Source organism: Anser anser (genome assembly GCF_964211835.1).
Source record: "Anser anser genome assembly, chromosome: Z".
NCBI classification, from domain to species: domain Eukaryota; kingdom Metazoa; phylum Chordata; class Aves; order Anseriformes; family Anatidae; genus Anser; species Anser anser.
The window spans coordinates 53,135,549-53,257,444 of NC_139723.1; the positions used below are offsets into that span (position 1 = coordinate 53,135,549).

The 121,896-nt window shown below is 39.6% G+C and overlaps 2 protein-coding genes across 6 annotated transcripts in view; one reads left to right on the forward strand and one right to left on the reverse strand.

Annotated features, from left to right (window-relative positions):
- Window positions 1-18,553, reverse strand: part of SNAPC3 (small nuclear RNA activating complex polypeptide 3) — a 22,874-nt gene extending 4,321 nt beyond the window's left edge. Inside the window, exons 1-6 of one of the 2 annotated variants that reach the window (XM_083816355.1) lie at window positions 18,148-18,546; window positions 10,279-10,356; window positions 9,176-9,260; window positions 8,306-8,410; window positions 7,796-7,945; window positions 980-1,062 (exon numbers count right to left, since the gene is read on the reverse strand). In XM_083816355.1, coding sequence (XP_083672481.1) covers window positions 980-1,062; window positions 7,796-7,945; window positions 8,306-8,410; window positions 9,176-9,260; window positions 10,279-10,356; window positions 18,148-18,437 — 791 coding nt within the window. In that variant the 5' untranslated portion in view covers window positions 18,438-18,546. Of the gene's footprint in view, window positions 1-979; window positions 1,063-7,795; window positions 7,946-8,305; window positions 8,411-9,175; window positions 9,261-10,278; window positions 10,357-18,147 lie in introns of both variants that reach the window. The other variant, XM_083816356.1, reaches the window with a different exon arrangement.
- Window positions 18,554-44,524: 25,971 nt separating this feature from the next.
- On the forward strand, window positions 44,525-121,081 carry TTC39B (tetratricopeptide repeat domain 39B). 4 transcript variants are annotated; one of them, XM_083817124.1, is made up of 19 exons: window positions 44,604-44,751; window positions 66,478-66,512; window positions 92,265-92,369; window positions 94,956-95,087; window positions 96,070-96,146; window positions 97,410-97,477; window positions 99,487-99,551; window positions 99,723-99,828; window positions 101,235-101,300; window positions 102,400-102,508; window positions 103,389-103,456; window positions 103,544-103,603; window positions 103,927-104,088; window positions 105,130-105,221; window positions 105,621-105,741; window positions 106,822-106,933; window positions 111,183-111,300; window positions 115,739-115,855; window positions 116,926-121,081. In XM_083817124.1, the coding sequence occupies exons 1-19, from the start codon at window positions 44,707-44,709 to the stop codon at window positions 117,020-117,022; spliced, it is 1,755 nt and encodes a 584-aa protein (XP_083673250.1). In that variant the 5' UTR covers window positions 44,604-44,706; the 3' UTR covers window positions 117,023-121,081. The 4 variants fall into 4 exon arrangements, with proteins under 4 accessions (XP_083673248.1, XP_083673250.1, XP_083673251.1 ...); XM_083817123.1 differs by lacking the exon at window positions 44,604-44,751 and adding an exon at window positions 72,392-76,949 and having other exon boundaries at window positions 66,498-66,512; XM_083817122.1 differs by lacking the exon at window positions 66,478-66,512 and having other exon boundaries at window positions 44,525-44,751.
- Window positions 121,082-121,896: the final 815 nt, after the last annotated feature.

Genomic DNA, 121,896 nt, shown 5'->3' on the forward strand with positions numbered 1-121,896 from the left:
AGGCCAGGTCGTTTGCAGCCCAACACTTCCAAAGCACTCCAATTATTCAGGTCACCAGAATACAATTTTTGTTCTTTTGGTCTACGACTTTGTTTTAAAGCTGTTGGTTTCAGTTTTTTTAGTGTTTATTTATTTATTTATTTTTTCCCCCAAGAAGAAACAAAGCTGACAACTGCACAGCTATTTAGGATTGGAAGGGCACTAGTCACTGTTACAATTATTTTCAGTATACTCCTACATACATGCCATTTCACTATAAACTGTATATTCACTATGAACTGTGCATGTCATCACAGGCTTTTCCATAAAAATCTTTGTTGCTCAAGGACAGAAAGAGAAGCAGCAGCAAAATAATTAATTTCTTTGAAATCACATATCAAGTTTGGCACAACAGGAATACAGTCCAAACTCAAAGCTCTTCCATACCATTCTAACAGCATCATCTCCTAATGTGTCCAGCAAGTCCCCACTTCCTCAAAACAAACAACGGCGTATAGCTTAAATGGTATGTATAGTTCCAAATAAGAGATACCTGAGACTCTTGGGAATGCTGTCTCGCATTTCTTTTCCTAACAGTCTCTTTTCTGGTTTAACCATGACGGCGTTCAGCACAATTTCAAGATGGAGCAGAACAACTGATTCCCACACAGCTGAGCCTGCTGTCCTTCTGACCTATCTTCTACCTCACAGACAAGTCTTTTGGGTGGTCATCACAACTACGGAGGGCACTGAAAAAGCCAGTACAGACTGACAGCTGTGAATGTTTTCCCTTTCACTGTGTTTCAACACACCAAAACAGAATTTGTGAGAAACAACTGCATTCTTCCTTTTTACAAGTGATATGGGTAGAAATGAAAAGTCCATTCTAGATTTACACACTAACCATTCCAGTCTTAAAAACTCCACAAATCATAATAAAAATTTAGTAAATTTCCTGTCCTTTAGGGTTTTCCATAGTCTATGTATATGAATACTGTACCTGCTCAGATCTCTGCACTCGGGATATCTCTTATCATTATAAAAGATGCCTTCAAAATAAAAGAAAGCAGATTTGTAGAGATCCTGAGAAAGAAAGAGAAATCTGCATTAGTGTTACAAGATATTTAACACCTTCAACATTACAAGAACATGTCAAAAAAACAAGCACTTCAGGTATCCAAATTACTTTTAGAGACTTCATTCTACAGATTTCTGAAATAAACCTTGCTCTGGTTTTAGATGCTGACAAGAAAGCTCATGCAGTTGCTCTGCTGATATTGTTCTCAAGACAATATAGGTTATTTTAATTCTCTTATTCCTATCTCCATCATAGCAGTTACGGATTTCTATAAAATACAAAACACCACAAGGAGCACTTGGGATGACAGAGAATAATTGCAATCCTGTCCCCTGCACGCGCACACACACAACACAGACAAGATAGCTACACAGGAGCAGTCCCTAGTCGCATTTACATAAACCAGACAGACATGCAATTTTGGAAGGTCCAATCCCCTCACCTCTGGGGGATCAGAAGAAAATCTAGCTTCCTTCAAAATACTCCCTTAATTACAAAGTTTCTCACATGCAGACAGGCATCCTGGTACCAACCTTCTCTATCAAATATTATTAACAAGTTGTGGCATTCATATCAGCAGTGCAAGCATCGTCACTTTCCAAATCATCCCAAGAAACTGAGCTAACCTATGAGCTGTCCACACATATGTAACAAATTCTGCAGAAGAACTACATAACTATTTAAGGTAAAGTCATATCCATCCATAAAAAAAAGTTCCTGCACCATGCATATTCTTGAGAAGGAACAAAATATGGAGAAAATATCCTACTCGAATAACACAGTCAAGTATCGTTATGTTTACCTATCCAGACTGCTTGCACAGCAATATTCAGAGAGCTGTCCTCTCCCAAAACTAAAGTAAGAGCCATACTTTATTTCTACAAAATAGTAAATGTGTGTGGTTTTGTAACTAATAAAGCTATTACAATAGGAGAAAGAAATGGAATAGAATATCATTATATATATACACACACAGACAAAAGTAAGATGGGGAAGAACATAAAAAGTTTGTATTTCAATACTTACATCACTGATACCTAAGAAAAAAGTAATTGCTTAATTAAAGCATACATCTGCTTTCCGTAATTCCTTTTTCTGTAATTTCCGTAATTTCCTTTTGTTGGTTTCAAAACAGTCTTTATACAAACAAGCAGTCTGAGCAGAGAAAAGATGACCAAAAAATCTGTGCTTTTTTAATCCATACAACTTCACCTTTAAAGTGTGTTCTTCCAAGTTCTTTTGGAACAAGTCTATCCTGGATCTTGGGCTGGAGAAAAAGGCCAGCTTTGTACTGCATTTATTGTTAGAGACGAGGGGAGGCTGAAGGGCACAGACTAAACCTGTCTCAAAGCACTTCAGAGCAGAACACAGACTGCTGCTTAGGAAGCCATTCTGCGTATGCTGTGTATATAACTGTGCATAGCTATAGCACACACAAGTGACGCTGAGATATGCTGTATACACACACAGCTGACCTGTTGGAAGTTACAGTATACAAAGTTTTCCGTATTTCCAATTGCACTTTGAAAAAAAAAAACAGTTACAGTAACTGTCAGCAAAAAAACCCTTCTCTCTATTTATATACTAACATTGAAATGTTGCACAAAGCCTATTTAGAACATGTGTTTTCTTGAAGGATATAGAAAACACTTCAAGAAACTCTTTATTCAGGGGCCTTCAGAGCATTTTGTAAAGTAACCCTCTGGTATGCATTGACACCCAGACACTGACAGAACCACAGTTTTATTAGAGTGAGGTGGGCCCAATCTCTACACCTTTTGCTCTGTTACAGCATGTGCAAGCTTAGAGCTAATTAAAGCCTGTATCTGGTCATCAACAGAACTGCATGCAAGCAGGTCGGACAGAAAATGACTGCAGATGGTGACTTTAACACGGAGACTGGCACATCCCAATCCATTACTCATTAAGTCAGAGTCCTGATGAACCTGTTACATAACTTTTGGGAGGCAGCCCATGCTCCGCAAGAGCTTACAGAAGAAAAGAAAAAGCAGAGAATGAGTAAAGACAAACGGAACATGAATGATTGTACAGGCTGTGTACAGAGGCATCAGCAGACCAAATAAAGGTCAGCTGGGAAAACTGTGGAAAAACTAGGCACTCTGGAGCCCTATGTCAGATTTATGCTTCTTCATGAACAAAGAATGAATACTAATGAGTGCTTGGAGGTCCTTTCGAGCTATTAAGTCAAAGGTGTCCATCAGGAAATGCAGACACTGAATCCGGAGATGGAACTCATGACTGGAGATGACCTGCACAAAGGCACAGTGGTAGGAATGTGTTTTACATTCAGCCTGTTTAGGCTCTGAACTGTCACATTCCCCGGCTCTCCAGACACAAAGTACATGTAAATACCATGCTCTGAGAGCTCCTTACCAACTTTTGTAAGTCACAACTGTTCTAAGTTAGCCAGCTGCTCCGAGCTTCAGAAGGCAGCCGTTTTTCACCTCCCTTGACAAAAGGTCAAGATTCTGGGGAGGCTGAGTCAGGTCTTTCCTGATCAACACTAGCAAAAGATACAACTCACACATTCCTTCTGCTCAGACTTCGCATTATCCTTCAGTATGCAAGGAGGAATGTCTCATCGCATTTCTCCAGGGGATCCCCATAGTAATAATATTCACACAAAAGATCAGGAACGTTGTTAAAGGTATCCATGTCTGTGGAATAAAACACCTCAATATTGACTACTTTTCTTCAACATCCCCCTTATGTTGCTTTGACTCAAATGCTTCTTTACAAAAAAATTAAAATGGCACAGATGCAAAGAGTAAAATCACAAAACCCAGGATGAAATAAATTCTGCCTACTTACACCAACAAAATCCAAAAAGTCTCCTGCCCTCTGTATCAACTGACCAGCTACAGACGTTTCCCTAACCAATGAGAGCAGGAACTTGATCCTTCTGCTCAGCTTATGTACCCCAACTGCATTTCAAGAGAAGAAAAAGCTGGCATCAACAGCTACCTTGCATACAACAGCCTCTTTTCTGTAGCCTCTCATAGTGCCACTGTGATTTAAATTAGCTTTTAGGATCCTTCTAATAGTCAAAAATCTGGAAAAGCTAACATACTTCTAGCAAGTATAGCTGCCACTTCCTCCTAGACCCAAAGAAGATAATTCTACCCCAATGATAGCCGATTACCTGCCTGCTGAAGGAACATGCACATTTTATTGTGAACGTGCAACTTCACTGCCATGCACTCAGCCTACACTCCACTGTTTGTTGCAATTCCTAGTCATGTTTCCGGAAAACAAACAAATGGAAGCAAAGCACACCTCTCACAAACAACTCCTGCTGGGAGGCCAGGCATGGTAGCATTCATTTACTTTGTAGAAGTTATTTGTGCTAGGAAGCCACATCTCTCAACCCTGTCTTCTAGGAATGCTTTGACAGTCTCAGATGACTCCTCTGCATGCACAGGAAGGGAGTTTACCCTTGGAACTAATCAGCTACTGCTTTGGTAGCTAGGTAGAAAGATTATTCTACTTAATTTATATAACTGAAAAGATGGAGGACATCTTTCAGTTGTCTTAAATGGGAATGTGCAAAATTTTCATTTTTATGTATACAACCATACAATATAATCAGTACTATAAATAATATACTATCAATGTAATATGAATTATGTAATATATAACAGATGATAATATACGATCTGACAAGAAACCAGAGCATACTGGTTCCAGAGTGCAGAGTACACTGTGGTTTCTCTTCAGATTGTACTGAAGAATGCAGAATGTGCAGGTTCCAGAGTACAGAGTTCACTACGGTTTCTCTTCAGATCACGTATTATCACACATTATATAAATTATATTACGTTGATAATATACTATACTATTAATTTATAACATTGGCCAAACAGCTGGGCCTAGAGGATGAGATCAGTGGCAAAAAATCCAGTTGGAAGCCAGTAACTAGCAGTGTACCCCAGGGGTCTGCAGTGGGTCCAGTCCTTTTTAACACCTTCATTAATGAATGATGATAGGGTGAAATACACCCTCTGCAGGTCTGCAGATGACACAAAACTGGGAGGGCTGACTGATAGGTCAGAGGGTGATGCTGCCACACAGAGGAACCTCAACAGCTTAGAGAAAAGGACTGTCAGGAACCTGACGAAGTTCTGCAAGAAGTGCAAAGAGAGATACAGCTACTGGACAGAGTCCAGTGAAGGGTTGTGAGGATGAAGGGACTGAAGCATCTCTCATACGAGGAAACACTGAGAGAGCTGGAACTGTTCAGCCTGTAGAAGGCTCAGAGGAAACCTCATCAACATGGGTAAACAGAGGATGGAGCCAGGCTATTTTCAGTGGTGCCCAGTGACAGGACAAGAGGTAACAGGCACAGACTGAAACACAGGAGGTTCTGTCTATACATCAGGAAACACTTTACAGTGACAGAGCACTGACACACGCTGCCCAGAGGCTGTGGAGTCTCCCTCCTTAGAGATCTTCAAAAACTGCCTGGACTTGCTCCTAGGCAACCTGCTCTAGGTGGCCCTGCTTGAGTATGGGAGGTTGGCCGAGGTGACCTCCAAAGGTCCACTTCCAGCCTCAACCACCTTGTGATTCTGTGATGTACCTGATGTAACATATTACCTACATTATGTAATTTCAGTCTTTTCAATTGGAGTACTTTTTTCTTTTTGGACCTTTTTTCTATATCCCCAGAGAATATCAGGGAATTGGAGCAGAGATAAATAATCTTCATTCCTACTTTTGATCAGCACCAACTTACAAACACCAAAGCATTTACTTATCCTCAGGGTACATGGCCTCCCATCCTGGAAGTCTGGGATGGGGAGCAGAAGAAACCCCCACAGTTCAGGTAGAGACAGTTAGAGACCTGCTGCTCCACCTGGACCATCACAAGTCCATGGGGCCAGATGGGATCCACCCAAGGGTGTTGAGGGAGCTGGTGAATGGGATTGCTGGGCCGCTTTCCATCACCTACCAGCAGTCATGGTCACCTGGAGAGGTCCTGCATGACTGGAGACACGCTGATGGGATGCCTATCTATAAGAAGGGTTGCAAGGAGGACCTGGGGAACTACAGGCCTGTCAGCCTGACCTTGGTGCCAGGAAAGGTGATGGATCAGGTCATCTTGAATGCAGTCACGCAGTGTATGCGGGACCACCGGGGGATCAGGCCCAGTCAGCATGGGTTCATGAAAGGCAAGTCTTGCCTGACCAACCTCATCTCCTTCTATCACCAGGTGACTCGCCTGGCGGATGAGGGAAAGGCTGTTGATGTAGCGTACCTAGACTTCAGCAAGGTCTTTGACACGGTCTCCCACAGTATTCTCCTGGAGAAGCTGGCAGCCCAAGGCTTGGACAGAGACACTCTTTGCTGGGTTAAAAACTGGCTGGATGGCCAGGCCCAGAGAGTGGTGGTGAATGGAGTGAAATCCAGCTGGTGACCAATCACCAGTGGTGTTCCACAGGGGTTGGTGCTGGGGCCCATCCTCTTTAATACCTTTATTGATGACTTGGATGAGGGAATTGAGTGCTCCCCCAGGAAGTTTGCAGACGACACCAAGCTGGGGGGAAGTGTCCATCTGCTGGAGGGCAGGAAGGCCCTGCAGAGGGACCTGGACAGGATTGGCAGAGGCCAGTGGGATGAGGTTCAACATGGCTAAGTGCTGGGTCCTGCACTTTGGCTGCAACAGCCCCATGCAGCGCTACAGGCTTGGGGCAGAGTGGCTGGAAAGCTGTGCAGAGGAAAAGGATCCGGGGGTGTTGGTCAACGCTAGCCTGAACATGAGCCAGCAGTGTTCCCAGGTGGCCAAGAAGGCCAACGGCATCCTGGCTTGTATCAGGAACAGTGTAGCCAGCAGGACCAGGTAGGTGATCCTGTACTCTGCTCTGGTGAGGCCCCGCCTCAAGTACTGTGTTCAGTTTTGGGCCCCTTAGTACAAAAAAGACATCGAGGCCCTGGAGCGCATCCAGAGAAGGGAAACGAAGCTGGTGAAGGGCCTGGAACACAAGTCCTGTGAGGAGCAGCTGAGGGAGCTGGGGTTGTTTAGTCTGGAGAAGAGGAGGCTCAGGGGAGACCTTATTGCTCTCTACAACTGCCTGAAAGGAAGGTGTGGGGAGCTGGGGGTCAGCCCCTTCTCATAGACAACAAGCGATAGGACTAGAGAGAATGGCCTCAAGTTGCACCAGGGGAGGTTCAGGTTGGAAATTAGGAGACAGTCAGGCATTGGAAAGTGTTGCCCAGGGAGGTGTGGCGTCACTGTCCCTGAGGGTGTTTAAGGAAAGGCTGGACCTGGTGCTTAGGGAGGTGGTTTAGTGGGTGACATTGGTGGTAGGGGGATGGTTGGACCAGATGATCTTGGAGGTCCTTTCCAACCTTAATGATTCTATGATTTGTGTTCAGAGATGGGAAGTCCACCTTTAGCTTTCCATTACCTCTGGTGTTTCAGAATATTGCTCAGTGTAAAAAACAGTCCACATGGACACATCTCCACAAGAAATCAATGCTAGTGTTACTACTTTCCAGCAACAGCACTAATGACGTTTCTCTTGACATGCCATCAAAAATGTACAAAGCAGGTCAGCTTGGCAATGCCACCAGGAAGTATTTACTTGTGGCGCAACGCCCACTCAGAACCAAGCTAGCTAAATATAGTACTGAAGGGACAAAAAAAACAACCCTGCCCCTCTCTACTATATGTTTTCCAAGTTCTTACACATTAGTGGTCCAAGCAGAAGGTTTTACCTTGCTGATGTGCTCTGGTGCTTGATCTGGCTGACTGCTGAACTCTCCACCTATCTGTAGGTCACTGACGCAGGAAATGGAGTCTCTAAGTTCAGTGAGCTTCTGGCTGCCCAGTACAAGGACTGTCTGATAGGGTTTGTGATCTTTATGCTACAAAGAAAACAGCATAAAAGGTTCAAGTGAAAATCACTTCAGTAGAAGAACTGCTCTTGAGTTGACCGCTTGAGGTATTTAATAGCAGCACACAGCACACCACCTTCCTGTTTAAGATTTAAAACAGTATCTTGCCTCAGCCTCTTTTACAGTGGAAATTACTAGTTTTATGTAGAAATATCTTTGTGTATACCAGTACCACACGGAAAACCAGATTCTGTAAAAGCCTTGAGAAGTTACCACATTTGAAGGGTTTACCATGCTTCCTCAGTGGTGATTTTAAATGTTTGGGAAAGCAATACATCACCTGAGCAGGGATGAGGCATTAGAATACAGCCTAGAGGATTTAGTACCAACCTTCTGAAAAATGACAGGATAGAAAATGTTCAGAGTTAAAAGCAGTTCTCCCTCTTCTACTAGATCTACTGGATTGTCTGGCCTCCTTCCAATTGCATGTGACTCCTGGAATTAAAAAAAAAAAGATACAAATAGATATTATATTGGCAACCTTTTATATACTGGATAAAAGTCTGAGGAACTCTGTTCTAACCATCACTTGTTTTTGACTGTCTTTTTGTAGCCTTCTGAATTAACAGCTTCGTTCCTTCAACATAGGAAAGTGAAAAATTGTGGTTTCAAACATTTCCCTTCATTTCTCAGCTCTGGAGAAACTGAGGTGCTTTTGACAATTAGAAACACCCAGCTACTGTGACAAATCAGAATGGCTGAGAAACACGGGTTATGAAGCTCAGAACTAGGAACTTTGCCTCTACTGTTTTCCTCTTTCAGCTCTACAGAAACCAGCTGACAACTATTGATACATTAAAGCTTAGATACCAACACAGGATTCTGCAAGCAACAATGCTATGCAGCAGTAATCTGCAGTAAGTTAGAGCAGTAACTCTATGCTATACAGTAAGCTCATACAACGCTCAGTACACTTGACGCCCTACACAATGCTTTAGTAGCAGCCAAGTAAAAGCAGTCATACAGCAGTAATGGGCTGGAGTTCCTCCTTACCATGTTTGGTATCAACAGACTAAGAGATGAGTTCCTGTGCTATCTTTCCATAAAATGTCTTTAATCTCAGTCATTATCTGCAGATTCAGATCTGCAAACATTTACAGCGTACACAGGTTCACAGTACTGGGAAAAAAAAGCAACCAGTACTTGGATTTTGGCTGTGCTAGACTGCACTGAAATCCTGTGAGATGATGGAAATCTTACCATCTCATAGGCAAGAGTTTCTTGCCTGCAAGCCCGATCCACAATGATTCTTTCTTCTCTCTTCTCTAGTGCCTTCTTTCTAATTCTGAGGGACAGAAACACAGGACAAAAACTTCATTAAACAACTTCTGTACACAATCTGTAGACATATTTTCAAATAACAAAAGGCACTACAGTGCAGCTTTCAAAGAGCAGGATTTCTGGCCATCTTAGTACAACCAACATTTGCAATAATCCTTTCTGCCAATTCCTGTACATCATCCCAGGTTGTGGATTTCAGCTTTTTTTTTTTCATACTCAAATTACAGTTTGTTTGCGGGCAGTTTTTTAACACGAGAAAAAACAACAAAATGTTGACCCTGCAGAGACTCTACAGAAGAACACTTGCTACCTTTGAGGAAGCTATTTCTTCTAGTCCTCACAATTTAGAAAAATCCAATTCATACTCAAGCAAAGAAGAAAAAAAGAAAAGAAAATACAAATTTTCTCAACCTCAGGACATATTTTCCTAAAAAGAACTTCTAAAAAAAAGCGTGCCACGCCTACAATACACATATTTAACCACTGTGTGAATAACAAACTCATTTTAACTTCCAGGACAAGTCTATTCACCCCTTCAGATCTTCCTGAAGGTTTTCAGGAAGATTTTGAAGAAGTATATGGCCACAATTTCAGTAGTTACACTTTGGATGTTACAATGGGACTGCGGGTTGCTGGAGATAAGAACTACAGATTTGTTTTTTAAATTTTTATCGAAACCTTCTTCACATACTTTCAAGAAGTCTCCTTTGTGCTCAAAATACAGGCAGTAATTCAGAAGCACCTAGGTTCAGGAATCCTCAGTTTTTCCAGGAAGAAAGATGGCATATTCTGTGTCATATCTTCATAAAAAAAAAAATCCTAAGTAACATTAAAGCAGAAGGCTCATATCAACTAGCTTGTCCTAAAATGGTGTTTCTGCCCTTAGAGTGTTTCTAGACACTGCTTCAGAAAGTACACCATGGCCTAGAAAATGAACATGCAGCTAACCACGCTGTTGTGTTTGTTTGGCCTCCTTCTCCTCCCTCAAATGAGGATACAGACAGTATGTCCTAGCAACGTACCGAAGAGTTAGTAAACTGCTGTCTTCAGGAATAACTTCTGGGTCCTCTTCTTTATCAGAAGACAGTAACATAGCAACACTAGAACAACAAAGAAAATAATTATTACACATTTTTTCATACTTAATGAAAATCAGTAAGTTATTCTTAAAAAGGAACGAAGACAGTAAAATGCAAATAAACAAGGCATAGCTTGTACAGCCTAAGTCAACTCTACTGCCCTTACGCCTGATAAGACAGAGAAGCAGAAGTCAAAGAGTCCTGGATTTTTTATCTGGCTTTCACAGAAATTGGGCAAATTTTCTTTATTTTGCATTCTTCCTAACAAAGTATAGCTGTCTATAGAGGTGTAACAAGCCCCGGTAGAGATGTGTGTCCAACACTTTTTATAAACTTAAAAATGTCACTTGACTTTTTCAAATCCCACCCACCTGCTCCAATTTTCTGATGATATATGGCAAAACAGATTCAACCAAAAAGGACCATCAGCCTCAACCCATATGGTAAAGCTAACAACTCACCTAAGCACATGTAGGCAAGCCACCACATTCACACAAGCACTGACTGCTGTATTAAGGCATTCATTTACACCAGACTTCTTCCAATGGGAATTAAACAACATTTCTGCCAAAAGTGATAGGTCCACCCTTCCTTGCATCCTTCTTTCCATCCTCAGACACTTTTAACCCTCACTCTTCTTGTGCCCACACAGAACCCAAAGTACAGCTAACTAGAATTTTTTGCTGTAGTGCAAATCACTGCAGGATGTAGGATGGAAGAGTGGAACTGTTTTGGCTGCAGTACTGATTTAAACTGATTATACAAATGTCACGTTTTCATACCATAAACAAGGATGAAATTTCTCACAGAATGGCTAAGGTTGGAAGTGACCTCTGGAGATCATCTAGTCCATCCCCCCGCCAAGCAGAATCACCTAGAGCACATTGCGCAGGATGGCATCCAGGTGGGTTTTGAATATCTCCAGAGAAGGAGATCCCACAGCCTCCCTGGGCAAACACCCGTTCCAGTGCTCTGTCACCCTCACAGTAAAGAAGTGCCTTCTCATCAATACATTAAAAATAAAAACAAACCAACAACTGCAGAACACCACATCTGCATCCTGTCACAGTTTTTATAATATGAAGTTATTCCACATCACCCCACAAACAGACCCAGCTATCCATGTGTAAGCTTCAGATTAGACACTATTATACTACCATCAGTTACCTTTTTTTTATCTAAAAACATACAGAAAAACGCTGATTCAAAAACCATAGTGTTTTTTTTTATTATCAATCGAGGAGAATTTTATCCAACATGAAAACAGTGTGAAAAAATACCATTTAAAATAGAGAAGCATCACCCGCTTTCAATCAGACTTGATTTGTCTCCCCACTGTTTGCAGACTGTATAAAGTCAGGGCTTATATCACTGCCTACGTCATTGTCTAGGTTGAATCCCAACAGTTATGCAAACCTCTCCATACGGAGAAGGAGAGCACTGGTGGAATCCAGAAGGAAAAAAAAAAAAAAGATTGTACCATCTATTCTCAATGTAATGTATGATTTGGTTATATTCTTTTTCATTATCATCTTCTAATGTCCTCCATGTCAACAATACTAAGCTCGGGAAGACTGTAATTGCAGTAATGGATAAGTCATTAGAGTAGGACTGCACAGGAGTATACAGCAATTGAGAAACAGAAGTCTGGAATCAACTGCTATCAGCTGACAGTAAGTAAACGTCAGAGATAAAGTTTCGGTTCAGGGTAGATGGCCTACTTCTGATGACCCGATAAATTTATTCTGCACTGAAGATTACTTGGATTTACTACTGTTTAGAAGCTTTCATACCATCCAGATGTACTCTAAAAGAAAAGTAAGAATTTTTCTGTGTATTTTAAGTTACTGAGGAGATTAATTCAGATGTATTATTTTAAAAAGAAACAAAAACAATGCAGCAATTACTTGCAACCCCTTAGAAAAAGAACCAACCTTATCCTTAGATTCCCGCCAGAGGAACTAGAGGCAGAGACAACTAAGTCAGCCCTGTATCGAATGCAGACTGCTGCTAAAGAACAGTCATTTTAAGCAACATAAAGGAGGACAAGAGTACTTTGGAGAACATAAAAGCAAGCATCAGCTTTAGATAGGGTTGTTCTCCATTCACCACAGGTCACTGTTATGAACAGCCCATCCACTGAAGTAAATACAGTCCCTGACAGGTAAAGCAATTCACAAATAACCTTTCTGTGGCCAATAAAAACCATCTACATCCCACCAGCTTGCCTAGGCTGTTTATTGAAGTCTTCTTGCACATGCATCAGTGACCTTATTTACCTAAAAATGCTGAACTTCTTGAGGTCCTGCCATTTTGCAAACATGCTTATACCCTTTGCTCTTTAAGCAACATGTAGGTTGTTTGCAAGATTTGAAAACTACTGTTGTAAAATTCCATCTACAAAGGCAACAAAATCCCATTCTGAGAGAGGGAGTTAGGAGAATCTTACCAAGTAGAGGTAGAGCACCGACAGTATTAAACTAGTGGATGCTACTTAGTGTCTTTGCTAACTATTGTGCATTGTGCAACTTAGTTAAAGCAAGAACCCTTGGGCCCCTTACCAAGGTTAGTCTCTTGATAGGAGTGTGAGCCTATCTTAAGAAACTGGCAGAAACTGGTCCTGCGGATGGACAAGAGCCAAGGAGCAACTGAGTCTGTGCAAAGACAAGGGGTCAACTAGCAGTGACGAGGAAGAGTCACCAACCTTCATCCCCACAACCCCCGGCGACCTCCACCAGGAGACACTGTGCAAGCGCAGATGGGAGGAGCTTATGGAAATGACTTCTTGAACTAATTTTAATACGAAGTGGGGACAGGTTATGCATATGTATAGGTGCATTGTGGAACTTCATGCATATCTAACTCTTTACTGCATGTAACCATGGCAAGTTGCCGTGTTGCGGGCGCACGATTTTGGTGGGACTACCCCAGGTGCTGTCCAGCGCTGAATAAACATACCTACTTTACAATCTTACCGATTGTGGAGTCCATTTTCTGCAAGTCAATCTCCCTTCTACACAAGCATACAGTGTCAAACTCCCCAATACTTACCTATGCTTTCCTTCCCTCCCATAGCATTAGACAGCAACCTCTGGCTGTGGCATCTGCAGAATGCCCACTAATCATCCACTCCAGGAAAAAACTAACATTCCCTAGAAAGCAGCTTCAAGAAGACACAGTGAAGAACACCTGTCATGCAAGCTGCTTCCTCATTTTCCGTGTAAGGTTGGAATGGTAGCTAGCACAAAGAGAAAATGACGCTGGGTCCCTGAGAGGCTGCATGGACCTTTGTGAGCCTCGATACTGCAATTTCAAACTCCTCAAAGTCAGAAACCTTTGATTTCTAAAGGAATGTTACATGCAGAATACCTTTTTCAGGCTTTTTAATCAGTCTAAACCGATGAAGTATCTCACTGTATCACAGGCACTTAAGTCCTGAAAGACCTTGCTACATGGCCTTTTCTGTAGGCCACGCTGGAGTAACTCCAGTGTGGTGGAACCGCACCACTAACGCTTGGTCCACAGTCCTAAGAAAGTCAGCCTTCATAAGGCATATGGCTGTTCCCCCAGGGAATTAAGTCCAGGTAGTGGGTGTCACGTGCCTAACACACCAAACTGCATGCAACAGAAAGCTTGTACCAGACGCACCCCACTCCTGAGGCAAGCTGATTCAAGACAAAGAGCAGTCATACGCACAACAGTGCACTCAGCTATGGCGGGGGGGGGAAATAATCGCAGTAGATGCCCAAATTGCTTAACAGGCATTAAGATGAACTGTAGGATAGTGACAAGGAGCAACAGACAAAGGTCTCGCTTAAATAAAGCATGCAAAGCGTTACACAAAATTCACGTCCCCTAGGAAGAAGGCTAAAAATAAAAAGGTTAAGGCCAGGCCTGTGGTAATTTCGACATGGAAACAGAACATCAGCAAAGCCTTTAATCACCATGGCCTCGCTTTTCTCAGAATATTCTGGCAACCCAGAAATCTTTCTCAGTTTTAGAAATTAAAAACTTCAAAGATTCTTTAGTATTTTGCCTGATGCTTTCCTGCTAAATCAGATACAGTGTTTATACTACTCTCTACATCGCATATATATTGAGGGCAGTACTTTCATCACCTTTGAGACACTAATGCTACGAGACGCTAAATACTAATACGATAAGATGCTAATGCTAGCTTAATGCAGCTTTATAACACGTCCCTAGAGATATTTACAACTACCCCCTTCTAATAAAACAAGAAGGTGAAGCAGGGCTGAAGAGAAATAAGGTACCTGTAAGCCTCACCTCCCTTGACCTACCTAAAATCCACACGGATCTAAGCCTGTCCTACACCTACCCAACAAATCACTCTGAAGGCAAAACAGAGTAACATAGCTGAGCACCTCCAGCTTTAAAACACTTCAGTCTCTCAAACGTCACTACTGAAACCCAGTGTAAATCTCTGTGCCAACTGACGGAACAAGAGTCAAAACTTGACCCTCCCCACACCTTGGTTATTTAAGAGAAGAGCTGATAGGATCTCCTAGCTGGGGACAGCATTTTACACCTGCACGCAATCCATACGACCGTGGTCTGCACACAAGTTGAGCAGCACGCAAACTGTTCTTACTGAGTCAAATTCAAGCGAGTGAAGGTGGAATTATTCTCCCGCAAATGGAAAAATACACATGTGCAAAAAAAGAGAGATTAGACCACAATATACTGGGATGCACAGCAAGTTAAACAACTTTTAAATATTATTCCATTTCTTCTCACCAGAAGACTCCAAATCATAAGAAATACTTAAACATACACATATCACAAATATTGTGAAAAAGGCTCCACTATGGATTTTGGAAAACTTCATCCTGAGTCTATGAAAGATTCCCTTACCCTGCTACTGTTTTCTTTTAAACACAGGTACAGCAGGAGTATCCACATCTTGCCATCTCTCTGCTAACCAAAGCAAAACAGCTTAACGTGCCAGAACTTCACTCACAAGTAGTTCAGTCAAGAAAATGTGTTCATATCCAACATGCCTTCATGTCAGTGCCTAGGAAACTATATTTAGGCTAATAACAAGTGTGACCAGCAGACTGCACAGCATAGATCTTGGTGTAGTTCACAGTTGTCAACTCCTCTCAAGGGACGAGTACAAACAGCTCAGAGCAGGCAAGTGAAAGTGATCAGAGGTGGTGACTTGAGGTTGGCCAACGTTAAGGAGAGATTCATGAGACTAGGACTATTTAATTTAAAAGCAAAAGCACGTGGAGATTAGGGATTGGGATTCCAGCCTGCATGAGGGAAAAGGTCACGCCAGGATGTGCAGGTTTATCTTCATTCTCCTGCAAAGCCAACAAGCAGCTGCCAGATGATCTGTTTTTTCTCCCTCATAGACCCTCTCTCCCTCTTTGCCCTCCTTTTCCAAACTTCCTTGCTCCACAGCACCACTTTCCATGGTTTACTCTGCAGCAAATGGTCTCTCTAACCCCAGGAAACGCAGACAGCAGACGAAACACAGTAGTCATAGATGGAAGGAGACAGAAGAGAAGAGCATGGAATAAAGGAAGGGAAATATAAAGCACAGAATATCTGCTTGAAATTTACGCAAAAACAGCAGCATACGGGATCAAGCAACAGGGTCACTGCAGAGAGTAAGCCACAGCACAGGAACAGGAACTACACTACAGAGGGAGAGCTTAAAGAGTAATTCACACAGGTGCTGCTACACCAGAACACATGAACTGTTTCTAATGCTAGCATCAGCCTCTATTTTTCCTAAGCCTAGTAATGCTAAAAAAATCCCAATCACCAGAACTATGACAGCTGAAGTAAAGCACGGGTTTAGTTAAGCTAGCACTTGAAAATGTGAGAATGCTTGGCAAGTTTCTTCTCCATAGACAAGGCAAAATATAACTCACTGTCTTGATTTCTTCCTGCACTACAAGTGTCCCTAAAAGGTCTGATTTCTGAATGGCTTCCCAAACTTTCACTGTCACACACAACATACACACAGGTATGTTTTGGCTCCAACTTTGAACTCTGTGCTCCTAGGCTCCAATTCTGCATGTTTCTTGCCTTTTACTGAAGCAGTGTGGTACGTTCCTACACTTCCTCCTCCCTCTCACACACCATCACCATTTAAACAAACAGTAATTATCAGTTAATGACCATCTCAAATAATGTTGCTGATGTGGGGACAACATGACAGCAAAGCCAACGATCTGAAGTATAACTGTGGAAACATTTAGCATGACACTCACCACACACCTTGTGCAATTTCATATGCATCTTGCACTTAGGGCACCCATACAGATCACAACTCCAGCTACACTACCAACCTTTGCCTCCTGGATCACATCTGAGACTGTCCAGGTTTGGCTGGGATAGCTGATTTTCTTCACAGCAGCTCCTTTGGTGCTGTGTTTTGGATTTATGATGAAAACAGTGCTGACATCACACTGATGTTTCACTTGTTGCAGAGCAGTGCTTGCATAGCAGCAAGGTCTTTGCTTCTTACACTGCCCTGCCAGTCAGGAGGCTGGGGGTGCACCAGGAGCTGGGAGGGGACACAGCTAGGAAAGTTGGCCCTGAGGAACAGGGGGATGTCTTGAACTATGCGACATCATGCTCAGAAGTAAAAATGGGGGGAGATGACTGGGGGAGGCACCGTACTCAGGGACTAGCTAGGTATCAGTCAGCTGGTGGTAAGCAATTACCTTTCTGTCACTCTTTTCTTTTAATTTGTGTCCCCCCCACCCCCGCCCCACCTTTATTATTTTTTTCTTTTTTCTTCCTTTCTTTCTTGTTACACTGCTTTATCTCTCTAAGTGTTCCCCCTCCATCCAGCTGGGGGGAGCGACTGCGCAGCTACGTGGGGCTCAGCTGCTTGCTGGGGTTAAAGCACTACAGAGACTAAATTCATTCTACTCCATGCATGAAAGCGAGCCACCTCCACCTTGCTTTTGCAAAAACTAGTACATACTTCTCTCTCCTTTGAGGAAACAATAATCAAGGGTTTTGCACAAAGCTATACACATAGCAACAGAGCTCTGGCACGTCTTTGTAACTGATGAGCTGCAGGCAAACCAACAACTGTGATGCTTTCTGCGGCAATTGCTGTGTGAAATTTGGCCTTTCCTAGAGGATGGGTAAGAGCAGGTGATCCTCACTACTTATCTGATCTGGAAGTCTGATGCCTCTCAGCTTTAACACGTTAGATCCTGCTGCTCTAGCACCTGGATGGTTCTCCCCTTCCAGTGCTAACACAAGTTTGCAATTCACTGGTCTGCAAAACCGAGCAGAGCTACGTGGGAGCCAGTGCACAACAACATGAGAACCATTTTTCTCTCCCAGACCTACTGCCAGCTAGGCAGCTCGGCAAAACAGCGCTGTCCCCTGCAGCACGAGTCAGTTGCGGAGCCTGGCACAGACCACACCGACAGCCCTGACAGAAAAAGCAGGCAGAGGATGAGGATGCACAGGGTCACAAGCTACCGTACGCTGCCAGAGCCCATCTAGGCGGTGTTAACACAGATGTTAACACAGATGTCTGGCTGCTTTCTTCATGTGAGTTCCACCTCTGCAACCAGGGCCTCCTAAGAGCACGTACACGTTCATACGCCGTCAGTGTTACCTGACGGGCGGTGCAGGTACGCCTCTACATGCAGGGCGCCGAGGCCTCTGCTCACCATGACAAGCCCACACCATAAGGAAAAACCCAGCACTGCTCTATAAAGAAACGTTTTTCTTCTCCACTATTTATTCCAGGGGAAAATAGGGGGGAAAAACCCCACCCGCCCCCGCAGGCCCCCCAGCTCCCGCGGCCACCTGCAGACGGCCCGCAGCTCGGCCGCCGTCTCCAAGGCGCAGCCCAGCTCCTCCGCCACGGCCATGTCCTCCTCCTCCTCCTCCTCATCTTCCTCCTCCTCCGCCGCCAGAGAGAGGTCGGGGGGCCCCAGCTGCTGCCGCCAGCCGCGGCCCAGGGCGCCGACGCGGAAGGCTCGGCTGTGCAGCTCCCCCACCTCGTACTCGGGGGCGGCGGCCGCCGCCGCCATGTCCGCCATCGGCAGGGAGATCCCCGCCGCCCCGCGGCGCCCCTGGGGCCTGTAGTCCGCCATGTGGAAACGCGTCACGTCGACATGGGCGGGCCCGCCTCTTCCGCTCCTGAAGGAGCCAGGGCGTGCGTGTTAAAAACATAAATAATAATAATGAATAAAGTCCTCAAAAGCGTGCAGCGTTGGGGTGTTACATGGTGTCGTGCAGTCTTTCATCGCGCCTCACTGAAAATTTCTGCTACGGAACCAGCTAGGTTGGGAAGGACCTCCGAGAACACCGGCCCCAACCATCTTTCCGCTGAAATGCGAGCGTGGTGCTTGCCGACCCTTTCTTACAGCGTTAGGATGTGCAGAAATATGATGAGTGAGGTTCTGGAGATATGTAGCAGTTTACTTTGTTGGCACTGCCAATGTCTTTGCTTAAAAAGCATATATATGTATTGGCTCCATCTGTCCTCCCGGCCACGCAGGATTAATGATGCTTTCAGTTGCTTCAGGAGCAGTATTTTAGAGAAGGTACAGAGAACCCCGCAGTGGACAGCTGCAGCATATTCTCCTGTTAGAGCACTTGGAAATTAGCCATAGGAACAGTGTGACAAAGCTGCTCTTATCACCACCTGTTAAGAAAGAGGCACAAATAATCCTGGGTTGATCTAACCTGATACACCTGTTTCACATACCAATTAAACAACAGTGTTCTCACTCACTTCAGGTCAAAATACTCTATTACTTCTGTAAGTATTGAAATAGTACTCAAAAAGGAGGAGCAGAGGGTGAGGTTGAGACCAGAAAAGTTTGCGAACAAAGGTCAGGTCTTTGAAAGCTACATGGAAGGGGCAGACTGCCAAGTGCAGACGGTGGTCACAGCATTTACCTGCAGCTTTTGCAAGAGAAAGTAGTTTGGAGGAGTGTGTAAGTAAGTACTTAGGAGTGGTAAGAATGTAATAGCACAGCCTATGATACAGAACCATATTTTGCTTCACTTAGCAATAACAGAATGATCTACAGCCCCGTGCCTTCCCCAGTTATATTTAGACTTGCACTTCAGGGCCAAATTCTTTCATCAGCTCTCGCTCACCTTTGCCTCTTAATTACAGTTATTATTCCTCATTATGGAAGTTTTGCTAAGCTTCAGTCCATTTTTCCTGCACTCATTGACACTGTTTCCTTTTCAGCTACACCCTCTGCTTTCTTCATCCATCATGTTTGTGCCTCATGACACTCCCAAGCTCTGGAGGAAGCTCTTGATTAGGGACTGCTGCCCTCACTTCCTGCTGTATCCTCCCCGAAACCTACTAGTTGTTCCACGAGGGGTTCTTATTCCAGTTTCCAATGCCACGCCTGCCTTTTTATATGTTTGTTGTGATCTCCCATGGTGGGCATGTTTTGTTTATGTTATGAACATACTTTTCCCCTTTGTGCACTTGCAACACTACCTGAAATTTGAAAACACCCTATCATGTATCTGTTGTAGCCACAGATGAGAGTAGGCTGTATTGATCTAAATGTTGGCATAAACATTTAGAAACACTTTGGGCCAAAAGTAGTAGGATTAAATCCTTTTCTTCCAGAAAACAGAGTTGTATCACGTTCAGAGAAGCATACTGGTTTAAAAAACCTTCTTTGGAATACCAAACACACTAAACAATGTGGAAATCAGTGAGCTGGATTTTGTCCCCAAACCACATGAAAATGACTACAGAATTCTACAACACAAGCATGGTCACTGCCAACCACAGAGCTATCACAGAGGTCTGTGCTGCTGAGGAACGTGTCTGGAAGGCTCTAGAAACTGCTGTGCTCTATTCATACTTATTAGAATGATCAGTAAGATGTGTGAATTTCCTTCACTGCCTCTCTTCCTTCTCCCCATGATGGGTTTGATTTTTGAGTTCTTCTGTATTTTGGGGGTCTGTTCTGTATTACTTTAAAAAAGAAAAAAAAAAAGTAGTACATAAACTTCATGCAGCACAACTGGGTAAGTAAGCTCCAGGAGTAGCTAGTACCAGCTCAAGGAGTAGCTAAGGTAAAAACAGCACAGCTGAACACTTTGAGTGGTGAGTGGACGATATGTTTTCTCTTTCATTTCCCAACTTCAATACTAAGAAGTCGCATACCTATAAAGCAACTTCACTCAACAAAAATCCTTTTAAGAACAAACAGACCTATTTATTTTTATAGCTTGGAACCAATCTGCCCTTTATACACTAGGAACAAGGCAAATGGGCATTTTAAAGTTTCCAATAGTTACCTTTCTCTGATGAAGAGACTTCAGTGCTAAAGAAATTAAGGATGTATGAAGAATTCAAGCAGTATAAATTCAGGCAGGTAGGAAACTGAATTCTCTAAGATGGGAAATGCTGAAACCCAAAAAGCATTGAAAGACCATCAGAGCTAGATGAGAAGTGGAGATGGTACGCCAGAGGGATGGAAAACAAGCTGGAAAAAGCACGCTACATGCGAAGGGGAATAAAGAGAAATAGTAACTAATGTGCTTCTGAAGCAATCAGGTTGTCTGTATTTTGTAACACTGTGGTATCCTGAGGGCTTAAGGGACAGATATTTCAGAGTTCACATACACACAACTCCAGTCACAGTCAATAAACGTTGTGGATACATAACCATCAGAAAGCCTAAACGATCAAGGAAGTCTAAGGCAAAGATACTAATTAAACTCCTTAGTTCACCACAAGAAACACCCTTCATTCGTTTCTTTATGGGCACATCCTCAGGAATACATAACTACTTGTGGTAGCTTATTACATTCCATGGCAGTACTCACTGTAATAGATGTAGCCTTTATATAATGCCTTGGTAATGGTTATGAAAGAGTAGTTCTGTGGCTTAGTCATAAATCATCATTTTATGTTATTCTCAGCCCTAGTTCACGTAACTAAATTTAGGTCATTTAAGAAAAGTAATTTAAAATACTCTGGGCTTCTGCTTCATCCAGAAAATAACCACGAAAACACTAACAGGTGTGTCATGAAGCTAAAAAAAATAATGTTTGCAGGCAGTTTAAAAAAAAAAACTTCTGAGAACTGGTGTTGGACATTATTTTTATTCAGTGTTTTAGAAGAGATTCCATCTTTGTTTACTAGCTCAGTCTGGAGTTCTGTGATACCTCTGTACCTTGACAAACAGAGAACATTGTCTGTCACTGTTTTTTAAGCAGTGACTGCCTCAGTACAGCAACAAAGAGATACAGAAATGGTTTGGGGCTGTAATTTTTTGAGACAGGGCTTCAACACCTATGAGGCTTAAAGAGTTTTTCTTTTCCACACACAGTACTGAACCCCTTCATTATGAGGATGCATAATCTGTATTCTTGGACTACAGCACCCAAAGTATTGAACAAACCCAGCTGAAAGTATTTCCTGACTCCATCTGGGGGATTGTTTTGTAGCTTGACCCAAGTTAAGCCACAGTGTTTTTACTATGATCTTACAGAGGGCTGCATCAGTACAACCAACCTGGTGTTCGCCAGGAATGGGAGTAAATGGAACTGCTTAGGAGTGTCTTGGCTGTCACCGCTTCCAAAATTCCCATGCTGATGAACAGTGATTTGGGGGTGTAAAAGTCTTTGCATCAGAGACTCTTGTAAAGGCAGCCACTAGTATTTTTCACATCTTTTTCACATCTCCCCTCAGCCTGCTCTGCCCTGGGCTGAACAAACCAAGGGACCTCAGCCACTCCTCATATGTCTTGCCCTCTGGGCCCTTCACCATTTTTGTTGCCCTCCTTTGGACGCTCTAATAGTTTCATGTCCTTCTCATATTGTGGTGCCCAAAACTACACACAGTACTTGAGCTGAGGCCACACCAGTGCAGAGTTTAGAACTGAATTTGAGTATATTACTGAAATAAGGAACAAACAGAAGTCAGACACAAAGCAGAAATAGTATCACAGAGTAGACAGCATCAAAAGCTGCTCAGTATGTTACATTTTAGTTACAGTCAGGAGCAAACAGTTGTAAATAAAGTAGAATTCAAGCTGCTGCAATTGTTCCAAGCATTTATGTCAGCTGTCATGAATACTGTTTTCACTTGTTCCTTCTTTGGAATTTTATCATAAATATCGTGCTTGGATTCAGGCACAAGTTGGAAAGAAAAGCTGCAGGAATTCATGTTTGGACTTGAAACTGTATCAGTGAAACACACAGCTGGAAAGCATAACTTCATTTTCTAAGGCCAAACTACAGGTTTCCTAAGGTGTAGGAGCCTTTTGCCAGACTAACTACATTATATATCTGACAAAAGACAAAGAAGATATTTGCCAGTAGAGTTTTACATAAGGAGGTGAAATAGCATTGAAAAGGCTCATATTTGCAGAGGGTAAGTGATGTAACCCTCTTACAGAATTACTTAACATTTTGGCGGTTTAAATTGACAGTATAATTGTGCTTAGCCCTAAGAAGCTATTAACCATGTTTTTAAAGCACACAGGCGCCTTTTCCCTTCTAGTACAAATATTTTGTAGTTAGAGCATGCAAAGATTTTATGAAACACCAAGCAGAACTATAGCCAAGCTTCTGCAAGATGTCTCATCTGATCCATCATTTCCCTTTGGATGAAGACCCAGTAGGGAATCTCTCGTTTGTGCTGTGCGTAACTGTCCTGTACATTTTAGAATTTTCTTTTACAGAGTATGAAGGAAACCTTGTCACACAACATTATAAATCATTGCCCAAATATGTCATTTCTGTTTTATAGTCTTGGAGGACTAATCATAGGTGTACTCTGTACTTCTATGGGAAAAAGAAGTTTTGTTGTTTTTTGGTGAATATTTTTCAAAGAAAAGTCAAATGTATTTGATGTCACTGTAAGCTTCAGTGCTTGGAAATATGCAAGATGATATCTATCTAAAAACATTTTGAGTTAGTTGTGAAACCCAAAGCGAAGGAGCTAGCTTTCAGCTGGCTTTGCTTGAAATTGGAATTAGTAAATAATTCCAATGATTAACTAGCAGTTAAGTAATTAAATAAATCACGATTAATTAATTACTTAAATTAGTCAATTATTCCAATTAACAGGGCCTGGCAAAGAACAAAGTCAGGGCCCTGAACTTTAGAAGAGCAAAATTACAGCTATTTAAAGAACTAGAGAATGAGGTCCTCTGGGACATTTTGCTTAGGGACAGAGGAACTGGTCAGAACTGGTAACTCTTTAAGGACTCAGAGTGCAAGAGGTCTCCATCCCCACGTGTAAGAAGATGAGCAAGGAAGGCAGGAAACTGGTATGGCTGAGCAAGGACCTGCTGGTCAAACTGAGGTATAAGAAGGAAATGCACAGGAAGTGGAAGCAGGGATGCGTGGCCTGGGAAGAGTACAGGGATGTTGTCTGGATGTGCAGGGATGGGATCAGGAAAGCCAAGGCACAGATGGAACTGAGCTTGGCAAGGGATGAAAAAATTAACAAGAAGGGATTCTAGGGGTACATTGGTACCATTTGAAAGAAAGTCAGAGGGGAGCGTAGTCCGTCTGATAAATCAGAAGAGAGAACTGGTAACAACAGAAATGGAGAAGGCTGAGGTATTGAACAAGTTCTTTGCCTCATTTTTCATTGGCAGTCAGGCTTCCCAGATCTCTCAAGTCCCTGAACCTCTAGGCATGATTTGAGGGAGTAAAGTCCCACCCACTGTAAGAGAAGAGCAGGTTTGAGACCACCTGATGAAACTAAACACATACAAGTCCATGGGGACTGATGATATACATCCCAGGGGCCTGAGGGAAATGGCTGATGTAGTCGCCTCTCTTCATCATATTTGAAAAGTCCTGGCAGTCAGGTGAAGTCCCTGGTGACTGGAATAAGGGAAGCATCACTCCCATTTTTAAAAGGGGTAGGAAGGAAGACACAATGAACTACAGACCTGTGAGCCTCAGCTCTGTGTCTGGCAAGATCATGGAACAGATCCTCCTGGAAGCAATGTCAAGGCACAAGCAAGGCAAAGAGGTGATCCAACACAGCCAGGATGGCTTCACCAAGGGCAAATTGCGCCTGACCAATCTGGTGGCCTTCTGTGATGGAGTGACTGCATTAGTTGACAAGGGAAGACCAGTCAATGTCATCTACTCGGGCTTCTGTAGGGCCCTTGACACAGTCTCACACAACATCCTTATCTCTATTATTGGAGAGATATGGATTTGAAGGGTGGACCATTCAGTGGATAAGGAATTGGCTGGTTGGATGCACCCAGAGAGTGGTGGTCAATGGCTCTATGTCCAGGTGGAGGCCGATGACGAGTGGTGTCCCTCAGGGGTCTGACGTGGGATCAATGCTGTTTAATATCTTTGTCAATGGCATAGACAGTGGGACTGAGTGTAACCTCAGCAAGTCTGCAGAGGACACCAAGCTGAGTGGTACAGATGGTACAACAGAAGGAAGGAATGCCATCCAGAGGGACCTGGACAAGCTTGAGAACTGGGATCACATGAGCTTCATGAGGTTCAATGAGTCTTAGTGCAAGGTGCTGGACCGGGGTTGGGGCAATCCCAGACATGACTGGGCAAAGAACTCCTTGAGAGCATTCAAGCCAGTCTATGATACTCTATCAATAAAATCTTTGTGAAACATTTTGACTTCAGAAAGATATTACAATGTCAGGTTTTAATCATAAAATTGTTGGCTGGGACCTTAAAGATCATGAAATTCCAACCCCTCTGCCATAGACAGGGATGCCTCCCAGTACACCAGGTCACTCAGAGCCCCATTGAGCCTGGTCTTGAATACTTCCAGAGAGGGGGCATCTGCAGCTTCTCTGGGCAACCTGTTCCAGTGCCTCACCATTCTTTGAGGAAATAATTTCTTGCTAACGTCTAATTTCCCCCTCTTTTATTTTAAAATTATTACTCCTTGTCCTATCACTACACCCCCTGACAAAGAGTCCCTCTCCTGCTTTCCTGTAGGCCCCCATCAGGTATCTGAAGGCCTCTGTAAGGTCTCCTGGGAGCCTTCCCTTCTCCAGGCTGAAAAACCCTAACTCCCTCAGCCTGTCTTTGTAAGAGAGGTGCTCCAGCCCTCTGGTCATCCTTGTGGCCCACCTCTGGACTCACTCCAATGGGTCCAAGTCCTTCATGTGTTGGGGGCTCCAGAGCTGAAAGTATTCCAGGTGGGATCTCACGAGAGCAGAGCAGAGGGGGAGAATCACCTCCCTCGCCCTGCTGGCCACACTGCTTTTGATGCAGCCCAAGATGCAGCTGGCTTTCTGGGCTGCAAGCTCATGTTGCCAGCTCATGTTGAGCTTCTCGTCAGCCAACACCCTCTGGTCCTTATCCTCAGGGCTGCTCTCAATCCATTTTCCACCCAGCATTTATTTGTGCTTCGGATTGCCCCTACCCAGATACAGGATCTAGCATTTGAACTTGTTGAATTTCATGAGGTTCACATGGGCCCAGGTCCTGTCCAGGTCCCTCTGGATGGCATCCCTTCCCTCTAGCATGTCAACCACACCACACAACTTGGTGTCATCAGCAAACTTGCTGAGAGTGCACTTGATCCCACTGTCCGTGTCACTGACAAAGATGTTAGACAGCATCAGTCCCAATATTGACCGCTGAGGAACACCACTTGTTACTGATCTCCACTTGGACATTGAGCCATTGTCTACAACTCTTTGAGCGTGACCATCCAGCCTATTCTTTGGTATCATATAAAAGAGAGAAAGAGAAAGAGAGAGAGAGGGAGACAAAGAAAGAAGTGGTTCCAGAGGCTGAGTTGGAAACATGTGAGTGTTTGTTAGCTGCCTTTTCAAGTGAGAGAAGAGTGAACTAGATATGCTCTTCGATCCAGAAGGGTTGTAACATCATAAATTTGTTATTCTTTTATGGGCAGCATGTCCACTCAAAGAGTTGGATTTAGTCTATATATTATACCATGTTTATTGTATTTCTGACTCTCTAGTCTACCTATGTAGAAATCGTTACTTGCATTTTAGGGTATGTTCTTCATCTGACAGATAATCAATTGTTATTTCTTTCTTCTTTTTTCTTTTATCTTTTTTTTTTTTTCCCAAGAGCCTTACTCATGAACAAGAATCCCATTTTGCCATTTGCACAAAACAAATATACAGCACAGAGGAAAGAGAACAGGACTAACACGGCCACCAGTGTTTGGTTGAGTAGGCAGCACTGACGCACTGTTCTGACCAGGGTGCCAGCACTGACACCCTGCTCAGGAGTCCCTCCCTATTCCAGCCCCATTCCTGCCCAATGGTGATTGTTCCTGATAAACACCTGAGGGTCTTGTCCTCATCTTACCCATTGTACCATCATCATTGATGACCTCTAGCAACATTTTTTTGCCGCTTATGGGATTTCTATTATACCAAATAATGATATATTCTTTTTGTTGAAAGCAGGCTGTTTCAGTATCTTGAGAAAATAAGTATGGTATGCTGACTTTTGCCAAGCTGAATTCCTTATCTGAGTGACAGAAACTGTCCATGTACCTTCATTCTCCTCTTACCAAATGTCAGTGAACAGAGAATTTACTGGATGTCCTTTTTGCAAAAAGTGCCTATATCCAGAAAAAAAGAAAAAGAAAAGAAAAAAGAGAAGAGAAGAGAAGAGAAGAGAAGAGAAGAGAAGAGAAGAGAAGAGAAGAGAAGAGAAGAGAAGAGAAGAGAAGAGAAGAGAAGAGAAGAGAAGAGAAGAGAAGAGAAGAGACGAGACGAGAGAAGAGAGAAGAGAAGAGAAGAGAAGAGAAGAGAAGAGAAGAGAAGAGAAGAGAAGAGAAGAGAAGAGAAGAGAAAGATTATTATTATTATTTATTTTTTATTTTACTTTGCAGAGGAACACTTTCGGTTCCTCATATGTGTCTGGTGATCTCTTACAGCAAAATTGTTCCTGGAGTGGAGAAATGCTGTGTTTTCTTTTCATGAAAGTTACTCATCAAGGCATCCCGAGCAAGGCGACTATGAGGTAATGTAGGACTGCTTAGATGAGAAAGCTGGCTGGGTGGATTCCTGGTTCCTGGAGCTGGCTGGAAGAATTGTGTTTCAGGAGGGTTCAAGCAACAGCATTTTCATATAGACTGTATTTTAACCAAATGCTTAGTAAATTCTGCTGATGCTGTTGGTCTCTCCAGCTATGTCAGTGACAGTCTTTCCAGCTATCAAACTTTTTGCACAAAACGTTGTGGATACTGAAAGTTTACGCTGATTAAAGAGAAGTCCAGAAAAAAAAAAAAAAAAGAAAAAGAAAAAAGAATAATCTGGTGAGGATTCTTACCTACCTGCACAAGAAATTCTTGAGCTGCAAAATAATGGAACTTGGGAAACAATTATACATACTAACAATGTTATCTTTGTCTTTGCTTTTTGCCATTGACAGAGACAGGATACAACAGATTTGAATGGACACTTTGATCCTTTTTATGTTCTTACTGCAAACAGCTTACTGCCTTTTCATTCTTAGAGAGAAAAAGGTGCAGAAAAGTCCCATCCTAACTAAACCTGTTCCACCATCATTGATACTCCCCAAATCAGATCAATTAGCAGACATTAATTAGGCAATGAATCTTCTCAGGAAATATTTCATTGAGTGTCAAAAGGATGGAGACAATAGTAGGAAATTGTGTCTGAGTTTTTGGAAATCTTGTTTTGACACTGGCTAATTTTTCTCTTAGGGAAATAATTTATTCTGATGATAACTTAATAGGTACAATATAGACCTCAATCCTATACAGCATCCAAAATTCCAACATACAGACAAGTTACCTTTAAGGACTGCTGCCCACAAGTGAGCTGCTTTCCATCTCACTGATAAACAGTACATGAAGTCAGAGGGCTTGGGAAAAAAATAAAATCAGTAAATCTTCTGAAAAGTCAGGGATAGCACAGATTACAATGCTAGCAATATGTAAACTAATGTAGGCTAGCTTTTCATTTAAAACAAAGATTAACCTTAAGCCTCTGAGATTTTTGCAAAGACCTTTAGGTTACGTTAAAGGTGCGTACTGCAAAGTGATGATGCTGATGGAGCAGGAAGCATACCACTCTCCATCCTATCATGTTCTATGGAGACAATCCGCCCTCTGATCCTAAGGGATCTGTTAAGCACAATGGCAGTGCTTAACAGAGCTTTTCATATTTTATAGCAACCATATAATCAAGGACAGAAAAAAAAAAAACTCACCTGTGGATTCCCAATGGATCCACATAGCTTCCTGCAAGTCCCAGTATCACTGCATGGATCCATGAGCATGTGATCTTCCTTACTAATTATTCTATTATTTTACACAAATTGGTTACAAAACAAACAAACAAACAACAACAAAAACCTGAGTGCTTTTTTACACTTTGTAGTCGAAAATCCACAGGCATAAAAACAAGTCTTGAAAAACTGTGGGATTTTGTTCAGCTACCGATGCATTGCCTCATTTTTGGCTTTCTTTGAAATTCTAGGTTGAATTCAGCATTCCAGTCATCATTGTCACATCATGCTATAGTCCAAGTTACTGGAGAGATTACCTCACTTCATCTCATTATGGTATGACAGCGACATTCCACTTCATTAGTAACAGTATCATCTACATGAGTCAAATAGACTGTTCATGCTGACAAGCAAGATAATTTGCAGTTTCAGATTAGGATAAAAGCACACCTTGATGTCTTCAGAACAAAATATATGGTAACCTCCTTCAGCCTGGGCTTCCCACTCTGTCACCAAAAGAATAGTCTTCCATCTTCTAAATAAAGCCCATCTGTCAGTGACAAGAGTGACAAGAATAACACACATTTCTTATTCTGCAGGCATAATTAAGGGAGGAACACTACACTTAGAAATTGGAAGCTCTTCCTCTAAACAAATCTGTTGAATGCCAGTGATGATAATTACTAGTGATTATTCACCGATTGCTAATGCAGCCTAGATTTAGACATTCCAAAATAGGGAAAGCCTGGCAGTTTTTCATGTTGGTACATATTCAGGATCAATTTTTTATTTTTAATGCCTAACAATAAATCCCAGTAAGAAAAAACTAATATTCACATGCTGAAATCTGTACTAAGCTTCATAGGGCTACAGACTTACATTACAGACATAATATTTCCATTTGAAAATAAATTGAACGCTAGGAAACAGAGGAGGACATAGTGCCTAAAGCTTGTTAAAATAAAGGATATCAGATGAAAGATGAAATCGTCTTTCTAGTAGAAAAGAGATAGACTAGGTCAAAGGAAAAATGGAGGTTGTTATAGTTCATTTGCACCCTGGAAACTATCCTGCATGAGATTTGTTGGAAGAAATCAGATCTTTTGTGAGACCAGATGGTACAGCTGGAGAAAGATGACAAGCTTTCAAGCACACAGAGCATTCATTAACTGACAACAAAGATGTAGCAAACTTACAGCTAACTACAGAACAATACTGCATGTGTGCAGTAGATCTCCCAAACCTCTTTTGAAAAAGACTGCCTAATCCACAACTCCATAGTCCTCTATCTGTAGGGGTTTTAGGCATTCATCTAAATCTTATAAATTGATTTTCCAGTACTGAAAGAGAAGAGCATTTACCCAGAGTCTGAAAAAGCAGCTCATGTGAACCATTTGAAAACTGTTTTCTTGTGTGATTTGTTGCTGTTTTTGCTGCCTTCTTTTTGCCTGGAACAAAGAACTGATCTCATTCACTGCATGACCAGATCAGCAGCAGTGTCCATGAAAGGGAGAGAGAAGTACTTGATGAGGGGCACTGCAGTTTTAGGTGACCTGAAGTCCTCAAGAACCTAGTAAAAGACTCAAGGAAAGCATCCTCTGTGTCCCTCCTTTCACTGATCATGCAGGTAGATTTTGTAAGTGTAATAGAAAATTTTGAGCATTTAAATGCTGTGTTGAAAATTCGTTTCTTTCTTTTCTTTCCTTTTCTTTTTTTTTTTTTTTTTACAAATGGGATTATAAATACCTATGATACTTAAATTCATGACATCCTTTTTAATAAAATTTAAGTAGTATCTATTAATATTGTGTTAATTAATCAGCATTCTGTTACATAAACATTTTCAGCTGATCTGAATTTTTAGAGAATTACTATATATAGTTAGATTTCCTGGTTAATCTGAATGGTACAAAAATGTACATGGTTGCAGATGGTTTGTTCCCTCAGAGAATGGTTCCCATTTGGCCTTCAAAATATTATTCTCCCTGGACGAAATTTTGTTCCTTCTTCTGCGGACCCCAGGCTGTCTGCTCTCTCTGTGTTCCCAGCTGCAATGTGTCCTCTGTACAGCAGCTGGCTGAGCCTGGTTCTATGTCCTGTGGGACTTCTTATCTTATCTGAAGATGGTCTCCACATCCTCCTCTAAGCTATTGACCAATGCAGCAATATAGGGGGAAGGAACTATTAAACTACCACTACCTCGTCGTTTGACACCCTGCATTCTCCTTTGTTTCTCATTATGAAAAAACACTGCTGGAGAGCAGACCCATGGAATGAGATCTGGGCATTCTGGTTGATGGCAAGTCAACAGTGTGCCCTGGCAGCCAGGAGGTCCAACCATGCCCTGGGGTGCATCGGGCACGGCATCACTAGCTGGCCGAGGGAAGGGATTGTTCAGCTCTGCTCTGTGCTGGTGCAGCCTCACCTCAAGTACTGTGTGCAGTTTTGGGCACCACAGTATGAGAAGGACATAAAGCTATTAGAGGGTGTCCAAAGGAGGGCAACAAAGACGGTGAAGGGCCTAGAGGGCAAGATGTATGAGGAGTGGCTGAGGTCCCTTGGTTTGCTCAGCCCAGTGTTTTGCCCTTGGTTTGCTCCCAGCTGAGGGGAGGCCTCATGGCGGCCTGCAGCTCCCTCACGAGGGGAGCGGAGGGGCAGGTGCTGAGCTCTGCTCTCTGGGGACAGAGACAGGACCCGAGGCAATGGCATGGAGCTGGGACAGGGGAGGGTCAGGCTGGGTGTTAGGAAAAGGTTCTTCTCCCAGAAGGTGGCCGAGCACTGGGACAGGCTCCCCAGGGCAGTGGTCAAGGCAATGAGCCTGCTGGAGTTCAAGAAGCGTTTGGACAACGCTCTCAGACACTTGGTCTGATTTTTGGGTGGTCCTGAGTGGAGGCAGGAGTTGGACTCAATGATCCTTGTTCATCCCTTCCAATTCAGGATATCCTGTGTTTCTGTGAAAATAACTTCATGCTGCAGGAAAGCTCAGGTGATGTCTCCTTATCTTGGGTTGCTAGTGTATGGGGTGATTCCTACAAAGTAAATAAACTGGTGTCATCTCAGGTGTTATAGGCATTTTTGGCATGGGGACACAGGTTTAAGTACTTCTACTGCACCCTAGGAGACGAGTTGATCTTTTTAGACTCCTTTTGGTTACTACTTACTACTAGTGCTACTGGTGTGTCTTGACTGACTGTGGATCAAACAAGCCAGTTACTGTGATTCTCCTCACCTCCCAACCCACAGCTCCCAGTGAGAGGAATATGTATTTGTAAGCCAAGATAAGCACATTGACCATTATAGGTTGGGCTGTTGGCATACAGATCTCTTATAGGTAGGCAGCATTTAGGTAATTATATAGTCAAGAGGGTTATGCAAATATCTATTAGAGTACTAATCTCAGTGACATCCTACTGATGGAAGGCAGTATTGTTATAGGACTGTGGCATGGAAAGACAAGGTGTCTAGCACAGTGTCATCTAGCCAGTATGTATCAGGGCAGACAGTAGAACAAGTTACTCAAGCTCCAGACTTGTTTTCTAACTACTGTCTTGTTCTTCCTATCTATTTATGTCTTTGCACGTGGCTGCATCCCAGTGCTCTGTCTTATTTTCCACGATTGATGACCTTGCATGTTGTCTCAAACAGGTTTAAAATCTTGTGATATGTACTGTGACAATGTATCTATTCCATCTTTATAAGAAAATTTCAAAACCTAAATCTGCAGCCCTTATTTGCATTCAGACACACCATTTTTAAGCTTCTACTTGATGCATCTATAATGCATTTTAAATCAAATCTGTCCAATTCAAAAAATTTTATTTTAAGAACTACAAATATATGATTTCTATCAAGTAATCCTTCTTTCAGTGGGAAATAGGAAACCCACAAATAAATGTCTGGCTTCTCAACATGACCTACTGTGGCTCACAGCCATCTGTATTTACAGGAAGAGATCGCCCACATGCATTAGTCTGTAAACTATATCAAAAAAAAAACAAAGATTTTTTTTTCCTCTTTCAGTCTCCATCTCTTGCAATCACAGGGTGTTCACCTCTAGATATAAGTGTCTGCACAGTTTTCATTATAAATGTAAACAACTTAACAGTTTTCTGAGCCAGTGCTTAACATTTGCTTTTTCACTATTGGTAGTTGAAAAGATTACTGCACTATTGCTGTCAGTAGTGAGGGAGCATTTATTAGCTGATTCAAATCCTTCCTGATCCTTTAGCAATGGTTTTGTATTCAGATAATCACTGCATATTGAATAGATGGTCAAATTGTAACTAACGAAAGCTAGAACCATGAATTTCCCCAATGCATGGGATTGTTGGGGATATGTTAGTTTGCCATTTGGAAACTCTCCATTTCTCCATGTTAGCTGACTTCAGAAGACCAGAGCTGGAGTCAGTAATTGCCACAAAATTTATTTTGCCACCCTATAATATTTTTTCTACGAATATAGCTGTGAATGTGATTAGGGAAAAAGACTTAAAACCCAAAGTTTCACATAAATGTCGTTGATGGATAGCAGAATTAAGATCAGACTAGGACTACTTTTTAGCATTTTCAAGATCAGATTAGGACTAATAACAGTTTTTATAATGTGTTACTGAAAAGTACACTTGCATTTCAAGTAACAAGCAGGAACACACTAGTAGAACATGTAAAGCACAGCTGTTCTTATCATCTTATGATTTCTGGGACAATAAAATCCTCTTACGTATATCTGTGTTCAGAAAATACATGACGCCTGTGTCTAACAAAGGTAAACTGACTCAACATAGGATAAGTTATGTGGTTGTTGCAAAGATAAAGAAATCCCTGCAGATCCTTGTGTAATAGAAGACAGCTTGCAACTTCTGAAGCAGCCATGGGATTGTCTTCAACTCCTAGTCATAGCACAACCATTTATATTGCCAGAAAGCTGAGAATGTGAAGTGCTGCTGTAATGGCAGCTGCAGAATTTGGTGCCAAGGAGCCCAAATGAAATACAACTCAAACATTTGGAAATGCATGCTAGCATGGAAAGTGCTACCTTGGCTGTTGTCAGCCTGTCTTTTCCATTTTTTTTTATGATGTCTTTCATGACTTCCAAGTATTTACTGATCTGATTCAAAAGATCAAATATATGGACAGTACTTGGATTCTGTTGCCCACTTTGCCACATATTTCCTTTGCGTCCTACACAAACAAATACAATGTAATTTTTCTACTTAAGCTTTGCATATTTCTTGTCCTCGAGGTGTACTGAGAATAAAGCTTTATGAACCTAATGAAATATGATAACTGCTCAGAAATTACCTGCAGTGCTTGGTTAAATAAAGCAAACTGTGTAACAAGTTTTGGGCAGATGCGGGGGTACTGGATAGATAGATAGACAGATAGACAGACAGACAGGGAAAAGGAAGGGAAGGGAAGGGAAGGGAAGGGAAGGGAAGGGAAGGGAAGGGAAGGGAAGGGAAGGGAAGGGAAGGGAAGGGAAGGGAAGGGAAGGGAAGGGAAGGGAAGGGAAGGGAAGGGAAGGGAAGGGAAGGGAAGGGAAGGGAAGGGAAGGGAAGGGAAGGGAAGGGAAGGGAAGGGAAGGGAAGGGAAGGGAAGGGAAGGGAAGGGAAGGGAAGGGAAGGGGTGTGCATTAGACACACCAATGTGAGTAAATTATGGTAAAGAAAATGATGACAATTTACAACACTTTAGCTAACAATAATTTGGGCAATGCTGAATGAGAACGAGTTTATTCCAATGCCCTTCACAGGAAAATTATCTTGCAGTTGTCACAAGATGGTATTTAGATGGTAGTCATGTGTAGTAGTTAATTCAGTGTGCATTCACATCTCCTGGTATCTTGTTCACGTACCCATATTATGAAAATGCAGTTGGCAGTTCATGTGCTGGAGCTGCAAAGGCTCAATCTGTTTTTGTCATGTGATGCGGAAGTGTTTCTTTGAGTGAGCATACTGAAGATGTACTGGTTTTTAAAAATCCAAAATTTAAATTGGGATTTTTTTTTTTTTTGATGGGAAATGAGAATGGAATAGCACATACAAAAATGGAAAACATTTCTAATCTTAACCTTGAAGCATTTGAGAGCAGAAAATAAAGTGAAGTAAAAAGTTGTTTGTTTTTTTCTTACTGACTTCAACATGTGGTATTTTGCATGTACACAAACAGATATTTCCTTTTGGTTATACGTAAGCAATAAAGGAAATTGTTACTCAGCAAATATCTACTCTTAGTTTGATGTTTTAACATCTCCTGAACTTTAGCCACACAGTACTGAGTACACTAATCAAGCCAGGATTACTTCTGAGAATTTATTTTTATTGCATACAGAAGAATCTATCTGAAATCCACCCATCCAATATAATTTTTACTTGTTTTATTACTGGTTTAAATCAAATCAAATGCATGCCATTAATACACTGCTTTCCCTGTCAGGCTCTGGATTTGGCCTATAGTCAGGTTAAGGCTGACACAAATATTTTCACAATTTGTCTATAGGACAGTCTTCTACTAGCTCCACTCACTAGGCAGCCCAAATTAGCTACAATTTACAGATTAGCATCTGGTAAATTCACCAGATGCTTTTTTTGCATAGTCCTCCACAAATCCACTCACCCTCAGATCCCTTTTGGAAGTTGTTATCTTTGTTTCTCAGTTCCTTCAGTCTGCAAATCATTGGCCAAATTAGCTGCCACAAAGTACAATGTGAAGTTTTTGGTACAGAACGCACACTTCCAGTTCTAGTGGGGGAACATTTGAAAACTGCTGCAGAACAATCTGGTATGGAAGTGTATTACTTTGGGCACCACTTCAAGCTAACATGCCTGCTGGGGTTTTGATTAAGAGCTAGATTAGATATAACCAATGTAAAGTATGGACAAGTCAAGCTTGGGTTTATCTACACCTGCCCTTCCTCTAGATTTATTTATTACATTTTGAATAATAAATAGAAACATTTTAGCGAAATTGGTTGTTTAAATCCTGTGGTTTTAGGACTTCTTAAATAACAGATGGCTTGAACGAACAAATTAAATCATAAATACAGCTAAGGTTCAGAGTTAATTCTAGAAATAGTACTTGAGACTTACAGTAGTTGTACTTAACAAGTTAATAATGAGTACTGTTTGCTCTAAAAAATACTAGTAGGAGAGCATAACAGCTCTTACTGTTCTTGATAAATATCCTTCCATAGCATGGAATTTTATGAAGAGTCACATTCAGGCCTCAAGAGGTCTAAATAATCAAGATAATCTCAGGTCATTTGGCACACATGGCAAATGTCACGGAGTCATAATGCATCAAACGGGGTTAATGTTCCCAAATGAGACAGCCTTTTCTCAGCCACGTGTATGACTGGAATTCAGTCAGAGGCTGCAAAGCAGACACAGTCTCTGCCCAATCCGCAGCAAAACCTCTTTTCTGAATAAGAGGGGCACAGACCTGCCATTACAGTAGGAGCTTCTGAATACGGTAGCTTCCAGAGAAAGGAAGCCCATAAGTCTGTTTTGCAGATCTTTAATTTGTTTAAAAACTTTTACCCTCGATGTGGATAAATGTATCAAGCATTAAAGGAGCTTAAAGACAAGTAAATAAACAAACAAAAACTAAAGCCATGTATTTTCCTGCAATGTGAAGTATTTTGGATACAATTTACCAACTATAAATTGCTGTCCTGCTGTTAAATCATATGATCTGTACTCAGAGATAAAATTATTGCTTCCTTGTGGGAAGAAGAACATGTTTGTGTACACATGACATTTCGGCTTTGGTTTGGGGGATTTTTTTGGTGGGGGAAGGACAGGGTTGCATTCAGGCATCTTTATTCTCTGGTGACTTGGACACATTACAACCATCTGTTCAGATGGTTCAAACCAGAACATGTTGTTTTGAGAGCAGTGAAAGAATAAAAAAATGAATAGACAAAAGATGTAGTAGATGTTTTCTGGCAAATATAACTTTAAGAACTTTTGCTAGTAAGGCAAAGAGAATTTCTGTAAGGTGAAGTTGGACTTTTTGCTTTGCCTTTTCTTGTAAAAATACTACAGGATGTGAAGAAAAGGCACATGAACAAGATTAAGCTGAATACATATACAATTTCAAAGATGTTGTTTACTCTAATCACTGAAGAATTTATGAGCAAACTGTTTGAAGCTCAATTTCTTGAAGCTAATAAAAGGCCGACATGACAAAATACAGTTTGAATCTTTAATGGAACCAATGATTTCATAAGGTTTCAAAATAAACCAATTAAAAATCAACCCTATTAAATTGCAACAATTCACCAACATCTTTAAGGGTTTATTTAGCAAGAGATGATCAGTCATTCACAATATACCATGCAAACAATAAACATCACACTAGTAGCAATGAAAGTGAGGACACATTCATTTATTTTATTTTATAAATAATTATCATGATTTAATCTGGCTTTTTACATCATAAATAAAATAGAGGGTTGACTAGAACACTTCCAGAGGTCTTTTACACCCCCATTACTCCATAATTCTCTGAAAAAAAATCAATTCCACAAGAGGTTGGGAAAAGGAACTTTGGTATCCTTCCAATGAAAATAAGTGGGATGAAAGTTAAACACAGAGAAGCATGGAGATAAGACTGGGAGAAACAGAGATAAAATATCTTGCTGAAATAGCAGTAAACTACTTAGCTGTAAAGGAGTGGAGAGAAACATACAAACCTGCAAAGAGATGAGACAGAACATACCAAGAGACACAAACATACCGCTTGCTGTAGGACAGGAAAGGGCTAATCACTTGGCCTGCTGACAGAAGTTATAGGTGGGTCCCTTGAACACCTCCTGGAAAATGCTCTAGCTTGGATGAGTGAGCAGAGAAGGGAATACACATTAAAATAAAACATAAAAATATATTAAAAAAAAAAAAAACAACTTCTGATTTAGCAGAAATACTATAAACAGCACTCCTTTTCCCCAGAAAATACTTTAGGGAAAATACAGGCAATGGTCTTTCGTATTTGTGTGCTGCAAAATAAACTAAATCAAAACATATGTTTCTGTGGCTTGTAGTTTAATGAAGATTTTCCCACGTGTTGAAAGTGTTTAGACTAGAACGTACAATTTACTTCCATGTCATCTTCAGAATTATAGTTTCTTTGCTGCTTTCTGAGTTTAAACTGTGCCAAACGCTGTTCCAAGTCACCTTTTTCCTTTCTCATGGTCAGTGTGTTCTCTTTTCTCCTGTAAATTGCTCTCTTTGGAAGAAGTCAGTTTTATGGTTCTCCAGGACACAATTGCAGGAGTTATTATTACATTTACTTCTCAATAGGCACAAAAGCACTACAGTTCTTCCTCTGCTAAAGTTGTTGTAAAGCAAGCTCTTCTCAGTGTCTGTTGTGACCTAACTTTAATGGGAAAGTATAGCAGACTACAGCATTTCCTCCCATGCTTTTCTTGCCACTTTTTTTCTTTCCCCCTCATTGAAGTTGCCGTTTTGATTTGATTTTCACTATCCAACCTGAGAAAATTAAGTCTCGATAATAAGATGGCATTCACTTGACTTGAGTCTGAAACAGATGAGAGAAAGCATATTTATTCTTATGGGGCAGATGGCTACTTTTAAATATTAAATAGAATTATCCTTAGTCCCCAGTAACGTTGTTGTTCTCTAAGTCTGTTAAGTCTTAGACAGTAATACTGGATTTTGCTTGGGTGTGATTCTTACTCTTGGTTTTCTAGGTATCTGAGTAGGTTGGAATTTTAACAAAGAAAAAAAAATGTTGAGGAACACCACGTTTGTTGAGTCAGAACCAAGCTCTGTTTGTTTTAACCCAGAAAATTCCAGGTCTGTCAGTTTTTTAGCCATTCTAGATCAGGATGCCTATTTATATATTGGATTTGTGTTGGTCTGTCTGAAGGATGAATGTGAATGACTAAGACAGAAAAAAAAGTATTGAAGCTCCTAATTTCCTATTGATTCTCATAGATAATTAGGGTTATTAGTGTTTCATTGGATTTAAACCAATATGCCTATTATTCTGCTTTTGGTGGGAAATAACATTAACATTCCTGAAGTGTCTGAGGAAGGGGTTGTAAGGAGTTTGCACAGGCTTGCTCTATTTATTCCTTTTTTTTTTAATATACATTTATTCTACATTTATATTTATCAAAAATAAGAAGAGGGGGAAAAGGTGTTGGCATGTGGATTCTAGTACTTTGCCTGAAATTACTCTAGTAGAGGAGATGAAATAAGGATGTTTGGAAAGCAGTAGGTCCTGTTGACCTGTCCCTGACCATGGCAATGGGGTTGGAATTAGAGGATCTTTAAGGGCCCTTCCAACCCAAACCATTCTGTGATTCTGTAACTTTGGCTTGTTTAGAGGGGAGGAAAGGGGGAAGGGGAAAGAAATAAGGGAAAATGAAAAGGGGGAGGAAATGTCATAAAAGTGTGATGGGATACATAAGGTTTGAAGAGAGAATGCTGATCAGTGAAGACATCATCAGGAGAAAGAGTTCTGGTGATGGGACGCTGACCTGGTCTTCCAGATGGAATGGAATATCAGGAATATCTGTGGCTTTGCTGTCTAGAATCACAGAAATTGGGGGTGATTTTACACCTCCTCAGATAGAATAAGGACCATGCAGTTTTGTGGTTCTTCCCTAGAGATACAGTAAGGGGATGCACAAAATAATGCCATAGCCCATAAGTCGCAGGTGGCACCTGTAGGAGTGTTGCTAGAAACTAGCATGCAAACAGTGTTTGTGTAGATACATTGGTAAGAGTGTTAGAGGCTGGCTGAGAGCTAGGTGCATTGATTGTACTATGCTTTCACTGAGGATAGCTTATACAACCTGCTTCATGTTCACAGAAACAAAGCATGGTAACTGAGAAAAAACACTGAGCTTTATCCAAAGCACATTATTGTCCTTGCCCTGGTTTTGGGAAAGAGGCAGGGCTTCCCTTAGCAGAGAAAACTTTCTTTTGGATATTGTTCCAGACCGTGTTTATGCTGGATTTTCTGGTAACTACCTGACCACCCCCCTTCTAATCGTGGGCATGTGAACGAGGAGTTCTGTATGTCTTCTCATCACATGCTTCATTGCGACATGCTAGTACAGTGGGTGAAGGGAAATATGGCTGTCAGATCGAAAGACCTGGTGGCTGTGCTTTGGCTTTAATATGGTTACCACTTTTAATTATCGAAATATAATGTGGGAGTTTGAAATGATTGCGGATCTTTAAAAGTGCCTAATGGAAGATGAAACTCTAAGTATTTAAAAGCAAAACCAAAACCAAAACCAAAGCCACTGCATTGATATATTAATGAAAGAAGTAATGCCAAGATGCTTATCTTCCAGAGAAAATTCTTGACGAGTCTAGGAAAAAGGATTGAGAAGAAGCAAGTAATTAAGGATAGAAAACATTTAACTATAACAGCCCTATACTTTAAGCTTTATTTGATGACTGTGTATGTAGTCTTTGCAGTACTTGAATACTATACGACATAGTGCTGCCTCCAAGCCAAAAGGTGTCTTGGAGAGCCTGCTATCTTTGACATCATTTAGAAAAAGTATATGCTGGTTTGGTTGGTTCATCTCCTTATGCCATTCTGTTGGGGCTTGACACCAGAGAACATATTCTGAGGACACCGGCTTTCCTGGTGATTATAATTATTGCATTGACAAGGTGGGCTACTCCATGGCTTGCTAAGCTTTCCCTGCAGCTGCCTGTGGGAAAGCAGCTGCAGGGACTGGAATCGATATTCTTTCTGGAGACTAAGCTAAAACCTGAGACTTCTTGTTCCAGGACTGGCTGGTAGCAGTGTGTGTGGTTGGGAGGGGGAGGAGGGGGAGGACACAAGAAAACAACCTGATTATCAATCTCAGCCTTCTCATACAACTATATGTACTCACCAATGCACTCTCATGTGTCTTAACTCTAAAGAGATCACTACTGCTGCTACAGTAATCTCTGAAATACTATTTGCAAGCCACAGACTAGTTCAGCTTGTGGAAATAAACAATGTTTTGAATCTGGAGGAGATCTTCATCTTAATTGACATAACTATGACGATTTAAAAATAAAATTGCCTAGAGGTTACAGCATAGCTGTTACAGTCCACAGGAAACTCCACCATCATCTGTTTTTCTGTCCTGGCTATTCCTTCTTGCTTTTGCTGAAGGTCTTTATGAGTTGGCACGTCTGCTAAGTTACTGCAAATATATATTAAAAAAATATATGGCAAGTATATTTATATATACTTGCTCAGCTGGCTTCTAACACCATGCCGCAGTACAGAAATGTAGTCTCTTGATCTTGAAAGGTATTCCTCAAACTTGGTGATTCTTACTCCTGTCAGCAAGTCTTTCGCGGCATGTTTATATGAGTAGACTCACATGCAGTTTGTACTGCTAAGAGTACTCACTGCTTTAATTGGTAGTTTATGAAATAATTCTTCTGGAACTAGGTGGGACTTAGTTTCTGTCTTGCTCACCTGCCCCACCTCCATCAGGGAAACAGCTAATTGTTTAATGATTGGTACCTACAGTTCTACTTGAGAGAGTCTGAGACAGTCTAATCCTGCTGGAAAGCAGCCTCAGAAGTACTAAAGCAACTTCCTAGGCTTCTTTTTTGGCAGGCCTGTTCTCAAGCACAGACCTCAAGAAAACTAGATCAGTACCAAGTGTTTATACTGAAATTGGTTTTACCCTTCTATGTTCACTATCTGATCATGAGAAGAAGAATAGGACTTTTCATCCGTGTTGAACCTTAGTATTTGATTACAGAAGCTTAAAAAAATCTCTTCCTTCCCTCCCCCCATTGTCCTGTGAATTCTTATAATCATGCAAATTTCCAGCGAATAGGTATACCGCAGAAGGAAAGACTAGCAGAGCTATCAAATATCTAAATGATGTTAACACAGCAGCATGCAGGTGCTAAATCAGAAGATGAGGGAAAATACACGCAGGTTTTTGTTGGGTGGGAATTGTATACAGCTGTGCTATGCAGAGGGGAATGGTGTCTCAAGGACTCACCTCCTCTCTCATATCTCAGCTAAATCCTTTCAACTGATCCACTGGAATGCTCTATGGAAGATTAGTAATCAGCTCATAATCTTCCTAATTCTTGCTGCAGAGGTATCTACATTCAAATGGATGGAAACCCAAGCTGTCTGGGAACTGCCATAGGCTTCTCATCTCAGGAGATTCAGACCTGTTAGTTGTTGTACACACTGCTTCAGAAGTGTTATTTATTTATTTATTTACAAATGGAAAACTACAAGGAAGAGGAATCTGTGAGGTCTTCAATGACTAAATTTCAAGGGACGAGGAGAAGGATGATTAAACTGATTAAAGACAATTGGAGGGCTTTGAGATACCCTTTTGACTACTATTACAGTGACCTAAATGGGAATATGGCCTGTGACAGCCTGTCAAAAAACAAGTAAAACTCAGTCACGGCTCTGCCTTTCACAGGGCCTGTGTTCAGACTTCAGTAGTATTTTTTGTGCTTTTGCTACCTGGGTCAGGAATTATATGACGCAGTTCTCGTCTACCGTGATCATTTTAGCATACATCTTTGTTCTGACCAGGGAAAGGCCACTAACAGATATAGCTTTAATTTGTCCAAAAGGGTATAAATGAACTAAAGGACTTGGTGGGGAGGAATGAATGCAACAATATAGCTGCAACTTATCAAGAGCTAATCATGACAAAGTGATGCTGACCTAAACCTTAGCCTTGAACTTGCAGAGTATATTATTTTAAAAACGCTGACTCAAATGCAGTTGTCTCCTGCACATAGAGTACTACTTATGACTATAAACTCCGTAATTAGTGTAATTTCTCCAACCTAATTTCATGAGTGTTGGTGCTCTAGTCCTTTACCAGTTTCTACAAGAGCATAAGGGACCAAGCTAAGTTTTTATTTGTTCCAGATAGAACTGTCAGTGAGTAATTGCCTATGTGAGCAGGTGCTACAGAGTGGTATTTCTGGTTCTCATCTTCAAGGACCACATTCCCAGAACTTGGAGAACTTACATATAAGCTATCTTACTCATACATTATGTAACACATAGTATTCTTTTATAGAGTAATACTAGTTGAAAATTAGTTTTGAAATGGAGGTAGTCCGCTACTCCAATAAAAAAATGTCTTGAAGGGATTGCTTTTGCAGCTGAAAGATAAAAATAGAGTCATGTCTTCAACAAAAGATGATAACCTGTGTAATGGAGCTACTGGAGCAAGTCTAGCAGAGGGCTTGGATGATTAGGGGATTGAAGCACCTCTCATACGAGGAGAGCCTGAGAGAGCTAGGCCTGTTTAGCTTGGAGGAGAAAAGACTGATAGTGAGAGGATCTTACCAGTGTGTATAGATACCTGAAGGGAGGGTGTCAAGAGGATGGGCCAGACTCTTTTCAGTGGTGCCCAGTGACAGGACAAGAGGCAAACAAAGTGAAACATGGGAGGTCCCATCTGAACTTGAGAAAACACTTTACTGTGAGGGTGACGGAGTGCTGGAACAGGTTGCCCGAACAGGTTGTGGAGTCTTCTTCTCTGGGGATATTCAAAACCTGCCTGGATGCCATCCTGCACAATGTGCTCTGGGTGACCCTGCTCGGCAGAGGGGGTCGGACCAGATGATCTTCAGAGGTCCCTTCCAACCTCAGCCATTCTGTGAGTCTGTGATTGTGATTCTGGTGAAGAGCATAAGATTATGATGTAATGCTAACATGAATTTCAGGTAGAGCTGTGTGGGCTGTCCTGAATTAAATATAAGGCATGTGTGGGCCTGTCAACTGCATTTGCACTACGAGCATGTTTCATGTGTTTCAGATCAGTCCTGGAGAAGTATATAACATCCCTGAAGTATCTTCCAGGAAGTTGCCACTGAAGAAACTTAGTGCAAACTCCAGTGCAATAGGAGTATGAGAGAACAGAGTGTCTGCAACAGCTTGCTTGACAAGGACGCTGTCTTGCAGTACAGAGGAATGCATTTAAGTCAGGTTTCCTTCCTGCTAAGCTGGGTAAAAAGAGTAGTGCAGATAAAACAGAGCAGTCTAGATAAGACCTGAGGAACATTTAAGTTGCAAGCCTATACTGAAAGCTTGTACTTTGGCCTCAGGCTCAGGAACCTTGCCTATCTCTAGACTGTAATCCTCAATGTTGTGGAAAGCCCTTACACTGCATCTACCTCCTGGCTAGCTGAATCTGCTAAGCTCCCTTTCCCTCTTCATCTGACTCTGGTTCTATCGAAAGTGTTTGTTTTTTTAACAGGGACTGTGGCAGAGATCTAACTTGTAGGGAATGGTGACATGCAACCTACTGACTTTTAGTAGAACTTGACAACAGCTTCCTGAATAGGTAGAAGTGGAAATTGGCAGATTTTTAGAGAACATTACAGTACTGTGAACTACATCCATGCTTCAGGAGAAGGCAGAGCGAGGGAATGGGAGAGTGTTCCAGCAGCTGAAAGCCAGCTGCTTTGCAAACTCTCGCCTCTACCGCAAGCCATCGTGGTGATAAAACAGCTCTTCCACAGAGCCTGGTGCTGAAGGTGCTGAAGGACCGACTGTAAGGTCCTACACGACCTCAGGCGGTGGGCACTCGGAGCCGGCTGACAACTGCCCCATTTGGCGGCCCGCATGAGGAAAGCGTGCTGACCCACAGCTCTGCAGACCCACAGCGCTGCCCGAAGAAACGCCCCGGGACAAGACCCGAAGCACACAAAGCAGCGGAGGCCTCGCTGTCCCCGCCGTGCGGCAGCCGGCCGGGTCCCTGGCCAGCTCACGGTGCCTGCGGTGTGCGGCACGGTAAACGCCGGCCCGGCGCGCCTCCCGAGAGCGCCTCCATGTCGCACCGCCGGCCCGCCCCAGCGCCCAGCCGCGCCCGGACGGCTCTCGCTGGAGGGCCGGTGCCGGGACGCCGCTGCCGGTGCCTCGGGGCTCGCCCGGCGGCTGCGGGAGGGCTCGGCGCGGCCGAAGGCACACCGCGGCCCGGCACGGCACGTCCTGAGCCCCCGGGGCCGGGGCGGGGCCTGCGATGCAAAGGAGGGGGCGCGGACAGCGGAGCTGCAGGGCGGCCGGCGGGGGGCGGCGGGGCCGGGCCGGGCCGGGCCGAGCGGAGCGGGGGCGGCCGGGAGGCGTGCACCGGCGGCGGGGAGCGGGACCGGCGGCCGCCGTCAGCGCGGCGGGCAGTGGAGCGGGAACATGGCGAGCGTCGGCAACGGCACGGAGGAGAACGGCGGCGAGGAGGCGAGTGCGGGGCAGCGGGCGGCGGGCGGGGGGCGGCCGCTGCCGGCGGGGGGTGTCGCGGTGCGGGGCCCGCCCCGGCGGCGTCCCGCCTGCCCCGGGCTGCGGCGGGGAGAGCGGCGGAGCCGCGTCCCGGGGACGGCCCGGCCCGGCCCGGCCCGGCCGGCGGGGAGAGGGCGAGCGGCGAGTTGGGGAAAGTTGTGCCGGGGGCGGCCCCTGCCCCTTCCGCGCACCCTGCTGCCGCCGGCCCGCCTTCCCCTCTTCCTAATTTCTTTATTGCCTTTTATTCTTTTTTTTTTCTTCTTATTTCCATTCATTTTCTTTCCCTTCTTTTCATTTTATTTCCTTTCCTTTCCCTTCCTTTTATTGCCCTTCCTTAGTTTCCTTTCCTTCCCTTTCTTTTTCCCTTTTAGCCCATCGCGGCGGGTGCGGTGCGCTCCCTGTAGGCCCCGTGTCGGGGGGGCTCCGCCGTGGGGCTGCGCAGCCTGCCAGGGGTCTGGGCAGCAGGGCAGGGGGCTGCCGCACGCTGCGGCAGGTCCTGCGGCTGTCCTGCTGCCTCGGTTAGAGGTCCGGACACGAATCCCCTCGCCTCAACTCTTCGTGCTTTCGTAGTACGCTCCCGGGTCCAGACAGGTGCGATAGCAGAATCGCTGCTAGCTCCTATGAGGAAGGTCGTGGGTGAAATGGATGTCCCAGGCTGTCTTTTCAGAAGCAGGACCACAAAAACAAGGCAGTCGTAAATGGAGGGTGCTTCTAAAAGCAGGAGCTCAAAGTCCTGGTGGGCTCGGATTGGAATACCCACCTGGCTCCTGACTGCGCGCTGTAAGAGCAGTGGCTTCAGTGTTGCTTAACACTCAGCAGCTTTTTCGAAAAGGTTTGCAAGGCGTAGTTCCAGCAGAACTTTGCTGAACAACATTTGTGAATCACATCATTGCATAATAGTTTTTGTCTTCCTTCTTTTCTTTCCAAAGATATTGCTGGTGTGAATTTTAGAAACAGACATGCAGCCAGTGCCCTGTTTCTGAGGTGAGCTAGTGTTGTGTATAACAGAGCAGCTGACAAACATCTATATAGGATGGGGATGCTGCACGGTTCTCTTGAATACTCATGTTTTATATTTGGCAGTTGCAGAAGTTGCTTTTGGATGAGATGATTTAAAAAAAAAAAATCTCACTTGGAAGGTGGGGATACACTACCCTGTATTTCAGGGCATGCTGAAAAAGTTGCTACTTCCTAAGGCTGTAGTGTAGAGGCATAATGTGAAGAGGATGTGAAAAGCTATATCGCTTTGTGTATTTGAGTGAGTTGCTGCAAAAGCTTAGCGCACCAAGTAGGGGCAGTGATCTCTGTGGGGCTAAGGTTTGTTTCCGACACAGGGAGTGAGTAAATACCAGGGGGAACAAGTTATTAATGAACTCCTGCTGCTCTCGGTAAGCGAGTAGTTCGAATTCACAATTGGTAAAACAGGTATTTAGCAACCTAGCTGTAGTCCGGCTGTCCCATTTAAAACAAACAAACAACAACAAAAAAAAAACACAAACACATAAGGGTTGCTTTCTGTCAAGTGTCAGTGTTATATCTCTTACAGGAAAAGATGATTCCATGCAAATGGACAAGTGGACATAAAAGCACCTGGAAAAGGTTTTACCTAAGCAACAGCATGCCAAAAGCAAACAAGCTTTTTTCCTATGAGCTCTAAAGAGCTCATAGTCTGTGTAGAGACTTGTACTTGATTCTCTAGAGTGTGTGGGTTTTGAATGGACCAGAATAGGTAATAGCGCGAGCAGTCGAACTTTTCCTGATAAGAACTGAGAGTTCAGAGAGGAACGGCAGATGCTGGCTTGATCCTGGAGAAAGTGACTGCTTCTGTATCAGAAGTTATCCCGACTGCTGGCATCCTTTGCCTACAAGTTCATCACAGCCTTTACTAATCTTGATGTGATTTCAGCACTTCAGACATGAACTAGTTGTTTTGAAGTGCCTTAACTGTTATTTAAGTGTTTAAGCTGGGGAACGTTGCTGTTAGTTTTCTTCTTAAGAGCTGTGTGCTTCCAAGTAACGTTTACACGTAATGTGAAAGATACGAGCTGTTTACTTCCTTGTTTAAGTGTACATCCTTAGCACCGTATGAATATAGCTTTTAGCATAGGATTTTGCTTTGTATGGACTTGTTCATCCCTGAAGCTTTGAAAAAAGACGTGTTAAGCTAAACCTTGAAGTCATTTTCTACTTGATGGGATCTTAACTAGCAAGAAGACTTCTGCAGTTCTTGCTGATGATGCAGGCAGCAGCTCTCTGCTGTAGTCCATGATGAAGAAAATGTGTGGTTTCCCTTATGCTTCCTTGTAGCTCAAGGAAGTACAAGATAGCATATTCATCTTTTTTTGCTGTTTTTTTTTGTCTTGTCCTACAGCTGTGGATTTGAAGTGGGCATTTCAAGGAAGTAGTATGAAGTGTAAGTCTTTGTTTTGTTCCCCAGCTGATGCAAGTGTAGTAGTTTGGGTGTTTTTTAATGAACACCAACTGGAACTGGAGACCTAAGCCTAAGAGTCTGTATTAAGGAGATAACAGTGTGAGGATGTTCATAAGGAAAAAAAAAATGGTTATTAAAATCAGGATTTTTCCATTTGATATTGCTTCCTGGGTGTTAAAGCGTGCGTGGTTATCCTGTACTTGGGGGAAGTTTGCTGGCTGTTAAGTGATCAGAGTGAGAGTGTCTACCTGTGAACTTAGAACATGATATCTCTTAAGCCCTTAAATACCTATATAGCACTGAATTTCTATACTGAAAGTGCTCATGTTAGTATTCTTTTGGAACAAGTTGTAAATATAGGACAGATAGGTTTAGGGGCAAAATGACATTCCCAGCCACTGCAGTCTTCAAGCAAAACTTTAAGCCTTCCCCTTCTCCCCCCTCTACTGTCTAAAGATTACTTAAAATAGTGGGCCAGATCTGCTTCCCATTAAGTTCACTCTGTGCTGCCCTGGTTTTTCAAAGTCTTAAAGCCAGCTTAATTGGTTACTTGGGGATTCCCTATCCATTAAAAAAAAAAACAAAAACAACAAACCCAACCTTGGCCTTTGTGCCTGTGAGGGTTGTGGCCAGACAAAAAGGATCATGGTCTAGAAGTATCTACATGCTATAAAAATGTCTTGTTTGCCCATAGCCGGCTAGGCTAAGGATTATATAGAGATCCGAAAGTGATTTCGTGCCCTTGCTGTGGTTAACTCTAAGTCTTGTATTAAGGGCAGGTTGGCCGATTCAGCTAATCTGTGCCTCAGCTCTAAACTAACCTGTTAAGGAAAATTTGTTTAATGATCTGATGATGCACGCTGTACTCCTTTGAACTGCCCAAGCAAGGACAAATGGTATGTAGGGTGGCTTTACGAGCCTGAGCAGTTTATCTTCTGAACTAATTTCAGTATGAAACCAGTGTCTTCAGGACGGACGTTCTTTAATTCAAGAACTGTTTAGTGCTGCTTAGTACTCTGTTAAAGTACTCAGAGCTCTTTATTCACTGCTGCTGCAGCTACTGCGCTTAAAATCAAAGAACCTACTAGAGTGCTAGTTTTCACCAGTAACAATATAATAATGCGCTTTAGACTATATTAGAGAGAAAATGGCCAGTAATGCAGGCTCCTTTAATGTTTACTCTGAGGACTTTCTTTCCACTGGTTTTGGCTGGTATTTCTAATGCAGAAAAATGTCAATGGGGAGAAACTGTTGTCGTTGTGCTCCCCCTGGGGACTTCGGGAAGCTGAAACAAGCTGATCAGCACCTGTTTTTTTTTTTTTTTCTTTTAAACCTTAAAAATGAACACTTGGTGCAGATGGTGTTGGGAAGGGGCAGTGAGAGCACTTTTTCCTGTGAGAGGTATTATTTTTTTCTTCTGACTGTCATGTCAAGATGAGGATGCATACTCCAATTTTGTATTACCTGTATTGTTCTGAAATGGTGAATTTTTATTGTTTGTGATTTTCCATTTCTTAGCTGCCTTCCTGAAGTTTGTTTCATTCATCTGTTCAAGCTCCTTTGTTAACTGTGAACAAATTTGAAAAAGAATGACTTAAGTCTTTGTTAATTTCCTGGAGAGGCAAAGAAAGTGTATGTAATTAAATGTTCTTATTTAATGCTCCCTTTGGTTGGTCAGCTTGGTTCCCTCTTCAAAGAGAGGGAAGAAAGACATGGGGGTACAGGAAACGGTGGGGTTATTGCGGTTAATGAATTACAAGATGGTGCAAACTAAAGTAAAGCCTGGTTTATGGCTTATTGTGTGTGCACACATTCTAGAAGTGGTAAGGTCCAGTGAGGGAGCAGACGTGATGAAACATGAGATTACTGAAAGCTGTGGTTATTTTGAAAGCCGAAGACTTCTTCAGTGAGAACACTAATGAAAACATATAAAGGCTGCCAGGATATGGGAAGCACGAGATGCGTCTTGCAAAGGCAGAGCTGACAGAGGAACTCCTGGAATAGATAAGTACCTATGAAGCCAATCTGTTTCAATCTGTTATGATTTGCTTTTACATCTGTCCAATTTTTTTTTAATGGTATAATATTTACCTATAGAGATGGAAAAAAAGTTGAAAAAAGAAACAGCTTTTTCTGAAGACTTTTCTTCATATATTGAACTGTGGCTATACTGTTATGGGAAACAACATCTGAGATCTTTTAATGAAGACTTTACATTGAGCAGTGGAAGTTACTGTCCTTAACAGGTACAGCTGTCTTGGTTACTGTAGTTAAAGGCTTGCTGCCATCCACTATATTAGACCATTTTACTTTGTCTTTTACATTTACATAGTCTTCAAAGGGGATAGATTGTATTAAAAAAAAAAAAAGTACAGGGATGAGGTGTAGAGGTTGAAGAGTAGGAAGGAGCTTATTTATTTTCCTCTGAATGGCTAAAGAGTTGCAAGTATGGCACGCAGATTATTGTAGGTTGGAAGGAACCTTACAGACCACCCCATTCCATCCCCCCTGCCATGGCCCAGGACACCTCCCACCAGACCAGACTGCCCAAAGCCCCATCCAGCCTGGCCTTGAGCACCCCCAGGGATGGGGCATCCACAGCGTCTCTGGGCAGCCTGTGCCAGTGCCTCACCACCCTCTGGGTGAAGAATTTCCTCCTTATGTCTAATCTCAATATCCCCTCTTTTAGTTTAAAGCCAATCCCCCTTGTCTTGTCAGTATCTGCCCAAGTAAAAAGTTGTTCTTCATCTGTTTTATAAGCCCCCTTTAGACACTGGAAAGCTGCAGTGAGGTCTCCCCAGAGCCTTCCCTTCTCCAGCCTGAACAACCCCGACTCCCTCAGCCTGTCTTCATAGGAGAGGTGCTCCAGCCCTCTGATTGTCCTCGTAGCCCTCCTCTGGACTCGCTCCAACAGGTCCGTGTCCTTCTTGTGCTGGGGGCCCCAGAGCTGAACGCAGGGCTCCAGGTGGGTTTTCACGAGAGCAGAGCAGAGGCGGACACTCACCTCTCTAGCACTGCTGGTCCTGCTGCTTTTTATGTATCCCAGGGTATGTTTGGCTTTCTGGGCCACAAGCTCACACTGCAGGCTCATGTTGAGCTTCTCATCAGCCAGCATCCTCAGGGCTGCTCTCAATTGACTCATTGCCCAGCCATCATAAGTGAACACAAAGTTATATGTAGCGTTGTTTGGTGCTATAGTGGCAATAGAGCACACAGCTGTATGCTATCCAGGTAATACCAGTTGAGTTTTGCCATTTATCTGTTCAGATCATACCTTACTTTATAAGTTGGTCTCTTTAAATTGTGCAGGTGAGTTAACTAAAATGTCGCAAGAGATTTAAAGAAATGTTGTAAAAGTCTCCACAAATCAATAGAAACTCTCGTGTATATAATGACCATGGGCTAAAGTGAAAATGAATATGGATATCGGCAATGGGTGGAGATCAGAGCGACGTAAGTAGTTCACTGCCAGTCTTTTATTGTTTGGCTGCTACCTCTCCTTTCATAGTTGAAAGAAGTATACTACACCTTGAGTACTGGGTCTGTCTTTTCTGTTTTTATACCCCTGGGTGCTGAAGGGAGGAAGTGACATTTAGAGAGGTTCAGTGTTTTAGGTTTAACAGTGCAGTCATGTGGGATTTCCTTTTCCGTAGTATGAGTCATCATAGCCAGTTCACCAGCCGATTCGCAGTGTGAACGTGGTGCAAAGGAGCTGGCGTTTTGATTGCCTGTGAGTATGCTCTCCATGCTACAGTGAAATTCAACGTAATAGCTCCGAAGGAGGGACTACGCGCATGAACAGTGACCTAGACACACCGACATACTATAAACGTAACCTTACACTTACAGTGAAATGTTAATGATCCTTTGAGCAGAAGTGACAAATCCAGCAACAACTGTATATTTTTTCTGTCATTATTATATTCCTGGTGAAATGTCCAAAGGCTATTGATTGCTCATGCATCAGTAAGCTGCGTGGCATCTGTGTGTGAGGAGGGAAACTGCACACCTCTACCTTTTTGACAAGCCTCAGTGCACAAATAGATGATGTGACTTCTCTGTGGGGAAATACATGCTGAATTCAGTGCATCTTTTCTGGATCCTGCAGCTTTCAGTCAATGCTTGAGGAAACAGCAAGCTCTGGTTGGGGACATAGTGGATGAATAGTTAAAGTAGAGGGAATCTTTACTGAAGAAGCAAGGTAGTAGCCTCGAGAGACATGAGGAAAACTTAATGGGAGACCTTAGTAGGTCAACTCTAACTTCATGTTAATGAAATTTGAAGGTGCACGTTACTCGTGATATTTGTTGGCAAAGAGTTGTCCTCATAACTTCAGAAGAGAACGTGTTTTGTTTGTACTTGCCTTTAAGTAGCCTAGAAAGAACTAACACTTTAGCTTACTGTCAAGTTAAGTCAAGATCTGATTCTGCTCAGTGTAATGTAATGTGACACTTGTTCTGGTTGTGACACTATATTTTTGTTAGGCTTTTGTCTGTCTCACTCTGATTCTGGTAGAAACACAACTCTTCAGAACATATTTATAAATCAGCTAATAATTTGTTAATTTTATACTAATCAGGACATCAAGTGACTGCTCATTGAAGAGGATGCTTTTCTACTCAAATGAAAAAAAATTTATTCTAGGGGAGATGGAAGGTTGCCTCTCTAGCACCAGGGTACAGGTTGTGCTCTGGACAAAAGTCATTGCTGTAATCCTGTACAGATGTCTTCAACTGTGGATAATGTTGGTTTCTAAAGCTCTGCTGTTTTGTTACTGCACTTAATGCTGCTGGTGGATTAGAGGATATCCACAGAGACTGTCAAGTTCTCTAATGAGAAAAACATTATCACAAATAGGTTGTTGCAATTACTGTTACTGCAGCAAGGCCTTCTTTTAAAGGAAATGAAACAAGTAAAATCACTTAAGTAGCTTTACACTATAAAATACAGCTCTTTGGTGCTACCTGTGCAGCAGCTACTGTTGCGTTCTATACAAAGGAGTGTTCAGCCATGTAGTCCAGGAAACACCTAGCCTGAGGGAAGTGGGGAGGTTAATGTCGAATGTTCATATAACTAATGAAATAAAGAAAGATAGGCAAAGCGGGCACTGAGTCATCTTTAATACAGAGTAAACATGTTTGTTCTCCAGCTTGGCATCATCTCTGAAAAGTATTAGTATTAGCAGTTCCAAAGCAGTGTCTCTATAATGAGACTTATTGAGGATTGTTGACTGCATTGAAATTGATAAGCGTTCTGGAATGCTATAAAGATATTCTTCCAGGGGAAATGTAATTGGAAAGATGTGATACTTTTGTCTCTGTAAGTCTGTAATAAGTACACGGTGACCCTGCTACATAACTAGGATTTTTCTTTGAATCTTTAGAAAGCCAAAAAAGCAGTGAGGACCTTTATTTGAAATTGCCTAGTAAACTTCAGGGCAACATGATGTACTCTTTTTCTTAGCTATTTCTATCTTACCCTTTTTTCTTTACTACGATGTAGTCTCCACTGCGTTTACTTCTTTTGTATCCTAAATCAAGACAGATTTTTTTTAATGTATAATTGCGGCTTGACTTATACTTTGCCTTTGTTTTATGCTTCCAGAAATATATGAGATTTTTGTTTTTATTTTTTTTTGTGACTATTTGTCATTTCTGAAGACAGATGTTGTAGGGTAAGGACAGAGACACTGGAATTGCAGTTCTGCTCCTTCCTGCTCTAAGCCACCCATGGTTAACATGAACTATATTATACAAGTAGAGACCTCGCCAGAGTTTGGTAACTTGTGACATAACAAGATCTTTACCGGAGAAGGGCTGGGAAATTTAGTAAGTGCAATTAAAATCTCAGCCATGAATACTTAGCATAGATTAAAAACAAACCCCAAACATGCAAGGGGCAAACCTCTTATATCCAGGACTAACAGATCTGGATGTCTTAATGAGAACATACACTATTATTAGTAGCTCTGATTCACTTTTCGAGTTTCTTTTAATGACAGACTGCTGGAAAGCACTGATAATCCTCTTGCTTGCACTTTCAGAGATAGTTATTTCTCTTTATGTTACAAGCACAGTTGATGTTATATTTGAGACGCCTTGCATTTTATTCAGACATGCGGTTGTAGTCTCATGGTGCTAAGATAAAACTGCAGGTTTACCATTATTATTATTTAAAAAGAAATTATTTGAGCTCTGTTCTTTAAACTGCTTCCAGTTGTACCAAATGCCAAGCAATGATAATAGATTACATCTCTGAAGCATGTGAACTCTAGCAACAAAACTTTCTTATGATTACCACACAGTCCTTTTTTGCAATGGATTGTAATTTAGCTGTGACTTGAGTTGTTCTTATTTATCTGTGTGTGTGTTTAAACCATAAAATGAATTGCTATGTGACGGAGGTGAGGAAGTCTGTAGAATTATGAAACCTGAGGATGCATTTAAATGAGGTCTTTGGAAAGCTTCCTTGCATAGACTATGAAATTCTTTGTGGTAGGCAATACACCAGTTGTCCTGGAAAAAATTATTCTGGAAGTGTTCCCGAGCATATAGCTGTGGCATCAAGCATTACACAATCAAAGAATGTCTGATCCTGTTGCATCTAGTGAAGGTGACGGCATTCGATTCAACTTCTGAGCACTGATAATGGGAGAAAATGAGTGATTAATTCCTTGCTGTGATAGCCAGATAGTTTGGGAAGATGGTTTTCAATTCAGGATAATTCTCCAGCTGGTTCATGGCTTTCACAAAACAAGAGGTACCACATAAATATATATTTTGAGTCTTTTTGATTGCCCATGCAGTTTAGTTCAAGATTAAGCCCTGTATATCAGGAATTGTGCATGTTTTTGTATTGCGTGAAGGGTACAGCTCTTTCCTACTATGTATTTTGACTGATAGCTTAAGAACTTCAAAAGAGTCTCGATTTGTAATCCATTTTAGAGTTAGATATGTCTTTACTACTCTATCAGTGCTTCTTGTTTTACCTTTGTTCTTTATTCCTGTTCTTGAATACTACTAGTTGGTGATGGGTTTTTACTGTCTTTAATGTTGATCATATGAGTCAACAGCTAGGTTCAGTTGCAGCTAATAGCAGTCCCACTAAAAACAAGTAATTTGGAGGAAGGGGAGACATTTTATTTTTCTTTGGTCTGAAGAAACCTGTTCTTGACAACAGTGGATTTCAGGTTTTTGAGAAGTTGTTTTACTAGCAAATAGTTACACAACTTAGCAGCACAAAAATAGATGTAGCACTCAAATTATGAAACAGCAATGAAAGAAATTTTTATTCATCATAAAATAACTTACTTTTTCAAATGTTTTGGTAAAAGATCATGGTGGGAATAAATCTCAAGTAGAAACAGAAGAGGTTCAAGTTAACTATAGCCTTTCTTTCCCATCAAGGCAGTTTGAAACAAGTGATTTAAGGAATTTTCCTTTCTCATTCTCTTCCTTGCTTTTTCAGCTGATGAGGAATCATTTTGGTCAGCAAAATGAAAATCTTCTAAAAGTGAAATAAACGCCTTGTTACGTTGGCTGCTGTTACTTCCAATTTTTCTATGCTTTTTAAATTTTACTTTGAGCATCCTGTGATAACATGGTGAGAACTGTTAGGTTTTGCTTCACTATCTGCATCAAGCATACTGAAATATGGAAATAAAAGTAGGAAGGTTATGTGAGGCAGCTGGGCAGATCTACCCTTGTGAGAGAGGAAGAATTGAGATTGTGCAATTTCAAAGTGAGTACGGATGTGTCATCTGGTGTTTGTCAGATGGGTCTTCCAACTTCCCTTTTCATGATAGCCTTGATAGCTTTTATCTTATTTGGTGGGTTTTGTTGAGTCAAGTGATTACAACCTTAACTTCTTGTGCACTAAAATTGTATGTTTTGAAGTAATGCTGTTTTGTTAGCAGCAGATTATCTAATGATCCTTTGTTTAGACTGAGCTAAAGTTTCTGTGAAGTTTTGCCAGTTATGGAAAGCTAAACTTCATGAGGGATAGACAATTCTGAACTACAGTGGGTGAAATTTCCCTAGCTGTGAAATTTTAACTTTGCCAGCTTCATTATTTGTGTCAGAGATCTGTGACTTTGCTGATACCTTGACTGCATGCAAACAAATCAAGAGCATAAACGCTTGTTATGTCTGTTAAGCACCAGCTGAAGACTTGCTTCCAGTTAGTTTTTCTAACTATGCTTTTCTTTCTGTAAAACATCTCACTGTGTTTTCCATCTTCTAATGAATTCAAGAATGACCTCTATACAGTCTTTGGAAATGGATTGTAGAAGGCTGGTTGGACTGACAGTAGAAAAGTCTCTACCAGCTGTGTCCTGGAAGATGTAGATATACCTAATTATTAATGCATATGGCTATGCATCAGAAGAATTAGGTCTGGAAAAACGTGAAGATGGTCTTACCAGCTTACAGACGTGATAAATAGCACCCTATGTTTCCTTTTGACTTTAATAGGGCTTCATTCAATCATTTCATAGAAATGACATGATACAAAAGTTTGTAACAAATCTTGATGAGCTTGGCACAAAGGTTTGCAAGACTCTCAGGCATGTCTAATTAAAGAAGAACTAAGCTGATAGAACAATCATTCTTACTGATAGAGAGGACAAGCTTATGGTGTCTTCTGGAGTATCTCCTTTGAGGAGAACGTTTTTGTGTAGTCCCTACTTTCTCAGTCTGTTTAGTCACCTTCCCATTCTTCTCAAGTCACTTTTCTGATGGTATTGAAAGGCAGATGTATCCAGTCAAAGTGCATCTACGTATGTTTATTTATCTTTGTCTGTAGAATTGCTTGGCAATCAGTTTTGTCCAATAAAAATGACTAAGAATAGTGACATATTTGAAAATCCCTTTAGGAGCATACTCTGATGCGTTTGTACTGGACTAGCAACTCCCAATGTTTTTTTTTCCTGGTGCTGTTAACAAACATATGCCTAACTGATATTTCTTTGAACTTGGGGCTGTTTGTTGGGATATATGAGAGGAAAGATGGCTAACTGTTTATATATGTATATATAAACTTTATTATAGCAATGATGTTCTGTGTTGCTACCCTATTCCTTTGACTCTTAAACGTGCTTTTTGTGCAAAAGCAACTGCAGGTCAAACTGACAAATACAGGTCAAATAGCAGGAATGTGCCAGTGTAAACTGTAAGAGAATCCAGACTGGTGTTCAGCCAACTTTAACTGAAGTTACATTCTCACTTTTATGCGCAAAACGTCAGATATGAATGCGAACACAAATAACTGTTGACAGCAGCCATTTGCATGTCAATTATAATGAAGTATTTTGTGATCCTTGCTGATGGTGTAACCGAGTCTGCCTATTTCCACTTCTCAGTTTAACAGGGGAGAGCTGTTGCTTAAAACAGCGCAAGCTCAGCCAGCTGCAGTCAGAACAGGCGAGACTGATGCTAGTGTACTGATGTGAGACTGCCTTAAGCCTGGTGTTTAGAAGTAGATTCAGAAAAGGCTTCATCTTGATGCTCGCTCTAGTATGTAGATATTCTGACCCACAACGACTGACATCGCTGAATATAATCGTTCCCAGTCCTGACCTCGTTTATATAAAGTGGCTGGTATGCTGCTTTAGAAATGTCCTGCTTACATGCAGCTGAGTGCAAATCAAGAGTTGTCTGCTTTTTAGAACATGTTAATAATTAACATTTAACTACAGCAGGTGCTTTCATTGAAAGCATCTGTTTTCTGTTAAAATTGAGTATGGAACTTTTATGACTCAATTTTCATATGTATTTTGGTAATTTTGAGGTAACTGGCTTTGCATGGAAAGGTCACTGCTTTCTAGGCTGTAATGGAGACACCTTTGTTCTTGTGGGTACTGACATCTAATGATTGAGCTAAATGACACTGGCTTTTGTATTTAGCTACAGTTTATTTAGCCAAATTTACAGTAGAGCTGGGTTCTACCTTATCAACTCCTGTTTTCTCTTTGTGTGTGGGATGTTGTGTTTTTTGTTTTTTCTTAGCACGTGACCCCTGATCAAATCACCCACATTAGTAAAGGTCTTGAATATGACATGGTGTTCCATGTGGGTGAGACTGCATAAAATACCAGTGTTTTTCCAGAGAGGCGAGTGGAGGGTTTGGTGTCTGTTTTGGAGGAGCTGTGTTATCCTAAAAGTTTTCCACAGCAGATGAAAAACTTGAGCTCTCAGAAGCCAAAGATCAAGCTCAGTAGTTCAGACTTATTTATTCCAAGTATTTTTAAGAGTAACTTTGAAGAAGCAGATGGATCATATTTAGAGCTCAAGCCAATGAACTTGAAATACTGCGTAAGCACAAAAATGCATCGTTTTTTCCTTCAGAGAAGGAGTTATTTTCATGTTAAAAAAAAAAAATAGTTGCACTGAGTAGAAACAGAGTTTGTGTGTTTCAGTTCAGTTCTTGCTTTCTAATGCTACAGCCCACTTAAGTGACAATTGAATTCCGTCCTTAGGTGACACCATCATCTGATTGTTAGCATGCAAGAACGGTGTCCACAACAGATTGTTTTATAGGTAAAGTTCTCGGTTACTTTTTTCTAGTTTATACAGCTTCTACCTAAGGTTTTGAAGTGCGCGTAGACATGTTAGACTTCTCTTGCTCTGGATGAATCAAATGAGTTTGCTTAGGTGAATTTATTTTTAGCTGAGCAGTATTATAAAGTGAATTTTCACAACTTTAAATCAGTAAGCTTACAGTATTGTTCATCTCCATCATTCTTTTTTTGTGAAGTAGTCATTTCTGTTTTTTAATTCTTTGGGAGTAATTTTTGAGGGGAGGAGAAGCAGCAAAATAATATCCATATAATCCATTATGAAGATATTTTATGTTGTGTGGAGAATAAGCACGCTTCTGGGAAAGAGGGGAAAGAGCAGTATTCAGAAACTACCTAAAATGAAATATAAATATCCGTTTGATTCTATGCAGTGGAATTCTGACAGTAAATTCTGTAGCGGAATACTGTCTGTGGCTCAAATTGCAGGCTATGAGTTAATTTGAACAAGTTCTTTGTAAAGTATTGTCAGAACTACAGATAATTGCTCCTTGTGTAACAAAAGCAATCAGTTCTCATGAAACTTGGCTGACGTTGAACCTAGTAATTTGTGCTTAGCTGAGCCATAACGTTGTGTACTTTTCAGACTCCTTAATCTGGAGTCATGAAAGACAGGGTCCATAGTTATTCTTACTTAACACTCTGCCTGAAGAAATGTGAATTTGACTCAGCAGGAAAAAAGACATGATGAAAACCAATCTTTACAAGAAACCAAAGAGATTTTACTTTGTACTGATTTTGTGCTTGTGTGTGATTTTTTTGAAACTTTTTCAATGAGATATTAAATATTTCTGCTTGGTAAATCAAAGTGATTAAACTTTTAAATAGCTTTTACATTAAGTCATGTGTTCTAGCTCTTGGACTATTTTGGGGAATCTCTTCAGTATTTGTACATATTAACCAACCTTCAGGAAAGCTGAACTCTAAGGAAGTAAAAAGTTTTACTGTTTTCATCCTCGCAGTGTTGCATGCTAAAACTTTTTTCGACTGTTTGCAGATAAGTTTAAGGATCTCAATAACAATAGGAATTCATATTGAATTACTTGTCAAAATGACCTTCTAGCCTTATTCCAGATTGTTGCTTTCCGTAATACAACCTCAGCCGGCGTGTATGATTTCTTTCATTGTTTTTTCATTTACAGCTCTTCACTTGAGACTGCATTATTCATTGATGCCAGTCTCTTAAAGGCAGCGTTTTCTTGTTACGATTTGTGTTCCACTAACTCCAATATAATTCTTTGCAGCTGAAGATTTCGTTCACTTCTAGGGTATTGATTAAAAATTGTTTTGAATGAAGCCTTGGGGGTATTTTATTAGAAACAATTTAATGATGGTATTCCCCTGAGAACTGTATTTCCTTATGTTTAGTTGGCTAATTATTGATATAAAGTATGCTTTATGGGAGACCGCTTAAACTAGATCAGCCTAGAATATGAAAGGTTTGTCAAATCCAAAGTGTCTGTTTTTATACAAGAAATGTTTAGTAGTCTCAAATCATTTTTTATAAAAAAAAAAAAAACACAAGTTGACTTTCATAACTATGCTTTAATTCTTTATTAATTGTAACTTTTGTGTGTTTTTTTTTAAACCTGAGATTGGTTTCATGTTAAGCAGCTTACAGTGACTTAAGTCTTTTCAGTTGCTTGCTGTGACAGTAGCTGGGGGATATTGTAGCAGTTCTTTGGCTAAAATTATTTCAGTCTACTTGGCAGAGTAAGAACACCTCAATATTCTTACGTAAATGCAAAATAAGTGAGTAGAGAACTGACAGTGGATTATGCAGTATTTGTATTTCATTAAATGCTGAGTACACTGTTGCCTCCCTGAAGGAGAACTCCAAAGTACAGATCATGATAAATGGGAATAAAAAAGCTTGCAGAAAAATGTCTCTGAAATGTCCTGTCTTTAGCGTTAAAAACAAACAAAACCAAACAAAACATCATCAACAACAAACAGAAAAACAAGCCTAAAATAAGAAGCAGTGTATTGCTGAGATTGGAAGGTGCAATCCCACTGAAATGGGATTGTCCCAGTTATTTTCTTGCTTTGGGGTCAGTCATGCTCCTGCGCTGCATGTCTCAGAACGTTCCCAGTTTCACTGACGTTTCTCATCAGAGCTCTCTTCATAGTTCTCAGCTTAGTCATAGAACAGAATCACATAATCATAGAATCGTTAAGATTGGAAGAGACCTCCAAGATCATCTTGTCCAACCATCCCCTACCACCAATGTCACCCACTAAACCATGTCCCTAAGCACCAGGTCCATCCTTTCCTTAAACATCCCCAGGGACAGTGGCTCTACCACCTCCCTGGGCAACCCATCCCAATGCCTAACCACTCTTTCTGAGAAGAAATGTCTCCTAATTTCCATCCTAAACCTCCCCTGGCACAACTTGAGGCCATTCCCTCTAGTCCTATCACTAGTTATCTGTGAGAAGAGGCTGACCCCCAGCTCCCCACAGCTTCCTTTCAGGCAGTTGCAGAGAGCAATAAGGTCTCCCCTGAGCCTCCTCTTCTCCAGGCTAAACAACCCCAGTTCCCTCAGCTGCTCCTCACAGGACTTGTGTTCCAGGCCCTTCACCAGCTTCATGGCCCTTCTCTGGACATGCTCCAGGGCCTCGATGTCCTTCTTGTAGTGAGGGGCCCCAAACTGAACACAGTACTCGAGGTTTGTCCTCACCAGAGCAGAGTACAGGGGGATGATCGCCTCCCTGGTCCTGCTGGCTACACTATTCCTGATACAAGCCATTCGAGTCAACTGAATGGATGTATGTTGCCCTCTTGTATCCTTGAGCAAGGTGCAAGCTCCACTGTCTGCTCATTTTAAGGGGTCGTTGCTGGGGGTATGGAATTTGAAATGTGTAGCCACCTGTTTCTTTGAATTTATTATGAATGGACTCCTGACTCGGGCTAAAAAGTAACGAATACATACAAAGTCACATAAAATAATAATAAAAATGTATATTTTCTGTATTTACTTGGATTCTGTTCAAAGTACATTTTTAATATTCTATTTTATTTGCTAATAAAACTGTGTGATGACTACTCTTTTCTAGAAACTGGATTTGGTTCGAAATTAAGATTATTAGGAAGGCTTCTCTTTGATAGTCCCAGTCCATAGTGTGGATATTGCAGATCAGCTTCTTTTCCCTGTAACTTTCCTACTCTTCTCATAGTCGCACTTTTCTCCTGTATCTAAAAAGAAAAAATGATACAGCCCATGTTCCACCAAGACAGTGGTTACCCCCACATGCTATGTGCATGTTAGTACCCTCTCAGCTTGGTCTACACCATTTTAGGTAGAGGGAATAGGGTGGATCTCTCTGGATTTTAGAAAATGGCTGCTGAGTGTGTCAACTAAATCTTGTTTAAACTCCCTAGAGTCATGTAAGACAAATTCCTATACAGAATGATAATTGTTACAGAATTGCAGTGCAAGCTATGTTGTTCTTCCTGTTGGGGTGTGAAATTTTAGACCTCTCAAAGTTTAGACCTCTATCTTTGTTTATGGGGAATCCAGCAACTGACATCCAAAAAGGCAAATTCCTATGGACAAGTAGAGGCATGAAGTGTTCTGGTCATCATGGCTTTTGACAGAGGCCTGATTCTCTGTGCATCCTTTCCCCTCAGCCCTGATCTTGAGGGGAGGAGCAGCGCTGAGGTGAATTACAGGAAGTAGAAGAAGAAAAAAATAATTAGATGTACCCATACTTGAATAAAAGTTTGGAAAAAAAAATCAGAACAAAAAGAATCTTGAAGTGTACGTGCTTGCTAAGTATACCACTTTTCATAGATTGCCATTACTGTGGACTTTCCGGGGAGGGGAGTTACTACTGTGGTTTTCCACAGCTTGACTTAAAGCAGTCCTCCAATTAATACCTAAAAATAAAGCTGTAAATAGGCAACTAAGTGTCGTACATCAACAGCTTTTAATGCTGGCTAGTATTATTTCACCACTATCTTATGTTGTCTCATTTGTCTGTCTCTGAGAAAAAATGACTGTGATTCAATAAAAATCTTTCTCAGACAGCTTTATTTTTTGAAGTGTTGTGCCAATTTCTTTTCCAGATTTGTGGGAAAATCTAAATCAGTTTATGTCATGCCATCTAGTGGCACTTTAATTTACATTCATATTAAGTTACTAGGTTTTCTCAAAAAGGTGCAATAAAAATTGTTACCCAGCGTTATGTACTGAGAAACATTACTAACTGTTCCACTTAGTACTGAATAAAGTGTTAATGTATTTTTTTCCTGAGTAGAATATCAGAAAAAAAGATTTTATTTTTTTTTATTGTGGACCCATCTGCAGATTCTATTTCCTGAATATTTGTGCTGAGTGTTTGTGGCTGTTGTAATAAGGACATACTTTAGGACTTGCTGCAGGATGGACCCAAGTCAGCAGAAGGAAATGGATGAGGGACTGTATTATCCTAAGTCTTTGGCAAGTCTCTCTAGCCATGTAAATAAAGGAAATTATATTCATCCATTAACACTCTTAAAACGTAGAGGTCACAAATAAGGCTGGTTTAGTTACACATGGCATTAAGTTTGAAGGAACTTGTTTGCAGACTGTCACCTGTGCTTAGTAAAATCATCTAGCTTGAAGTAAGTAATCTTCTTTACTGTAGACTGACTTGAACAAGCACCTCTTGAAGTTAGTTATGGCATTTCAATTGTATCTATCATCAGTAGGCTGCGGTGTTGTGATGAGCAACTGAAGGTGGAATCTTTACTAGGCTTTAACCAAACGTGCAAGAATGTCTGTCCTTGTCTTTGGGCTGCTTCTGTATTTTGAGGGATTGACAAACATTACAAACCACTTGATTTTTTTTTGACATACATGTAGGTATGCATATAATATACTAATATAACTTTACATGTTCAAAATGTTCTTGATGTAACAACTTGATGTTTTCTTTTGTTGAACAGGTTTAATTCACAAGTTAATTGTAACAGGCTACTTGGAGAACAGTGATTGCGTTCTGAATACTTCTGAAATCTTTTATATTTTTATAGGAACATGATGAATCTCATAACTTGATCTGGGAGGAGCTGTTTTGGGTAGTTCAGTTGCAGTCCTTTCCTTTACACTTTAGGATGACTTTTTTTTTCCTCCCTGTAGGAGGCATGGAATGGAGTAGAAAATGGCCACATTTCTCACTTAATGCCTTCAACTTTCCTCGTTATATACAGAATCATTGAGATCCTATGAAGTCAACTACAAGTTTGCGTGAGACTGTTAAAGACAAAACAAGATGTCTTACTGAATGCCTTTTAATTCCCCTTTTGTGTGCAGTGGGACTGTGAGGGTGCATAGAACTTCAGAAAAAAAAAGTGCTTGTTTTTTAATCATAGAAGTCACTGCTTCTGCAATGGTTTTAACCCTTGTGAGGAATCTTGAGAGGCCATGGCTGTGACCTGTACTTTGGAACTGGGAACAGATGTTGTTGTTGTTCTTCACCTTCTAAATGTTTAGACATGCATTTAACCGGTATGAATAGCAAGGAACAAAAATGAGCAGGAGCTGGACAGAGAAGGTCCACCTAGATACAATGTGTGAGTTATCTCTTTCTGCTTGTATGTAGCTGCTGCTCTCAGCTTTAAAAGAGCTTTAAGTGCTAGGAGCAGGCAAGAGGTTGACATCAGAGAGATTTTTCCATGTCAGTATAAACTTCTGGTTGTTACTATTATTTGTAAATATCTGACAGTTGAATGTGATTTTTGCATGTAAAGTTGTCCTCATAGGAAAAACGGAAACATGCTCAAAAACTGTCAGTATGTTTTATTTATTTTGCTGAATTTCTCCTCTTGTTTCTGGAAGTAGCTCAGGGAGGCAAACAGTCTTCAGAGAGGCACTTTATTAGAAGGCTGATGACTTTTATCAGTGTGTGGGTGAGACATGGGTAACACGGTTTTTATTTAAGATGTTTGTTCTGTTGGCATCTCTTCAGCTTTTGGAAACTCAGTTCATCTTTCCTCAGATCACACATCATTTTATTGTCTTCTGAGTTGACTACTGTACTCTTCAGAGTAGTCCTTATCCTGTCTAGTGTACTATTGTCAGCCAGAAAATTTAGCTTGAAAGAGAGCATTTGGGCAGTCTGTTAATAACATATCTTTGAATATATTTATGGCACTCCTTGGCAGTGGCAGCTGCAGACAATAAAGAATATGCTATTACACTCTTTCAAACTACTGCGATTGCATGTTCTACCTGTAAAGAATGAAAAAAGTCATGTCCTTTTGCAACAGTTATTATGAATAGAAATTTAGATAATTTCTATTAGAAAATTCGTTAGATAAAACAAAGTTTTCAGGAAGGTAGATCACAGTATTGCAGTATATTGCTGAATTAGCAGAGAAATTGTTAAAATGTTTAATTATTTATTAACTGTTTTCTGCCGGTAAGTTTGCCTAGAAATACAAAATTCATGGAGCGTTGGTGTGTCTTCTGAAGTATTTACTGAATGTTAGATTCAATCTCGTGTTGTGTTTAAGGTGAGTTCTCTTGCTGAGTGTCTGGGAGAAAATGTCTGATGGAAGAAGGGACAGGCAGCTCGAGGAGAGTACCAGGAAGTTGCCAGCATATGCAGAGAAAGTCAGGAAGGCTAAAGCTCAGCACGAGTTCAACCTGGCCACTATGGTTAAGGATAACAAAACATATTTTTACAAATATATTAATGGTAAGAGGAGAGCCAAGGAGAATCTCCATTCTTTTCTGGACTCGGGGGAACATGAGGGTAAGGAAAAGGCTGAGGTTCTTAATGCCATCTTTATATCTGTCTTTAATAATCAGACCAGTTATACTTGGGGTATTCAGCCTCCCAAACTGGAAGTCTGGGATGGGGAGCAGAAGAAACCCCCACAGTTCAGGTAGAGACAGTTAGAGATCTGCTTCTCCACCTGGACCATCACAAGTCCATGGGGCCAGATGGGATTCACCCAAGGGTGCTGAGGGAGCTGGTGAATGGGATTGCCAAGTTGCTTTCCATCATCTATCAGCGGTCATGATCATCTGGAGAGGTCCTGCATGACTGGAGACATGCTGATGGGATGTCCATCTATAAGAAAGGTCGTAAGGAGGACCTGGGGAACTACAGGCCTGTCAGCCTGACCTTGGTGCCAGGAAAGGTGATGGATCAGGTCATCTTGAATGCAGTCACGCAGTGTATGCGGGACCACCGGGGGATCAGGCCCAGTCAGCATGGGTTCATGAAAGGCAAGTCTTGCCTGACCAACCTCATCTCCTTCTATCACCAGGTGACCCGCCTGGCGGATGAGGGAAAGGCTGTTGATGTAGCGTACCTAGACTTCAGCAAGGCCTTTGACACGGTCTCCCACAGTATTCTCCTGGAGAAGCTGGCAGCCCATGGCTTGGACAGAGACGCTCTTTGCTGGGTTAAAAACTGGCTGGACAGCCAGGCCCAGAGAGTGGTGGTGAATGGAGTGAAATCCAGCTGGTGACCGGTCACCAGTAGTGTTCCCCAGGGGTCCGTGTTGGGGCCCATCCTCTTTAATATCTTTATTGATGACTTGGATGAGGGAATTGAGTGCAGACGACACCAAGCTGGGGGGAAATGTCCATCTGCTGGAGGGCAGGAAGGCCCTGCAGAGGGACCTGGACAGGTTGGGTCAATGGGCAGGGGCCAGTGGGATGAGGTTCAATGTGGCTAAGTGCCAGGACCTGCACTTTGGCCACATCAGTGTGCCCTGTTTAAGGAAGGGTTGGAGCTGGTGCTTAGAGACATGGTTTAGTGGGTGATACTGGTGGTTGGAGCAGCTGATCTTGGAGGTTGTTTCGTCTATGATTCTAAGGTAAATATCACACAAGGATGTGGAATTCCTTAATGAGGTTATGGCATAACTAATTTAAAATGAACGAGGGAAGACTGGATCAGTATATGGAACAGAGAGATCCTGAAAATTACCAGATGGACAAACTACAACAAGGTCAGGAAATTGCCCAAGCTGCTAATGGCTGGAAAATGCATAGTGGATGGAAGGATGTAGATGTTTACTCTGTTCTTTGCTTGCTACACAACTCTGCAGACTAATTTTGGAAACTGGATATAGAAGTAGGTGTCCTTTGATCTGAATCATTCTGACCATTTTATGTTCATGTATCTCTTCCTCTGTTTTAATTTGAACTGAAAGAGGAAGAGACATCATCCTGATGCCTGCACCAAGTAGTTCGCATAAGCCCTACTAATGCTTGAGTTGACTGTGTATGCACACTATCTGTTATGCATTTTGGACTTGACATGTATACTCTGGTCAACCTGCATATCAGTTATATGCTCAGAACACTTTATACGCTGTTTTTTCTGTGCAGGTAAGCTAGTGCATCCTGAATGCATTAGATGTGCTGCAGAAATTATGGAGGCGTAAGCCCGTATTCCTCTTAGAAGTTTACATGGTGGAAGTTTGTGAGTCTGAAGAAGTCATCGTCTGTGTTTAACTTTCGACTGTAATGTGATACAGTAGGCCCATAAGAAATATATCTGTTTGGGTGATGATTTGTAGCGAAACCATAAGGGAAAGCCAGTAGGCTATGAATATTCTGAGTATTACTGTATGTTGCATAATAAACGCTGCCTGGTAAAGGTAACTTTTTGAGATCTTACAGAAAGAGTCCCAAAATACGCATACACGTTTAATTAAAACAGTTTTTTTCTTTTCCAGGAAAATTTTGAAGATGCCTTTGAAAACATCCCTGTGTAAGTAACATTTTTAATAAAAACAAATATTTTTAAAACTATTTGTACAGCAATAAAGTTCTATACACACATTTCTCAGGGCAGTATAGCTTTTTATGCACTGACTGCATTCATGTTTTCCAGAGCAGTTAAAGTCCCAAGAGTTGGGAAAGGGGAGTGTAATTAGGTTGACGGATATGATAAAGTACTTGTCAACAAATGTGAAAGTTGTAAAGAATATAAAAAAAAAAATAAATTTAGTAACTTGGTTGCATACTGACAGCTATAGGCAAATTTTTGTATGGTGAAAAATCATAACTTAGTATTAGTGGAAAAACTTCGGATGATAGGACCATCAAAGCAAGACTTTTGAATGTAGATTGCTACACCAACTGCTGCACAGGTATTTTTTTCCTGATGAAGTTAGGTATAGTCACTTCTCGGGCATTAGATTTAATGATGAAGCATTTGTATAATACCTAGAGTAGTAAGGTATGCCCTCTGTATGAAAAATGTAATGTTTACCTTCCTGGAATCAGAAGGAAATGAAGAAGAATCTTATACATTAGTGTCAAGAACTTTTTCATGTTAATGATCTCTTTTTCTTCCTTTGGCTCACTACCAGGTGCTGTATGATTAGATACCTTCTTTCTTTGGGCCTTGCTTCCCCAGGGAGAGGGGAGAACGTGAATCTAATATTTACTTTGAGCATATTTATCCAGCACTCACTCAATTCCATGACAAGGTTATTTCATTGTTTTTGTTGATGTTAGACCTGGGCATGGATATTTATTATTGATATGCAGAACTCTGATAATTTTTTTGTATGTCTTCAGTGCTCATAGCTGCCATATAGAGAGACTTATTATAGCTATAGAAGTTAGACTGATGTTAGTTTCTTCTTGCTAGTATTACTTCTGCCTGTATTAAACCATTATGTAAAAGAGTAAATGTCTTGTCCTCCTATAGGGTGGTAGAGAGGATATTAGTAGGACAGAAGCAGTCTGTGGCTGCTGTCTTCTACTGGCCAAAAGTACTATCCCTGTGCTGTTACATTGTTAATTGATTCTGGTGGATGTGTATTCTAAAACAATTTTTGCATTTGTTCAGATTTCACAGCCTTTAGTTCACTCTGTTTCAGTAGCATAGGACCACCTGCAGTTCTTGTTGGGTAGCATTAGAGAGATCACAAAATGAGACTTATTATCTATCTTAAATGGGTTATTAGGAAAGGAAAAGAGCTGGCAAGTCTGTGTTGTATTAAAACAGCTCTTATTTTTCAACCCTAGGAGAAAGCACAGTGTGACTAACTGCATTCACTGAGCTCTTACTCATTTTTCTAAAAGATAATGTCATTATAATGAATCTGATTATTTTAGTATTGTTTTTGTAGAAAATAAATCCATAAATTCATCTTCACATCTCAGGAACTGTTTCAATTTAGGGAACAGCTACATCAAAAAACTTGGGTTACATAGGCTCTGTAAGAGTGACATTTGAACAGACTCTGAAAGTATCCTGCAGGATTTGAGTTGATTGCATAGGTTGTTAAAATAAGCTGAACTAGATGTAGTAAAACTTCCATAGATGATAAGGGCAGTATATGTCACCCTTTGGAAGCCTAGCTCGTTGACCTGTTATGAGATATGCATTTGTGAGCTAAATGTTCTTCGTGGAATGTCTTCTATTTCTTTGGTTGGTTGATTAACGTCTGTTAAAGTCACCAACTTCGACCTTGAAATACTGCAGGGATTAACCTGTCTCACTGATTGGCAGGCTACTGAACCAGTAAAGACCTCACTTTCTGTAAATGTTGAAAAAGATACCTACTAAAATGCACTGTGCTTTAATCTTATGTTGAATGTTAAGACTCATAAATGCTGCTCAGGTGTGTCCCCAAACAGACAGCTTTTAAATAATACTGTAGAAGAGGCATGTGCTTTCATATTAGTTGATTGAAAGGAAAGAAGCAATAGGACTCAGAAACCCAACAGGACGTTTAGGTTAACAAACAATTACTTGAGTTTCCAGCATCAGATTCTGAATGCCTTTATTTTTTGAGTGCATTTTTAAACTGACAGATAGTATAAGTGAAAGTGCTAGTAATGTTTGAGAGAATAAATATTTCTAGTTTTCTGTGCTTTTTTCTAAATTCTTTATGATTATTCCAACTTTTACAATTTGTGTTTTAAAATTGATACGAAATCCTGTAGTGCTTTTTTTTGTTTTAATTTTTAATTCTTCCTCTTTGGAAGAAAAATTTGGAGCTCCATTTTAGTAGTTTCGATCTGCAGTTTGTTCCATTTGTTAATGGTTAACTGACAGAGGATGTCAAGAATATATGTCTGAACAGCACTGTCCTTCCAAACTACTAAGACTATTATTTTTTTCAGTCTGGCTTAGAAATTTTAATTCAACTGCTGTAATATTAATGGAAAACAGAATTTGAAGTGTTTCTGTATCAGAGGACTGTAGAGACCTGTGATATGGAAGAGCTTTTGTTACTTTCACACAATATTACTGACTTTGAGTTGCTTTCATCAAATTTTTGCAGGTAGGGAAGTTGTTGTAGGCTTTGGTCAGTCAATAGTGTAAAAGGCCTGTAAATTCTTAACCATAATACGTAGAAGAAGGAAAAGGAAACTGATTAAAGCTTTGCAAGATTTTTGAAAAGCATTAGCTTTAGTAAGTATTTAGTAAGTCATTAGCAAGTCATTAAAATGACTTTGAATGTCAGCTTTTATTTTACACTTAAATGTTCTGTTGGTTGCTAATGGCCACAGTAAGTCTTCAGCATTTCTGTTGTTACTTTCTTCTGGATTCTGTTTTCATTGTAGGTGATAGTGCTCATGCCCAATTCTGCTGAACTGAGCCTTACGTCCTTATGTCTTACGAACCTACACCTGCCCCTATCAGATGACTCAAGCTTTCCCTGCACACGTCCTACATATCTCTCCTTCCCCCACCCGCATCTGAATCTTCCTTGCTTCTGGGTAGTAGTTACATTTTTCAGCAGGCCAACAAAACAGTCAATTATTATATTATCATATACAGTCAATTATGGTTCTGTAGCTTTTCTGTCAGTAGGTACATATTTCAGGCATTTTTGTACTATCTAGATGTTGATTTTAATTATCGGATTTACAGCTTATTTGTCAAATATAGTGGATTGAAACTGTCCAATAGGCTAAGATATTAAGAGCATGACCAGACAGTTGACATAACCGTGTACATTATTTCTGCAGAAAATGAGGCTCGTTGAGAAGACTGCTCTGTTTGTGAGGATTTAAGCAATAAGAATAGGACAATCTCATTTGAAATATTTGCTGCTGCTGACCTTCTCGGTGTTTAGATAATTAGCTGCTTTGCAGTTCTGGGGATTATGTAGAAATACATATATTCTGTATCTGGGCAGCATTCATCACTTAGACTCTTTCCTTTCTCAAATTCTTCAAAAGGTACTGCTATTTAAACAATGTGCATAAGACCTACAAAAAGTAAGCCTTCAGACTCTTCCGTTTGGGACTTTTTGTGAAAGTTTGTAATCTTGTTTTCCTTGAAATTGTTTGGTTTTAGTTTTCAGATGATACTGATAGGTTGCCTAAAGTAAGTTGTTGTAGGCTTTTCCCAAATCTAGTGCTATACTTGTTATTTTTCACCTTAATCTGTCTAGAATTAATGGTATTTCTTTCTGTTACTAATACAGTAATAGAAATTTGAAAGCATTACTGCATTGAAACAGTGAATGCTTGTTCACTTCATTGTACTGGAGGCTGAACATTTTGGGAAGCTGCATCTAGTTTTTTTGATTTTGCTGTTGATAAAATTCCTTTCAGATTTTTCTAATGTATCAATGTATCAATCTCTTTTAATCAGATAAGAAAGTTAAATTGTTACAGCTCTGTGACAATATATCTGGCATTTGTTTGAGTGGCTTATTGCAGTTTGATTATACCCAGTTGAATTTAGCTGAAATTAACCTTTTTTTTTTTTTGGTAGATTCTTTTATATATAAGGGCTTTTTATGTTTACTTACAAGGAAGGAGCTTATTCGAATTATATCAGATCAACTTAACTCTTTTGGAATTCTCTAAATCAACAAGTGGGACCTGTCATCATATTTTGTACACCAGTCACATAAAATATTTATAAAGGAACAGTACTCTGTATGTTGCTCCAGTAAATAATAACACACAATTTTACTAATTTAACTTCTCTTCAACTGGCTGTCTTTCCATATTATTATTATTATTATTATTATTATTATTGCTTAATACAGGTAGGTTGTGTAGGTTAGATGCTAAAAGACTGATGAGTTATCTTAAGAGGTTAAAATCCTTCCCTAAATCTCTAGTGCTGGCTGCTGTAACTGAGGACCAGTCCAGGAGGCAATCAGTCTTTGCTCCGATTGTCTAAATGGATTAGATTTATCTGGACTCCTTTGTGATCTTTTACTTGTATTAGGTACTGTATGTATACTCAGTAACTCTGACAATTTTTGGAATGATCACAAATTTCTTGGTTTTATTAGAACTGTGGAGGGATCATTAAGTGTAAATATAATTCTTTACTCACTGGTGCTAAAGTCAAAGTAAGGCTGTTACAGACAGTCTGCCATTTTGCTTAAAACAAGCCGTAGAATTTCACTTATTATTCACTCTGTCAAATCTAGCTATTAAGTTTTTGTCAGTACTTTGTCTTGGCCATAATTTTTGATGTAGCATGTTCAACCTTACGAAGAGGATAGCTGGGATCAGTGTGAAACTAAATTTTGCCAGTATGTGGTAGTGTTAATTCTGCACTACTTCTGTACTGGCATCCCCTGTGGTAAAATAACTCAATAACTTGAGAAAAATAGATTTTTCTGTTTTTGAAGTTCAAGCCTTTTCCAATAATTAAGTTTTGTGGTGCTAAACTGGTACTTACCAAATGTATCAGCATGTTTCCACCTGAGTGTTGGCTTAGTTCAAGTGTTGTACAAGTCTGTTTTATAAGGTAACTTAATTCCATTACCTGGCAAGGATCTACGGGCTCAAAAAGATGTATAGATAGAAAAGATTTGTTTTATCCTTTTTTCTTCCTAAAATGTTTCATTAGTATCTGAATTTTATTATGTAAAAACTCAATCACAATTCTAACCTTAGTGAACAAGGTAATTACCAAATTCTGCAATTTTTTTCTTATGTATTTGTGCTACATTAATTTTCCCCTGAATTATTCAGAAATTCCTTCTATTGAATACGGAGATCCATGTTTTCTGTTGTCAGATTATTATTTGGGAAGTTATTTCATCTTTGTTTTTACAAGATGACTAGAAGGTATGTGCTCTTTCTAGTTTTTAACCATATTATGCTTAATCTTGTATTAACCTTGTCATTGCCGTTTTTTTGTATGTCTTCTCTGAAGTTTTACACTTGTTAGGAACTTAAATGCTCTGCCAATTATATTTTAATTTTCTCCTGTTTCATTTTACTAATTTTTCCTTAAAATTTCATTAGTATGTGACAGGAATAGGTTACCATCAAATTATCATACTTTCCTGTAGTCTAGTTGGTGTGCAGTCCTTTTCTTTGAAAACACCATCTTGCCTTTACATTAATTAGTGGTGGCATTGCCGTCCCTGGGGGTATTCAAGGAAGGTTGGACTGGGTGCTTAGGGACATGGTTTAGCGGGTGACATTGGTGGTAGCGGGATGGTTGGACCAGATGATCTTGAACGTCTTTTCCAACCTTAATGATTCTGTGAATAACGTTTACAGTAACTATACTATGGTAACTGGCTGGGTATGTGCTATAGAGGATTACTGGTAGTTGTCTTTGGGAAGAAATGTAGTTTTCTGCCTGGCTGATGAAAACAGTTCATATAAAGTGGCCACCTTCATTTTGTTCTATTTGTACAGAAAATTCTGACACCAGACCTCCAGTTGTGGCATTGGTGGGAGACCTGGAAAGATAGTGAAATCTTCTGTGAATACAGTTCAAAAATGAAACGGGAGAGATCTAAGCTACGATTCCAAAGAGAAGCAGACAAACGAGTTTTGATGAATAATGGAATTCATAGGATCTTCTGTATTTTTTTCAGCAGAAATGCTGATATTTTACTGCTGTATTACCATTTCTCTTCTGCATTTCCTTTTCCTACCCAAAGCTGGATTCTGTTAATCCTTGATCCTACCAAAGCAGCTCTGTGTGGTATTACGGGGGTGATAGATTAAGGGCCAGAAGTGTTTAAGGAAGTTAGAGCAGGTTATCCTTGTAATCTCAGAAGTGTAGTTAAGATTTCGGTTATACCTGCACATGTGTGTGTGTTGTCAGTTTAGGAAACTGAACAGCTGAGGAAGTGACCCTAATTTCAAATTTGAGTTCTGGGAGCCAAAAACTTGTAAGAACAATCTTTACCTCCATATGCTTGAATTCATATTCTCACGTTGTCTTAAGATGGTGAGAAACAGCGATGACAACTTGTTATCAAAGTTGTATTTTCTTATGCTTGGTCCTAAAGGCAAGGAAAAAAGTAGTCCTGTAAAGGTGATTTTTGTATCCAGTAAATAATATTTTCATAGCTGTGCAAATATGATACACTAACTACTTTAAGTTGTCAGTATCAAGATTTTGAACGGTAGTAGTCAAGAAAACAGCCTAATCTGACTAATCCTCTACCCCCAACAGTTCTGTAAGTTTGAGGAGTTTTGAGTGGTCAATAATTATATTGTTAATTCTTCTGTGTTTATTGCAACTAAACCTTTTGCCTCTTGTGTAAGACTTGTTTGTTGTATTTCAGTAGATGCTTTCAGGGCACATTTTACAAATTTTTGTTTTGGTGTCTTCTGGTGACTTTGAACCGTGCAATTCCGTGTGTCCATAGTTTCTTAAAAAGCGTGTGTGGGGGAAACCAGGAACAAACGAACAACAACAAAAAAATCCCTCAAACCGAACTCTGCAGTCTGAACTGTCAACGGCTTGAAGGGGAAGCATGATGCTGGAGCACTCTGGGACATTCTGCACAGAACTTCCCAAAGCTCTGCTTCTCTCCCATGCCATTCTTCCTTGCAAGCCTTCACTGAAAGGTTCCCATGCAGAAGGACAGGACAGCCTATTTTATACGACCGAGTGCTGGCCAGAAGAAGCTTGTCTTCACTGAGACTAAATGTTTGGGTAGCTGCTTGTGGTTAGCTCTTCCATGAAAAACAAATTAACACCACAGTAGTAAACCCACATACTATGTTTAGGTCAGGGGTTCCTGGTGACTTCTGGATGATAATAGACTTCTGGAGCCTATTGTGTTAGTTTTGATGTTAGAGAGTTAGAATGTGTGATCTGCTGATCACATCCATATGTTATCTCTTTAAATTGCTTTTGGGAAATTAGCGTTTATCTTATCCTGTGCTTTAATGAAGACTGCAGTGATAATCTGCAGTCATCCAGTTCAAGAGTTGCCTTCTTTGAATATTTCAGGGACTTTGAAAGGGATGTAACTACCACAGGCAGTTCTGTGGTAAAGGATTTATACTGAAATTTTTATGTGTATTTTTTTATATTTTGCTGGACTGAGTTATGTGAATATTCTTTCCTCATTTTCTACAGTTATGTGATCAATCTGTGATCTCAGAGTACTTAGTTGTGTTCACAAACTAGTGTCAATTTTTGAATCATGACTACTTTGAATAAAGAAATGAAAAGATGAGCTCTGACTCATAAACAAATGAAAAAATAAAAACTTGTAGGTTATAACTTCTTCAAATATTGAGAAGGATGTTTCTTCTTAGGAAATGAGAACTGAAAACCAGATCTGCCACATGCTTTATTTTAAGCTATTAAAAACCGCTCTCTGATCTTTAATAGTGTTTTTCTTCTTTTGACAGATAATTGAAAACTGTCTTAGAAAATTTTGGGAAGCAGTTGTGAAGGTGGCTTGTGTGAGCAGCTCATGTGTGTCTGTGCTTTTTTTGTTAGGTAATCCCAGGAAAACATTTTTTGATATTTGCAGGTGGAAGGCTTGTTGTTATCAGTTAAAGGAAGTTGCTGCATTTTTGTGGAAACTGGCTCCTGTCTCTCCCAGCTTTTACAGGGAGGTGTTTTCTGAGGTGTCAAACATGGCCTAAATTTAAGACAGGACATGGTTCATATTCTGTGTGAACTGGGTAGATTTTTATGTGGCTACTCAACATTGATTCAAGACCGTCTTATCTCTAACGTGCAGTCAAGGTGAGAGAATTCCTGCCACGTCCTCTCTCCCTGCCTCAAATAATGGTAATGGAATTAGTGACAATACACATAAATGCTATTTCCAAGTTGTGTGGTGGAGAGCTCAGAGATCCTTGGTCTTTAACGCTGTCAGGAAAAACTTCAGGGAGAAGGTGGAAACATCCTGATTTCAAGGGTGCTGTTGTCAGTAAATTGTATTAGTCAAGGCAGCTGTCAGTTTCATCTCTGCCTTGCAAACCCTGGAGTAGCACGTGTACGTACAAGTAGTTGTGTCTGTTTTGGTGCAGCCCAATGAACAGTTTGACATCTTCACGATACTGTTATGCAGGGAAGAAGACTTTGAACTCTAAATGGTTTCAATCTTCAAGCTTTTGGAAATTTAACTTATTTTAAGAAATCGGGTTTGCATTGAAGTTTCAGGTGTGAAAGTGCTGAATCAGCCACAGCGTATAAGATTACTCTAGTTTAATTTGTGTTTACATGAGAAACAAAACACCACATTCCCTCTACTGTTGCATTGTGTAACTAGGGAGCACAGAGAACTGGTATTGCATTGTGTCATTCAGATCTGTAGAACAGCAGAGATGTGAAACTGGGCTGGCAACAGAATTGTATTTGGTTGGAGATCCTGACCTGCTAAGTGAAACAGTTCAATTAGCACATGGTTACACCGTGGGTTAGTTAGGCTGGCAATGGGATGTTGTGACCCTCTGGGTGTTTTAGGGTAGCTTTATGGTGAGCTTCTGGAATTGCTCATAACTGTGGTGGGATCAGGTGATCAGAAGAATCTATAAACTAGCCATTGCTGGCTTGGAAGTTAATGTCAGAGTGGTAGGTATTAAAACAATAATTTCTATTTTCTTCATTATGGATGCTTGGCATGAGTGACTTCATTCACTGCCTATGCTTCACTGAGCCAAAACTCCTGGTTTTTTTCATTTTTCTGGTTGAGAAAGCCCTATTACTTGCACATATTACTAAAGTCCTTTGTGTTGTCTGATTTGTCTGATCAGATCCCTTGGTCGCCTCCAGTGTTTTAGAAAATACTGTGCACCTCTATGTCTGTGATGCACATGTGTATTTGTGTGCCAATATTTGTGTGATGCAAAATGCATTCTTATTTGTATTTTGAAAAGTAAATTGTTTAAATAGATAGCCTTGAAGTATCACTTAAAATTAGCACCCATCTGAAATGGTAAACTTTAGTAAATGCAAACCTATGGTTTCCTGCATTGTTTTAAAGGTTTTTCCTGATGATTTTTTGTGAGTGAAGCTCAATTCATGACAGTAGACATAATTATGAACACATACCTTTAGCCTAGTTGCTTTAGCTTTAAAGAACAATTTTAGAAGGTAACAACAGAGGACAGAGTTTAATTTACTGCCGCTTAGCTCCCATGTGCTAAGCTTTCCCTTTCTCTCTTATCTGGAGAGATTAGACCAAGGGGATGAAACTATTCCTGTTGCAGCTGTTTTGCTTCTGACTCTTACTTTCTCCCGTTGGTACTGATATTCATGAAGATAACTGATATATGTTAGCTGCCTCTCTGGGCTATTTTATTTTGCTCATGGGATTTTAAGTAAAAACTTGAATTTCCAGGGAAAAAGTTTCAAAGGGTTAATAAAACCATGTTGATTTGCTTGAGGACTACATAAATAATGAAAATCAAACATGAGACAGTTACTTTTCTTCAGTGCTGTTTGCTATCAATTCCTGTGTGTTTGTTCTATTTTTACTGCGGTTTGCATTAGTATACTTGTCTGTTTCTGTCTGACTTAAAAGAAAAGATGGTAAAATTACTCAGGGAATGCTGTGGCAACTCCCTTTTTGTCTTTAAATATAAATCACTTTGTGTTCCTCCTGTCTCCATTTTCTCCTTGCAGTTAGGAGTGATGGATTAGAATTAGGCTGCAGCACAGATTGGGAAAATCTCCCAGCATCCTCTTCCTGCAGAGGCATCAGCTTCCAGCGTTGACTGTAGCTGCTGCCACTCTGACATTTCTTTCAAATTCAGCAATGGAGAGTGCCTGCGATGCCAGCTGCTGGCTTGTGAACTTTTATTCTCTTATTCTTTTTGCTTGATAACTCATTAATGAAACCTCATGGATGCTGAGAAGTGAAATAGTCTGTTTTCTCTGTATGCTTTTCTTCTGTCTTTTTGTTGTGCGGTGGAAAAAGAAGAGTGAAAGAAGAAGCAATTATTTTTGTATAAGGAATATATTTACTTACCTGAAGTTAACCAAATTAACCCTGTGAGTATATTATCTCTGCCTATTAGTCACTGAAACTGTGATTGTGTTAGTCAGATTTATGGAGTTTTATCTGTGGAAATGTACTTTGGCAGGTATGCTGAATATTTTAAAAAAAAAACATTTTGTAGTTTAGATGGAGTTCTTTGGAGAGGAGGGAAAAAAATTGTATTTGGAGTGGATTTAAGAAATAATTTTTTCTGCTCTGCACTTTGCAGTGGTGAACAATGCTTCTAGCAAGCAGCAGCTTCTCTGCTGATGTCAGTGCTTAATCAGCTAGGATGCTGTAGGTTGTAGAACACCGCAAGGTGTGTGTTTTGGATGCTGTTTTTTAAAATGTGGTAATTTAAGGATAGTATCTGACTTGTAATCATTTCCTGCATTTATAATACACCTACCAAGAGAAGATATACTCTAATTAACCATTTGAGGTTATATGATTTTTGACTTTATTTAATGTAATGCAGTTCTGTGCTTTTTAAGTACAAAATGCTAGGTATAATGCAGTGTGTTGCTAGAGATTTTTAGCAATTTAAGGTCTCCAACTTTAGCTATAAGTTCACTGTGTGATAAATTCCAATAAATTATTGTGAAGTTAGGTAGAGCACTCTTATTAGCAGAACTACTCTGTCCTGTCCTAATTTTCTGTTTTGGATCAGAGCCAATATTTGTGTGACGCAGTGCAAGTCCCATAAACATCTGGCCTGATCTGGTGTCCTACTTGCGGAATGATTTATTTCTTGTCCTTTCTGTAGCAAGATACGTGGAATTTTTATTCATTTTGTGTAAAACTGTCAGTAAGCTGTCGTTATTACTTATATATGCTAGCTCAGTTCAGGAGGATCTCTTTCAACATAATTCCTTGTCAGTGTGTCCTATGCCCTACACCTTATGAGAAACGTTAAACAATCAGAAATTTGGAATACAAACAAAAAATCATTTTATTTCTGCATACATGTTGTACATTAAGTTTCGACTGCATTGTTCTCCAGCACATTCAGATGCTCATTTTTATACTCAGTATAGCCTATATTTACCTCAGATAGAGTAATTCATAAAAACTGTTAGTCTGATATGGGGTTTTCAAACATAGGAAATCCTCAGTTTGCCTGCAAAGATTGCATATTAAAATATACATCTGAAAATACTGTTGAATCACTGAATTCTGTTAATAAATCTGATAACAATTAACCTTTTATAGTGGTATATATTTCCCATAGTGTCCAACAGAACAGCGTAAAGCAGTTTTTTTTAACCTGCAGACCATCATGATGCTTTTATTTTTTTCTTTCCCCTCAGTCAAACTGGTCACTTTTAAATACCTGTGATCTAACTGTTTTACTCATGGCATTTAGGATTACATGTTTTTCAAGGCTGTGTCAAAGTCATGCTGTAGGAGCTTGATTTGCTTGACTAGGATTATTTCTCAGTTATTCTCTTGATAAATTATATGTGCATATTCAGATAGGTAGAAGCTCAGGTAGTTGCAGTGTGTCTTGTTACCACAATATGGCTGATGCAAATTTTCTGTAATGAATCTTGCTTACTGTGCATGTGCAGTACCATTTGCAGTTGAACTTGAACAAGTAAAGAACTTGGTGTCAGATAAAGCTGCTGATGTTCATTTCCTTTTTAAGCTGTAAAAACACCTGAAAATAAATGGATTATTGGGATACTGAATTTGGTTAATGGTGAATCTAAATATGACCTTCTCATTTTCTTAAAAAAAAAAAAAAAAAAAGTGGCTGACTACAACAGTAGCCTTTTTTTTTTCAGAAGGGTGAACTGGTGACATTGGCAGTGGTGGATGCTGATCAGCCAATAAGATGAGTTTAGTGTTGCCCCTTTTATTTTCTGTGCTGTTTGAGACTTAGGGGGATGAAGAATTTTACCTCAGTTTTCTTTGTGCCTACCCAGTTGTTTTGTTGCATCTGTAGAGCATATGTGAGGACAGAGCAACTGGTATTTTCTTGTGCTGTACAGATGCAGTATCTGTCTAGATATTTATTATTAATGCAGTGTTTCTGATATGAAACACCATCAGATAACTTTTTATCTGCCTTCCCCACCCCTTCAAGTTTTGGAGGTAAAATAGAGCAAATACTTGCATGCAAAATCTTTTGACAGCTTTATTGCATTTCGTTACCAGGTTCTCATGAAGCAATGCTGTAGGCACTGAGTTTTTTTTAACTAGAACAAACACAGTTCTAGTCATATCCTCAAATATTTGCATTGTTTCAATGCAAATAGTAAACATCACACCTACAGTTTGCATGTTTTCCATATTTTTGCTGTAAGAAAATGACAATTCCTTGATTGTTTTCAGTGAATGCACTTGCCCAAACCTGGCTGCCGGATGGCCTCATGCTAACTGTCCTTCTCCCTGCCTCTCTTCAAAGAGCAGCAAAATTTTATTGATGAAATACTAATTTAAATCTATTCATCTATTACTATTGAGAAGGTTAAATAGCAGCATGGTCTAAATGTTACTTGAGATTCTGGGTGGGTGGAGGTGGGGATCACTTGAGATATAATGTACGTATAAAGCAGGGGACAATTCTTAAGTATTAGGTCTTCAAGGTAGCATTAATATCCTGTTGTAAATTTTAGTAGAATTGCTTACAATTTTCAGAGAAGAAAAGGGAAAAAGCCTCCTAGTTTAGTTAACGTCTGGTCATCTGTTAAACAACCATTGTTTGTTTTGGAAAAGTCACAAGAGCAGCACCTGCTTTTTCAAATCTGACAAATAAGACTCAGTTGAAGAATATAAAGCAAAGGCACGTTAATGGTCTTCTGAAAGGTGGTGGTCTGACACCTAAAATTTGATGTCAGATGAGAATTCTGAGAAGGAATTTTTATTTCACATTTTTTGTTTTATTTGGATGTTTGAACACACTTCATTCGTAAGACAGTATTAAAAATATTTCAACCGAGGTGAACAGTAGTAATTCCTAAAATAAAGCAGTTTTCTCCTGTAGCGTGTATCTAATTTTATCTTTCCAGAACTTCACAGAACTTCCTCTTTTAAAAAGGAATGGAGGGTGAACATCCTCTTAAAATGCTGCCACTTCCCCCTAACTTCTGGTCTGTGAGGAATAAAGCCTTTTCTGGCTTCCATGTATCTCATTGTTTGATCATATGTATCTGATAAGGTGTGAAGTTTAATGAAAACTTTTTGTAATTTTTTACATAGCTAATGATCTCATTTGTACAAATTCTCCAGTGTCTAAATAAAACAATTTAGTGAAACTGCAGCTTTGCTTGCAAGAATACTCTTCTGGATCTCTTTTCTCTCCCTAAGTCCCATTTTCACAAAAAAGTTGAACTCTGTTGAACTTTATTGAAACTGATGAGTTTTAAACACTTCAGGAGAGGGATGTTTGAGAGAACTCATTTGAACTCGTTTGTTTCCTAGTCCCTTCACCAGCTTTGCTGCTCTTCTCTGAACGTGTTCCAGCAACTCTGTACCCTTCTTGTAGTGAAGGTCTCAAACCTGAGACCAGTATTTGAGGTCTGGTCTTACCAGTGCCAAGGGGACAGTCACACTCCTTGTCCTGCTAGCCCCACTGTCTCTGATGCTCTCATTTCAGCCAGCTGTTGACCAGCACCCCCAGGTCCTTTGCTGCCAGCCAAATTTTCTCCTGACGTATAATCTAAATCTCCCCTCTTTTAGTTAAAAACCATTCCCCCTTTTTCCTGTTGTTAACTGATTGAGCAAAGAGTTGCTCTCCATCTATTTTTTTTTTTAAGTCCCCTTTAAGTACTGGAAGGTTGCGATAGGGTCCCCCTGGAGCCTTCTCTTCTGTAGACTGAACATCCACATCCTTCTTGTGCTGGACCTGGATGTAGTGCTACAGGTGGGGCCTCACGAGGACAGAGCAGAGGGGCACAATCACCTCCCTCCACCTGCTGCCCACCCCTCTGTTGATGCAGCCCAGGATGCAGTTGGCCTTCAGGGCTGCAGGTGCACTGCTGGCTCATGTTGGAGCTTCTCATCCACCAGAACCCCCAAGTCCTTCTCAGCAGGTATGCTCTCAGTGAGCTCTTCTCCCAGTCTGTGCTCATGCCTGGGGCTGGCCTGACCCAGGTGCAGCACCTTGCACTTGGACTTGTTGAACCTCATGCGGTTCACATGGTCCCTGTTCTCAAGCTTGTCCAGGTCACTTTGGATGGCATCCCGTCCCTTCTGTTGTATCAACACCACCGCTCAGCTTAGTGTCCTCTGCAGACTTGCTGAGTGTGCACTCAATCCCACTGTCTGTCACTGATAAAGATACTAAACAATACTGGTCTCAGGACAGACCCTGAGGTACACCACTCATCACTGTCCTCCACTTAGACATAGAGCCATTGACTGTCACTCTCTGGGTGCAATCATCCAGCCATTTCCTTATCCACTGAATGGTCCGCTCTTCAAATCCGTATCTCTTCAATGTGGAGACCAGGATGTCACGTGGGACTGTGTCAAAGGCCTTACAGAAGTCCAAGTAGATGACATTGGTTGGTCTTCCCTTGTTAACTGATGCAGTCACTCCATCACAGAAGGCCACCAGATTGGTCAGGCGCAATTTGCCCTTGGTGAAGCCATCCTGGCTGTGTTGGATCACCTCTTTGTCTTGCATGTGCCTTGACATTGCTTTCAGGAGGATCTGTTCCATGATCTTGCCAGACACAGAAGTGAGGCTCACAGGTTTGTAGTTCCTTGTGTCTTCCTTCCTACCACTTTTAAAAATGGGAGTGATGCTTCCCTTATTCCAGTCACCAGGGACTTCACCTGACTGCCAGGACTTTTCAAATATGATGAAGAGAGGCGACTACATCAGCCAGTTCCCTCAGGCCCCTGGGATGTATGTCATCAGTCCCCATGGACTTGTATGTGTTTAGTTTCATCAGGTGGTCTCAAACCTGCTCTTCTCTTACAGTGGGTGGGACTTTGCTGCCCCAGTCTCCATCTATGGGTTCAGGGAAACAGAAGACTTGGGAAGCCTGACTGGCAGTGAAGACTGAGGTGAAGAAGTTGTTGAGTACCTCAGCCTTCTCCATTTCTGTTGTTACCAGTTCATCCTTCTCATCCGTCAGAGGGGGTACACTCTCCTTGGACTTTCTTTTCTGAGTAATGTATCTATAGAATCCCTTCCTGTTCTTTGCATCCCTTGCCAAGCTCAGTTCCATCTGTGCCTTGGCTTTCCTGATCCCATCTCTGCACATCTGGACTGCATCCCTGTACTCTTCCCAGGCCACATGTCCCTGCTTCTGCTGCTTGCGAATTTCCTTCTTGTGCCTCAGTTTGACCAGCAGGTCCTTGCTCAGCCATCCTGGTTGTCTGCCCTCCCTGCCCACTTTTTTACACAAGGGGATGGAGAGTTCTTGTGCTCTAAGGAAAACATCTTTAAAGAGCTGCCAGTTCTTCTTAGCTCTGTTGTCCCTAAGGACAGTGTTCCAGGGGATCTTGTCCACTAGGTCTTTAAATAGCTTGAAGATTGCTCTTTGGAAGTTCGGGGTCCTGACTTGCTCTTTGCCAGGCTCATATTCCTCAAGATCACAAACTCAACCAGGGCATGGTCACTGCAGCCCAGACTGCCTCCAGTCTTCACCTCTTTAATGAGCTCATCTGTGTTGGTGAGCACCAGGTCGAGTAATGTTTCTTCTCTCGTTGGTTTGTCCAATACCTGGACCTGGTAGTTATCCTCAATGTACTCTAGGAATCTCCTGGATTGCTTACAGCAGGCTGTTCAGTATTCCCAGCAGACATCTGGGGTTAATGTGTTTGTAGTGTGTGCATTGTGTGGTCTTTTTTCTTTTCTTTGTGTTTGTTTCAGAAAACCATGGGTAGTAGAATAGATCATAGTATAGTAAGCATTCAGAGTAACTTGTCTGTTTGTTGGTTAAAACAGCACTGGGTAGTTTTGCTGCCAGTGGGGTTTCCTTAAATGAATGTTTAGCATACAGACTACGAGCATGCGTTGGTGAAGTTTTGAAACAGTGAATACACTACGCCTTCAAAGAAATTACGTTATCAAGTCTGTCTTGCATCAGAATGAAATGTTTGTGAATGTTTCCCATAAGCTGATAACATTTCCGTTGAATATGTAAACTGCACACATTTTATGTATGCAAAATTCATGCTTCTCATAAAAAGGATGTGTGCAGAATGAATGTAGAATTTGCTCTGGAGATAAACTCGATAGTAGTTTTATTTTATAGGCTAAAAAAGAAGTTTGTGTCCTTGCTATACTGGTCAGATAGTTGCAGTTTGCAGAATTTTTATATTAATAGTGATAATAGCCTAGAATAGGAAGTGAATTATGTTAATTGGAAATCATTTCAAGTATCTTGCCTTTTTCTGGTGTGTGATTGTAAGTGGTGTGCAGTTTGGATTTCAGAGGAAATTTTAAAACAGTTTTCAAGAAGCTTTTTGTTTACTGTAGAAAGAACTGTTTTTCATATGGTCTTACATCCTTCCTTGCTGATTTTTTTAAATTAACACATTGGGTTAAGAGTCCTTTTTGTTTGTGAATTGGAAGTGATTGACAACTTAAAAATGTTCAGATCTCTTACAATGTAAATGATTTAAGCTACTTTCATTTGTTAGCTGCAAGAAACATCTAAATGTGAGAAAGCTGACACAATTTGATTCCACGTTTGTGCATTGTTCTCCAAATGTGAATAATACTTAGCATACGTAGAAAGAGAAAATCCAGCCATATGGAGGTTTGCCTGATAAACTATGCTTTTTCAGATGCTGAAAGAGGTTTACCAGCACTAGCAAAGTTTGGGGTGGTGAGGGCTGTGTGTGGTTTCTTATGGAGGAATAAGTAGTTCTCAGTGAGGGAGTTGCATGCTCTTAATATGCTCAAGCATGATGCCCAAAATATTCTTTGAAGTATCTATGCTTTTTTTTTTTTTTTGAAAAAACAAAACAAAACCAATCCCCCACTTATGAGTGTTTAGGAGTACTCTCTTGGAATAAGAAGAAAAATCCAACATAACTAGAAAGCTTTGCTTTTGCTTTCGTTACAAGAAAGCTAGTCTTTGCTTTTATGAACGTTTTCTAATGTTCACAGTATGTGAATCTAAACTGTACTTACCAAGGAGACTGCAAACCTTCAACTACGCTTAACAGAACAATCTGTGACTTAAAATGTAGACCTAACACAATGTTTTTTTTTTTTAAAGAAGACAAGGTAAATGCCCAAACTCTTTTGTAGGCAGTAAGATGATTTTATGATAACCTTCATTTGAGGTATTGGTAAGTGTCAGCAAATAACATTGCCTATTAGGAAATTACCCAAAATAGATTTTGGCACACCTCTAGCCAGAAGAGCAGAGTATTACTATTGGCTCATATGTAAGTGATGAATGAGAGGGATAAGGTGAAACAGATTTTTCTTCTCAATCGCTCTCTTAATGGTGAGGTCAACTTCAAAATGTGAAGGAAAATAACAGAAGAAAGATCTTCAGATTGCAAAAGCAATAACTGAGTTATTGGAATGCTTCTTCGGATATAATGGACACACATGGATGTATGTTACTGTTAATGCGAAAGCAATTACCACAGCAGATTGGAAATCTTTATAGTTGCTAGCTGCATCCATGAAATGAAGGCCAAATGCAGTCCTGTAATTTACTGCTGATCTGAGGCATAGCTCAGAATTAAAAATGTATCAAAGAGGATGCCAGGGACAGAAAGCCTTCCTGCTGCAGTAACACAAAGTACCAGGGTCATTTGAGTTAAATAAGTGATGGGTGATGTGGCAGTTTTTAAGTGTATTGCTAAATACTAAGACCAGCAGAGAGACTGTCAGGAATGTTCTGGAGTGTTAATATGTAAAATAGAGAAGTTCAGTTGAGAGGAACTTAAAAAGACCATGGAGTCCAACTTCCTGACCTCCTCAGGGCTCTCTGAAAGCCAAAGCATGTTACTGAGGGCATTGTCCAAACGCCTCGTGAACACCAAGAGGCACGGGGCACCAACCACCTGGCTAGGAAGCCTGTCCCAGTGCCTGACCACCCTCACGGCACAGAAATGTTTCCTAATGCCCAGCCTGGCCCTCCCCTGGTGCAGCTCCGTGCTGTGCCCGTGTGCCCTGCCATGGGTGACCGGGAGCAGAGACCGGCACCTCCCTGCACAGACCTGGACACAATAGTCAAGGTGAGGCCACATCAATGCTAAATCACCTCCATGTGCTATGCTGTGTTAATGCACCCAAAATGCAGTTTGCCCTCCTGGCTGCCAGGGCACACAGCTGGCTCATGTTAAACCTGCTGTTGACCAGCACCCCCAGGTCCCTTTCTGCAGGGCTGCTCTCCAGCCACTGGTCTCCAAAACTGTGCCTGTGAACAGCATTACTCCGTACCAGGTGGGGTACCTGGCATTTACCCTTGTTGAATTTCATGTCTTTGATGATTGCTCAATGCTCCAATACATATCTTGATGCCTCTGCAAGGCCTCTTGTTCCTGCTGTGAGCCAACAGCAGCTCCCAGTTAAATAGCATCAGCAAACTTGCTAAGGATGCACTCCAACCCTACATTCAGATAGCTGATAAAAATGCTGAACAAAACTGGCCGTAGATGTGAGACCTGGAGAAAAAGAATTGAGCCTTGGGGAACACATGTGAGATGTGAACATGAAATGACGATTTTATCATCTCTGTATGAACTGTGACATTTGATGTTGTAATGTGAGTACAGCTTTTGATCTTGTCTGGGAGAAAGTCTTCCAGGGAGATAGTGGATTCCAACACCCTGAGACGGGAAGGCTTGAGTTTACTTTATGAAGTGTGTATAGTAGTGCACACCAGCACAGAAATCTGTACCTCATGGAGGAAGCGCTCTGCATGGTAATCCTGCAAAGGAGGGAGGGGAAGAGGGTTCCTATCAGCTAAAGGTGTCAGAATCACCACTGATCTTGGACATTACAGAGCATGAATACATTTAAAATAAGTAGTGTTCAAAAGGACCGTGAGCTTGCTAGCCAAGAAAATGGAACAACTGAACAGATTCAAGCGAGGCTCGTCTGCAATTTACTGTTAAGAAATCATGTTCTGAGGCAGGAATGATGGCAATCAGTGCAAATGTAGGATTTTGTTTTTTTAATTTTTTTTAGAAAAGTAACTTATTTGAAATCTTTGAAATTAACCAGCCGTTTCCACTTGCTGGTAAGACAGAGCAAATAGAATGTATGGTCTAACCAGGCATATACTGAATGAAATTAGTTTCCTAAAAAAAACAAGTGTGAAGCATGAACAGAGAAGCATTGGTACACAGTGGTACCCATGATTTGTTACTGAGGGACTAAGTCTTTTCCTTCCTCATATATCAGAAACAAAACCGAGCCTACTAATGTAGGCAAGTAAAAGTGAATTTTTGACAGCAATCTATTTACAGATGCTATTTTTGGAATTAGCTAATAAAATCGAGTATTCTGCAAAACTTTCATTAGGAATTACTCTTATGTCTTGATGCTATTCTTTTTGAGAGCTTGATGCTTAAGATTTTTAAAGGAGACATGTAAACACATGTACATTTCTTTATTACTCATACAAATACTTTAATTTGAACAATTTTATTCATATATTCATACACAGTCTAAATACACTAATATACATTTTCTTTGCTTATATTTAGTAAATTAAAACGCTTATCAGGACAATATTGAGTAACAAGGATAGGATCAGATGCATACTTATTTCTGATGATCTTTGTTAATGGGAAACATTTAACCAGTTGAACAGATGTAAATGAAGTTTAAAGTCCACTGTTTTGCCAAATAGTCAGGGTGCTTCATAGCCTAGATTCAGTGGTTTTCTCCATCCAGACTCTGGAAAGAATTTTACTTCAGGAGTATGAACAGTTGTTAAGATCTCAGGCCTTGGCAGGTGTCCAAACTAAATACTCAGATGGGTTATTTTTTCTGGATTAAAAGCTACAGTATGCAAAAATACAAAACAAGTTTGTGGTTCATAGAATCATAGAATATCCTGAGTTGGAAGGGACCCATAAGGATCATCAAGTTCAACTCCTGCCACCACACAGGTCTGCCCAAAAGTTTAGACCATGTGACTAAGTGCACAGTCCAGTCTCTTCTTAAATTCAGACAGGCTTGGTGCAGCGACTACTTCACTGGGGAGCCTGTTCCAGCGTGCAACCACCCTCTCGGTGAAGAACCCCTTCCTGATGTCCAGCCTAAACTTCCCCTGCCTCAGCTTAACACTGTTCCCACAGGTCCTATCACTGGTGATAACAGAGAATAGGTCACCTGCCTCTCCACTCCCTCTCGCGAGGAAGTTGTAGGCTGCGATGAGGTCCCCCCTCAGCCTCCTCTTCTCCAGGCTGAACAGGCCCAGTGACCTCAGCCGCTCCTCATATGTCTTCCCCTCTAGGTGCTTCACCCTCTTCGTTGCCCTCCTCTGGACACTCTCCAACAGTTTAATGTCCTTGTTGTACTGTGGTGCCCAGAACTGCACACAGTACTCGAGGTGAGGCCGCACCAGTGCAGAGTAGAGCGGGACAATCACTTCCCTCGACCGACTAGCGATGCCGTGCTTGATGCACCCCAGGATACGGCTGGCCCTCCTGGCTGCCAGGGCACACTGCTGGCTCATATTCAACTTATAATCAACCATAACCCCCAGATCCCTCTCTGCGGGGCTGCTCTCCAGCGTCTCATCGCCCTGTCTGTACGTATAGCCAGGGTTGCCCCGTCCCAGGTGCAGGACCCGGCACTTGCTTTTGTTAAACTTCATGTGGTTGGTGATCGCCCAGCTCTCCAATCTGCCCAGATCTCTCTGCAAGGCCTTTCCACCCTGATCCGAATCCACAACTCCTCCAAGTTTGGTGTTGTCGGCAAATTTGCTCTGAACACCTTCTAGTCCTACATCCAAATCATTTATAAAGACATTGAAGAGGACTGGCCCTAAAATGGAGCCGTAAGGGACCACACTAATGACCATCCGCCAGCCAGATGTGGCCCCATTAACCACAACCCTTTGAGCCCTGCCCATCAGCCAATTGCTCACCCATCGTATGATGGTTTTGTTTAGCTGTACGCTGGACATTTTGTCCAGTAGGATCCTGTGGGAAACTGTGTCATAAGCTTTGCTGAAGTCCAAAAAGATCACATCAGCTGGTTTCCCTTGATTGACTAGATGGGTGATCTTATCATAAAAGGAAATCAAATTTGTTAGGCAGGACCTACCCCTCATGAACCCACGTTGGCTGGGACCAGTGATTGCATTGTCCCCCAGGTGCACTTCAATAACTTCAAGGATCATCCTCTCCATAATTTTACCAGGCACTGACGTGAGACTGACAGGCCTGTAATTGCTAGGGTCTTCTTTCTTACGCTTCTTGAAAATTGGCACAACATTTGCCAGCTTCCATACTGGCTTTGATACTTTTTTTTCCCTTAAACTAAAGATACAGAAAGAGTGAATGTGTGATGTGAAGAGAGAAATACTCTGTATGTCCCCCACAAGGGTTTCTTGGTCTGTGGTTTGTTTTTTTTTGTTTTTTTTTTTCCCTTCAGAAATGAATGGTGGAAAGTGTCTTCAGTATAAGAATTGTAAGGCAAAGAGATTTACATTTAAGATTTTGTATTTGATGTTCTAATTTTTCACAGTTTTTTTTTTTTCAAGTTTAGGTCTGAGAAGTCAAAGTCTCCTGTTAATATCAGTGCAAGTAGCCTCACAAAGATAAAGAAGCCTGTGTGCACTGAAACTAGAAGAAGGAAGTTCTTAAGCCCTGTGTCACCAATAGCAAATAGCTGTTTTCTGGTTAAAAACAAACAAACAAACCTGAATGCTTAATATACCACTTTCCATTTTCCCCTCATCAAGGAGGAGCTGGTAGGAAGGATTAATCAGGTTGTTAAACACTTAGAGGAGAGAGTCCGAAATCAAAGAGATTAAGCAAACCTTATTAAAAGGGAAAAACAGAAATTGTATGTGATCTGTTGAAGTTGTAAAGAAAATGGTGTCTAGTTTTGTAGCCATCTTGGAATAACGCTACTATGTCGGCTTCCCCCCCCCCCCCCCCCCCCCCCACTTTTCATTGAGAGGTGAGATTCAGAGATTTGTCATAATATATGTAGCAGGGGGGAAACTGAAAAATAAATGTATGGATTTACTCAAATACACTGCTATCATTGAGTAGCCTTTATTATCAACAGTCCAGTGAAGATAATTCATACAAACCTATATACTGAAAGATTTAGGACTTGGAAAATGAAGAAGAAAGAAGGGAAAACAACCATCACTCTTTTTTTTTTTTACAGTTCATTTGCAAAACTTCAACCGAAGTAGTCCCAAAGCTATGGCTTATAATAAAACCAAAGAATTTACATTTAAATGCACACTGTAAACTTTCTGAATAAAGATAAAATATCATAATATATTCATTTAATTAACGTAACTAACATGTAAAAAATGAATGTCTAGATAACAGATTGGGCACAATTAGCCAGCATAGTATGAGTTGTGAATTGTACCCTTATATTCTGTATTTATATTGTATCTTATATTCTGTGTGAAGAGCAGCATGCAAACAACAACAAAATGCTGACTCTTTTTCATCTGCATTTTGTTATTATTATTTATGTATTTTTATGTAGACCTAAATAAAGTTTCCATGCAACAACTTTCCTGATGTATTTTTTTAAAAAAGTAGAAGGCAGGTTGCATGTCTAGCTTAAAGATAGCTAAGTGAGAGAACATAAATGAATACAGGCAATGGGACACTGGGTTGTGTAGGCTAGAGATCAAAAGAACACAAATGGGTTAGATTTGCTCTCCATACGTTACTAATTAGTACTGGCTAGTAAAGACTTCAGTTACCTGTACCTATACAGCAGGGCAGTCATGAGCCACATTACAGTCCTAGTTCCCCAGGCATTCACTTAGGACAAGATACTGGGTGAAATCTGGGAGCGCAATCCTCTGGCAGTGAATCTTAAGCACCTGGGGAAGGAGAAGGCTGCTGTGCTGAGAAGACTCTTACTCTGTTTGCCTGTATCCCCAGCATGCCCCAAGGAGAAAATCTGTACAGGAAGTTCAGTAAAGCTCAGCGAGATGAAGAGCAGTGAAAAGACTGGATCATGAGGAGTTTGTTGAAATCTAGACTTTGCTGTATGGTGCAAGTAGCAAAGTAAGGGTTACAAAAATACATCTCGAGAATCAGTATTATATTTTGTGCCCTTTTGTCAGGACTTGTGTAGCTTAACTGTGTTATACCTTCTTTCATAAAGCAGACATGCTGGCAAGTTGTAGTGTTGTCAGAAGATACTAGGAATATCAGAATCAGTGAGATGTCTAATAAATATTTTAAATTTTCAGGTGAGGAGAAGCCTCTAGATGACCAGCAATAGAGTGCAAGGACTGGTAACATATCACAACCATAGGTATCCCCAACAACCAAGTTGTCATGCATAAGCAAAGACTTCCAAGGAAATAGAAACTTTGCCTTTGATGAGCTTTCTACTGGGCTTTAATTTCTAGAAATTATTCTTGAAATAATTGCATTAGGAAGAGAGTTAGAGCCAGGATGTAAAGAGGACCTGTACCTTTATCTCATCACTTAAATAAAAAAAAGGGCTTTTGAGGGTCATGAAAGCATATGTTCTTAGACAAATGGCTAAAGTGGTATTAGTTCATCAAGGCCTTGTTACTTGCTTTTACTGTTCTGTAGTATTTTGTTAATTCAAGAGATTTATAAAAGACAAAAAGTAAAATAAACTGTAAAATTATTAAAATATTTGAACAAGGGTTACTTTTCCTTTGTTGACAAAAGCTACTGTAAAATCATGGTAGTATGTGATCGTGCATATGTGATTTCTATTGTCAGTTGGCCAAAACCTTCTATATTATTTTTGTAGGGATTGCTTCAATATTATAATCAGCAGAGCACCATCAAATAAGAACAACAAAAAATCTGTCCCTAAATAATATCTAGTGTGTAGATTTCTACTCTTTTTTGGCCAAACTATGCCATGGCTCAAGGCCCAGGATGTGTGACACTTTTTTGTTTGTTTTTGTTTGTTTGTTTTTAAACAGTATCTTGAAGACAGATTGGGAAGGAAGTGAACTGTTGGGCAATTCACAGATATGAAGTGCAAAATCTGCCTCTTGGTAGGCTCAGTAAATAGATCTTTAGTAGTTTCAAAGTACTCAGTTACAGATTTTGTATCTCTACAGAAGGATGAATTTTTCAAGTACTGCTCTAAAAAAAAGAGAAGAAAGCTGAAAAAGTGTTTTTGGAGGTCATTTAGTCTTATCCTAATTTTCTGCCCCAGAAGAAATACAAAAAGCATAACTAATAATTTAAAGCTTTATTTTGGTGATGGAGAGTGCTAGAGGGGAGGGGAAATTGATTATTCTGTGTGAAAACCTGTCCAATCATATTCTAATATCCCCCCTCCCCCCCCTTTTTTTTCATGTGTGCGTTTTATGTTCAGATTTAGAACAGATGCGTTCACTGTTGTTTGTCTTTCATAAATTCCTCCTTCAGGATTCTTCTCTTCTGGTCAGCACTTAAATATTCATCTCATGGACATGATCTGTTGCTTACCACTGCTTAACCTTTCTCGAATAAAGCCCATTATAGAGCCTAAACCTGTTGTTTTAAAGCTGTAGACAGATTATCTTTCCCAGATCCAGCTGTTCTGATTAAACGCTATGTAGCTGCTAGCTGTTCTTTACTACCAAGAATGCCCAGTGTGCTACCTGTTCCACTCATGGAGCAATTTGTGAGCGCTCCCAATGTCCAACAAAACTGGCTGAGGTAACACTTGTTAGATGCCTTGCTCTTAAGCAAGTGCAAGTGACTTTGCTTGAAGTGAATCGGGAAGAACAAAAGCTTTTTGCATGGCTGCAAGCCACTAGACAGGTCTAGTTTTGGACGTAGCTGTTTAGAGTGAATGTCTGTTTACTAGCTTTCTTGAATAAGAGTATTACTGTGTCATCTCTCTCCAGACTTAGATCTGAATACAAAATCTGACATTACATTTGTGTTAATACTGAGATGTGAGAGCTTAGGCACAATAACCTGTGTATTTGTTATACAAGTAGTAGTAAAAATGACTCCATTGCATACTGACTGGTAAACAGAGGATGACAAAGCCATAAACATCACTTTAGTAAGAAAAGAGAGTATTCCTGTGTAGCATGGATAAAGTGATAAGAATCTGACCTGGTTTTGTAAAGTCAGATTTTGAAAATGAACAATAAAATTGCTATGTAAGACCTGTGGAGTTATATAAGAAATATATATATAAATATATAAAATACATTTACAGATTGACTAAACTAAGATTCTTTTTTTAGGGCATCCAAAATGGATCTCAAGACAGCTCTGGAAGAATGTTCAATGGCACTGAATTTATTTCTAAACAATAAGTTCTCTGAAGCCCTGGAATTACTTCGTCCATGGTGAGATCATGTTATTTGCTTATGTTACTGTAAACAGATAGTGTGAAATGTGATAAGTGGTAGCTGAAGATTAATTTATAGCTCTGAAAATAATAGCTTTCATTTATTCCCTCTCGTCCAGAATCATTTCTCAGTATTCTGGGCCTGTAGCAGTGCACATATTTCTCCTTAAGTCCATCACAGACCTGTTAATGAAGCACTTAATTGGTTTGTTACAGTTTATCATTCAAGTTGTCTTTTCTAGTGCATAATGAAAAAATGGAAGAACAAGACCTTATCCAATGTATCTTTGATCAGAGAATTTGTGCAACGGAGCTGCTTTTTGAGCAGATTAGTAAAGCTAATTAGGAAAACTGAATTCTCTTTCTAATGCTTTTTAAAATAAATTACATCTGTGTGACAGTAGTGTTTACTTTTAAATCAAATCTTTCAGTTTAATGACTGTCTATCTTCTGCCCTGTTGCATTTGCTCAGTATAATTAAGTCTTCATAAATTGATGGAAACAGTTATGTAGCATGTTCTAGAGAGTGTGTGTGCTTTTGCTTTCATACTATCACTGTAATAAGAACAGTGTTGATAAACTTGGAAATAAACAATATCAATGGTTTATCTGCTTGCTCTGTTAGTTGTTCTGACTTTCAAGTTTTTGAAAGTACTCTCTTACCACTTCACTGAGATAAGATACAGAGGGGGCAGATCCCTTAGGAGTAGTGCTGAAGCCTATAAGAAATAGTACAAGCTAATTTGTTCTGGAAGGTGTTGCTAATAGTCACGCCAAATCATCTGCTGGGTCTCTTTCCATATCCGCATCCATTACAAGTGTAGGTAGCTAGAGGATACTGAAAGGTTGGTTGGGTGAGGGTAGCTGGCCTGTGACTGTGGGGAAAAGAAATACAGGCAGCTGGGATCAAACTCAAATTCATGGTCCTTTTCCTGTCTGCCTCCTGAAGATGCATGTAGTGGGTATTTCAGTGAGGGGTTCCTGTAGCACATGTAGGTAGAGTGGCATAAAGTTCTTGCTCTGTTGCTTGGTAATAGTAAGTTGGAGTAAAAATGATGTGTTGGTGATTTTAAGAAGGTAGACTACAAGATTACATGTAGTAGAGCAACATTTTGAGAACTCCCAGCTGCACTTCTGTATGCTAAAACTTTATTTTGGGGTATTATTGCAAAATACTTAGTACCACACACAAGGTTTGTGCATGTATGTATTAATGAATGCACATACATATATTTCCAAAATTTTAATATATATTTCCTTATATATATTATTTTGCCTTATAAAATAAAAAAGCACTGTAATTCATACCCCATTTTATACTGCAGTTTTTTTACATATAGTGAAGTGTTTGTTTCAGTTGATGTATGCTATGAAGAAAAATAATATTATAAACTCCATGGTTTCAGTACTTTGATTCCCTGGCAGCTAATAGACTCTGAGCCTCTTATACAGTATATTCAGCTAATCTGCAAAGGAGGACTTAGCCCAGCAAAGAAACAAAAAGCCACCTTTCAAAAAGTAAAAGCCCAATTGTTTTACAGAAAAATAGCCTTTTAATTAAAGTTAGACTTGAGTCTTTAAAATACCTAAATAAAAATAAGGGAAAGAGTTGACATCTTTAAAAAATAAACATCCCAAGGATCTGTCTTCCTTTCATCTGCCAAAGTTTTCTGTCTTCAAAACTGTGCTTGTGGTGTGGCTCGTTGATTGAAAAAACGTTGAGGAAACTGGAGAGGATCTAGCAAAGGGCTAGCAGGATAGCTAGAAAACTAATACATATGACTCCTGAGATTGTAAGCTGAGCTTGTTTCAGTTTGGCAAAAAAGACTTAGGGGATTAATCTAATAGTGGTTTGTAGCTATTTGAGGGGAAGTTGCAAAGATAGAGATAGTCTTATCCATAGTGGCAGATGGTAAAACAAGAGGCAGTTGCCATAAGTTGAAGCTTAGGAGGTTCAAACTGGTCATTAGGAAAAAGTACGTCGAATGACTAGTACAGCACCAGAGGAGTGGGCAGATTTCATTTTCCTGAAGCTTTCAAAACGCAGCTGGTAGGTTTCACTCCAGTTTCCCCTTGCCAACAGTTGCTTTGATTGTGTGATAAATTTTTTTGGATGTTATGAAAGCCAGGCTGATTCACAGTAGCCTTTTATGCAGGACTGAGCACATGGGTACTGGCCTTTCACAGATACAGATCGTTGTATCTCTGGATCAGTTACTAATTTTATAAGGATGTCCCTACCTCTTATGTTAAGTGAAAGCAGAGCTGAAGGAGTATTTATGTCAAGGCTTAATTAGCTAAATTAAACAGATACGCCAGTGGACTATAAATGGGAGTATAATTAAGTGCAAATGTTTGTGTAACCCAGTTTGAATATTTTCTGGGACTTGCTGCAAGTCCCTTGTAGAGGTAGACAAGTAGCACTGTGGGGAAGATTGTATTTACTTGGTTGTCCCTAACTCTATTTTCTTGCTTTATTCTTCTGTCTTTACACAAACTCATGTAGGTGTCTCAGACAGCATTTAATTTTGTCTTTTAATTTAAATTTTGGTTAAAATGCACAAGACTTGTATGTTTGCCGTAGGTCTAAAGATAGTATGTACCATGCCCTCGGATACAGCACTATTTTAGTTATGCAAGCTGCTATGACCTTTGAACAACAGGATATACAAATGGGAATTTCTACAATGAAAGAAGCTTTGCAAACCTGCCAAAGGTAAACTTGAGAAATTTACATTTATGAGGTACTTTTTTTTGAGGTTCCTCATTTATGATTTTTTTTTTTTTTTGCTATGCATCATGTTAAATTGTAATGTCGTAATTTCATTGATGGGGCCCTGCCCTTTTCAGTATGCAGAAGAGTGTAAACAGATGATAAGCAAATGCTTAATATTTGTAGTGACTTACTTTCTGGCTTGTAAAAGGCAGTCCTTTTCTGAATGTAGAGTTGTGTATTTGGCTTCTGCATAAGGCTGAGGTATTTGTAAATAGCAGTGAATGCGTTTTTGTAATGGCATACCTTAAGATAAACCATCACCTTATAATATGAATAATTGAGGTCTGTTAAAACAAAGATGTGTGACTGATACGGGATGTCCAGTGTAAAATTCCATATCTGACATAAATACGTCAGTATTTTATGACCTTTTATGTTCTCATTTTTGTTGAAAACGTAGCTCCTTGATTTTCATTGTAGTTCTGAGATCAGGTTTGAGAACAAATGGAAGAATAACTTCAAATTTTTATGATTTTTTTAAGTGTCTTGCCCAGCATTATAAAGAACTCTGCAGCAGTTTTGTTAATTACCTTGTGTGACTTTTTCTCAAAAGTCTTGTTTTAAAAGCTAGAGGTCCAGTGAGAAACTGTTTAGCATGTGATACATGTGATTCATTCCCCAGCAGTGTTCTTGCATGTGAGCTGAGTTAGGCGGGAACCCCGTGGTTGGAACCAGGGAATGGTATGCTCTTGTATACTTAGCATAGATTAAATGCATACTTGAAAGGTAATTTAAGGTTGCATAGGCTTCTGGGCCTGTCAGCGGCCATGATTAGACTAAAAAAATTGTAGCTATTGACCTTCCTAAGAATGTCTACAATTTGTGGTTGGAAATAGTTAAGAATTATAAATAAGTTCAAGTTCTTGTTGAAATGTCACTTATGCTACATGGGTTTCTTTTCTTCCATGTATGACTGATTCAGATTCAGGAAAAGAAACACAGTGGTAGAGTCCTTGTCCAATCTAGTTTCTAAACAGTCAGTGGATCAGTTGAGTGAAGGTAAGTGGTTTATAATACAATTAAAATAACAAAATGAAAAAAGCTCAAGAACACCCAGCCAACGCACACTAATATGCTTAACTCTTTAATTTGACTTCAGTGTCTTACAGTTAAAAAACAAGAAACAACCCCCTCCCCCCCTCAAAACCCTGCATGTTCCATCTTCAAATATTGCAAAGTCCTTTGGGAGCAATGCTGCTTAATGCAGACCAATCACTTATGTGTCCTTTTCAATGCATAGTTTCATGAAATGGTGTATACAGGCCTATTTATTAGTCTGACCATGCATGATGAAGTAAGAGAGCAATGCTTTTGACAACCAGTTGCAGGACTGAGGAGAGGTTTTGTGTTGTTTTTTTTATTTTCTTTTTTTTTTTTTTTAACTTAAGACGATTGCCAAAAGGTTTAAGAATCATTGGTGCTGTGGAATAAGTCCTTATCCTTAGTTGTATTTGAATCTGAATATATTAACAAGTTTTGTGCTTGTCTGTTTTGCCTTAAGGTGTTTTGGGAAATGGTATCAGTACATTGTTCATGGCTCTGAAAATGCTGATCTACTATTTCCGATTCAGGCAGAATCAAGTATGCATTTTTTTCTAACCTGACACAAAAGAACCCTCTTAAATACTGGACACGTCAAACTCACCATGTGTGCATTGTACATACAGCAGCCTTATGCATGTGGCTGGTCTTGCAGCATGCAGTTACTCTCACTGCAGAGTAACTTGTGTCGTGTGTTAAGTCAAATGTTCTTTAGTGGTGCATGAGGACAGAAAGTCTGCCTGGGGCTTTCAGATTGCTTAGCATGACTCAGTAAAAACCTGTTTGTAACATCCTACTGGACTTAGGAAACAGCTGAGCTATTGTGAATGTTACTGTTCGTCTGCAGAAGTTTTCTAAGACATGGAAGGAGTGTTTGAGGAACTAGTTTCTTTAGGCTGATTTTTAAACGTAGTATCAATGCACAGTGCAGGATATCATCCTCCAGAATGGTAAATAGCTTTTGCCAAAGGCGGAAGACAGCACTGGCAAGATCAAGGTTTTTGTCTGAGGAGAGGTGAAACAGAAAACTATTTTTAGCTAGCTTCTGAATTACTAGTTCTGATGGGATCTCTTTGTTACAGCTGCTATCCAGCAGTTATCAAAAGAGCAATGGCAGAATCCTACTTCTTCTTGGCAGCATTTTATTTGTTCCATTGACCTCGAGATGAGAATATTGACAACAGCTATGTTGACAGTAGATAACTTTTCTTTCTTGTATAGAGGAAATGCATGCTGAAATCTGCTATGCTGAATGTTTACTGCAGAAAGCAGCTCTCACCTTTGTACAGGTAAAATCAACTGTTCATTTTGTATCTCTGTGTAATAGTTTAATGGAAGGATGTTCATGCTTGTAGAACATAATCCCCACAGTAGATAAGTTATTAAAAAAACAAACTTCTTCCTATTTGAATGAATGTTACGTCATGACAGTGATTGAAAGTACAGCAAATGCTGTGCTATCCAGCAAAACTCTTGCTTTTTGTTTTGCTTCTATGAATAACCAAAGATATTATTGTTACCCAGGAATGAAAAACTGAAGGTACTATACAGATGGTAGATTTAAATTATAATGCCATCACTTCTAAAATAGTCTACGAGTTCTTCAAAAAGACATTCAAATATGAGGAAACATATGAGGAAGTGTTGTTTTAAAGTGCAGTGTTTTTTTTTGTTTTTTTTTTTTTCCACAAAAAAGATGGAATGTTACCAACTTAAAATATTACACCTGATGTGTGCTTGTCTTTAATTCAGTATCACTCTCTCTGCCCCTTTGAAATATTGTCAGGAACAATATAGTAATGAATTATTATAAAATGGGCATGCCTTAGCATTGCTGAGGTAATCTTATGGTTCACAGAAGGATCTGCACTTTGCTGCTGTCTTACGCTTCTTGTTTAGCTTGTGTTTCAGAGACTTAATGTTAGTGATCTAAAAATTGGTTAGAAAACAGGAGTTGTTTCCTCATACTTTCCTTGCTTGTGTGGATGTTCAACAAATGTTTAATTAACGTATTTTAGATAATTCCTTCAGATATAAATTATGAGAAAGCAGTGAAGCACAGAGACATATTAAGATCAGATGGGTCTAAAAGGTTAATTTAGCTCAGCTTTATAAACCACTTAATACAATACTTAGGCCAGAAGTGTCAGGAAATGTTAGTAGTGGAATGCCAGTCTTATAACTGCCTTTCTCTTTTCCTAATCAAACAAGAGCAAACCACTTTTTGGTTGTTTGTTTGCTTCTTGATTTTGTTTTTAAGCATGAAAGAATTTTTAAATATGTGTCTTCAACTTTGGGACTGTATGAAATGAAACACCTTTAAGGGAAGTGTATCCTTTCTCTTAAGCAACATCTGCCTGTCCATCATTTCAGTTCCATTGCAGTTTGCTGTAATACCCTACTCTGCTGATTGCTGCTATACCCCATATTTTTCATCCTTGACTGACCTTGATTCATCTGAGGATGATGATGATAATGAAAATGTAGTCAGTCAGAAAGAGGTAGCAAGAATGCTTGTACTAAAACATCTGCATTTGGTCGTCCAGTCTTTTAGACAGAACAGTTGAGGTTTTTCAAAATGATGATCCGTTTATGGAAGCCAACATTTCCTTCAGTTCCTGATTCTGATGCTCTTCTAATACTTCTTTTTATTTTTATTTTTCATGTCGTACATGCTGTACTTGGGTATTTAAATGGGACTCTTTAAATGCCTGCACGCATTCCCCTTCTGTGTTAATTCTAAGAGAAAAAATCTCTCCTGCTTAATTGTTAACCATCTTGCTATTCAGGAACTTATTTTTGATGGCTAATAGATTGTGGCTTTGATTTTCTAGAGGTGAATAAACACGTGTTGGGTAGTACGTGTAGTTACTGTTATTAGCAATGGGAATTAATCTGTTTAGGGGAGTTTTTGGTTTATCTTCTGCCAGGTCTTGGGCTTGCTTGTGTGTGTCAGAAACGGCTTTCCAAATTTTTTGTAAAGATTCCTACAGCACCATCTGGTGGAGAGTTTTTTTTTTTCACTTAGATGCATTAGAAATTTAGTTAATAGTAGCTCTGATCACTCTGCTTCTTTTTAGGGTGTAAAACTTGTCACATACAACAGAAAAATGTTTCCCTAACAACTTAATGCATTTGCTAACTTTAGTCTTAGAGATTATTCTAATAACTGAAATACATTTTTAAAATTTCAATGCATTTTAAGTCCTAAATCAATTAAAATGTAGCTTGAAGATTATGTCTGTGTATATGTAATAACTAAAAACATATTTTGTATAATTAATATTTTTTGTTTCAGGATGAAAATATGATCAACTTTATCAAAGGCGGCCTCAAAATTAGGACAAGTTATCAAATATACAAGTAAGTCCTTAGAAAACACTGAGGTTCAATGTCGGTATAAGGAGGTGCATTAATGCCTCCAAATTAATATATATATATATATATATATATATATATAAATTATAATGATTATACTTCATATAGTTTCTAAGTCATGTTTCCCATCTCCCCCCTTTTTTCCTGTATCAAAAGAGAATGTCATCAGGTGCTACAGATGACTCAGGGGAACAAAAGCAAAAATGAAACTTATCACCAATTTGAAGGAGGAGTAAAACTTGGAATTGGAGCATTCAATTTGGTATGACTCTTTCAGACTGTATAAAGTCCATTGTAGTAATTCTGTAGGATTCTTTGCAAATAGGGTACTGTAATCCTATTTTAAAAATGTTTATAAAATGTTTTAAAAACAGAGGTGCATGTTTTGTAGCTTTTATGCAACATGAAAAGTGTAGTGGCTTTTTGCATGCATGCCTTCTAGGGTCTTTCTACTAATTTATTTTAAATAGTGTTTAATTTTATTTGACTAATTTATTTATGTATTTTTTAAGAGGAAAAGCAGCTACGTCTATCTATCTATGTATAGCAGGACTTTTTAAGATGCTTCTACAGTTGGTTACAGGATCCTCGAATGAATGTTTTTATGGTAACTCTCTCATGTATACCATTCTGTGGCTTCAATGGCATACTGTAGATTGGCACTGTGAATTAATGTAGATCATGAGCAAATTTGGGAGAACAAGCAGTAAGTTGCTGGATTTGTACAAGAGACAACTGGATACATCTGCTAGTGTTTTTATTTACAGTTTACTACATTGTCTTTTCACATACGTCATGACAGCAGTGAGAGTTGATTTTTGCTGGTATTTTAATTTCTGTGTCATTCCAGACTGGAGCTGGCCATTTCTGTGTATGGTCAGAGGAACTCAGGTTTTTATCTACACCTGTCAGTCTTTAAAACCCAAGCAACTGGTAGATGTCTCTGTACACAAGTGCTCAGACCTATCCTATTCTTCATGAAGTTTCCTCAGCAGGAAGCTTAACAGAAAAAGTCTGTTCTGGGCAGTGACTAGAGTGACTGGAGCTCACAAAAACTAACCTTCAAATAGACCTTCCAGTAATGTTTTCTGAAAAGATGGTTGTGATATTTAAAAGCTTTCTGTTGTGTTGAATGTGGAGATTGCAGCTACAAGAGGAGCAAAAAGTGCATGTAAAGGAGGGTAACAACAGCTAATACTTCTAAAAGAATAGCTTTCTGGTCTGCTAATTCCATGCTAGGAACAAGTAGAATTTTGTATACCATTGTATCATTCAACTGGGAATCAAGGAAAATAACAATAGATTGTAAGTGCTACCAAAATAGATAATACTTCCTTCTGATTCCATATGGCTCAAATTTTTTGAGTAATTCTGATCAACTGAAGACAGAAGGATCATTATCTGAAAAACCACAGATGGACTCTGTCTTGCTGTTTCTATGCTGGCTGATCATAAAGAGTTTGAGTTTTCCTTAAGCTGCAAACTGAGTGCATGTTGTTGATCATGCATGTCTATTTTTGAGTTCTTTTGTGTTTTACTTTTTCACTGACATGCAATGGCATTTGATACAGTAGTTAGCATTTTTGGTTGAAGCTTATAGTGGTTTTACACTTTTTTTTGAATGCATGTATTTTTTATATAACTTATTTTGTTTGCAATGTATTACAGATGCTGTCACTTTTACCAGGAAGGATCCTCCGACTTTTAGAATTTATTGGATTTTCTGGCAATAGGGTATGGGATTTGGAATTTTATTTGATTTTTCAAATTAGACTTTTCTCAGGTAACGATTGGGTGTGTTTATTATTATACATTTCACACTAGATGTATAATGATCTACATAGTTGATTAATATTTTAGTGTTATTAAAAAGATAAGTAGGCTAGATTATATAAAATTAGACTTCAGTAGAGACCTTTTCATTCTGTTTATTCCTGTAAAAATTCTAGTTCACTGAGCTTCATAACGAAGCTCTTCGACAATACACATTAGTGCCCTTACTGAAAAGGTGATAAAAGCTGAAAGGAAAGGTGAACAATTTTGTAGTAACACAACATTTTTTGTATGGTGCTTGAATTCTCCTATAACTGAACAAGTTGCTATACAGTAAAACTTTTTTTTTTTTTAAATCAAAACTGTTACAATCTGTTTCTGAAGAGCAACTGGTCTTAAGAAGGGAACCTCTGAGCTCATCTTTTCAATCCCCAAACAGTCAAGCGGTCATTTAATGGGAATAAACTGGAATGGATAGGAAAATGTTTCATATGTAAGAACTGAATAAATCTCCATGAATCTTTTTCAATACTCAGAAATTGTATTGTAGTTTACGAAAACACTGTGTAGAAGTTGGTGTGTTAGTAGAGCTAATATTTTGACCAGAACCTCAAAATAGTGGCTGACTTGACAGGAGAAAATTAAGGATAACCAGGGATTTCTCCGAAGGAAGACTCTTGCGTAGAAGTAGCACTGAAGAGACTGAGAGAGTTTCCTACCAAACATAAAGACATTATTCTAAAAGGCTTATATCCAGAAAGCAGTGGAGAAAAGATTTAGACTTGTGTGGCTGCATGGTCTATGACATTGATACTTCACCAAAGCAGTTAAATGCATGGGTAATTTTATTCAGCATTGACTTAATCTACTCCTTGCTGAGTGCTGTCAGCTGTCAAAACTGTTTTGGTAGAATATTGTGTTGGATCTGAGATAATGAAATGCTGAATTATGAAATATTTGTATTTAAAAGGATAAACAATTCAGGTGAGCTAGAAATGATTAAAAGTACTATAGTACTATACTGATAACTAATTCTTCATGTGTTTGTATTTTTTCTTAGGAGTTAGGCCTCCATCAACTACAGGAAGGTGCATCTGGCAGCAGTTTGAGGGCCATTCTGTGTACTTTCACCCTGCTGGTTTATCATACTTACGTCTCCTTAATCCTTGGTGGGTCCCACTGTGTTCAGTCATGCTACACATTATGATAGATATTTTGTTTTTTGAACTGAATTTAGAAACTGTGGCTATTAGTTTTGTAAGAGGAGTTTGCTGTGTACTTAGTTACGATCTGAAAGTCAAGCCCCTAACAAAGCTATAATTACAAAAACAGCAAGGTAGATATTGTTATATTGACAACTTACTCCATTTGAAGGGCGGTCCTAACATGCAACTGCAAAATATCAGAAAACACTTCTCAGTTCAGATAAGTCCTTATAAATTTACATCAGATACAGAGACAGATACAGAGAAGGCTATCTCCACAAAGAGGTCTGTACTCCTGAATAATCTACTTGGAGGCTCAAACGTGAGGAAATAATTGCTTTTGCCACATGAACATTACTATTAATTCTGTATGCATCTTTGACATACATGTTTATGTTCTTTAGTTTCGAAGTATTTCAGTCCTTGTCCCTTAGGCTCATCAGGAAATTAGGGATAACTTCATTTCTTTCAGGTTCACCCGTACTTTGTAACTGAGCTCAAAATTAGTAAAGTGGGCAGCTGAAGAATGTTTTCATAACTTGCTAGAGCAATTACAGGGACTTGAAAATGGAAAAGGAATTTATAATGGAACGGTTTAAAGAATATTCATATATTTTAACCTTTGTCTAGTTACAGGCATTTGTTATCTTAAATGCTATTATTTCTAGTAGGACAAGAACTGATTTTTATAGAAACATGATCAAATAATATTTCTGCTTTTGAGTAGAGGTGGTCATTCTTTAATTTATTCAAGCCATAAATAGGATTTTGAAACCACAATCTTAATCTGTTACACTTTTTTTTTTTTTTAAGTAGACTAAGGTTGGTTTGTTGTGATTTCTAGGTACAGGGGACACCAGCCTTGAGGAAGCAGACAGTCTCCTTGAACCCTACCTCCAGAAGTTTCCAAATGTGTGTATTCTCAATAAATTTTGTAATAGTAATATATTTCCTTAAGCTTAAAGTAGTAACTAAGTATTTTTCTCCTTTCCTTTCAAGGGTTCCATTATTCTCTTTTATGCTGCCAGAATAGATATACTGAAAGGAAATTTTGAAAAGGTAAATAAATTGTTTTCTTTTTAAGATTTTTATTTGTACAGTGTTCAGCTTGGGGTGAAAAAATATGTATGATTCATCTCGGTAACTATTTTAGTTGGACTGATAATTATGCTCATTTTCCTGTTTGTGTTTACTGTTAATATTGATTCCAGCTCTTATTCTAAGATAGGCTGAGAGAGAAGACTATTTCATTTTTCTAGTCAAGAGTATTCTCTGCTTGGGTGCTACACACGAATTTGCTCTGTAATTAAATGTGGCTCTGTCATGGAGATTGAACCTGTAATTGAACCAATTTTCATTATTCTTACTTATCTAAATCCTAGGCACAGTTAACGTTCCAGGAATGCATAGCAGCCCAGCAAGAATGGAAGCAGATTCATCATCTCTGTTACTGGGAACTGATGTGGTGCTACACATTCCAGCAGAACTGGCTTCAAGCGTATCAGTATGCAGACCTGCTCAGCAAAGAGAACAGGTGGTCTAAGGTAAACGAGCAGGCAGATATTACTGTGTTATACCAGTAGCTGCTCCACAGTTAAATATGCATTTCGGTGTGCAGAATCAGTGTAATTTTTCCTTTCTTATGAACTCAAAAAGGGACTGTGGAACCAAATGGTACGTAAAGTTGTGTGGATAAGGGGGAATTTTTCTTACGGTACCATTACTAGAAATGCTTCAGTCTTGGGGTGCTTATCAGAATTAAGAGAAAGAATAGGGAGAGGAAAGCTGTTAACTTGCAATTGTAACTTCTAATATTTGCTAATAAAACTTGGCAGAAGAAACTGTGTGTGTTTGTTAATTATAAAAAGACAAAAGAAGGCATAGTCAGCAGATGCTTTGTGACATGAAATAAAAGGCTGCTGGAGACGAGATCTCATGCAGGGTAATCTACCTTTTCCTCGTAAAAACTGTTCTTACACTGTGACCCCAGCACAACGTACAAATGTACATCCTTTGTCTGTTCTTTTCTAGGTTGTTCTTTTATGCTTAGTGGAAAAGGGGATATGGCCAGTTTTTGAAAAAAGAGGAAGAGAATAGTATATTCATGTGAAGTGTAAATGTCTTGAACAGAGTTATGGATGTTTCTTTTCTTCTCTGAAAAGTCCCGTTACTGAACTTTCCTTGATTCAATTCTCAGATATATATTGTTTTGTTTGTTTGTTTTTTAGCTTATGACTACATATAACAAATCAGATGACATTCCTGGACTTCAGAATACTTGTATCTGTTATTAACCTATTTCTTTTTTAACAGTTAGTTAGAAGATAGTATATTGTCATGTTCTTTGTAGAAAAGACCTTTAATATTGACTAACTTATTAAGAATATTAGCAAATATACTGAAAATAAAACTATAAATTATGTGAAAAAAGAGATGCGTGGCTAAACTTCAGTAGTTCCACCTGCATGAAAATAACTGGAAACACTTCACTGTAACAGCTGGGGTGAGAGAATTCAGTCCTTATTGCATTGATTGAACGCAACAAATTAGATGCAGTAATATGTGGATTTTTCTTTTTGAAACAGGCAATATATGTATTCCAGAAAGCAGCAATTTTATGTATGCTTCCAGAGGAAGATTTGAAAAGGACTGGTGAGGACATTGTGTCTTTGTTCAGGTAAACATTTATAAAATAACTAGAAGTGCAGTTGTCATGTCCCATCCCCATTCTTGCCCCGCAAATGTTTTTGACTTATATATCTTTGTCTTGTATCATTTGCTCCCTACTTATAACAAGCACCTTTTCTGCTTTTCTCATTATTTTTTAGCATCACTTTGTTTAAAAAGCTGCTTTTATCAGTAACATACATCCTGCATATGCAGGCTGTGTGGTGTGGAGAACATAATATTTTACTAACTGAAATAAGAGCAAATATTTCATATTTTACTAATATTAAGGAAATTATGTATTTAGGCAATCATTAAGTATTCAGGAAATTCTTAATATTTTACTAAATGAAATAAGAAGAAAAACTACATAAAGTGGACTGTCATATCCATTTTTGTCTCCTTTTAGACAAGTGGAAGGTCTAAAACAGAGAATTGCGGGAAAATCTATCCCAACTGAGAAGTTTGCAGTAAGGAAAGCTCGGCGCTATGCATGTTCTCAACCAGTGAAGCTGATATTACCTGCCTTGGTACTTATACTTGCTTTCTTTTTGTTCTTTTTGAATGGGGAAAAAATTAGTATGATTTCTTACATAGGGAAAGAATATTATCATTGGGTACTGTGTGTCCGATAGTTGCATTTTTATTTATTTATTATTTTTAAAGAATTATTGGCATTCATGCAAATGGAATGGCCTTGGGATTTTTGTAAAATGTAGTAGGGGCTGAGTAATGCTATCAACTAGGAGTCCAAAACCAAGGCCAAATTTTCCATGTGAAAGTTCAAACACAGATCATAACTTGTTACTACATGGGGCTGAAAGTCAGCTTCGGATCTACATTGGTTTTTGTCATGTGTAAACACGTTATTTACTGTGACAGGTTCTCAGTCAGTCCCACAGGCTCATTAGGAAATTGACAACAACTTCATTTTTTTCTGAATCATCTGTTCTTCTGGTGAAAATGAAAAGCATTTTTTTTTTGTGTTGAATCTGAGTAAAATGTATAGGAATTGATACTGTACAAATCCTGTTCTACTTTCACATGCTTTTAACTCCAGAAGGCATTAGTAGTGTACAACCTGTTTGTATGTACACCATAATGATACTTCATATATATTTACGCTGAGATTTTGCTATATAGGTAATATAGCAACTACTGGAAGTGGAAAAAAATAATTTGAGAAGGATTTTCTTATGTTAAAGCTCATTAATATAGGAAGAGAAGTCCAAAGAAAGTTCATCCAACAGTTTAAAATTTCGTGGTTCATGTATTTGATTTTGTTTACTCAGTTATATTTAAAGACCTAAGTAATAAAGTTGTCCTGGGCTTCTACAGCACAGTGCTGTTCAGGTGTGAATATGTATTTTTGGTCTTGCTGTCAAATCTAGTATCTTTAAATATAAGAGTTTTTCCACCATGGGTTAAGTAAAAGAAAACATAGTATATTACTATAATAAATGCAAATTAGACAGGACTAAAGAATTGAAATGAGTTTAGCATAATGTAGTTAGTTGGTAGTGTCAATAACACTTTCTTTTAGACTTCAAAGGGATACTCTTCAGTTTAATATTTATGCAATTCTATGGGTGTCTTTGCTTTTTTGTCAGGAAATGATGTACGTCTGGAATGGCTTTGCAATTGTGGGCAAAAGAGCAGATCTCACTGAAAATTTATTGGTAACAATTGAAAAAGAAGAAACTGCTCTACAAAACGAAACTAGTAAGTAATTGACTAAGATGGAAATAAGCTAGTAAGAAATGTTGACATTTTTCTTTGCTTCTGTCTTAGAAATGTTCTGTTGGTGACTTGGACAATGTGCTATTAAATCTGGTATGAAAATTTTGGAGCTTCTTAAACTTTAGTGCTGATTCCTCGGTATGCCCTTTATCAAGCTTGATTAATGCTAGGGGAGAATATACAAAACTCAAGAATTTGAGACTATTACTTACATAACTTAACTGAATCTTACTAAGACATTACAGTCTCAGAGAATGTCCTTAGACTATAACCCACTAATTTTTTAAATGCCTGAAAAATACTTTTGCTGAACCAGTTTATACCATACTTTAGCTGTACTACAGAGGACAAATACTGAGCAGGATATGACTAGGTATGAAAGAGAAGACAAAGTATTATGCATGATTCTGGTTTTTTAACATCTGCCAAAATCTAACATCTGGCAGCTGTAAAATAAAATGTATTTTTAATTAATAAGCTTTGACCATGGATTTAGATCTTGAAGTATAAGAAGCATAGATATTCAACATAATATGGAGTGTATCAGTCCATAACTTCATACTGGAACTTAATTTCCTTTAGGGATAAAGAAGTTGTGCTGTGGAAGTACATGGCATTATTTACTGTTCCTTAAATCAGGCATTGTCAGGTTGCTCCTGTTATCTATTATGTGAGCTTCTCAGCATATTTTTCCTTTGAATTCTTCTAAAATGAGTAATTACTAGCTCTTTAGTAATGATAATTCACAAGAGCAGTTTCTATTGAGCCCAGATTTTAGTCATACTTAGCAATAATTTAGAAAGTTAGTTTACCCACATTATTAAAACATGTAATGAGTTTTGGAAACACCAAATGTAGTATTAATTTACCCTGTTTACATCGATAACAACAGTATTCATGACTGAGTATCAAAACCTATTCAGTTTGTTATTAGCAAATAAAAATGCCCATTAAACATTTTTGCCAAAATATAGCTTTCCCCAAAGCATAGTATTCCAGTAAGGCCAAAGCAGTTGGAAATTGAATTTTGAACTGCATAATTATGAATATTCCCCAGTGCTGCAGGCCTGGTACAGTGTGAGGTGTTTTGTGCAAGACAGGAAATAGAAGCAATGAAATGTGCTTGCTAGTAAAGAAAATGAGAAGTAAGCACGCAAGAAAACTGATAGTAATAGTAATCTTAAATGTTACAGTTTTATTTTATTCCAAAGTATACAAGAAAAGAGAAGCATCTTTTAAGTAAATGACAAAATGGTATGAAATATGCTGCCGTTGTCTCATAGCTAAGTATGTAGTTTTCAGATAAAGCAAACATGACAACTGGATTGCAGTGAGAGGAGAGGTGCTCTGTTTTTCTTTTTTTTTGTTGCCAAATTAAAACCAAGATGTAGCAAAATGCAAGACACCTGCAAATAAATTATGCTGCCATGAATTCTGTGCAAAGAATGCTGGCAGAAGCTGTAGGGAATCTGGAGATCTTTTATCCAGAGGTTTGTGTTATGACTATCTAATCAGTTAGAACAGTGAAGTAAATTTACCGTCAAATTCCTAGGCAGAGATGCTCAAGATATCAACGTAAAAGGAGTAGAATAAAACAATTGCAATAGCACTGAAATAGAAATAGGTAGATGATTGGAGAAGGTGTAGAAGATATTTATCGCTAAAGGAACTGATAAATTCCTTCAGAAGAGAAAGCAGCTGAAAAATGTTTTAGGATCTACACATCCATAAAGGCAGAGGAGAAACTGAATGGTCTGTTCAGTTGTGGTTACTTTGTTACTTTAAGATTCTTGAAATCACTGGTGCGACTTCTTTTTAAACAACTAGATGGTAGAGAATCATGGGTGAGGATCCTTTTTATGAATACACCTCAAATGAAAGGGTCATTCAGGATGAGGTTGCGTTCTGTCAGTGAGATACATTCCTGCATGGCAAAATGAGCTTAGTTACACTATCCAAACAAACCAAGAAGTCCAAAGGAGTCAGACTGTGTATCCAGAGCTGCTTTTCTGAGTTGCTGATGCATTAAAAATAAAGCTGAGGTATGTCTCTATAGTATTTAGATGGTGGTTTAATTTCTTGTAAAAAGCATATGTTTTTATATAGCTGAAAATGAGTGTGTCTATTATAAGTATTATGAAAATCTGAATTTCATTCTGCTCGGACTAACTGGTAGTATTTTGGCCTTAGATTGTCATATAAAATATTTAATCAGCACTTGGAAATCTGTGGTTAACAGCAGATAGAATAAATAATTCACTAGTGCTTCAAAATAATATTCCTTTTTAAATACATTATGTTTTTCTCATGGAAACTTGCAGATTACAGATACAATGTAATTCTGAAACAAAGTTTTTTTTGTGCTTTTGTTGTAATAATTACAATGAAATACAGTTTCGTTCTGTACTTTCCATCTGTGTGCCTGATGAACTTTTAAAGGTATGGAGTCAAACAAAATAAAGGCACTGATTACCAGAATTGCTGCTGAATTGAGACCCAGAGGCAAAATGAGGCAAGGATACAATATTATTTTAAAAGACAATTGTCAGTACTAGATAGCTTTAAAGGACTACTAAGGTGCTGTTACAAAAAAAAAAAAAAAGTAGGTTAATTATACACAGAGGTCATGTAGGGATTGAGACTTCTCAGAGTGAGCTGTTGATACTACATTTGGTTCATGTAAACAGGCACAGCAAGGAATCTGTCAGGGACTGAAAATGGTTGTAGAGAATATTGAAAATATTGATGACAGAAGGAGCAGGATGAAACACTTTAGAAATCATCTTTTCCTCAGGATTTCTGTGTATTGTATTTTTGCACAGTTGGGTCATTTCCAAAATATAAAAAGGATTTTTAATGTTAAAAAAAAATTATTCCTATGGTTATCTTGTATGTTTCATAATAATGATAATATTTCCTCCGGTACAGGGTACTGCAGGAATATGTGTCTTACACATTTATTGCCAAGGATCTCTGTTTTAAATTGGCCTGTTTATTTACTGTCATTGTTACAGTAATTTAGCTTACCATCTTTTCTTCCTCTGGGACATGTCAGGGAGTTGAAAAAAATGGTAAAGGCTGGCAAGCTTTTACTGACATTAATGCTTATCCCCAGTCATTTTGGGGAATGAGACCTTTAGGAGATAACCATATAAATCTAGTACTTTATCTAGTAAAGTGGGCTAGAGGAATGCAAAATACTCATCCCTTCTGGTTCTACCTGTCACTAAAAGTACAGTCTGTTAGTTGTTATCTGTAGAGACTTTCTGGGTTTAAACACAGACAGGAATATGCCTGAATGTAGTGGGAAAGCACTTCGTGGAGTCCTAAGATGCTCTAGTCTTGCGTCTTTCAGAACTGTTTATGTAGGATTTTTTGGCAGACTATTTAAAAAAAAAAGTGACCTTAGAGATCTGGTAATTAGTTGTAAACAACACGATCTGAAGGGAGGTTGTTTTGCTTCCTGAATTGTTAATGTATGTGCAGCCATCTGTCTATCCATATGTGTTTCCTTTCTTTTTCTTCCCTACACCTCGCAAAGATATAAACTGAAGCTACAAAAAAGGACCACACTCGTTAAGGCTACATTTCTTAATTATTTTATAGAAGCCCTTTCATCTCGTATTTTTAGTCCTATTGAACATAAAACTTCCGTGAATTTTCCAAGTGAACATTTGTAATTGTTAGAGATGATGCAAATACTAACAAAGATGGTTTCTTGAATTTCTGTTGTAGTATTATGTTTCCTAAGAGAGATGTGGGAATGAATCGCAGGGTATTCTTGGGCTTTTCACAGTACTGGTGCTGCTGGAGTTCTGCCAGTACTTTGGAACAGTGGAAGCTTTTAAGATAATACGATGTAAAGGAGGTTTCAGTCTCAATGCAGGTTTTCTTTTCTGTTTTAGATGTTAAATGTATAGAAGTCTTTAAATTGTGCCAGATTATGCCCACTTTGTACTGACTTCCTGATTTAGAAGACTGGGGAACAACTGGATGTTTAGATTTCTTCTTTCCTCTTCTTAGTCTCTATCCTTAAAGAGAAAGATACAAATGCTGTGAACATATCCTCTCTAGTAAGCAATGTTTAAAATTGTGCCTGTAGATTATGTGTCGATGTACAGAACTCTGAGAAGCAAACCTCTGAGTCTGAGTATATATTCACTACTGAAAAACTTTACCTTTTCATGATGATGTCTTCAAATTGTTTGATGTATTTCGCTTTTACTTTTAGACCACAGTGAATACTATATGGATGACATGTGCATGTTGCAGCTACTGAAGGGTCTCTGCCTTAAACACTTGGGAAGACTCATGCAAGCTGAACTGTGTTTCAATCAAGTAATTCAAAGGTAAAAATAATAGAAATAAACTTTTCACTTTTATTTTGTAGGTTTGGGTGAAATTTGATATTTTTGCAGAAGCCTTCACATTAGAATTTTAAATAATTAAACTTTAACATCCTGCTAAGGAGCTGGAATTAAAATAGTTCTGAAAGTAGTTGGAGGACCACAAAACTTTACCATTATTTTTCTACAGCAATTTAACATTATATAGCTTTTATATACATAGGATGTGTTTTAGACCACATAAATCAGACTGACAGGTAATGCATTTATATATATACATTTGTAATTAGTATTTTTATATTTGAAGAACTATCAATATAAGTGAAGGTAATTCGTGTGGATTTATTGGTTGTTTCAGTATTCAGTGCTTCATGAGTTAACACTACCTTTAGATGAGAAATTACTGAAGTTGTTGCTATTTTCAGTTGAAAATTTTAGTTTCTTGTGTTATGGATTTATTAAATATTTTAGGTGTCAGATCAATTTCTACTACAATATTTTTTCTTTCTGTAACATTGAGTCATATATTGATTGTGAGCTTCTTGGAATTTTTAAAGTAGTTAGGCTGAAAAAATGTTATTTTACAATGTTCACACCATTTTTCTAATCAATAATAATCTATAAAAAATTACTTTCTTTCAAAGGAGTATGTTACCTATGATTCTAGTAGGTGTTGCAGCTTTCTTGCCAGCAGGCCTTCTCTTGCCATTTGTATAGATCCCAAGAGTGTTTGGTCAAACACTTTGCAAGTTACATTGTAGTGGCTTTTGATGGTTACAGGTTTTCTGAAAGTCTCTCTCCAAAGGCAGTTGACACTGTGGAGACTTCTAGGGTTGAGACACCTCAAAAACTGTCAGACAACAATTCTTTAAAAAGAAGATGTTTTGGATGGGGAGGAGGATTTTTCTGGTAAATTAAAGATCTGAGTTTTGGTTAGCTTCAGTCTCTACATTTGTTGGGCTACTACAGCACATTAAGACTGTTTGTCATATAAGCAGTCTCCCTGCTTTAAAGACATGCTTTCTACGCATCAAAGCTTGCCTTGGTGGACGAAACACCTCTAGAAGTGTTGTTCTCAAAATGTCGAGACTTGTTCATTGCAAACTTTTTTGTTCTGAGAAATTGTTTGATATTATGTTATCTAGATAAGAATTGAAGAGTTGATTGTAAAGGACATAGGAAAGGCCAAGGTACTCAGTGCCTTATTCACCTCATTCTGTACTCGCGAGATGAATCTTCAGGAATTCCACATCCCTGAAATCTGTAGGAAAGTCTAGAATAAGAAAAACTTTCTCTTGGTGGAGGAAGGTCAGGTTAGGAAACAATAAACAAGCTGGGCATGCATGTGACCATCTCAACTGAACGTACCTAATGGGACCTAATGGTATATATTCATGAGTGATGAGGGAACTGGCCAATGTTCAAAGAATCACAGAATGGTTGAGGCTAGAAGGGACCTACAGACATCATCTAGTCCAGAATGCTCAAGCAGGGTAAATGTTATTCAAAGATAAATATTATTTATCTTTGAAAAGTCATGGCAACTGGGGGAGGTTCCTGAGGACCATAAGAAAGCAAAGGCCACCGCTATATTCAAGAAGGGGAAGGAGGAAGCTTGGGATAACTACAGACCAGTCAGTTTCACATCAGGCCCTGGAAAGTTGGAGAAGATAATTCTGGAAACCATTTCAAAATGCATGAAGGTGATCAGGAATAGTCAGCATAGGTTTATGAATCATGCTTAACCCTCCTTATAGTCTTCTACAACGAGATTACTGGCTCAGTAGACAAGGGGAAAGCAGTGCATGGTTATCTCCAGTTTAGAAAGGCTTTTGACACAGTTGCCCATAATAGCATCGTAGAGAAGCTGTTGAAGTCTGGACAGGATAAGGGGGCAGCAGGGTGGATTGAAAACTGGCTGAACTGTTGCATTCTGAAGGCTGCAAAGAGCAGCATGAAGTCAGCTGGAGGCCAGTCATCAGTAGAATATTGCACGGTTCAACACTGGTGCCAGCGCTGTTTAACATATTTTTAAGGACCTGGATGTTGGGACAGAGTGCACCCTCTGCAAATACGTAGATGGTACAAAAGTGGGAGGAGGGTGTGCTGCCATTCTGAGCAACCTGGACAGGTGTACTGGGTTTGGCTGGGATGGAGTTTTCTTTTCCCACAGCAGCCCATGTAGTGCTGTGCTTTGTGCTTACAGCTAGAACGGTGTTGATGCCACACCAATGGTTTTGTTGTTACTTAGCAGTGCTCCACAACATCCAGACTGGCTCTCCATTGCTGGCCCCACCAAAAGACATTAGGCTGGAGGTGTTGGGAGGATGTCACCAGGACAGCTGACGTGAAATGACCAAAGGGATATTCCATAGTGTATGGCATCATGCTTAGCAGTAAAAGCAGGGAAAGGAGAAGATGGGGCCCTTGTTGTGAAAGCATTTGTGCTCCTGAGCAACCACTATGTTTACTGTTTCCCAAGGGACGGCAGAACATGGACGGCTAGCTGATGGAAATTAGTAAATAACTGTTTTCTCCCTTTGCTTTTGCCCTGCCTTTGCTTTTTTTTTCTTTCTTTCTTTTTTTTTTTCTTTTCCCCTTCCATTAAACTGCTCCTTATCTCAACCCATGAGCCTTTTTTCATCATATTTTCTCCCCCGGTTCTTTTGTGGAGGTGGAGTGAGAGAGCGATGTAGCCAGCTTGGCTGTCTACCAGTGTGAAAACACTATGACATGCTAGAGAAATGGGCTGACAGCAACCCCATGAAGTTCAGCAAAAGGAAGTGACAAGCTCTGCCCCTGGTGAGGAATAACTCAGTGACACAGCTGGGGGCAGCATGACTGGAAAGCAGCTTGTCAGTAAAAGCCCTGGGGAGCCTGCACATCATGGTCAACCCCAAGTTGACAGTGAGCCAGCAATGTGCCTTATCAATGGGTTGAATTAGGAAGAGTGTCATCAGCAGGTGATCCTTCCTCCCTACTTAGTGCTGGTGAGGCCACATCTAGATTACTGAGTCCAGTTCAGGGCGTCCCAGTACAAGAGAGACATGATCATACCAGAGCAAGTCCAGCAAAGGACTACAAACACAGTTAAGAGACAGGAGCATCTGTCATATGAGAAAAGGTTGAGAGAGCTAAGACTGTTCAACCTGGAGAAGAGAAGGTGGGGAGCAGGGGGCTTGGAAGGGTCATCTGTATAAATCACATAATCATAGAATATCCTGAATTGGAAAGGACCCGTGAGGATCATTGAGTCCAACTCCTGGCTCCAAACAGGACCACCCGAAAATCAGACCAAGTGTCTGAGAGTGTTGTCCAAACACTTCTCGAACTCCAGCAGGCTCAGTGCTGTGAACGCTGCCCTGGGGAGCCTGTCCCAGTGCCCGACCACCCTCTGGGTGCAGAACCTTTCCCTGACACCCAGCCTGACCCTCCCCTGTCCCAGCCCCATGCCGTTCCCTCGGGTCCTGTCGCTGCCCCCAGAGAGCAGAGCTCAGCGCCTGCCCCTCCGCTCCCCTCGTGAGGGAGCTGCAGGCCGCCATGAGGCCTCCCCTCAGCCTGCTCTGCTCTGGGCTGAGCAAACCAAGGGACCTCACCTGATCCTCATACGTCTTGCCCTCTAGACCATAAATAAATAAATTATCAATACCTGAAGGGAATGTGTGTGTTTTTTTTTAATTTATTTATTAAAAAAAAAAAAAAAGGAACCAAACTTTTCTCAGTGGTACACAGTGGCAGGAAGAGAGGTAATAGGTGTGAACTGAAATACAGGAAATATTGTTTAAACATAAGAAGAAACTTGTTTTATTGTGAAGTTGGTCAATCACTGACCCAACTTGCTCAGACAGTGGAGATTTTCAGAACCTAACTGGACACAGTCCTGAGCAGGTTTCTATTGTTGACCCTGCTTTGAGGACAGTATTGGACTAGATGATCTCCAGAGATGCCTTCCAGTCACCATGATTCTAAGGATTTCTTACACTGAAGAAAAACTGAATTTCTGTATTTCTTTGCTGATTTGTTCAGGCAAGCTTAGGAATGAAGATCTCAATTTTGTTTGCAGGAACAAAGCATTTTTTTACACTGCAAGACTTAATGATGTTTTTGATCTTGTGTCATCTTTTTGTTCCTTTTTTTTGAACTGTAAGTTTCATAATAGGGTTCTTGTCCTGAGAGTATGTTCATGGTAGCTTGGGTAACACAACACAGTACAAGTAATAACTAGCAATGAATAAATCTTTGCTTGTATAACATCACATTGGTATTATTTTATGCTCACTGCTTACAAGTTTAATTGATATGCACAGTGTCAACTGGTAAAGAAGTTCCAGAGTGTTTTCTGTGATCATGTGCTTCTGCAGGTAGTGATTGCATTTAAAAGTTAAATGACCACTTGAGAAAATGTTGTAATTAACCATTCTTTATTTTTATGATTTCCTAGTGAGAAGCAAATAAAATATGATAGCTATTTGGTGCCATTCACCATGTATGAATTGGGTCTTCTGTACAAACAACAGGATGAGAGGGAAAAAGCAGTAAGATACATAGAAACTGCAAAGTAAGTGGATTTTTTGTTGTTGTTTCAACCTGCAGATTAACGGAGTAAATTTATTAATGAGGACTTTTTTTTCCCTGCCAGCCCCCTGCCAAAATAGAATTAATTATAAATCTGTGTTCTTAAGTTAAAAAAAAGTTCAGTTTTACAGTTACAGTCTGTGGTACTACTTCAGGCATTGTGGAATAGACAACATCAAACAACAGAGACTATGAAAGGAAAATATTTTCTTTTAAATTAGTGTTTGGAAATGCTGAGGCTCTTTGTATGATAGGAAAGGGCTGGGCTCCTCTGCAGGTGTGGGATGGAGCTGGAGGATCCAGAGAAGGGATTAATAGCACCTGCATGTCAGAGAGCAGCTGTGGGGCTTGTATATGCTGCAATAAAAGTGTTGATGAGAATAGGTTAAAAGCTAGTACAGTTCTGACCACCTCCCCTTTTCCTTTTACATCCTGTTGCAGAAGAGTGGTAGAGAGCAAATCTTACTGTAGTGCAGCATGTACATTGTAGTAGGAGATGTAATTTGACCCTTTTATGTATAGAGAAATACACCAATCATGCAGTAGTCTTCTAAACGTAGATTAGAAAGAACAGCCTCCTAAAATGCTTTTTAGAAACATAATAGCTCTTCGCTTTTTTTGTTTGTTTGTCTCACATGCTTTGGTTTCTTTGTTGTTTTATTACACTGGCTGAGTTCTTTTCTGAAGTTGGGATTATATTTGCAGCTAACATTCGTTTCAGTATTTTTTTAGTTTGTCTTTTCATAGCAGACTTCTGTAATTGAGAGGATGGTTGAAGGATCAAAATAAGTGAAAGAGACATTAAGACATGGCTGTAGTTTAGCAGGATATGTAATTGTTATTACTGGTATAGATCTCTGCTCTGTTTATGGAGAAGACTTTAAATGCCATCAGAAGACTTTAATTCATCTCTGTATCAACTTCTCTTTCCTGTGGAATGAGTAAAGACTGTTAACTCTGGTACTTCAGTGAATGTATGAAATAGAAATAATCCAGGTCAAAAATGTTTTTCTTAGAGCTTTATAGCTGATAAAGCAACTTTATTGTTTGCAGAAACAACTACAAAGAATACTCCATGGAGTCCAGGCTGCACTTCAGGATTCATGCAGCACTTGACAGCTTGAAAGTGTCGCCTGCTTCAACACCTTGAATGAGGAGGGATGCTTTTCATGCACACAACGCATACAATAGTCTACACAATGTTTTTGCAATCTTTTTTAAATCTTTGAAAAGAAACAATAATGATTATTTTCTGTCATCTCTGATTTGATGTATGTCATTCCTTTTGACTGTTCTTTTTCTGTATGGCTCATATACTATATCTACTTGATACTTTAAATAATACCTTATATTTTGTTTGATAAAAATAATTTAATATTTGACTTGATGGGGGATATTTAAAAAACAGTTGATGGTGCAATAAAGTTTTAATTCAAACACTTTATTTTTTTATATGAAAACAGATGCTGGCTATGCAGTGGAACTTGTGATAATTTCAGCCTTTTGTGAAGGTTTGATTTTCTGCAGTACACTTGAGACCTTTTTGCCTCTGGAACAACAATGCAATGGCAGCAGATAACCTTCACCCATATTTGGCGTACCATATTCTGAAATTTGTGTTCCAGAGGAAAAAAATCATCATCTTTAACTTAATTTCATTTTGGGAACAAAATGAATTTGTCCGAAGTGCAATATTTTTATTGTATCTTTTAAGGTAATGTTAAGCAGAGCTACAGGTGTAAAATCTCTGCAGCTCTATTTCACTTGAAATAAGAGGTCACAGGGGACATGTCTCAGTCACAGAGAAGCAGGGCTACTAGGGACATTACAAGGTCATCTATTCTGTATTACTGCCCTAAGGCAGAATCAAGCCTTATGTTATTCCTCACAGGTACTTGTTTAAATCGTTTAATAACCAAAAAGCAAACGGACTAAAACAACGAAAAAACAAAACAAAAACTTCCATTGAGAGGGATTTTGCAATTTACACAAGCAGTGTTTCCCAGTGCTTTATTATTTCTACTGGGATTTTTTTCCTGGTGGCTACCCCAAATAATTCTTGGCACAACTGAAACCTACTTCCTGTCTTCCCTGTCGTGGATCTGAGGAATGGCTTGTTCTTTTCCTTTTTTGAAGCAGTCTTTTAATTTGAAGACTGTCTCTCACGTTGGTCATCTTGTTTCTTGGCTTCCAACCAAAACAAATAAACTTGCAGAATTTAATTATTAATTATTTTTAATAAACAAATAAACGTGCAAAATTTAATTATTTTCCTGATCTATAGGAATAATTGATATTAATGCAAATTGTGCATCAAAACTGAATTCACTTTTAAACTTAAAAAATGTGTTAAAATGTACTAAATGAGTTAAAAAAATGTGCATCTTCTAACCATAGCTTTCTACCAAAAAGTATGTAGGAAAATACATATATTTATACATTTCTATATAGTTTTGTTTTCCTGTTAATATGTGGACAGCATTATCAGATTTAATTTCCCAATTCATTATTAATACTTCTGCAGGTTTTGCTCGTGATTTATTTATAACTAAGAATATGCATGATATACTGAACACTTCACAAGTTTTCCAGAGGTAGTTGATGCCCTGTGCCTCTCAGTGTTCAAGAGGCATTTGGACAGTGCCCTCAAAAGTATGCTTTAACTTTTGGTTAGCCCTGAAGAGTTCAGGCCATTGGACTTGATGGATTTTGTAGGCCCCTTCCAACCAAACCTGTCCTGTCCTATCCTATCCTATCCTATCCTATCCTATCCTATCCTATCCTATCCTATCCTATCCTATCCTATCCTATCCTATCCTATCCTATCCTATCCCACTAACTATTCAGGCACAAGTTTTTTGCAAAACCTGCCAATCTCCATACTTTAGTATGTTTGTTTCCCCATGGTAAATTCGTAGTCGTTATGCTCCTGTATATGGTTCTCTGTCCTCAACTCCCACCCCAGAGAAAATGGAACAAAAGAAGTAGGTGAAAAGCCTCTCTTCAGTAAATGAGTGACAGTAAAGTTCCTAATTAATCAGTCAATCTGATGTAAATGCTATAGATGACTAAGAACACAGCCTTCTTTTAAGTCTTTTATGATTTTATAAATGAGTGATTTAGTTGCATGTAAATGCAGGTGAAGTATGAGATTTAAAATTTTTTTTAAAAACATCACTGAAGACTAACATATGCCACCACCTGACTTCTCTGACTCCGAGCCCTTTTATACATACCTGATTATAAATGACAGGCAGCAAAAATAAATTTCTGTATGTTATATTTTCAGACAATGATTTATTGGCCTATTTGGATATTTATGTGTTCATTTTAGGGTTATTTGTGATTCAGTCTGATTATTGGATTACAACAATCAAACGGGACCACTTCATTTTCTTCTGAAAGGTGGTGAAAACAATAGCTGGTGGAACTTCTATAGATTGTGTTTCATATAATAGTTCACTCCACTAAAGGATTAGAACAGGGACTACTGACTCAGGATGGAGCATGAAATAGTCTCTGATATCTTGTCATTGTGTAGTGTCTTATATTTAGTATTTTATGGGTGATTCGGAATAGAAATCAAAATGAGCAAAAAGTAAAAAATGAGCTTTCTTAGAAAATGATTTTTTGAAAGTCTAGTAAAAAATGTAGCACTGTACTTTTTTCACTGCTAATAATACTGACTACAGAGGTAAAAAAGAATTTTGTTTTCATCAGTTCAACCTTCCAAAGTCAATATCACACCCTGTGTATGTTAGTTTTCTTTGTCTCTTTCAGGATTCGCCTTTTTGCACTCATGCAGAGAAGAGGCATATCCACAAAAATCTGCAATATACTCTGTAGTGCTTTGATGCCCTGAGGTCCCCAGCCTAAGTTCTACTTACAGTCTATGTCCCTTTCTTTGCTGCTATTCCAAACTTGTTTGTTAGAATCTTGAGCAATCAGATTTTCATAGCTTTTTTCTGGGTATTTTTTTTAAAAGCTTATTAATGGTAGGAATATAAATGTGTGAGACTGACTTGTAACCCTTCATATAAGGTAGGTCTCAATAGATCTGTAAGAGATGCTTTGTCTTCCAAACACTGTGCATAGCTATGATCTGCTCCTACTTAGTGCATCATCGATGCAATAATATTTAGTACATTGTGTCTGAGTTAGGATAAGTGATTTGTGGATAAGAGTTTCAATGGAAAGTCTTATGTTATTTTTTTTTAATATCTGCTGCATACTGTACTGGGCCTTAAATACAACTATGATTTAGTTTTACTGTGCTTCAGAATCTTCACCTCACTTGCTCATGTTGTGTGGTAATTTTGCATTATGTGCTGAAACCTTGAAACCGAGCAAGGTTGAGCATTTACGTGAGACACTGTAATATCTGTTGATAATAGTAGGAATTATATTCAAGAACAAAGCTAAGGCCTTAGTTTAAGCAAGCAGGTCTGAACTTGCATAGTAATGTTATGACAAAGGTCATTCTGGTCTTACTGATGATAGATGGGTATATATTTTTTAAGGTGAGGAATAATAAAGCAGCTTGGCTATAAGACAAAGCTTCTCTTCAGTTAAGAATTGCCTACTTGGAAAATACTACAAAAATAACCTTGTCTGTGCATATCAGTCAAATGCTTAATCTGATGGGGAAGGATTATTATGTTATGATCTTTAAATACTAGTTCACCGCTTTAACAAAAATTGAAAGAAAATACACATTAAAAGAAAGCTGATTAAAGATTAAAGGTTGTGTTTCATATCTGTTCTAAAAGGTTGTATTTCATATCTGTTCTAAAACATACGTAGCAGCTGTTTTGAGCAAGAAAAATTTACAATAATTGGATCCTGCTATGTTTTCAAAATACCTTGACAACTAATGTATTAAAGAAGCCATTTCTTGTAACAAATCCAGCTTAACTTTGCAATTATTTTATTACTAATCCTTGTGTTTAATGTCCTTTGTTTCTGTATGTTCTTATATTGCATAGTTTAACAAAGAATGTTTATATTTGCACTGGTGGTGCAGTTTATTTCCTTCTAAACTGTTGAGGTTTGCACATGTTCATGTTTGTTACTTCTAAAGACAAGGTTAGAATAACGGACGATGAGTGATGAAGAAGTGTTTTTGGTCTTAAGAGCATGTAGAGATGTTCAGTTTGATGAACAGATTCTTTCTTCAAAGGAATAAATCACTTTTTATGCTTGTGCTACTGAATGCAACGTTTGGCACTGTATTCTTATTGTACATAACTTTCAGCTGAGATTTATCAACACAATATCAACAAAAAAAGCGTATACTTAAGTTTAAATATGCTATCATAGGCATATATCTCTAATACCTATCTTCCAATTTATCGAAGTGTAGTAGAAAATAAATAGTCTTTTGAAATGCATGTAGTAAATGTACAATAAAAAGCTACTTTAACTAGTCTTGATTTCTCACCAGAGACCAGATAATACCTTTAAATTACAGGAGTGAGTAATAATTAGTTCATTCTGTTACCAATTATGTCATTAAATTCAATGAGAACGAGACATAATATACCCATAGGAGCTTTTTAAAATCCCAGCATTAAAAACAGAGAGAATATGTTTTTTTACGTAGGTGCAGGACTTGATTTTTATAACATTCAGAAAAGTAAATGTTCAAAATTATTTTTTTTTCATGTGGTACATTTAAATGTTTCCACAGTTGTGTGTCATTTTAACTGATGTTTCTAACCAGTTAGGCCAACATTTTTGTCATGATTTGGATGGTAAGAGTTGTGATTATGGTTATCATCAGAACAGAGATAGTGGATGACTTACCCCAAAGAAAGGCAAAGAATGGAGATGCTCCTGCATATTTGTTGGTCTCTGAAAGGCACTAATCTACCCTCAATTTTTAGACATACCATAGTACAGAATAAAGCCTTCGTGGATAGATTAGAGTGCTTGCAACATACTGAGTAAAGATAGTTTTCTGAGTAGAAGAGGGAATAGAAAACACACTGAAGACTTGAGCCCAAAGATAGGAACTATATCAGC

What these genes read in the sequence shown, in the direction of transcription:
- TTC39B (XM_083817122.1), top strand. Translation starts at nt 44,540, where the DNA reads ATGCAAAGGAGGGGGCGCGGACAGCGGAGCTGCAGGGCGGCCGGCGGG. An exon ending in CTGGAATTACTTCGTCCATG is followed by an intron (nt 92,370 to 94,955) that starts GTGAGATCATGT and finishes TGTTTGCCGTAG; the next exon opens with GTCTAAAGATAGTATGTACC. An exon ending in AGTGGATCAGTTGAGTGAAG is followed by an intron (nt 96,147 to 97,409) that starts GTAAGTGGTTTA and finishes TTTCTTGTATAG; the next exon opens with AGGAAATGCATGCTGAAATC.